Source organism: Aotus nancymaae, unplaced genomic scaffold (genome assembly GCF_030222135.1).
Source record: "Aotus nancymaae isolate 86718 unplaced genomic scaffold, 86718_ANA_hifiasm-v0.15.2.pri h1tg000036l, whole genome shotgun sequence".
Classification (NCBI taxonomy): Eukaryota; Metazoa; Chordata; class Mammalia; order Primates; family Aotidae; genus Aotus; species Aotus nancymaae.
Genome location: NW_026988450.1, coordinates 57,711,970 through 57,824,623, shown reverse-complemented (window position 1 = coordinate 57,824,623; position 112,654 = coordinate 57,711,970). Strand labels below are relative to the sequence as shown.

Below are 112,654 nucleotides of genomic sequence, written 5' to 3'. Positions count from 1 at the left end.
TGCCTTGGCTCGTTTCCATACATTAAATTGCCTTGCATTCTCATATAAACTTCAAAATTCGATTGTCAGTTTTATCAAAAGAAAAAACCTGTGGGGATTTTGGCTAAAAAAAAAAAAAAAAAATAGAATCTGTAGATCAATTTGAGAAAAATTGACATCTTTATCTCATTTAATTTTTACTAAAATTATCTGAATTATAAATTTGTTATCTACAGTTTATTGCTGAGATAACTGAAGAAAAGAACAGTAAAGGAACATATCTTATATCATCTCAATAATTGGTTCTCACTTCTGGATCCTTATCCAGAATATACAGGGCAGAATGCAGCTAAAGTACAATTGACAGTGTTTTGCTTTCATAGTTAATATTATGATTACTTCTATTTATAGCCTATTTGTTCCAAATATATAGTTATGGTAACTTTATATTTGAAATTAAAAATGAGACTATCTAATGAACGTTGTAACAAATATTTTAGATGCTAGGCAGATTGTAGAAATAGTGTTATGAAGGGTTGACTGTGTTTGAGGAAACTCTAACCAATTAAAAGCACATGCTTGGTAATCACTAAATTAATATTAATCTTGTTTGGAACAATAACTAGTTAAAAGTGTCTAGTTCATGTTATTGACATTGATACGGCAGTTTCCTTGATTTTACTCCTCCTAACTGGATGACTTGTAACTTTAAAACCTATATTCCAAAATATGTGAGAAATAAAAAGTGAAACTAGGACACAGCTCCTTTCCAAACTGTTTAGAATTGATACGACATCAATCAAAAACCTATTTTCTATTACTCTCACTCTGGTAATAATACTAACTTTTGAAAAGCAAGAATAACCTGGGATCCACAATAAAATTATTTTGCCTGGGAATGAGACATTTAGTTACAAGGGAACTGAGCATATAATCCTAAAGTTTTCTCCAAGGCATAAAATTCTATTATTCTGTGAAATAGAAAGAGCTATAAAAGGTTATTGAACACTGCGGGGGAAAAAAAAAACCAAAAACCAGTTATCCTATACTGGTTAATGGGCAGGAATGAAACAGAGGTCATTCCATGGTAGCTGTGAGTTTCACATGAATAGTCTACAAATAGCTACTGAGCTGCTTGGTATTGTATAGATACCATTGAGCCAAACACACACAGCTTCTGTCTATACAAGCTTCCAGTCTAAGGAACTAGTCTCCATGGAATATTACAATGAGAAGCAAGTCCTAAAATAAGCTAAAACACTTAGAAATTGATTTAACCCTTTCATGCCTCTTGTTCTAGTTTTTAAAAATGGGCAACATATAAAATTATTTTTTCCCCAGAATCAAACATAGCTTGTATTGAAACTTGGTATAAAATTTTACAGATTATTAGGTTTATAATTAGATTATACAAAAAAGTTTCTTTTTCTTTTCTTTTTTTTTTTTTTTTGAAGATAGAGGAGAGTTCAGACCTGTATGGATAGAACTATGCTCAATGTATTAAGACATATAGTAAGACTCTGCGTGTACAATTATGGATAAATTGCAAAGTACTCCTAATGCAGTAACTGTACTAGTGGATCTTTTAAACTTGTATGTTACTGGTATTATCTTGGAAAATAAATATAGTTACTTGATGCCTAATATATGCAATGTTATTTATAAAATAAAGAAGAAATTGGGATAAATGTCCTGTGTGGTCATCAAAAGAGATCTGTGCTTTTACAATTTTTTTTTTCACAGAAGTCATACATAAGTAATAATTTTATATTGCCTAATCTTAATTTTATATTGATCTTTATATCAGAGCGAAAGTTTCCTTTGGTTTCTAATAAAGTCATTTATTAAAAAATAATATATTGATTCTAATTTTATCTGAAATTGTTTCTTATGTCTAGTTTCAAAATTTTACTTCTGTTTTATTTTCTTTCTGGTATTTATTTGAGCCTTTTGTTGTCTACCTATTGTGCTATTCTGTTGTTGTATATATTGATATGTATTTAAAGAGGAAAAAGCTCTCTTTAAAGAGTTCCCAGCAGAGTGTTAGGCATGTTTTTTAACTTCCTGAGGGAACTCAAACAATTGTAAAGAGCCTTATTTTACTTTCACTCTTCCAGTTATGTGAATTATCAGATCAGGTAAAATATTGAAGTCAGAGTAAATTTAAGGTAGAAATGATGACTCTTACCTGAATCCAAAATATCTTCTTTAAGAAAGGAAAAAAGAAGTGTTGACAATTAAATAATCAAGTGTACTTCTCCCTTAATGCGAAATGTAAGTAAAACTTCCCCCTGGGCTTTACCAGAAGCCTAGTTAGCACTTGAAGATTATAATTATACATAAGTGGAACCAAGAAGTTCCAAGAATTTATTAATGTAGTTATAGTACTTCTATTACACTAACCAGTAGGAGGCAATTCTTCCAAATGAGATTTTCAATGTAAAAATCCTTTTCAGAATCACTGCCAGTTCTATCATATTGATCTCCTAATACCATGATGTCAACTAAGACTATGTTTGGTTCAGAAAATCTGTGCACATATTAGCATCAAGGCTTGTATGTATTAACATATCCCAGGCCAGCCTTGTCAGAAAGCTTGCTATCAAGGTGGAACACATTTTTGTTATAAGAATTAACTACTTCAAAAGGTGATACTTAGAAGCTTTCAATACAAATGCCCCAAAATGATACAGACAATCTTGTCTCTATCCAAATTACTTTGTAGGAAGGCGGATTAAGAAAAGCAGCTAAAATCTTATTTCTAAAAGTTAGGTCTTTTGTATTCATAAGAGGTAATTGAGCACCAAGGAACTAGTCAGAAAGAAAAAAAAATCAACAGGAAAAAAGGAATGTTCAACTACTCACGTCATTTTTTTTTTTTGTCTTGTTTATGCTTCAATGCCCAGAAGAAAGGGGCTCAGATCACAAAAAGCTGGACGCCATGCTGGTGGAAAGAGAACTGAATCTCAAGATAAGTGAGCTGCTTAGAAAAGCATATAATCTTGAAATGTTTGTCTCCTGACATAGTCAAATTATAACCCAGGTTACCAAGAAACACTACATCGTTTATACTCTGTTAGTTTTTTAATAACACCAAGTAATGAATGTGAAATCAGAAGACTGGAGGTAAAGTTAATATTCCTGATTTTCTTTTAAGAAAAAATATATGGGAACCAAGTGTAGGTTTTATATGTCAGATTCCAGAAAAGAAATGGGCTACACATTGTTAGATTAGCAAATCATGATTGTCTTCTTTATTTAGACTTCCATAACAAAAATACCATACATTAGGTAGCTTATAAGCAACCACAATTTATTTCTCAGTTCTGGAAGCTGAGAAGTCCAAGAAGAAGGCACCAACAGATTCCTTGGCTGGTAAGGGTCACTTCTTTGTTCACAGAAGGCAATGTCAAGGGAGCCCTCTGAGAATCTCTTTTGCAAATGCAGTGATCCCATTCATGAAGGCAGAGCCCTGATGACTAATCAACTCCTAAAGGCTCCACTTCCAAATGCCCTAACATTAGGGATTAGGTTTCAACATATGAATTTTGGGAAGACACAAACATTCAGTCTCTAGCCACGATCCTAAAAGCAAACATAGTCATTTTTCTTTTACATTTGTTAACTAATCTAGCAGAATAAGAAAATACTGTGATACTCTTCGTCTTATTTTCAATATAGCTATTTATTTCTTATCCAGGCAGAAATAAATTATTCCACTCTTCAACCCATAGCAATATAGTTGTATAGTAGATTCTATAGAGGTTATATGTTATTTAACAAATCTAAATTTAACATATAGTTCTATAACTTGCTCTTAATATAATCAAATAATATTTCAGAACAATATTTTTACTTTGGTTTTCAGAGTAAGATATGTATGAAAAATCAAATTACTTAATTCTCAGTTGGTATTTTTCTTAGCATTTTCTCTAAATAATTTTGTTGATGTTCCCTCTGGAACATATGAGGGTTTTATTGGCCAGATTTCGCAGGTAAGGCATTCTTAGTATCTCTCTGTTTCTAACTCTATAGGATTGGGAAAGTATCTCAGTTTGCCCTAAAATTAAACTCCTCAACAATCACAGCTTGAGCTTTTCATTTAGCTAATTAGTACTTATTCTTCAATTGCATTGTCACCCATATGGGAAAAGGACAGCAGATTGCCTGTCTCCTGTCTCTTCCTTTTGATTTTCCCATTAAACAATTGATAAAAGAAAAAACTTTAGTTGTATTAAATTTAAAGGAATTTCACTGAGCAATGAACAGTTCATGCATTGGGCAGCCCCCAGAATCACAGCAGATTCACAGAGACTCCAGGGGTTCCTCATGGTCAGAAGAAATTTATAGACAGAAAAAGGTAAAGTGACATAGGAATCAGAAGTGAAATACAGAAACAATAAGATTGGTTACAACTTGGCATTTGCCTTATTTGAAGGCAGTTTGAACATTCAGCAGTCTGAGTGGCTGAAGTATGGCCGCTGGGATTGGCCAACACTCAGCTGTTGTTACAGGTGCATACCACTAGGTTAGGTTTTCAGTTTTGCTATTAAGCTAGGTTACAGTTCATCCACAAAGACTCAACTATAGAAGTAGGGAGTCCTTCTCAGACCATATTTAGTTTTCTTTAACACTGTAAAACATAATGGGTGTATTTTTTCTGGTTTCTTGTCACTATTCTGTATAACCAAGAGAAATCGTGAGGCAAGAAGGAGGAGTAAAGCAATTTCTTATGGAAAAAGCCTCAGTGTTCCTTCCCAGATATGTCTGGGCATGTGGGGCTCACATACACAAAACAACATGCAAGTTTAAAAAATCTCAAGGCAATAAAAGCTAGCAAGCAGATCCACTGCCTGAGTCACCGATGATCAATGCCCTATCTACGCATCCCTAGAAATGTGTATATAAATATGAATTAGAACAATAGTTAAGTATTTTCACCTCAAGATTCTCAGTAGTAAAAGTATCTCTTTTGAAATATTAAAACTGTTTTAGGTAGTTTTTAATTGTTATTTTTGTTACATTGTTAACAAATTCTTAGCTCTACAGGTGGGGTTATTTGACTACATAGCTACATGTATCTATCAGTTGATGTCCTGGCAGGAGAAAGAAGGCTCAAAACGATAGGATTTTGAAGAGAATGTAATAAAGAACTCTCTACAAAGGAGTTGGGAGAAGTAAGGAAACCAGCGAAGGCTGTAGAGAGGCACTCATGGACTACCAACAGGGGAAAGGGATGACCACCTCTAAGCCTAAAGGAGCAAGGAGAGAAAGTGCACCTGAGCTAGGTGAGTGTAAGAAGGGGCATGAACATCTTTCATGTAGGATGGGAACAGAAATACCCTGGCCTCTCTTCCTGCCCTCCAATTTCCTACCATCACCTGGGACAGAGAAAAGCAGAGGTTGAATGGGGCTGGAAGGTGGGGTTGGAGCACAAAACAAGAAGAAATGAACTTGCTAAATTACAAAAAAAATCACAAATGGACTATTATTCCACACTATAAAATTCCATTTTATTTCATTAGGCTTTTTTTTTTCAGTCCAATTCTAAGACCCAATGTTGGAGATTAAAATTATGTAAATTGTAAGCACTTAGAAGAAAGCACTAAATAAATGTCTGTTGAATGAATACATGAACTAGTGAATGAGAAATTTGGTTGAATTATCTCTATGGAATATCTTAAGCTCAGATTAATAAATGTCTTAGTTTTATTTTTATGATATAATAATTTTTATATTTCCAAAGTTATTCTTCAAACATTCGCTTTTTATTCCACTGACCCATTCTAATCCTAAAGCTAATCAATCTATTTTTCAAAATTCACTGAGATACATAAGCCTCATATTTTCTGCTCTCAAACCACTCTAAAATTTACATCAGCCAGGTGTGCCTTAGGAGAGGCTAAAGGAATCCAGTCCCCAGTCCTTGAACCCCAAAATAAGAGGATAAAATGGTATTAATGGTTCTGCCTAATTCCTAAATCAGTCATTATATATTATGTCTTCTCTATTTTTACTCCAACAAGGGACCAAATACTTTAAGTTAGAAAACAACCTTATGTCAAGGTGAAGACAGTATTTTCTTTGCTTGAAATATAGTTAAATATAAGGGTGAGAGAGAATTTTAATGCCGTGAGGATGAAAGTGGCCCTATTGAATAGATTCTAAGCTTCTTCTTAGGCTGTTCTGCAAAGAGAACATGATCATGCTAATAGTAATGCCCATTTAGTGAGTGCTCACTATGTCCCAGGGGACCTGAAGTGCTTTGAGTAAGTTCTTTCTGCCCTACTGTTTGAACCTTGCAGTTATTGACCATTTTAATGATAACAATATCAATAAAAATAATAGCCACCATTTATTAGGTATCTATTATACACAATCCTCATTTGTATTCACCAACTCAATTCTGCAAACAATTTTACAAAGTTGAAATGAGCTGATCAGATAACCTTGCTCAAAGCCTCACAGAGAGGGCAGTGGACACATCATGAGTAAGTGGCAGATGTAGCTGGAGCCCAGTTTTTCTGAGCAAAACCTTTGCTTTTAACTAATACAGTGACAACCCTCTTTTGACTCCCATTTGAATTAATATATTTTTGCCTGACATTGGAAAAACCCATGTCTCCTACTTGGATCTGCAGGGTGCTATTAAACTGCCTCTGAGAATAGAAAGCCGGAAATTTTATTTCTACCATGTGAGGTATAGGGGAGGAAAGTTTAGGTGACTTTATTAAGAGTGACTATGATGAGAAAAGAAAGATCAAAAACAAGTAGTGAAAAGAGTGAGCTTTTGAAGGAAAAATGGTGACAGTTGACTAAAGGAGAGTGCGTTGTCAGTCTAATCCATGTTCTCTTTCCACTCATACGTATTTTCCAAATGGAGCCAGAGACATTCAACTTGATCTATGGCTGCTCTTTGAATAGGCAGCTCTCCAAAACGACTCTCAGTGGTAGCCTTCACCAGAAAGCAGAGGCAGCAGCACTAACTCGTCCCGCTAATTCCTCCTAACCTTGGCTGCCACTTCCTGCTAACCACCATGACACTGGACCCTCACTTTCCGTATTAGTTTCTGATCTCCAGTCTGGTGGTCTACTAGGCTTTCCTTCTCTGCCTTAGTAGAGTGAGCCTCCCTCTTAATCTTTGGCTCCTGGCTCATCTTCAAATGCCATCATTGGCCACACCTTTGAGGGCAGAGACTCTCTTGATCAAGTCTTGATCCATTTCCAACCCACCCCCCAGTATACCTGCTAAGAGAAGAAGAGTTGAGCCTAAATTTTTTAAAAGGAAAGAATAATCTTTATAGAATTAGACAATTAAGTATGGTAATTTCCACCTACTCTTATCAAGTAGTTTAATATTTATTTTGTACATTTAGTACTATAATAAGTACTTCATTCCCTAAATTTCTATCTAGGGTTCCATCTTACATATATAAGGCAGAAAGACATTTATAGAGGACTCTGTGCTAAAAAAGCTTTTTTGAAATCAATTTCAATGCTGCATAATAATTGTTTTTTAATGTTTTTAATATAAGCAAAGTGAAGTGGGTCTTGAAACAAAATCTAATCTGTATACTCATTATTCAGAAAATAAAAAAAAGATGTAGGACTTGCAATACAGACGGGATAGTACAATGGTTAAAACATACAGGCTCTACAGTCAAATCTCTTAGGCTCTAATCTCAATTAATACCTATTAGCAGTACAAACATAGACAAATTTCTTAACCTTTCTCTGCCTCAGTTTTCTTAACTGTAAAATTGGAATTATTATGATAGCAACTGATACATAGGATGTTATGAGAAGTGAATGATAAAGTAGTAAAGCATGAGAAGTACTTAGAATAGGGCCTGGCATAGAAAGTGCTTGGCGACTATTACTATAGCTAGCAACAGCTCCATGATCAATTTTATCAGCAACTCACTATCTTCCTCCCTAAACAGCCTTGGCCTGGGATGTAGAAGTTCCTTCTGTCTCTGACAATATATTCTCTCACTAGAAATAAACTTCCTTGACCAAATGGCAATCAGTTAAATTCTGACTGTTGGCATCTCACACATATTAATATTTCTAAGCTCTAGTATAAATCCCCTCCCACACAACTCCCCCACCTCCTGCACAATATGTCACACAAAAGAAGGGGACAGTAAGAACAGAAATCTCATCACTGTTATTATTCCCCATGCGTGATTTAAAATGTACTACCATTTGTCTCGTATCTGCAATAACTCCCAAGAAACCTCATTCTGTCACCAGAGTTACAGCCTTCGAGGATTTGCCTGTGCCATTTGTCAAGCTTTGCAACCTTCACTTTATTCTTTTAGTGTTATAAAGAAAGGTCATCCCAAAGACTATACTGGTAACTTCTTTTCCCCTCTTCTGCACTCTTCTTTATGGTTCTCTTTCTGTTTAGGATAAGAGGCAAGAATCAGAGACAGGATTCATTCAAAACTCATTTCATGCCCCTCTCCGCCATTCAGTATCAGGAGAATTTAATATTTGAGTTTGCCTTTGGGGACAGACTCAATATCCTGACTCCATCACTCATTAGTTGGGTGCAAGGCAAATTCTTGGTATCTCTGATATCATGTAAATAAGTATTATTGTGAGATTAGATTAAATGACATGATGCATTTAATTTCATATAGTAACCTTTCAATAGTGGTATCGATTATTACTGTATTTCCCCAACTCTAATATCTGATATATTTTTCCATGTTTCCTCTCTGAAACCATATCAAGATCTTGATGCTTTATAATCAGTCTATCCCCCTTTCTCCTCCCTACCAAAAAAACATATTATTTTAATTATCTACTCTGAATCTTTATTTGCCACCTGATCAAAACACTTCTTGTTCAGTGATCTTCCGTTTTCCTTTCAAAACATTTACTTTCATTCCTCTGTTTAATTATCTGCAGCATCCCACAATACAAGCAATTACTATTCCACTTTTTCTAATGTATGAGGGTAAAGCTTAGATAATTCCTCTCACTTTCTATAAAGGCCATTTTTCTGAAACCCTAGAGCACTCTGGAGGTGAGTGCCTAGGGTCACTGGTGATACTGATATTGGGACCTATTGGAAACTGGCTGTGGTTACCTCAATGATGCACCTAGCACAGCTGCTGTCTCCTCAGTCACTGCAAGCCTGAGGGTTCAGAAGCTGAAAGGAATTACTGGTACCAGTGCAGAGGGGTAGAATCTAGACTCATCCTCTGGATTAGATGGCAAACACAGAATAGAATAATGCTCAAAGGTAAGGACTTTAGAATTAAGCCAAATATAAGGTCGGGTTCCAGTAACACTACTTTTTACCCTTGTGACCATGAACAAGTTATTTTAACTTTTCTGACTTTTGTTTTACAGATTTAAAAACATAAGAGTAAATAAAGTTGTATCTGCCATATATATGTGTGTATGCATATAAAATATTCATTCATCTCCTTCTTTACTGCCATGAGGCTTCCTCAAGCTGCTGTTATAACCTCCCTGGAATAATAAAATGCTTTTAACTGGTCATCCTGTTCTGCTTTGCATCTCCCTACTCCATCATCCACAAAGCTGTCAAAGTGTTCTTTAAATCATATAGATTCAATTCTGTCACTCCTGTATTCAAAACAACGTTTCATAGCTTTTAGGAAAAGAATTCCAACTTTTAACAAGTAGTTAGATCAGGCCCCTGTCTACTTCTCTCTCTTCATATCACATCACTCTTCTCCATTATGCATTTCAGCCACACTAGTCTTCTGGCAGTGCCTCAAGTACACATGCTTCTTCCCTACTCAAGGGCTTTTGCACATGCAAAGCCTGGAGGGATTCTCATCTGTTTATTTGCCTATTATCTCATTCTATTTCTTTAGGTCTCAGCAGTAGATCCTCAGAGAGACCATTCTGCACATTTCAGCTAAATTTCATTTCCCTTTTATATTCTCCCATAGCACTGTGAATTTTCCATTAGAGAGCTTATCCCTATTTGCATTTCTATATTTATGTTTATGATCTCAATGTAATATTCACCTTATAACTACTCCTTAAGCACAATTAACACAAGGAGGCAGGCCTGTTTTGTTTATTCCTTTACACCAGATGCCTAACTCTGTGTTGGACACGTGGTAGACACTTCATGAATATTGGTGGAATCATTGTTGAGAGGATATGACAAATATAGGAAGGAGGCTCTTTCTACTCTTGCCTTAGCATACTTTGCACCATCAGCAGCATCAGCAAGAATCTTCACAATAGCAGTAGTTATGGTTTATCAAATGGGCTGCTGTGTGTTGGGTCCTGGGCTAAACTTTTTCTCTTCTCGTCTCATTTAATTCTATCGTGATAACATACTTAGCAGATAAGGGAAAAAGAAGCATACCGAAGGTCATGCAGCTGTGGTTGAGCTCAAAATTTAATCCAGATCTATCTGATTTAAAAATCTATGACCATGACTTGGAACAGTGGCTCATGCCTATGATCCCAGCACTTTGGGAAAGCAAGGCGGGGGGATTGGCTGAGCCCAGGAGTTCGAGACCAGCTGAGGCAACATGGCAAAACCCCATCTCTACAAAAGTACAAAATTAGCCAGGTGTGGTGGTGCATGCCTGTAGTCCTAGTTACTCAGGAGGCTGAGCTGGGAGGACCACTTGAGCCCAGTAGATCAAGGCTGCAGTGAGCTGTGATTGTGCCACTCCACTTCATCCAGCCCGTGCAACAGAACAAGACCCTGTCAAAGAAAAAACCCTATGACCTTGCCTTATGAAGAGAGAATTGAGAAGATTGCAATTTATTAAGAGGAATGGATTGGTGCTTTTCTTAAAAAGAAAAAAAAAAACCTAAAAATTAATTTTCAAAATCTCCTTCAAAAGGTACATTCCAGTGCTTAAACTTTTCAAGTGACCAGGAAATCAGGCTTGAATGTAAACTGCCTTCTCCCAGTGTTAACTGGAAATGAATAATACATTGTCTGTGTCACAATAGAAGCATGTCTCTCTTCTTAAGTCTGTTTCAAAGATAAGAGGTAGAGAACTAGAAAGTAACATTCCTTAGATATCTGTGAACTTCTACAATGATTCTGGAAAAGTCATTTTCCCTGTCACTCCAAGTGGCTACCTCATCATCAAGTACCCTTTAAAACTAGTAAATAAAGACAATGAGTCTATCTTAGTTTATATATAAAAAAGAAGCACTGAAATATAATAGGATTTTGTGTATGACTTCCCACAGTAGAAGTATTATATCACCTTAAATGATCATAGGTAATATTTAACCTTCCTAGAATTGAATTAGAGACCACTGATTTCAATAGACTTGTTTAAAACAACTACAACACCAAAAAAAAGATGTTGACAAAACTTGTCATGCATGAATGTCATCACAGGGAGATATGGATTCTTAAAAATAATTCCAGGAGTTTGTATGGGTAATATATCTAGATCACATAAAATAAAATCTACCTTTTTCTGGCCTTTTATGTGTCATCTTAGTTACCCCAGGGTAATAAATAGCCAACTGTATCAGTATTACACTGACTTTGAATAACAAGGTTCTTGGTATCTAGAAATTTTCTTTACAACTCTTATTTGGCTTCCATGTGATTGTCTGCAAACACTATGAATAAATTTCTACTTTTATGCTTATGATATTGTATATCTCTGCTTCTATTCAATCCTATACCTATACCTCTAACAAGAAAGAATTCATTATTCTGATGTGACTATTACAACCTATTTCCCTAGCTTGGAGTACAGATATGGTCACTATATTAGTCTGCTTAAGCTGCCATAACAAAATATCATAGACTGGGTGGCTTAAATAGCATAAATGTATTTGTTCACAATTCTCCAAGCTAGAAGTCCAACATCAAGGTTCTGGCCAATTCAGTTTCTGGTAAGGAACCTTTTTCTGGCTTGCAGATGGCTACTTTTTTGTTGTATCCTCACTTGGTAGAGAAAGGGAGAGAGATATTAAGAAAAAGAGAGAGAGAGAAAAGAGAAGACTCTGGTGTCTAGTCTCTTCTTTAAAGGGCACTAATCCTATCAGATCAGGGTCCTACCCTTATGATCTCATTTAACCTTAATTACTTCCTTCGAGTGCCCATCTTTAAATACAGTGACACAGGAGGTTAAGGCTTCAACCCATGAAGTTGGGGGAGATACAAACTTTCATTCCATAACAGCTACATGTATTTTATTTTTAAATTAATTAATCCAGTATTCCTATAATCAGATAGGGCTTGTTGCAAAAAGGTCAGTTTTGCTTTCCAACACTAGGCGTAGAAAAATGAAAAATCATATGGTTTGTTAGTAGAGCCCAGCTTTCTGCCTATCTTGCTTCCATTTCTACCACAATGATGGAGTTGAAAACTGATTCTGCAGAGTCCTGTGCTTCAGTGACTATCTAAGTGGTCTCAGTTCTGAACAGATAGCAGTGACCTCTATGTTCTGGATCACAAGATGACAGTTCAACCAGTGGAACACTGAACTGAAAGCAGCTCTTGCCATCAACACTTGAGTCCAGGGATTGAGCCTAGGTTACTAGCTTAAATTTTCCACTCTTGAGTGTTGACTTTCCTTTCAGGACCTTGATTTCCTTTCCTGCTATTAAGGTAAGTGAGATCATCTCCATTTATCAGAGCAGTGCTTAAACTTTGAAGGAAAAGAGTCCTTGGCCCTTATGCACATTTGTTTATTTCTGTCCTAGCAATCAGAGCCACATCTCTAGAGTTATTATTCTCAAGCACATACTTTCCCAAGCCCATAATGTCCTGTAATACCATTTCCATGGGACAATAGGTGCCTAATACCTTTACACTTGCAAAACTGGAAAGGGTCATTAGAATAATTCTTCTGAGGAAGGAATTAGACAGACAAAGAAGTCCAGAAAATGCACCTTCAATCTTTACTCACCATCTTTATTTACATTTTCATCTATCAATCCTCAGAACAACCAAAAGAATCTTACTTAGAACCCAAAAAACTGAGTTAGGGATTTAGGAATTATAAATATTCATAATTTATTTTCTTCAGCCAATTAATGTTTCCTCTAATTTGTAAAGAAATGGAAATCATAGGAGAATGTAGGCAATGACACATTAATAAGTGTGGCAAATAGACGCAATAGACAGATTTAGTATAACCTACTTGGACAAGAGGATGAGGACATCAGGATAATGCCCCCTAGAAATGTCCTCAGATGACTGTGACACAGAAGGACTTGTGTGCATAGTCAGACTCCCTAGGAGCACAGGCAAATATGCTACACATAAACTATTATGCATGGCTGTGTATATTCAGGAATATGGATGAGTTGAAGGTGCTCTGAATAGCCAGCATATCAAGAAGGAATTTGCCAAGGGTAGGAACATGGGCCTTTTATTTTGAATACACTAAAATTAGAATTACACTTATCTCCTGGCTCCCAAAGAGGAAGCTCTGGTTTTCAGAGCAGGAAGTAGTTTCTAACTAGTAGTATTATAAGTATATTTACAAAATTGAGATTAAGATCCTGTCTTATATTTTCTACAATAATCAAAGACCTTAGAGATACTCTGTGATGGGCCTCAGTAGTATTACTTTGTATTAACACAATGGTCTTGTTTTAAATTTGCACCCAAGCACTCTTGTCCATGTTTCTTTAGCTAAGGAGACTGGTTAGATAAAATATTATGAAGAAACTAGCCTCATGTGGTTAGTAATAAGAATGCAGTTAAGCCCTCCAGATTCCCACTTTGTATTAGTCCATTCTTGTACAACTATAAAAAAAAAAACAACAACCAACCAACAACCTGAGACTAGGTAATTTATAAAGAAAAGAGGTCTAATTGGCTCACAGTGCCACAGGCTGTGCAGAAAGAATGGGAGCATTTCTTTGGTTTCTAAGGAAACCTTAGGAAACTTACAATTATGGTGAAAGGCAAAAGGAGATCTGACACTTCACATGGCCAAAAGCAGGAAGAAAAGAGAGAGGAGAGGTGCTACACACCTGAAAAAACAAACAAACAAACCAAAAAAAAATGATCTCATGAGAACTCACTGTTACCATAACAGCACCAAAGAGGATGGTGTTAAACCATGAGAAACCACCCCCATGATCCAATCACCTTCCACCAGGTTCCACCTACAGCATTGGAGATTACATTTCAACATGAGATTTGGGTCAAGACACAGATCCAAACCATATCATTCTGCACCTAGCCCCTCCCAAATCACATGTCCTTCTTACATTTCAAAATACAATCATGCCTTTCCAAAAATCTCCCAAATACTTAACTCGTTCCAGCATTAAAAGTCCACAGTCCAAAGTCTCATCTGAGACAAAGCAAGTCTGTTCCACCTATGAACCTATAAATTCAAAAACAGTTACTCCCAAAATGCAATGGGGGTACAGGCATTGAGTAAATATTCTCATTCCAAAGGGGAGAAATCAGCCAAACTAAAGGGGCTATAGGCACCATACAAGTCTGAAACCCAGTAAGGCAGTCATTAAACCTTAAAGCTCCAAATTAATCTCTGTTGACACTATGTCCCACATCTATGGCATGCTGGTACAAGGGGTGGGTTCTCAAAGCTTGGGCAGCTCTGCCCCTGTGACTTTGCAGGGTTCAGCCTCCGCAACTGCTCTCATGGGCTGGTGTTGAGAGCCTAAAGCTCTTCTAGGTTCAGGGTGCAAGCTGCCAGTGGATCTACTATTCTGGGGTCTGGAGGATGGTGACCCACTTCTCTCAGCTCCACTAGGCAATGTCCCTGTGGGGACTTCATATAGTGGCTTCAACCCCACATTTTCCCTCACTGCCCTAGTAGAGGTCTCCATGAGGGCTCCAACCCTGCAGCAGACTTCTGCCTGGACATCCAGGCATTTCCATACATCCTCTGAAATCTAGGCAGAGGCTTCCAAGCCTCAACTCTTGCCCTTAACACTATGTGGAAGCCACCAAGACTTACGGCTTGCACCCTGTGAAGAAGTGCCCTGAGCTGTACATGGGTCTGTTTGAGCTACAGCTGGAGCTGGAGCAGCTGGGATGCAGGGAGCAGTGTCCCAAAACTGTGTGGGTCAGTAGGGCCCTGGGCCTGGCCCACAAAACTATTCTTCTTTCCAAGGCCTCTGGGCCTGTGATGGGAGGGGCTGCCACAAAGATCTTTGAAATACTTTGGAGGCCTTTTCCCCATTGTCTTGGCTATCAGCATTTGCCCTACTTTTAGTTGCATGGATTTTTGCAGCTGGTTAGAAGTTCTCCCCTGAAAATGGGGCTTTCGTTTCTACCACGTGGCCAGGCTGCAAATCTTCCAAACTTTTACACTCTGCTTTCCTTTTAAATATAAGTTCCAGGTTTAGGTCATTTATTTGCTCATGCATATGAGTATAGATTGCTAGAAGCAGGCAGGCTGCATCTTGGACACTTTGTCACTTAGAAATGTCTTCTGCCAGATACCCTAAATCACCACCCTCAAGTTCAGAGATCCACAGATCCCTAGAACAGGGCACAACATAGCCATTCTCTTTGCTTTTGCATAACAAAAGTGACCTTTGCTCCAGTTCCCAGTAAGTTCTTCATCTCTGAGACCTCCTCATCCTGGACTTCATTGTCCTTATGACTATCAACATTTTTGTCACAACCATTTAACAAGTCTCTAGGACGTTCCAAAGTTTCCCTCATCTTCCTGTCTTCTTCTGAGCCCTCCATACTCTTCTAACCTCTGCCTGTTGCCCAGTTTCAAAGTTGCTTCCATGTTTTCAGCTATCGTTATAGCAATGCCCCACTCCTCAGTACCAATTTTCTAAATTATTTCATTCTCGCAGTATTATAAAGAAATACCTGGAGGAAGATCCAAGATGGCTGGTTAGAAGCAGCTCAGGATTGCAGCTCCCAGTGAAAGCACAGAGGGTGAGTGGACGCTGCATTTCCAGATGGATTTTTATTGCCCACAGACCAGGAGATTCCCAGGAGGAGCAGCCCCATGTGTCACCAGCGCAGCTGTTTTGGCTGGAGGGACTGTTTTGCCAGTGCCCTGGTGCAGCGGTTCCCAAAGCAGAGTAAACGGGACTGGGTCCCCTTCTAGCCAGCGAGGGTAAATCCAGGAAGGCAGAGTCACCCATTCATCTGATTAAAAAAAAGCGGACTGAAACAGCTAGCCAGGACAGGAGATTCCCGGGCAAAAAACCGCCACGAATCTCAGCACCACTGTCTCAGCCGGCGCAGTGGGTCGCCGCATGGGAAATTGCACAGATCCTGGCGCCTTTTCAATAGGCAATGGGAACACCTGGGAGAGAGTCTACCATTCAAGTGAAAAAAAAAAGGCTCTGAGGCAGGGAGCCAGGTGATCAGGCTCAGCTGGTCCCACCACCCCCCCAAAAAAAAACCAGCAATTGGAAACGCTCTGGGTTGAGAGTTACACAGCAAGCACAGCTGAACCCGGGACAGTCCAGCTCTGTGGAGGAGGGGTGTCCACCATTACTGAGGCACTCCACCACTACGGAGGTAGTCCGTCATTGCTGAGGCAGCCTGCCATTGCCGAGGCAACCCGCCATTACAGAGAGAGTCCACCATTACAGAGATGGGCCACCATTGCCGAGGCAGTTCTAACTACACCCATATAAACAGGACTGCAGGGAAGTTCACATGGCAGCTGGGCAGAGTCCACAGCAGCTCAGCAAAGCCTCTGCAGGCAGACAGTGACTAGGCTGCCTCCTTGCTGGGCAGGGCAGCCCTGAAAAACAAAAGGCAGCAGCACAATGGAAACTCATAAATAAAGACCTAACTCCCCGGGACAGAACATCTGGGGAAAAAAAGGGGGGGATTATGAGTTCTGCTGCAGCAGACTTAAACGTATCTGCCCAGCAGCTCTGAATGAACAACAGAGCTCACAGCTCAGCACTTGAGCTCCTATAAAGGACAGACTGTCTCCTCAAGCAGCTCCCTGACCCCCAAATATCCAAAGAGTCACCTCATAAAGGAGAGCTCAGACTGACATTTGGCGGATATCCTTCTGGGACAAAGCAGCAGAAGAAACTGGTAGGAACCCTTACTGTTCTGCAGTGGTTGCAGGTGATCCCCAGGCAAGCAGGGCCTGGTGGACGTCAGCAGTCCTACAGCAGAGGGGCCAAACTGTTAGAAGGAAAACTAAGAAACAGAAATAACTTCAACATCAACAAGCAGGATGTCCACTCAGAGACCCAATCAGAAAGTCAACAACTACAAAGATGACAGGTGGATAAATCCACAAAGATGGGAAGAAACCAGCACAAAAAGGATAAAAACACCTGAAACCAGAACACCTCTCCTCCTACAAGGGATCACAACTCCTCACCAGCAAGGGAACAAGGCTGGATGGAGAATGAGTGTGATGAAATGACAGAATCAGGCTTCAGAAGGTGGGTAATAAGAAACTTCCGTGAGCTAAAAGAACGTGTTCTAACCCAATGCAAAGAAACTAAGAACCTTGAAAAAAGATTTGATGAAATGCTAACAAGAATGGACAACTTAGAGAAGAATATAAGTGAATCGAAAAACACAACACGAGAACTTCGCAAAGCATGCACAAGTTTCAACAGCCGAATTGACCAAGCAGAAGAAAGGATATCAGAGGTCGAAGATCAACTCAATGAAATAAAACGAGAAGGCAAGATTAGAGAAAACAGGGTAAAAAGGAATGAACAAAGTCAACAAGAAATATGGGACTATGTGAAAAGACCTAATCTACGTTTGATTGGTGTACCTGAATGTGATGAAGAGAACGAATCCAGGCTGGAAAATACTCTTCAGGATATTATCCAGGAAAATTTCCCCAACCTATCAAGGCAGGCCAATATTCAAGTCCAGGAAATACAGAGAACACCACAAAGATATTCCTCAAGAAGAGCAACCCCAAGGCACATAATCATCAGATTCACCAGGGTTGAAATGAAGGAGAAAATGCTAAGGGCAGCCAGAGAGAAAGGCCGGGTTACCCACAAAGGGAAGTCCATCAGACTCACAGCAGATCTCTCAGCAGAAACCCTACAAGCCAGAAGAGAGTGGGGGCCAATATTCAACATCCTTAAAGAAAAGAACTTTCAACCCAGAATTTCATATCCAGCCAAACTAAGCTTCATAAGTGAAGGAAAAATAAAATCCTTTAAGAACAAGCAAGTACTCAGAGATTTCATCCCCACCAGGCCTGCTTTACAAGAGCTCCTGAAAGAGGCACTACACATAGAAAGGAATAAACAGTACCAGCCACTCCAAAAACATACCAAATGGTAAAGAGCATCAACACAATGAAGAATCTGCATCAATCAATGGGCAAAACAGCCAGCTAGCATCAAAATGGCAGTATCAAATTCACACATAACAATATTAACCCTAAATGTAAATGGACTAAATGCACCAATCAAAAGACACAGACTGGCAAATTGGATAAAAAGCCAAAAGCCATTGGTGTGCTATATCCAGAAACCCATCTCACATGCAAGGATACACAAAGGCTTAAAATAAAGGGATGGAGGAAGATTTACCAAGCAAATAGAGAGCAAAGAAAAAAAAAAAAAAGCAGCAGTTGCAATTCTCATCTCTGATAAAATAGACTTTAAAGCAACAAAGATCAAAAGAGACAAAGAAGGACATTACATAATGGTAAAAGGATCAATGCAACAAGAAGAGCTAATGATCCTAAATATGTACGCACCCAATACAGGAGCACCCAAATACATAAGGCAAGTTCTTAATGACTTATAAAAGACTTAGACTCCCACACAATAATAGTGGGAGACTTTAACACCCCATTGTCAAAATTAGACAGATCAACCAGACAGAAAATTAACAAGGATATCCAGGACTTGAACTCAGACCCGGATCAAGCAAACCTAATAGACATTTACAGAACTCTTCACCCCAAATAACAGAATATACGTTATTCTCAGCACCACATCACACCTACTCTAAAATTGGCCACATAATTGGAAGTAAATCACTCCTCAGTAAAAAGAATGGAAATCATAACAAACAGTCTCTCAGACCACAGTGCAATCAAGTTAGAACTCAGAATTCAGAAACTAACTCAGAACCGCACAGCTTCATGGAAACTGAACAACTGCCTCTTGAATGTTGACTAGATAAACAATGAAATGAAGGCAAAAATAAAGATGTTTTTGAAACCAACGAGAATGAAGACACAACATACCAGACTCTCTGGGACACATTTAAAGCAGTCTCTAGAGAAAAATATATAGCAATAAGTGCCCACATGAGAAGAAAGGAGAGATCTAAAATTGACACCCTATCATCAAAATTGAAAGAGCTAGAGGAGCAAGATCAAAAAAACTCAAAACCTAGCAGAAGACAAGAAATAACTAAGACCAGAGCAGAACTGAAGGAGATAGAGACACAAAAAACTCTTCAAAAAATCAAAAAATCCAGGAGCTGGTTTTTCAAAAAGATCAACAAAATAGACCACTAGCCAGATTAATAAAAAAGAAAAGAGAGAATAACGAAATAGATGCAATAAAAAACAATAAAGGGGATATCACCACAGATTCCACAGAAATACAAACCATCATCAGAGATTATTACAAACAACTCTATGCACATAAACTAGGAAACCTGGAAGAAATGGATAAATTCCTGGACACTTGCCTCCTCCCAAGCCTAAACCAGGAAGAAGTCAAAACCCTGAATAGACCAATAACAAGATCTGAAGTTGAGGCAGCAATTAAGAGCCTACCACCCCAAAAAAGCCCAGGTCCAGATGGGTTCACAGCCGAATTCTACCAGACATACAAAGAGGAATTGGTACCATTCCTTCTGAAACTATTCCAAATAATCCAAAGAGAGAGAATCCTTCCCAACTCATTTTATGAGACCAACATCATCCAGATACTAAAACCCGTCAGAGAATGAACAAGAAAAGAAAACTCAGGCCAACGTCCTTGATGAACATAGATGCAAAAATCTTCAATAAAATACTGGCAAGCTGATTGCAACAGCACATCAAAAAGCTTATCCACCATGATCAAGTAGGATTCATCCCAGGGATGCAAGGCTGGTTCAACATACGCAAGTCTATAAACGTAATTCACAACATAAACAGAACCAAAGACAAAAACCACATGATTATCTCAACTGATGCAGAGAAGGCCTTTGACAAAATTCAACAGCTCTTTATGCTAAAAATCCTCAATAAACTAGGTATTGACGGAACGTATCTCAAAATAATAAAAGCTATTTACGACAAACCAACAGCCAATATCATACTGAATGGGCAAAAACTGGAAGCATTCCCTTTGAAATCTGGCACTAGACAAGGATGCCCTCTCTCACCACTTCTATTCAATATACTACTGGAAGTTCTAGCCAGAGCAATCAGGCAAGAAAAAGAAATAAAGGGTATTCAAAGAGGAAAGGAGGAAGTCAAATTGTCTCTATTTGCAGATGACATGATTGTATATCTAGAGGACCCCATTGTCTCAGCACAAAATCTCCTGAAACAAACAACTTCAGCAAAGTCTCAGGTTACAAAATCAATGTGCAAAAATAACATGCATTCCTATACACCAATAAAGTGTATAGGAGACTTAAAGAGAGCCAAATCAAGAACGAACTGCCATTCACAATTGCTACAAAGAGAATAAAATACCTAGGAATACAACTAACAAGGAACATAAAGGACCTCTTCAAGGAGAACTACAAACCACTGCTCAACAAAATAAGAGAGGACACAAACAGATGGAGAAACATTCTATGTTCATGGTTAGGAAGAATCAATATCGTGAAAATGGTCATACTGCCCAAAGTAATTTACAGATTCAATGCTATCCCCATCAAGCTACCAATGATCTTCTTCACAGAATTGCAAAAAAACACCTTAAACTTCATATGGAACCAAAAGAGAGCTCGCATAGCCAAGTCAATTCTAAGCAAAAGGAACAAAGCGGGAGGCATCACACTACCGGACTTCATACTGCAAGGCTACGGTAATCAAAACAGCATGGGACTGGTACCAAAACAGAGATATAGACCAATGGAACAGAACAGAGGCCTCGGAGGCAACACAACACATCTACAACCATCCGATCTTTGACAGAAACAAGCAATGGGGAAATGATTCCCTGTTTAATAAATGGTGTTGGGAAAACTGGCTAGCCATGTGCAGAAAGCAGAAACTGGACCCCTTCCTGACACCTTACACTAAAACAGATGCTGGAGAGGATGTGGAGAAACAGGAACACTTTTACACTGTTGGTGGGAGTGTAAATTAGTTCAACCATTGTGGAAGACAGTGTGGCGATTCCTCAAGGACCTAGACATAGAAATTCCATTTGACCCAGCAATCCCATTACTGGGTATATATCCAAAGGATTATAAATTGTTCTACTATAAGGACACATGCACACGAATGTTCATTGCAGCACAGTTTACAATAGCAAAGACCTGGAACCAACCCAAATGCCCATCGATGATAGACTGGACAGGGAAAATGTGGCATATATACACCATGGAATATTATGTAGCCATCAAAAACGATGAGTTTGCGTCCTTTGTAGGGACATGGATGAACCTGGAAACCATCATTCTCAGCAAACTGACACAAGAACACAAAATCAAACACCACATGTTCTCACTCATAGGCGGGTGTTGAACAAGGAGAACACATGGACAGAGGGAGGGGAGCACTACACACTGGGGTCTGTTGGAGGGAAATAGGGGAGGGACAGCGGGGGGTGGGGAGTTGGGAAGAGATAGCATGGGGAGAAATGCCAGATGTAGGTGAAGGGGAGGAAGGTGGCAAATCACACTGCCACATGTGTACCTATGCAACAATCTTGCATGTTCTTCACATATACCCCAAAACCTAAAATGCAATTTAAAAAAACAAAAAAGAAATACCTGAGCTGGGTAATTTATTTAGAAAAGAAATTTAACTTGCTCACAGTTCTGCAGGCTGTTCAGAGCATGGCAGTATCTCCTTGGCTTCAGGGGAGGCCTTGGGAAATGTAAAATCATTGCAGAAGTGCAAAAGTGTTGCTGGAACGTCACATGGCCAAGAGCAGGAGGTAGAGAGAGAGGGGGAGGTGCTACACACTTTTAAAAAACCAGATCTTGTGAGAACTTACTGTTGCCATGACAGCACCAAGGGGGATGGTGCTAAGCCATGAGAAACTGCTCCCATGATCCAGTCGGTTCCCACCAATCCTCACTAACATTGAGGATGACATTTCAGCATGAGATCTGGATGGGATTTGGACACAGATCCAAAATATATCATCCTTCATTTTGGCTGGCCTTTATAAAGGGCTGTCAAAGACTACTGTCAGCCTTTTCTGGGATTGCCTTAGCTGAAAAGAATTGCTTCACCCAAGATGATATGTTTCCTAAAAGGATCCACACTTAATGATTGATAGACACAGGAATATAAAGGCCCATCTACTTAGGCCCCAAATGGAACATCCCTGATGAGCTATTTTAGCTCCAATCTTCCCATGGAACTGGTTTAGGCTGTCATCCAGCCTATATCACAGTGTGACCTCTCCCTTTGCCCATTCTTGATACCTCCCTATTTCTCCCAATGAAGCTGATTATGGCAGATGTGGTAGCTGACTCTCAATATCCATTATATGCATTGTACTTAGTAATATAATTTCTAATTTATTTGGGAATATTTCAGTTCAGTTAAAGTAACTTATTTATCAAACTTCCTCATAAGTTGATACAGCCAAGGAAATATTTTGGTTAAAGAAATGTAAGAAAATTGTTTTTAAAAGATGAGATTTACCTTTTTTCACCCTTTCTTCTCAATATTGTTAGGAATTAAGACATGAAGGATGGAGATTAAGCAACTCTCTTGGTCCATGAAGCAACATGATAGGTATGACAGAGAAGCAAAATAAGAGCCTAGGAGCCTGATACTTGTGAAACCACAGTACTAGCCCAACCTGTCTACCTTTTATATGATTATTTTTATATATATAGAAGTAAACGTTCATTATGTAGTGTCTTTTGGGGGAGTTTTGTTTTTATTTATAGTTAAATTGTAATTAAAATAATATGCAAGAGATTCCGAGAAAAATAATCAACAAAGGATACAAATAAAGACAATTCTCAAAATAAAACTAAACAATAATTCCCAGAATAAACAAAACCTGTTTATCTGACATAGAGAGCAACCTGTTCAGATCAGAGTATGAAAGCTGTTTCCAGGGAAAACACTTCGAATTAATAACTCATCTGTTATGTTTGACTGTCAAGAAAATTATACTGAGAGGCATTCAAAGAACTATTAGAAAACATAAAAAGTACTTAGATTTTCAAAGAAAACTAAATGAATAGCAAACAAACAACATGAGGGCTTCTGTAAGTACAGAGGAAATAAACAACAATTTTTTAAAATCATAGTGTTTTTCCTGGTTCAGTATGAATAATATTTATGTAGTCAAAACAGTGAAAATACTGAGTAATCTTTTAACTAAAATTATATACTGAGAGGATGTGAGGGATCAGAAAGGAGAAGAGGAATTGTGAGTTAAATCCTTACATGCCATGTGAAAAGAAAAAATAGTTGACAAATTAAATTTGGCTGACTTTATTTGAGTCAAGAACAATTCATAGATTCATCAGCACTCAAGGACCAGAAGAGGTTCAGAGAGCACTACTTAGCAGCATGAGCAGGAAAACATGAAACAAAGTAGAGGGATCACTTGATTGGCTACAGCTAGGTGTCTGCATGTATTTGGGCATGCTGTGGTGAGGCATTTGTCTTACATAGTACGGTCTGATGGGAGGTTCCTAGTTGTAAAACCAGTTGACCTATTGTATGTGATTGGCTGAATCTCGTGGTTTTTTTTTTTTTTTTTGAGACAGAGTTTTGCTCTTATTGCCCAGGTTGGAGTGCAATGGTGTGATCTCAGCTCACTGCAACCTCTGCCTCCCAGGTTCAAGTGATTCTCCTGCCTCAGCCTCCTGAGTAGCTGGGAATACAGGCATGCACTACCACTCCTGGCTAATTTTGTATTTTTAGTAGAGATGAGATTTCTCCATGTTGGTCAGGCTGGTCTCGAACTCCCAACCTCAGGTGATCTGCCCAGATTGGCCTCCCAAAGTTCTGGGATTAGAGGCGTGAGTCACTGTGCAAGGTCGTTGTTTTATTTTTTTAAGTCAGTTACAAGAAATATTTCCAAGTTAATTTCTGGTGTGCTTACATACAAATTCTGGGTACAGAAACTCCAGGTTAATGGCCACCGCCACCTGCTTATTTTGCCTTGACAACCATAATAGAAAATATTTATTAATGAGGAAAGAAAATACAGTATATGCACACTGTTTAAAATCATGGAGAAAAATACCTAGAAAACAAGCTGAATGGGTTAAAAACACTTGTCTCTAAGGATCAGGACAAAAGGATCAAGTAAATATAATTTTTATGCAATTTTAATACTATTTACATTTAATTTCTTTCAAGTTTTTTTGTTTGTAATACTTTTGAATAAAAAAAATTTTATTAAAAAATCAGGGAACAAAATTGAAAAGGCTTCATAGAGAAGGCCCAAGGAAATGTAAAAAATGGATAGCAAAAAAAAAAAAAAAAAAACTGAAGCAAAAGCCTGAACAACTAAGAGTACTTTAAATATTTTTGCAATGTCATTGCTTATAACATGATATGTATAAAATCTTAGCTATGACAATTATAATTATTGCCCATATTCTAAAATTTCCCCAGAGAACATGAGTTTTCTGCCAATTCACATAAGCTGAATATCCTAAACTTTCATTTTCAGAATTAATATTCTTCCCAGAAGGAAAGATCTGTGCAACATTCATCCCTAGACTTTGCCATATTGTGAGCTGCTTGAAACTTAGAAAGACATTTAAAATCCAGATTGCCAAGGAAAGGATTTTTCATTGTCTGTTGATTACCACAAACTTCATATTAAGCTGCTATACCATAAAAAAAAAAAGCTTCAGCCATTTTTAAGACAACTTAAAAGACTTTGTAGGGCTTAAAAATATTCCATTAGAATACTTTTTATAATTTTTTTCTCTTTCTTTCTGACCATATGTGACCTATGTTAAAATATCTATTTCCAAATTATACCTTATTAATTATCTTGAGGAGTCCTTGTATGATGCTTATGTAATCGCTGCTTGACGGATAAGCTAACATTTTTACTAATTTTTGTCTAACATGTTACCTGCTTTATTATGTAAGATTTTTTCTATTTTTTTCTCTTGTTTATCCATCACACATAGCTCAACCATAACTGATATTACCAGCCATGCAAAGGTTTAAAGGTAAGATGTGGATGTTAGTTGATTATTCAGTAACCAAACATTATTCAAATTTGTTTTCTAAATCAAGAACTTCTGTGCCAAAAACTATTTTAAATATTTTAAATGATGTAGTTATGACCACTATTCTCTTTGTGATCACTATTCTCTTTTATATAGCTATTCTTTCTCACTAGTTAAAAAAAATGGATTCATTGTTTTAAAAAAAAGGATGGAGAGAGCTAATGTGCAGCTTCCACTTGGACAGACATAACAGTATGTAGAGATACACACTGTAAACTTTTGCTCCAGGAACCACTTCAGGAACATATGAGGAAAATGGAAAGAAATCACAGATCCTTTGAAAGAAGTGGCAGTCCACTGCAAATTCCACAAGATTGGTGAAAAACTCTGATGCTCTCTCAAAAGTGCCATCTCTTGGCTGTAGGCCTATCAACTAGGAAATTACAGCAACTCATGACAGAACAACCAGGCTCTAAGGAAGGAGAAAACAAGAGTTAATTCCATTGCCTGCAACATCCTGACTAACCAGTGGCCCTGAGTCTGTCCATGTGACAGCTTTACTGCTACCATAACCATCATTCAAGAAAGCCAGCATCCTAAACATATCTACAACCAATGACTCTCACTGAGTCTACTTCACTCTCTTGAAATCTCCCCTGGAGCAGATGCTGGTATGCATGGCTGGGAGAGCTGAAGAAGGATCACATCCAGGACTATTTGCAGACATTCCCCAGCACCATCCCAGAGCCTGGGAGCCCCTGTGGGTGGCAAGACCCAGAACAGTAACAAACACTGCAGTCTAGCTTCCAGGGAGCCTCATTCCTAGGGAAAGGGGGTGTGCATCATATCAAAGGATCACCCCATAGGACAAAAGAATAAACAGCAGCCCTTGAGATTCAGATTTTTTTTCACTGAAATACCCTATCAAAATGAGAAAGAATCAGAAAATTAATTCTGGTAATATGAAAAAAAACAAGGTTCTATAACATCTCCAGAGGACCACACTAGCTCCACAGCAATTGATCTAAACCAAAAAGAAATTTCTGAATTGCCAGATAAAGAATTTAGAAGGTTGATTATTAAGTTACTCAACGAGATACCAGAGAAAGGTGAGAACCAATTTAAAGAAATAAAAAACAAAACAATACAGGTTATAGATGAAAAATGCTACAGAGAAAGAGATATCATAAAGAAAAATCAATCACAAATTCTGGAAATGAAAGACAGTCTTAGAGAAATACAAAATGTGTTGGAATGTTTCAAGAATAGACTTGAATAAGTAGAAGAAAGAACTTCAGAGTTTGAAAATAAGCCTTTTGAATTAACTCAAAGACAAAGAAAAAGTATCAGAAAAAATGAACAAAGCCTCCAAGAAATCTGGGATTATGTTAAATGGCCAAACCTAAGAATAACTAGTGTTCCTGAGGAAGAAGAGAAACCTAAAGTTAGGAATACATATCTGAGGGAACAATCAAGGAAAACTTCCCTGGCCTCACTAGAGATCTAGATATCTAAATACAAGAAGCTCAAAGAACACCTAGGAAATTCATCACAAAAAGATCATTACCCAGGAACATAGTCATCAGGTTATCTAAAGTCAAGACAAAGGAAAGAATCTTAACAGCTGTGAGGCAAAAGCATCAGTTAACCTATAAAGGAAAATCTATCAGATTAACAGCAGATTTCTCAGCAGAAATCCTACAAGTCAGAAGGGACTGGTGTCCAGTCTTTAGCCTCCTAAAAATAATTGCCAGTCAAGAATTTCGTATCCAGAAAAACTAAGCTTCAAAAATGAAGGAGTGATAAAGTTTTGTTCAGATAAATACTGAGAGAATTCACCACTACCAATCCAGCACTACAAGAAATGCTAAAAAGAGTTCTAAATCTTGAGGAAAAAACAAAACTCTTGAAATATATAAAAATAGAACCTCCTTAAAGTACACATCTCATAGGGAGTATAAAATGATAACACAGGGCCTGGCGCGGTGGCTCACGCCTGTAATCCCAGCACTTTGGGATGCTGAGGCGGGTGGATCACAAGGTCAAGAGATCGAGACCATCCTGGTCAACACAGTGAAACCCCGTCTCTACTAAAAATACAAAAAATTAGCTGGTCATAGTGGCGCGTGCCTGTAATCCCAGCTACTCAGGAGGCTGAGGCAGAAGAATTGCCTGAACCCAGGAGGCGGAGGTTGCGGTGAGCCGAAATCGCGCCATTGCACTCCAGCCTGGGTAACAAGAGCGAAACTCCGTCTCAAAAAAAAAAAAAAAAAAAAAAATGATAACACAATGAATAAAACCAATGTATTTAAGCAATGACTAGCATGATGAATAAAACAGTACCTCACATGTCAATACTAATGCTGAATGTAAATGGCCTAAATCCTCCACTTAAATTAAATAGAATGGTAGAATGGATAAAAATCCACCAACCAAGTATCTGCTGTCTTCAAGAAACTCACCTAATGCACAACAACGCACATAAACTTATGGTGAAGGGGTGGAAAAAGATACTCCATGCAAATAGAAACCAAAAGAAAGCAGGAATAGCTATTATTATATCAGACAAAACAGATTTTAAAGCAGTAACAGTTTAAAAAAGACAAAGAGGGACATTGTATATGCATTGTACATGGGAGCTTCAAATTTTATAAAATAATTATTACCAGACCTAAGAAATGAGATAGATGGCAATACAATAATAGTGGGAGACTTCAATACTACACTGACAACACTAGACAGGTCATGAAGACAGAAAGTCAAAAAAGAAGAGATAAACAACTATACTCTAGAATAAACTGACTTAAAAGATGTTTACAGAACATTCTACCCGAAAACTGCAGAATATACATTCTTTTCATTAGCCTATGGAACATTCTCCAAGACAGACCATTTGATAGGCCTCCAAGACAGACCATTTGATATTGAGACAAATCAAGTCTCAATAAATTTAAGAAAATCAAAATTTTATCAAGTACCCTTTCAGACCATAGTGGAATAAAATTGGAAATTAATTGCAAAAGGAACCCTGAAAATTATGGAAATTAAATAATCAGCTCCTGAATGATCACTGGGTTGACAATGAAATCAAGATAGAAATTTAAAAATGTTTTGAACTGAATGATAATAGTGACACAGCTTATCAAAACCTCTGGGATACAGCAGAAGCAGTGTTAAGAGGAAAGTTCATACCATTAAATGCCTATATCCAAAAGTCAGAAAGGGTACAAATAGACAATCTAAGGAACTGTAGAAACAAGAACAAACCAAACCCAAACCAAGCAAAAGAAATGAAATAAAAAATATTGAAGCAGAACTAAATGAAATTAAAAAACACAAATGATAAATGTGTTCTTTGAAAAGAAAAACAAAATTGTTAGACCATTAGTGAGATTAAGCAAGAAAAGAAGACAGAAGATTCAAATAAGCTCAGTTAGAAAAAAAATGGGAGATATTATAACCGATACCACCAAATATAAAAGATCATTCACGGCTATTATGAATACCTTTATTCACACAAGCTGAAAAACCTAGAGGATTTGGATAAATGCCTGGAAATATACAAGCCTCCTAGATTAAATCAGGAAGAAGTAGAAACTCTGAACAGACTAATAAAAAGTAAGGTTGAAACAGTAACTAAAAATAAAGTCAACAACAAAAAAGTCCGGGACCAGATAGATTCACAACTGAAAGCTCTGAGGCATCCAAAGAAGAAATGGCACCAATAGTATCTATTCCAAAAGATAGAGAGAGGGAATCCTCCTTAAATCATTCTGTGAAGCCAGTATCATCCTAATCTTTTTTAAGATTTCAACTTCTTCGAGAAGATTTTTGAAAATATAAAAAGTTCACTTATAAATATTCCCTTTACATACACCAAATTTTCTCATTCTTAACAAGTATGCTTGAATTGCTCATTAAACAAAGCTAGCCACTGAAGGAGTTCAGGAAATGATACCCCAAATATGTCACTTTGGTATATTGATTACTTTGAGCTGAAGGTACTCAAAAAACAGCTAAATGAAAGGGGAGGCTTTCTGTGAATCCCCTTAATCTGCCTGAAGACAGATCCTCCAATAGGAACTTGATTGTCATCAATCCTCTCCCTGGGGAGTTTCATCAGCCAGGGAAGATGAACGCTTATCACAGGAGAGGTCAGACACCACACCCAGACAAACTGTCAAAAACCATCACCTATTCTTCTAAAGACTCATTCATCTTTCTCCAGAATCATTAACAGTAAGACTCTCTTTTTATCCCCTGATAATTTACCCATTTCAGCAGAGGGGCTGAATCATGGAACACTTGCTCTTTTCTTGATTGACCTGCCTGATTATTGCCTTAAGTGATTGCTAGTTGGGTTGCTAATTGTAATCTTTGCCTTCCTTTTTAGATGTTTAGATTTCTCTGAGCTGGGATAAATACAGTGGACTGGTTTAGGCCCCTGTAATATTGAAGGACCAGTTAGTGTTCTTATGGCCAATTAACCTTTGATGAATTAAGCTTTTGTGTCAACCTCATCACTGTCAATTTTATTTATCCCATTTTTAATAACCATCCAAAAATTTTGGACCCTAAATTTGCATTTCCAAAAAGATGGCTCTTAGGTGAAACAAGATAGAAAATTGACATCTCAAAGTTGCAGAACTTAGATTTGAGACCTAAATATGATTATTTGCCAAAACCAAGAAGGGTATAAGTACAAAGTCCAGTGAAAACAAAGATGATAAAAGGTAAAGTTTGTTTAGACCAATGCTTTCTCCCATTATGAGCATTTCTTAAAAAAATTTGTACATGTACACTTTTTACAAGAGTTTCAAAATAACCAGCTAAATTCCAGAAAGGTGGCTTTTCAACTTAGTTTATGTTTCTTAACTAGATTATTAAGTACAGGGCAGAGCCCACTAGTGAAGAGAGCAAACAAAGCATTTCCTATGCCTGGACTCAGAATGGATAGCTCTGAGAAAGAAGCAAACTGCTTAACCTGAAGTCCTTTATTAACACTTTTTTTGCCTTCGAGGTGAGATAGTAAATAAGTGAAAAGGTTGTCAGATTTAATGTTCATTAGCCATTAGTTGCTTAAGCTTTTTATTTGCTTTCCATAAGGAGTTTTTTAAAGAAAAAAAAAATTTAACATACTTTTAGAAATTTCTGCACATCAATCAGCATCCATGGGTGGATCTAATTTGGGAGCCCTCTTTTTTTTTCTGTTTGAGATGGAGTCTCGCTCTGTTGCCCAGGCTGCAGTGCAGTAGCACGATCTCGACTCATGGCAAATTCTGCCTCCTGGGTTCAAGTGATTCTTCTGCCTTAGCCTCCTGAGTAGCTGAAATTACAGTCACCTGCCACCACACCCAGCTAATTTTTGTATTTTTAGTAGAGACAGGGTTTCACTATGTTGGCCAGGCTGGTCTCAAACTACCAATCTCAAGTGATCCTCCCATCTTGGCCTCCCAAAGTGCTGGGATTATAGGCATGAGCCACTGCACCCAGCCAGAAGCACTCATTTTAAAGCATGCTTCTCAAGTACACTTGAGAAGATGGTACAAGACTGTTCATCTGGAACGTTCCAAATAAGACCATCATAATTTTAAATAATCTTCAGTATGTCATTGTTGTAAGTATTTGTATCTTCCAGGGCCTAATATACATGTAAAGGCAGGTACAGACACAAGTTGGAGTACTTGGTGTTTTAGAAATTAAGACTCCCTATATGATGAAATACTATGCAGCCATGAAAAGGAATGAATTTGCAGTGACCTGGATGAGATTGAAGACTATTATTCTAAATGAAGTAACTCAGGAATGGAAAACCAAGTATCATATGTTCTCACTGATATGTGGGATCTATAAGCTATGAGGATGCAAAGGCTTAAGAATGATACAATGGAATTTGAGGACTTGGAAGGAAGAGTGTGTGTGTGGGAGGCAAGGGATAAAAGACTACAAATATGGTGCAGTGTATACTGCTTGGGTGATGGGTGCACCAAAATTTCACAAATCACCACTAAAGAACTTACTCATGTAAACAAAATACCACCTGTACCCCAATAACTTATGAAAAAATTGTTTTAGACTGGAAAATAAATAAATTTATAATTTAAGAAGGAAAAAAATCCCATTTTTACATTGATTTTGAGTCTCTCAGAGTCAAGATAAAAGCTTGAGGAGGAAAACATCATTTGTGGACATCCCAGATGATCTCCCAGCAAACACCTTTGATTCAGACTCTGTCTCAAAAAAAAAAAAAAAAGAATCTCTCATAAAGTTTATCCTGGCTGATATGGTTTGGCTGTGTCTCCACCCAAATCTTACCTTGAATTATAATAATCCCCACATATCAAGGGCAGAGCCAGGTGGAGATAATTGAATCATGGAGGCGATATCCCCCATACTGTTCTCATGGTTGTGAATAAGTCTCATGAGATCTGATGGGAGTTCCCCTGCACAAGCTATCTTGTCTACCACCATGTAAGACATGCCTTTGCTTCTCCTTTGCCTTCCACCATGAGCATGAGGCCTCCTCAGACATGTAGAACTATGAGTCCATTAAACCTGTTTCCTTTTTAAATTACCCAGTCTCGGGTATGTCTTTATTAGCAGTGTGAGAACAGACTAATATATTGGTCAACTGCATAACTGGGGCTAACCTTATATAAAGGATCCATGGAATGAAAGTCCCAGATGGGTCACTCCCACAGCAAGCAGTTGATGGAGGGTGTTTGCTGGGAGATCATCTGGGATTTCCAGTGGGCATCATCACATACCCATTCCAGTATATTGCCTTCAGAGTAGTCAGACTCACATGTAGGCTCAGGGCCCAAGATATTCCAGAAACAAGATGGCAGCTGCATTGCCATTTTTGAAATAGCCTTGGAAGTCACTCAGTCTCACTTCTGCTGCATTCTCTTGGTTATTAATGAGAAACAGCCCCACTATAATTCAAGGAAAATAAGACACATATCCAACCTCTTGGTTAAGTTAAAAAAAAAACATAACTATTTTTTAAAATTATTTATCAAACAGGTATTTATTTTTCACTGCCATGTGCCAGGCACTGCACTAGGAACTGAGCATTCATGTATGGACAAAATATTCAAACAAAACAGAAGAATGTAGAGCAAAAATGAAAGTTCTCTTTGAACTAATCTCTCTCTCAAGTCTCCCCCAAAGGAAACTCCTTTTTCTTACTTTTTTAAAAAATTTGGTTTTGATAAGAACACCTAATATGAGATTTACCTTCTTAACACATTCTTAAATATACAATACAGTATTGTTAACTATAGAGACACTGTTGTGCAGCCAATCTCTTGAACTTATTTATTTTACATAAGTGAGATTATGCCCCTTAAGTAGCAGTTCTCCCATTTTCTCCTCCCTCCAGGCCCTGTCAACCACCATTCTGCTCCCTGCTTCTGCAAGTCTATTTTAGATACCTCTTATTAATGAAATAACGAAGTATCTGTCTTTCTGTGACTGGCTTATTTCACCCAGCAGAATGTCCAGATTCTTTCATGATGTCTCATATTACAGTATTTCTTCTTTTGTTAAGGCTGATTAATAGTCCATTGTAGGGTGTGGTGGCACACACTTACAGTCCCAGCTACTCAGGAGGCTGAAGTGGGAGGGATTGCTTGAGCCCAGGAGTTCAAGGCTGCCATGAGCCATGATCATGCCACTGCACTCCAACCTGGGCAACTGTGTTAGTCCATTTTTACAGTGCTATAAAGAACAACCTGAGACTGCACCATTTATAAAAAAGAGATTGACTCACAGTTCTGCATGGCTGGGGAGGCCTCAGGAAACTTACAATCATGGTGGAAGGCAAAGGGGAAGCAAGGCATGTTTTTTATTTTATTTATTTATTTATTTATTTATTTATTTATTTATTTATTTATTTATTTTGAGACAGAGTTTCACTCTTGTTACCCAGGCTGGAGTGCAATGGCATGATCTCGGCTCACCGCAACCTCTGCCTCCTGGGTTCAGGCAATTCTCCTGCCTCAGCCTTCTGAGTAGCTGGGATTATAGGCACACACCACCATGCCCAGCCAATTTTTTGTATTTTTAGTAAAGACGAGGTTTCACCATGTTGACCAGGATGGTCTCGATCTCTTGACCTCGTGATCCACCTGTCTCGGCCTCCCAAAGTGCTGGGATTACAGATGTGAGCCACAGTGCCCGGTGCAAGGCATGTTTTAACACGGTGGCAGAAGAGAGAGCACGAAGAGGGAAGTACCAAACTTTAAAACCATCAGATCTCATGAGAACTAACTCACTGTCATGAAAACATGAGGAACCACCCCTGTGATCCAATTGTCTCCCACCAAATCCCTCCCTCATTGTGTGGGGATTACAATTTGAGATGGGGTTCAGGTGGGAACACAGAGGCAAACCATATCAGTGACAGAGCAAGACCCTGTCTCAAAAAAGACAAAAATAGTCCATTGTATGTATAGACCAAATTTTCATCATCCATTCATCCATTGATGAACATTTAGGATGTTTCCAAATTTTGGCTATTTTGAATAGTGCTACAATGAACATTGGTAATAACATTGCTAATATCTCTTTGAGATCTTGATTCCAATTTTTTAGATAATTACCCAGAAGTGGAATTGCTGGATCATATGTGTGATTATTAGTTTTAGACAGCCATAGAAAGTATAAATTGTGACATCAAGTTGTTATAACCTAAGATCATATTGTTATTTGTGCAGTATTTTTGAGGCTCAAGTTAGCATTTTTGAGCTCCTGTGTTTTTAAACGTTTACTAAAGTTAGCCCCACTCAAAGTATTATGTTTGAAGTTATCTTCTATTCCTGAATGTTTTCTCCTCTTTGACAAATATATTAATCTTTTAACAATCATATTGATTTTTCCAAGTAGATTTCACAATAGAGAGTTTCTAATCATCTCCTGCCACATTTATTAAAATAGTATTCCACATGTAGTTGTTATATTCCTTCATCTTTCCTTCCTTCCATTTCCACCACCACTCTTTCTTCCTTTCTTATCCAATATGCTTTGGCTTTTTGGTTCCACACTCTCCTAGGTACTGACAGCATTGAGATGAATAACCCATATTCCTTGCTCTACAGTAGCTCACATTTTGATGATGGAAATGAAAACTAAAAATGACAAATAGTGTGGTAAATGTTATTGCATAGATATGTGCAGAGGATATGGGAGTGCTGAAGCAAGACTAAGGCTCCTCAACATCTGAGTTATTCAAGAGAGAGCAGTAAAGTTTCATATTCAATTTATTTTTAAGAGTGGGAGAGAAGAAATTCAAGATCTGAGATACATAAATGTAATACTCAAACATATCTGGATCATATATTTCCAAATAAAAATGATTTTATAAATGACATGTCTTGAAAATAGGATTCTTTTAAAAATAATATCACCCACCACATTCATACAAACATCTGAAAATAGGCATTTATTTGAAATCAACATATATGTCATATCATCAAGCCACTGGAAGTCAGCTTCTTTGGGGTAGCTAATAGCAGAAAAACCCCTTGAGATAATCAGAAGTGCTAATCTACTCCAGTAATTGGATTCTCACAGCTCAATTAAAAAAATAGCAAGTATATCTGATCATGATATTTAAAGTATTTATGAGGATAAAAGGCCTATATAGTGTCTTTCACTATTAATTTATAGCTAGATGGAAGGAGAATTAATTTGGACTCTCTTACTTTCATTATAATTTCTATGACAAAATGTGCCAACTGTTTCCCTTTTAGTTTAGCTTGAGAATCAAACCAATGCTTGCATCTCTGATTATTTTAAGGTAGTTTCTTCTAATCTTGCCCCAAGAGAACTTGGCTGCTCACTGCTGTTGAGAGAAGACAGAGGAAATAGAACTGTTTAGTTTATTGAAGACATCAGCACATTCTACTCAGGAGAATGCCAAGTATTTAAACTGGTTCAGGCAAACCACTGGGCTAAGTTTGGGAGATATTTAAGGTAACTTTTAGGTGGGTAAATGGGCTGGAAGACATTTAATACATAGAAACAACTGCTTGTAGAAAATAACACTGAGAATTCTGTGGTACTTTTTGGAAAACAGAAAAGGTAAGAGAAACATTCCTTCTACAAGCTAGCCTATATCACATTGGGAGAAAACTTGAAAGTGGATACACGTTAGTCATATATTCCTCTGTCTTTGAATTCCCAGCATCTAGCATAGTGCCTAACCAGAGTGTGTACCAAATAAAATTTACTAAATGTGTGGAGCAACAAATGTGCAGACGACAACATCATTAAAAAAAATCCCCAACTATAACTAGGCAAAGGGTGGACAAATCAAGTTGCCTTGCACTTGAACTTTGTAATTTCAGTTTTCTTGGTATTGCTCAGTTTCTGAACATGATTATCATCCTAATCATAAATCTTGAAGAAATGCAAACAATGTTCTCATGTGTTATGACTATGAGGAATACGTAAGATTTTAATAGATGCATAAAAATAGAAGTGAGGACTATGTTGGGTTAAGAAAATTTGGTAATGAGTTACACAGTCTGCCCCCTCAGTGAAGGACAGATAGAGCAATACTTTAATGATCCACTTAATTATTTCTAAATTACTTTTGATAGGTGGATATCATAGTTTAGCATATATGACATTGACATTATTGTGCACAGTGACAGACTCTTCTATTACATATTTTTTAGTTCATTATACTGTTTTTTCTTAATATTTAGCCTTCATTTCTATTGCTGCTTAAAGTTACTTTGTCTTGACTTTTTAAAGGAAGGGCTGTTTTTTTCTTCTTGCAGTTTAAGACATACATTATTGCATTCGACTTCTCAGAAGACCAAAGAAAGAAAGAATTCATACCATATAAAAGAGTTCTGGCTCTGGCTCTGGCTCTCAGAACTAAACACTTCACATTGCTATTTGATTCTCCTTTTAGCAAAGCATCCGTTCTAGTTAATTTTTGCAACAGCCATTACCAGATAACCAAATTCCCTTTTCCTAGGAACACTGAAATCAAAACATTAATAAGGACTTACGAGAATTAGTCTTAGCTTGCTTGTACATTTTATAAAATGAGAATGCTGTTTGTGGAACTGCCATATTCATGATATTTGTCATGAACTTGTTCTTCCATTTTCCTGCAATGTGTTTTCCTTTTCTCATTCTCTTATTCTAAAACTCACTATCCATTTAAAAATGATGGGATTGTCATTCTAGAACATTTTCTTCCTTTTGGTTAGAGGCTGTTCTTGGTGTTTGATGTGTTTTTTTCTTTTTGTTTTTGTTTTAAACCAAAGGCATTTATTTGTAGCTTTTGTTTTAGCTATGATGATAGCAAAATGGGAGAACTACATGGATTGAACAACTTTAGGTTTCAGTTCTTCGTTTATCAATTGATTTATGTATACCTTCATTCTGTGAATATCACCTGAGTCCTGTGAATTGGGATCTGCTTACTGCCTTTTGTTTTTTAATTTATGAATATTGCTTCTGCTTCATTTATACAGGAGAACTATGTTACAGTAGGTTTCAGATTATATAGAGAGTCCTTAAACACTTATAATGAGAAAAGCACTATACTGAAACTGGTAAGTAATATAAATTAAATCTAGTACTACCTCAAAGAATTAGTGAGAAAAAATGAAAGTACATCACACTTGGATGCTTTCATAGTTATCAGAAAACCCAACCCAAGCTGATGATTGTAGACTCAAGTTACCAAGAAGCTCAAAGTTTAGAAGAACTTCTTCTAAACTTAACTTTGACTATCACTGTTGCTTTGTGATGCTTTAGACTCTTCTGAGTGTCAACTTTGTTCTTAAGCTAACTTACTTTGTGGTTACAAGCAGAAGCAGGGACTACGTACTTCCTCCACCCTCAACCAGTGTTCAACATTTTGAACTTTATTTTGATTGGACTATTTCTGAGCCAATTGTGGCTAAGAAAGTCCCACATTTGATTTGGTTTAGGACTTTTTCCTTCCTTTGTGGCGTGGGGAAAATGATTAGACTTATTGATTTGTGCCTTTGAGCAGAGGATAGAGTCAATCTCCTCCAAACCGCAAAGTTGCTAAATAAAAGAGGAAGACAGTTACCTCAAGGGAAATCCATGTGCTGCTAAAAAAGAGAATGAAGGGAAATTGATTCTGGTAAAGCAACCAATGACTATGTGACTGAGTCTCCGTAGATAGTGTTGGTTCTCCACTCGTTCCCACTTAATGTTCAAACTCAGCACTTTAATAGTGCAGTAGACCAATTGAAAAAAAAGTTCTAATTGTTTCACATTCCTGGCAGTATGATTCTGTAGGTCATCGCATCAAAAAGTAGAGGTTATTCCCCCATCCTTGGAATCTGAGCTAGGATAGCAATTTAACATAATAAAAATGTGTTGAAAATGACTATGTGCCAGTTTTAAGCCTATCCCCCGAGAAGCTTTGTGTCCCCTACTCACTCTCTTGGACTCCTGCTGCATCCTAGCCTAATAGTTAGCTGGAGGATAGGAGGCCACAGAAAAGAAAATACAAGTTTTCTCAACTCAGATCATTCTAGACCACTCAATGACCCAGCATTTGACCACAGACAAACAGATGAGCCCAGTCAAGACCAGGAGTATCTGGCAGGAAGGTGAAAGGAAGGGTTACACATAACCCTGTAGGGCCACTGCTTAGTCATCATTCTGAAATCAAACAAACTCTTAAAAGCAAAAGGATTTCTATTAATTTATAGGAAACTCATTTGACAGCAAAACCAAATCTGAACTTACATAAGGACATAAGGCTATTTGCACTCTTCATTTATCCTGACTTTTGTGTGACTACACATATGTGTTGCTGAAAAAGATATTGATGTGTTTGACCATAGGGTTCTGCCCCAGATTCCACTGAAGATTTTACAAAATTCACTGTATATGCAAAGTGTTAGCTTTCTAAATTACACACACACACACACACACACACACACACACACACACACACACAAACACACAACTAAGCCAAAGCAAAAACAACCAAACAAAAAACAACCTACCCAAATCTTTAAATATATCTGACTCAAAAATTTGGAAACCTAAAAGTCCATTTTGTACGGAAAAATTTTTAACCATTTTTTTTTCTTTTTTCCTTTGTCCATCCTACTCACAAAACAGCTTCCCTAATCTCCTTTCACAATGTTTTTTTTATCTCCCTCCTCCTCCAAAGTCCCTCTCTTCTAGCCTGTCAGTGTCTAGTTTCGGCCTCCTTCCCACTCTGGGATTTGCCTTCCCCCACCTCTTTCCTTGTATAGTACTACTTAAACTTTTTTCAGCTCCATAATTTGCACATTTAAATATCACCAGGTTCAGTAAATTGAAAGACATTCCTCTACATTTGCCTCTTTAGAAGGGAAGTGAAGGTTAGAAATCAAGGATTAAATTATGACTAAAGTTCTACATTTTTACATAGACAAATAAAGAAATATATTGCTGGTTCTTTGATAAGTGTGTAATAATTAGATGAGGCCAATATACAAAGAAAATAGTGGGGAAGGGTGGGGAGGGACTGTCAAGGAAGAGGCTTATAGAGAAAACCATCACCTAGCAGAGTAGACTCTATGTAGGTGCTACCTGGACTTACAAGTAACTGGGGGTGTAAAATTCAGAACCAGCTAGTCTAAGTAGAGGAGGAAACTTGAGAAAAGGGATATTTGGATACAGCTGGAAAAACTGTTTCAATTTCTTGTAGTTTATGAGAATGGAGCCTATGTTAGGAAATAAGGAAGAACTAGGCATAGGCCAGTCATAAACTTTCTCTGAAAGAACAAGGTACTCTCAAAGTTGCAGAAGACAGCTAATGGGGAAGAAATCAGGAGGAATTTCTAAAACATGAAAAGCAGATGAGATGTGACTGAAGAAATATGAAGTCACTATAAGGAAGCTACCAACACAGGCAGAAGGGCAAATCCAACAGGAAACCTTTGCTGTGAAAATGAGCATGATTTGGCAAAAGCCAACTGACTGTGAAAAAACATCTCTTGAAAGAGAGATTAAATGGAGACCTTATGCCCAATAAATAGTTAACAGAGTAATCAAAATGGATCCTGGTTTTACACTTGAAGATATGTAAAATTAATTTCCATGGAGAGTTAAGAGAGGATATCACATTTATAAAATATGAAATAGAACAGATGGTATTGAAAATGAAAAAAATTAAATAGTGAGGAAGTTAAAAACAACATAATGGAAAGAGCTGAAAAGCAAAAACTAAAAAATAATAATAAAACACATTTATTATATGTCAGATACTGTTCAAAGTGCTTTGCATATTTTATTTAATTCTTTTTCATACTAGTCAAATAAACAGTAATATTGTCACCCTATTTTACGGATGAGGAAATTGAACTACAACTTCTTCATAAAAATTACTCAGAGCCACCTGGCTAGTAAGTGGCAGACACTGGACTTGGCCCAAGACGATGGACTGCAAGAACACTTAACTAAACCACTATTCTACAAACAGAAGATTGAACCTAGAAACCTCTTTTAAATGCAATGTAAGTAGGTTAAAAAAGAAGTATGGAAGGAGGGATCCAAGATGGCCGATTAGGAGCAGCTCAGGATTGCAGCTCCCAGCGAAAGCGCAGAGAGTGAGTGGATGCTGCATTTCCAGATGGATTTTTATTGCCCACAGACCAGGAGATTCCCAGGTGGAGGAGCCCCATGGGTCGCCAGCATGGCTGGTTTGCCCAACATGGCTGTTTTGGCCAGCATGGCTGTTTTCACCAGCGCCCCAGCGCAGTGGTTCTCCATACAAAATACATGGGTTAGGGCGCCGTTTTAGCTAGCGATTAGAGCTCTAGGAAGGCAGAGTCACCCATTTATCTGATTAAAAAGGGGACTGAAACAGGGAGCCAGGCCAGGAGATTCCCGGGCAAAAAAGTGCCATGAATCTCAGTGTGGCTGTTTCAGCTGGCACAGTGGGTCGCTGCACAGGAAATCACACAGATCCCGGCACCTTTTCAACAGGCAACTGGAACACCTAGGAGACAGTCGACCGTTCAACAACAACAACAAAAAAGGCTCTGAGGCAGAGAGCCAGGTGATCAGGCAGGGAATTTCACATGGCAGCTGGGCAGAGCCCACAGCAGCTCAGCAAAGCCTCTGCAGGCAGGTGGTTTCAGCTAAAGTGCCTCATTTTGGAGTTAGATTTAGGCTGCCTCCTAGCTCGTCAGGGCAGCCCTGATAAAAGGCAGCAGCACAACAGAAACTCATAAAGCCCTAACTCCCCGGATCAGAACACCTGGGAAAAAAAGGGGGGGCATTTATAAGTTCCACTGCAGCAGACATAAACGTACCTGCCCAGCAGCTCAGAATGAACAACGGAGCTCACAGCTCAGCACTTGAGCTCCTATAAAGGACAGACTATCTCCTCAAGCAGCTCCCTGACCCCCATATATCCAAAGAGTCACATCATAAAGGAAAGCTCAGACTGACATCTGGAGGGTATCTTTCTGGGACAAAGATAGCAGAAGAAGAAACTGGTAGCAGCCCTTACTGTTCTGCAGCTGCTGCAGGTGATCCCCAGGCAAGCGGGGCCTGGAGTGGACCTCAGAGTCCTACAGCAGAGGGGCCAGACTGTTAGAAGGAAAACTAAGAAACAGAAAGAAATAACTTCATCATCAACAAACTGGACATCCACTCAGAGACCCAATGTGAAAGTCAACAACTACAAAGATGACAGGTGGATAAATCCACAAAGATGGGAAGAAACCAGTGCAAAAAGGATGAAAACACCCGAAACCAGAACACCTCTCCTCTACAAGGGATCACAACTCCTGGCCAGCAGGGAACAAGGCTGGATGGAGAATGAGTGTGATGAATTGACAGAATCAGGCTTCAGAAGGTGGGTAATAAGAAACTTCTGTGAGCTAAAAGAACATGTTCTAACCCAATGCAAAGAAACTAAGAACCTTGGAAAAAGATTTGACGAATTGCTAACAAGAATAAACAACTTAGAGAGGAATATAAGTGAATTGGTAGAGCTGAAAAACACAAAATGAGAACTTCATGAAGCATACACAAGTTTCAACAGCCGAATTGACCAAGCAGAAGAAAGGATATCACAGATCGAAGGTCAACTCAATGAAATAAAATGAGAAGGCAAGATTAGAGAAAAAAAGCACAAAAAGGAATGAACAAAGTCTCCAAGAAATATGGGACTATGTGAAAAGACCTAATCTACATTTGATCGGTGTACCTGAATGTGATGGAGAGAATAAATCCAAGCTGGAAAAGTTATGGATATTATCCAGAAAACTTCCCCAACCTAGCAAGGCAGGCCAATATTCAAGTCCAGGAAATACAGAGAACACCACAAAGATATCCTCAAGAAGAGCAACCCCAAGGCACATAATCGTCAGATTCACCAGGGTTGAAATGAAGGAGAAAATGCTAAGGGCAGCCAGAGAGAAAGGTTGGGTTACCCACAAAGGGAAGCCCATCAGACTCACAATGGATCTCTCAGCAGAAACCCTACAAGCCAGAAGAGAGTGGGGGCCAATATTCAACATCCTTAAAGAAAAGAACTTTCAACCCAGAATTTCATATCCAGCCAAACTAAGCTTCATAAGTGAAGGAAAAATAAAATCCTTTAAGAACAAGCAAGTACTCAGAGATTTCATCCCCACCAGGCCTGCTTTACAAGAGCTCCTGAAAGAGGCACTACACATAGAAAGGAACAATCAGTACCAGCCACTCCAAAAACATACCAAATGGTAAAGAGCATCAACACAATGAAGAATCTGCATCAACTAACAGGCAAAACAACCAGTTAGCATCAAAATGGCAGGATCAAATTCACACATAACAATATTAACCCTAAATGTAAATGGGCTAAATGCCCCAATCAAAAGACACAGACTGGCAAATTGGATAAAAAGCCAAAACCCATCGGTGTGCTGTATCCAGGAAACCCATCTCACATGCAAGGATATACAAAGGCTCAAAATAAAGGGATGGAGGAAGATTTACCAAGCAAACGGAGAGCAAAAAAAAGCAGGAGTTGCAATTCTCGTCTCTGATAAAATAGATTTTAAAGCAACAAAGATCAAAAGAAACAAAGAAGGACATTACATAATGGTAAAAGGATCAATGCAACAAGAAGAGCTAATGATCCTAAATATATATGCACCCAATACAGGAGCACCCAGATACATAAAGCAAGTTCTTAATGTCTTACAAAGAGACTTAGACTCCCACACAATAATAGTGGGAGACTTTAACACCCCATTGTCAATATTAGACAGATCAACGAGACAGAAAAAGAACAAGGATATCCAGGACTTGAACTCAGACCTGGACCAAGCAAACCTAATAGACATTTACAGAACTCTCCACCCCAAATCCACAGAATATACATTCTTCTCAGAACGACATCGCACCTACTCTAAAATTGACCACATAATTGGAAGTAAATCACTCCTCAGCAAATGCAAAAGAATGGAAATCATAACAGTCTCTCAGACCACAGTGCAATCAACTTAAAACTCAGAATTCAGAAACTAACACAGAACCACACAGCCTCATGGAAACTGAACAATTGGCTCTTGAATGTTGACTGGATAAACAATGAAATGAAGGGAGAAATAAATATGTTCTTCGAAACCAATGAGAATGAAGACACAACATACCAGAATCTCTGGGACACATTTAAAGCAGTCTCTAGAGGAAAATATATAGCAATAAGTGCCCACATGAGAAGCAAGGAGAGATCTAAAATCGACACCCTATCATCAAAACTGAAAGAGCTGAGGAGCAAGATCAAAAAAACTCAAAACCTAGCAGAAGACAAGAAATAACTAAGATCAGAGCAGAACTGAAGGAGACAGAGACACAAAAAACCCTTTAAAAAAAATCAATAAATCCAGGAGCTGATTTTTCGAAAAGATCAACAAAATAGGCAGACCACTAGCCAGATTAATAAAAAAGAAAACAGAGAATAATCAAATAGATGCAATAAAAAACGATAAAGGGGATATCACCACAGATTCCACAGAAATACAAACCATCATCAGAGATTATTACAAACAACTCTATGCACATAAACTAGTAAACCTGGAAGAAATGGAAAAATTCCTGGACACTTGCATCCTCCCAGACCTAAACCAGGAAGAAGTTGAAACCCTGAATAGACCAATAACAAGGGCTGAAGTTGAGGCAGCAATTAAGAGCCTATCACCCAAAAAAAGCCCAGGTCCAGATGGGTTCACAGCCAAATTCTACCAGATAAACAAAGAGGAGCTGGTACCATTCCTCCTGAAACTATTCCAAACAATCCAAAAAGAGGGAATCCTTCCCAAATCATTTTATGAGGCCAACATAATCCTGATACCAAAACCTGGCAGAGACTCAGCAAGAAAATAAAACTTCAAGCCAATATCCATGATGAACATAGATGCAAAAATCTTCAATAAAATACTGGCAAACCGATTGCAACAGCACATCAAAAAGCTTATCCACCATGATCAAGTAGGATTCATCCCAGGGATGCAAGGCTGGTTCAACATATGCAAGTCTATAAACGTAATTCACCACATAAACAGAACCAAAGACAAAAACCACATGATTATCTCAATTGATGCAGAGAAGGCCTTTGACAAAATTCAGCAGCGCTTTATGCTAAAAATCCTCAATAAACTAGGTATTGATAGAACGTATCTCAAAATAATAAAAGCTACTTTCGACAAACCAACAGCCAATATCATACTGAATGGGCAAAAACTGGAAGCATTCCCTTTGAAATCTGGCACTAGATAAGGAAGCCCTCTCTCACCACTTCTATTCAATATAGTATTGGAAGTTCTAGCCAGAGCAATCAGGCAAGAAAAAGAAATAAAGAGTATTCAAAGAGGAAAGGAGGAAGTCAAATTGTCTCTATTTGCAGATGACATGATTGTATATCTAGAAGAGCTTATCATCTCAGCCCAAAATAAACAACTTCAGCAATGTCTAGGGATACAAAATCAATGTGCAAAAATCACGTGTTCCTATACACCAATAACAGACTTAAAGAGAGCCAAATCAAGAACGAACTGCCATTCACAATTGCTACAAAGAGAATAAAATACCTAGGAATACAACTAACAAGGAACATAAAGGACCTCTTCAAGGAGAACTACAAACCACTGCTCAACAAAATAAGAGAGGACACAAACAGATGGAAAAACATTCCATGTTCATGGTTAGGAAGAATCAATATCGTGAAAATGGTCATACTGCCCAAAGTAATTTACAGATTCAATGCTATCCCCATCAAGCTACCAATGACCTTCTTCACAGAACTGGAAAAAACCACCTTAAACTTCATATGGAACCAAAAGAGAGCCCGCATAGCCAAGTCAATTTTAAGCAAAAAGAACAAAGTGGCAGGCATCACACTACCGGACTTCAAACTATACTACAAGGCTACAGTAATCAAAACAGCATGGTACTGGTACCAAAACAGAGATATAGACCAATGGAACAGAACAGAGGCCTCGGAGGCAACACAACACATCTACAACCATCCGATCTTTGACAAACCTGACAAAAACAAGCAATGGGGAAAGGAGTCCCTGTTTAATAAATGGTGTTGGGAAAACTGGCTAGCCATGTGCAGAAAGCAGAAACTGGACCCCTTCCTGACACCTTACACTAAAATTGACTCCAGATGGATTAAAGACTTAAACATAAGACCTAACACCATAAAAACCCTAGAAGAACATCTAGGCAAAACCATTCAGGACATAGGCGTAGGCAAGGACTTCATGATCAAATCACCAAAAGCATTGGCAACAAAAGCCAAAATAGATAAATGGGACCTAATCAAACTCCACAGCTTCTGCAGAGCAAAAGAAACAGTCATTAGAGTGAATCAGCAACCAACAGAATGGGAATAAATTTTTGCAGTCTACTCATCTGACAAAAGGGCTAATATCCAGAATCTACAAAGAACTAAAACAGATTTACAAGAAAAAAACAAACAAGCCCATTCAAAAGTGGGTGAAGGATATGAACAGACACTTTACAAAAGAAGACATACATGAGGCCAACAAACATATGAAAAAATGCTCAACATCACTGGTCATGGGAGAAATGCAAATCAAAACTACATTGAGATAACATCTCACACCAGTTAGAATGGCGATCATTAAAAAATCTGGAGACAACAGATGCTGGAGAGGATGTGGAGAAACAGGAACATTTTTACACTGTTGGTGGGAGTGTAAATTAGTTCAACCATTGTGGAAGACACTGTGGCGATTCCTCAAGGACCTAGAAATAGAAATTCCGTTTGACCCAGCAATCCCATTACTGGGTATATATCCAAAGGATTATAAATCATTCTACTATAAGGACACATGCACACGAATGTTCATTGCAGCACAGTTTACAATAGCTAAGACCTGGAAACAACCCAAATGCCCAACGATGATAGACTGGACAGGGAAAATGTGGCACATATACACTATGGACTATTATGTAGTCATCGAAAACGATGAGTTCGTGTCCTTTGTAGGGACATGCATGAACCTGGAAACCATCATTCTCAGCAAACTGACACAAGAACAAAAAATCAAACATGCATGTTCTTACTCACAGGTGGGTGTTGAACAATGAGAACACATGGACATAGTGAGGGGAGCATCACACACTGGGTGCTGTCGAGGGAAATAGGGGAGGGACAGTGGGAGGTGGGGAGTTGGGGAGAGATAGCATGGGGGGAAATGCCAGATATAGGTGATGAGGAGGAAGGCAGCAAATCACACTGCCATGTATGTACCTATGCAACAATCTTGCATGTTCTTCACATGTACCCCAAAACCTAAAATGCAATAAAAAAAAGAAGTATGAAGAAACAAAGAGGAATAGACATAGAAGTTCTAGCATCTAAGAGAAATTCTATCTGGAAAGTTTAACAATAACCAAAGGAGACAATATTTAAATGCATAATTGAGCCAGGCATGGTGGTTCACACCTGTAATCCCAGCACTTTGGGAGGCTGAGGTGGGAGGGTTGCTTGAGATCTAGAGTTAGAGACCAGTCTGGAACATAGTGAGACCCTGTCTTTGCAAAAATAAATAAATAAATGATAATTGAGAGTTTCTTAGAATGGAAGAAAGATACGTCTTCTTTAAAAGGGCCACTAAGTGCTAAACAAGACAAATTTAAGCAATGGAAATTAGCTATAGGATTTTAAAGGGGATTGCCATGATCATGTGCTTTATTAAGATCAATCTATTGGTAATGTTATGTGTGAATTAGCAGTTTAAGATTTCAGGCAAGGCACTAACTAGCAATAACTGCAATAGTCCAGACAAGAGATGATGAGAACCTACACTAAGGAAGCAGAAAGAAGGGAGAAGTAGCAAGCAGAGTCAGAAAACTGACGCTGAGACTAATAAAAATGGTGAAATACTAAAGTCAAATCACACTATAAAGTCTAACAACATTTAAAAAAGAAACCCTAATGAAGCGTAATCACTACCGATGACACTTGTTAATGTCAGGCCTTCAAAAGCGTAGCGTGTAACACAACAACGGATAACATAATAGCATGGCAGAGTTGAACTATAAAGGTCCCTGAAAAATATGAATCAAAATATGAAATATTCTTACCTGACATGACTATGAAAAATTATAGCAGTATATCTCAGAGTTTATTTTAAACAATACCAGTTCTACAAGATGCTTAATGAAAACTAAAAGATTCATAACATTGTAAGTTTGGGAAAACCTTAAAAACCATCTCTTGCCCTTGGAGTTTCAAATCATATATTAGCATCAAAGGGTCTCAGAACACCTACAGTAATGAAGCCTGCTGAAGTTTTAAGGTGCAGGATCCTTTCCTCCAGAATTATTTAGTTGTCTATCTCATGAAACAAATATATAGATTACATATTTGGGGACATACTGCTCTTGAGACATGTTTATGCATATATAGGAATCTGACTTTATTCCTCTGATGTACATTTGAAAGAATAAAATATAGACATAAGGTATTATGCTTTTCTAACATGTCTGTTTTATAGAAAATGGAAAGGTACAGATAGGAGTGAAAAATTCAAGTAAAAAGAGTACTTAGTTTAAGCACTGAATATTACTCAAAAAATTAGTAATAATAATTACACAGAAAATCTAAACTAAAATGTTTATCCCTTTTAATATTAAAGAAAGCAAAATACAGTAATGGCTTAAACCACTATCTATATAGGTAGATGAACAGATCACTTATTTCCACTTTCTGAGCTCCTTTTTGACCAACTGCAAATTAAGGAGAAAAGGCTCTCCTCTATATTGTGGCTCTTCTCTATATTGTGATTCAGTGATTCTGGCTACTTCCATATTGTGGCTTCAAGGTCATTTTAGCATCATATAGAGATAGAAGATGGTATGAAGAGTACAAGGGCAGAAACATCAGACATATAACTACCTGAGCCTGGTAGTTAACATGCATCATTTCCATACATATTGTGTTGGCCAGAACTGGAAAGGTGGTCGAAAAGAGATTCAAGGAGTGTAGCCATAGTTAAGATTGTTGTGCCTTCTTGATATACTGACCCTTTTAGGCTTATTGTTTCATTCTATCCCTGGTAATATTCTTTGTCCTGAATCTCACTTTAATACAACCATTTCAGCTTCCTTCTGATTAATATTTGCAAGATACATCTTTTCCTCATAACTTACCTGTGTCTTTACATTTAAATATCACTGATATTGACTCTTGCTGGGATGATTACTATTAGCTATTGATGACACCAGACTAGCTCATCTTCAATCAATTCCACAGATTAGATTGCACAACTTTTCAAAATTTGAATATGATACTATTCTCTTGCTTAAAAACCATCCTTGGGACTTTGCTATTTTCAGCCACCAGGTCCATATAAGAGATTGATGTGAGCATCAAACTAACTTCTATTGTAGCAGTGAGGTTTTGGGCTTATTTGGTATAACAGCCTTTTCTCCTTAATTTGCAGCAGGTCAAAAAGGAGCTCAGAAAGTGGAAATACATGATCCGTTCATCTACCTATATAGATAGTGGTTTAAGCCATTATCATATTTTGCTTTCTTAATATTAAAAGGGATAAATATTTTAGGTTATCCATATCCTTACTTAGAAGAGCAAGAACGATCTGTCCTCTACTGACATTTCCCCTATTGTCATTGATATTCCTCCCCTCACACTTCATACTGCAGACATACTAAACATTTTTTTTTTTTTTTTTTTTTTTTTGAGACGGAGTTTCGCTCTTGTTACCCAGGCTGGAGTGCAATGGCGCGATCTCGGCTCACCGCAACCTCCGCCTCCTGGGTTCAGGCAATTCTTCTGCCTCAGCCTCCCGAGTAGCTGGGATTACAGGCACGTGCCACCATGCCCAGCTAATTTTTGTATTTTTTAGTAGAGACAGGGTTTCATCTTGTTGACCAGGATGGTCTCGATCTCTTGACCTCGTGATCCACCCGCCTCGGCCTCCCAAAGTGCTGGGATTACAGGCTTGAGCCACCGCGCCCGGCCCATACTAAACATTTTTAAGTTCCAATAATTCACTTCTGAATTATCACTCACTGTTCATCTTCATCTTGCCTTATTCTTCTAACGGCCAGTTTCTTTCTATATTTGTATCACTTGGATATTACATCATGTAGGAGTCTACTTTGACCCTTCCAATTCTGATTTCAGTTCTCTTTCTGTAGGTTCGCATTGTATTATCTCTTTCCCTTGTCACATTTATGAAATGGTGTGACACTACCTGTTAAATTGACATGTCCCTCGCCAGACTGTAAGCTCCCTAAAAGTTAGGATATGTCCATTCATTTCACTGTTGCACTTCCAGCACCCAGCATAGAACTTGTTGACAATTAATGGCTATTCAGTGAATGGCTGAATTACTTAAAGTCATTAATGACCTTAACACAGCATTCAGTGCAGTGATGATCTCATAAACTGGGTTTTGTCTCTAGAAATGGATGTAATAAAAAGACAGGAAAAGAGTTTAAGACATTGAAATATTTCTTGAGATCATGGTAGAATGGTACCAGGAATGGTTCTCTTCCCCAAAAGGCCATGTCAAGAGGTGAGCAGCAAGCAGTCATTTAAATGAGAAAATAGAAGAGTACCCAGGAAATACAGAACAGATATCAAAAATCCCAAGCCAAAAAGGGCTGAACTTAATAAAAACACATCAGTCAAGAGTGAAGGTGGAAGAAAAGCATTGGTCAAGAGTTGGGAAATGAGATAGCAGGAGAGTGCACAGAAGGCTGCCTATTACTGATTTTGCCTCATTTGAGATACCTCTCTCTGGAGATTTACTGTTAAGGTACTGGTAGCAAACCCACATATCTACAACAGCTAAGTAGTAGAAGAACTTTGTCAGATGCAAGTTGAGGATGAGAACTACGAAAATCTAGATAGTGTATGTCCCATATGCAGAGTGCAAAACCTACTAAGCTCTAGTTAATTATTAACATACAAAAGTGAGGTCCACTGTTTCAAAATTTTTCATATAATTCAAGAGAAAGCAGAAATCCAAATAGCTTTCTCAAATCTTCCAAATTTCCAAATTTGAAAAATACCTAAGTATACTTTAACAGCTCAGTGCACCAATAAAACCATGTATTTAGATCAGATTCAATCCATAAGCCAATTTGTGTTTTCTTCTTAATGAAATTAACATGGACCCTAACAGCAATAGTAGATTAAAAAGAAAAAGAAGGTACCAGATTAGGGCCAGTGAATGCAGCCTTGTTTGTAGTAAGTTTAATTACAAAGAAAATCTGTGGCCTGAAGACAACAGGGACTTTATGCAACCAACAGACCCAAATCCTTCCACCAATATCCAATATTCTCTCCATATTGTTCTTTCTAAAGGTGTCATAAAGTTTATATGCAAAATATTAGACATGAAATATTTCCATATTCTTATTTTTAAGATATCAGTGCTCAGATTATTTTAAAGCCTACTGTTGTAAGGATTTTGGAAGAATCTGAATAGCATACTTTTGTACACTCCCCACTATGCTATGCCATGCATAGCAAGATGTCAGGTGAAGATAAGATAGAGAAAACTATCTTCAGGTTCTTCTTAAGGTAAAACAGAACCCTTTGATTTTGATATAAACCCTTAAGGCAGAGATTGCAAATCAGGCGCTTGCAACCTGAATCCACTCCAACAGCTGAATCCACTCCAACAGCTTTTAATCATGAACAACTACATATAGAAAAGTATGTGAAATAAAGAGGGTCACCTCCAGTAATTTAGCTCAGAGAACACCCTTGTAAACACATGCAGGTCAAGAAATAGAACAGTGCCACAGTCTCAGAAGCCTCCCCTTTAGTCTTCTCAGAATCACTATGCTTTTTTTTCCCTTACAAAGGCAACCTACATCTCGACATTTATGGTAACTGCATTCTTGCTTTTCTTTACTGTTTGACTAACATTCCCAAATACTTTGGTACAGTTTGCCTCTTAACTAACTAAATTCAATGAAATTATGCGACAGAATTGCATAGTGTGTAGTTTTTAGTGGCTAGCTTCTTTTCTTCAGATTTACTGTATATTTTTAATATTCATATTTATTAATTGTATCATGAATGTACACATGGTGTTGGATCAGAAACAGATTATTTACTTAAAAGCAAATAATGACCATGCAGTCCTCTGGATCCCAATTCTTACCCTTGGCACAACACAGTAAAAGCCAGGTCAGCCGTCCTAGGAATACAAACTTTGAAGTTTGTATCACAGATGAGAAACAAGTGAAAAATTAATTTAGTCTGTTTACATATAGAAGCAAGAGAAAACTATCTTTTCCACCTCTCCCCAAAGATAGAAAAAAAAAATCTTTGCTCCTTGGATGCAATAATTTTGGGTTCTCTAAATGTTTCAAATATAAATACATCTCTTCAAAGCCAAATGCACCCAAGTGTCTCCAGTGGTTTTGACCTAGAAATGTCTCTAAGATCCTGGGCCTCATTCCCCCTTTAATACCTACCTCTACAGTGAGACAAATCCCTTTCCAGTTCCCTAATTAATTTTGTGGATGTTAACTCACTTTCAATGCTTGCTCTTAGCCTAGGTTTCAAGATCCCAAGTTTCAGCCAAATTTGCGGAGAAAGCCCCATAAACACAAAAATATTTTGTCCATACCTTACATTTGTGAAACCCATCCATTTTGTTGCATGCAACTGTAGTTCCTTCATTATATATTATGCCAATGTATAAGTATTCTACAATTTATTTCTCTATGCTGTTGTTGGTGGACATTTTCTTGCACGTCTTGGTACCCATGTGTGCATTTTTGTCAAGTGTACATCTAGGAGTAGAATTGCTGCATGATAGTTAACTTTTGTGGTTAATGCAAAAAAAGTTCCAAAGTGATTATACCAATTTACATTCCCACCACCAGTATATAAGATTCTAGTAACTCTATGCCTTAACAAAACTTGACATCGCCAATTATTTTGCCACTTCATCCATTCTAGTGCAATGTGATGTGCTATTTTACTGTGGTTTTAAATTACATTTCTCCTACAACTGATTATTATGTGTCTCTTTCTATATACCTATTGGCCTTCTAGATACCCCTTGTGCATTTTTCATTCAAGATACAGAACTTTCCCATCACTACAAAAATCTCCCTCATGGTATCCCTTTATAGCCATGCCCACCCTCTTACCTCCTACCATCTCTAACCCCTGGCAACCACTAATCTGTTCTCCATCTCTATAATTTTGTAATTTTGAAAATGTTATATTTACAGGGAATCAAAATACAATATGTGACATTTATAAATTGGCTTTTTTCATGGTTTTTATTATATCAGTGTATTTGCAAAATTATTGGTAAAATTGGTTTGAGATGATGCTGTATGTTTTCGGAGACTGAGTCTACTTTCTTCATCCAGATATCTGGTATCTCAGCATTCTGAAGTCACACTGGTTAAATATTAGAAATTGAGATATTCATAAACTGAGATGCATGCCCTGTGAGGCCTGCTTCACACTGTTGAGATGCAGCCTTTCAGGATTACAACCCAAGGTTTAGGGAATGGAGCAGATTCACTATGGCTACTTTCCTTGGTGGGTTCAGGACCCTAATGCCCACTCTTTTTAGCCTCTTTGCCTCTAAACTGCCCTCTCTGGATCATGTAACAAACATCCCCAACTAAAAAGAAGTTCCAAGCTCCTGACTTGCCTTTCTGAGATTCTCTCCTTCTCTGTATCCTAATCCAGTAATTTTTTTCTATCTTGTTAACTTTTTATGCCTTCAATCAAGTGACCTTTATATATTTTGTCAAGATTTTCTACTTATCCTCAGCAGCAGATAGGTCTAAATTACCTAGTCTCTTACTACTGGAAACAAATCTTTCCAATAAACTTGTTTTCTCTGACCCATTAAGGGTTTAAAATATATTGAATTTTGAATAAAAAATTCTGATATCTGACTTCTATTAATGTCTAAATTCACTTAAGACAAAACTCAGGTAGAACAATTAGGGGATACTGCCCTTTTGGGAAAAGAACTTGCTCTTAACTTGGGTGATCTTCCCCCATCCCTATGGTCTATATTCAGCCACTTTATTTAAGTAACATGCCTGCTTGGCCACTGTAAGCATTCTTATTAAATGGAAACCTTTCAAGTTTAATACGATACTTTTTTGTTCCTAGAATCTTGTTCATTAACAAGATCTTCATTCACTAAATTGCGCTCACATTCATTCTTTTCTTAGCACCAGCATGGGGTACAGGGCCATATTCCTTATGCTATTCCTATTCAGTGACTGATCTTCCCTCCAACCTATTCCAAAAATGTTTTTCTTACCTCTCTAGGACACAGCCTTTCCTGATAATAACTCTAAGTCCACTAATCAGCCCTTATTATTATTGAAGAAAAAGAAACTGGAAAGCATCCTCAGTAATTATTATAAGAGGCTGGTTGTTAAAATTCTCAGCAGTACCCTTGATTTACACGGTAAATTTACTTCCCAGAATTTTTCTTATTTTTCTACTGGTTAACAGTATAATAACGATAGCTCCTCCCACATGAAACAGAGTATAAGTAAATAGAAAAATGTGAGACATTAAAATTAGCCTAAGACCAAAACCATTATGTAGATTTCTAAGAAGTATTTTATCAGCATATATTAAGGAACTACTGTCGCCTATGTGTTGCACTATTTCATACCAACATATAGATTTGAGGTGATAGTATATCTTGGTTCTCAAGGAGCTTAAATTTTATCTGGAAAGAGAGATCACATTGAAAGCAGTATAAAATATACGTGAAATACTTTTCTATATCTAAAATGACAGCATAAAAGAAAGTGTATTATGCTACTAGAAAGCCAATTAGAGAGGTAACAATAAGTTGAGGATGTTGAACAAGAAAGGCTTTTGAAGAACATTCTTGGGTCAATTTTCAGGAGAGTTTTAGACACAAATTTACAAGAGAGAGGGGGAAAGTATTCCAGCAAGTGGCAATTCTTGCAGAACTTGTCTTTCCAAGCACTCAATTGATTCATCTCTATTTTTTTGTCAGTAGACTTTTAAAGGTGATTTTGTAGTATTGGTATGGAATTGATACATTTTTAATGCTCAAGAATATGTAGACAATCAAGTATTATTATATTTAGAAATAGGAAATGAGAGAGAATAACAGATAGGTAATCATCTCGAGTCTCAGTTCAGTCTTGTCGTCTTCCCTCTCAGCAGAAAAATTGCAGGAGGTAAGGTGTTGAGTATGTAGATGCTGACCTTAAGGAGTTTACAGCTGATTACCATTAAGATTTAGGCACCTAAGCTAGAAGTTAAACCACATGCAGTGGATACCTAGCCACTCAAGAAATGTTGCAAAACGGTGGATGATAAATATCAAAAACATCAGTGCTGACAAGTCCCAGCAAATTTCACAGGAGGTGGAATCCTTGAAAGAAAAAGGCTTCACGAAAGAGATGTAACTTAGAATCACTTCAGCATGGAAACCACAGAGGTCCTCTAATCCAACTAGATAAATTCCTTCTATGACATCACTAATAAACGGCTCTTTCTCTCTTTTTTTAATCCTGACCAGTAACAGAGAATTTGCTTTCATAAGACATCAATTTTAGAAGTTTTAGAAATAATGTCCTTCCTTATACTAAGCCTCAAATCAGCCTCCTTCTTAAATTTAATAGTGCTATCCAGAGCTTCTCAGATTGGTGCCTTGGCACCAGGTGTGTTGACTTACTTATTTCCTTGGCCCTCCAAGATGTCCTGCAGAGACTGAATTACCCACAGCCCCAGAACCATGACCAGGAGAAACCTCTTGTGTTTATCACAGTGCCATAAATAGTATCACCTGTTATGTGTAATCCACTTTAAAGAAGATTGTGAAGCATTGCTCAGTATAGTGTGTTGGTGAAGAGATCAAGTTTCTGGAATCACACAGACCCAAGTTAGAACCTTGGCTCTGCCAGATATTGGTTTTCAGACCTTGGGAAAGAAATGCATCTTTTCAAACCTCAATTTCTACACTGCAAAGTGGGTGCAATATTACTGCCTCCCTTGTGAAGTTGGTGTAAGAATTAAAGATAACATAATAGCACTAAAAAATAGTAATATTGTCATTAGTTTTGCTTTTACCTTCTTAAAAATGGTATAGAATCCCTCTTCCACTTTTATAAACTTTAGAATATTTAAAGTTTAAATATTTATTGCTTCCTCTAAGTATTCCCCCACAGCTAAATAGCCTAAGTTCCTTCAGCATCTCCTCATCAACATAAATTCAAGTTCCTTCATCATCTTAGTAGCTCTCTTTATTTCTTTTTGAATATATAGTACTAAGAACTGGATGCATCCCTGTAGATTTGGCTTGATAAACTAGTCCTCAAAGAGTGGATGGAATAGGGCAATGGAAGAAAGACATTCATGCTGGAGAACCGTGTAGTAAGCAAAGAAAAAGAAGTGATAATACATCTATCATGTTTATCAACAAATGGGCCTCACTGGCTAAAACATAATCATATGGGGGGAAAAGGATTTTAAAGGGGCAGGATTATGAACTCCTGTATTCATGAGACTATAGATTCTATCCAATGTAAAGAAATACCAACATAAATAGATCTCACTACAGGAGATCGATATATCTTTTAAAAGCAAGCAACCACAGTATTTCTGTGAGCTACAAGCAAAATGTCATACATAATATAATCCTTTTTTACTCCCCTAGAATTGTCCCCACGGGATGCTGGAAAACTGGAGATTATCTACAAGCTACACATACCCTGGGCTTTCAGTGGCTGTTGGCTGTTGCATTCCACTCTGGTTGAAAGAGGCTGGTAACAAGATTACCTTGTTCTATCCTGAGAGTCACAACTCAGGAGTTTCAACCTTCAGATTTCCTTTATTCCTGACCCTTTTTGTTCTAGTCTTCTGGTGTTTCTTCCATTCATTCCACATAATATAATGCTTAGAATCTGTTGGTGTTCATGCCCCCACCTCGGCTAAGTATTAGTTGTGTGACATTGGGCAAATTATTCTACTCCTTTGTAACTCAGTTTCCTCTTCTGTTAAAATGAGGATTTTTTGTTATTTTATAGCACTTTAACAATAAATTGTGACCATTAAATGAGATAATGTATTTACAGTACTTAGAAGAGAGCCTGGCAATAATAAGCGCTATTTATGTTAATTGTTACTTTGAGTATTACTCATGCATTCAACGAATACCACTATGCTAAGTTCAAGGGATATGGTGGCACACGGGACAAACTCTTACGCTCAATGATCACATTTCTCTTACCCTCAATGCTCACATTTCTTCTAATTTTGTGAGAAATGCAATGACTTTAGAATCTGACTCCTGGATACAATTTCAGAAGCTGCTGTTTATCTTGGTAACTGTGGATAAGGCATTTAACCTCTCTGAGCCTGTTTCCACATCCGTAAAATGAAGATTAATAAAACTTATTGGAAGATTTGTTTTGACTATTAAATAAGACAAAATATGCAAATTACCTGGCACATTTGGAGCCAAATATGCTTTCCTTTTCACAGTCTTGTGGCCACACCTGAGGCTAGGGAACTCCACTCTGAGCTTGGAAACCAGTGCTGTCTTCTCAAGCGCCAGGGAGGAGTAAGGGCGGGAACTCATCTGCAGGAAGGGTAAAACCCAGAAGGTGTGGGAGGAGACAGAGACAGGAGGGCTACAGGGACCGCCCCTGGCCTACAACTCCCAGGATGCTCCGGGAGCGCCCCGCCCCGCCCCACCCCGCCCGCCAAGGCGGGCGATGCCCACCCCGCGGAGCCGAGCGGCGTGCGGCGGCTACAAGTGCGGCGGCTGGTGATTGGGGGACTTTCTCTGGGAGCCTTGCGGGGAGAGCGCGCGGTGCTCGAGCCGCACCGGGTGGCCGAAGTAGAAGGTGAGCGGCGGGGAATGGACTGGGTGGAGGCTTTTGGGTGCGAGAGTGAGAGCCCTGGAGCCTAGCGGAGCTGGAGCGCACATCCCCGCTCCCTGCCCAAGGTGTCCTGCTTCGCGGACACATCCCTATGTCGAGTGCCTCGGTTGGGCGCACAGTTCACCAGGAATGATCTCCCGATCCCTCGGCGCCTGTGGGGGTCACCGCTGCCCGGTGCTTACCGCTCGCTGTCCTGGCTCAGCGCGCGCGGGGCGCATCCAGAGGTCGCCTCCCCGAGACCAGCCTTGCCTGTGTCAGTTTAAAGCAAATATTACTGCTGTTAATTGATGACAGATGGACGAGGGAAAGTGCTTGTCCCCTCGCTTTAAGGTGCTATGTCGTTAACTGGGCTTTTAAGCAGATCAGAGGAAAAAGAGGGAGAGGACGGAAGAAAAGAGCCTTTAGCTGGTCCCCTGGGATTTTATCCATTCTCCACTGAGAATGGAAGCCCCGGATTAGGGAGCTGCAAAGGACTGTGCTGCTAGCGTACCTCCGATACAACAAGCGAACAAGCGGGAGTAGCTTTTCTTTTAAAGAGAGGTAGAGGCGGCTGTAGGGAATTAAGTGGGGATTGCTGTCCTGTTTTGTTATAAATTGAAAGTCTCAAAGAACCCTGCTGATTTTATCCAAAGTAGGCTAGTGTGATGAGTGTAATTGTGCCAAAGGTTAATCAGAGCCCCTGATGCCTGAGAAAACTGGGAGAAGAGTTCTCGGTAATTGATGAAGCCTGTTACCATCACTTCATTCATTGAGGGATCCTGCAGTGGGGGGTTTGTTCTAGTTTACTAGTGATTCTTTTGCCGTTGGTGTTTTTTGCAGTCTTCACTGTAGAGAAACTCCGATAATAGGAGAAAAGCGTGTTTTGTTTTGTTTTTTGTTTTAAATAAACTCTCATGTAGAGCAGAAAACATGTCGATTCCCTCTCCCATATTTTGAGTTGCCAGGTTGACCTTAGGTGACCCTTGCCTGTGCTTCTGTTACCAGCTTTGGAGCTGTGGATTTTGAATCATAAGAAGCCTCAAGCCATTGGGTTAAATCAATTATCACCCTGGATTTGGAAGTAAAATAAAAGCCTTTGGTTAAAATCTCTATTTAGTGATAGTGGAAAGTGAATTTTTATTCCTTGGAAAGATGGCAGAGGCAGAGAAAGATAGGCAGATGGTTTTCTGCTCAAACCAAAGTTCTCTTCCAGGAATGCCCCTTGCTGCAATGAGGGATGAAGAGTGACATGTTTATAAAATTCCAGAGGTAACCTTGGAAATTGCTTCTCACCTATTTGCCTCCACAGAACTCTTACTCTGTGGGTTTATAGTTTGTCTTTTATTTTCAGTTTACTTCTAGATTGGGTTTGTAAAACTATCCGGATGGTCAATTTCTTGTGCATATATGTTAGCAAAGCATGCAGAGAGGGAGGAACACAGACCCGCACGGACCCAGGGAATGGGAGTAACAGATCCTACAGCTGGAACAGGCAGATGTGTGTGTGGAACAGTGAGTTGGCCCATTGTATTTTGCAGGGATTGCAGTAAGGTCTGTTGCCTATATGCTTTGGGGTTCCGAACATGCTCTACCGAACTGCTCTTCCGAGCAGTGCTCCATGGGGGAAGGAGGGAATAGGGCTGAGTAGAAGCACAGCGAATAAGCAGCATATGGACTTGTAAATAAAGGGCTGTGTGACTAGGGTCATTGAATGTATGACATGTAAGGTTAGCAGAGGTGGCTGATTAAGCTGGCCTTTTTTATCTACTTCAGATCTGCAGAATCAAAATGCTGAGTTCCTGACCAGCTGATAGGGGTGTATAGTCATTCACTCATGGTGATGCTCTAAAGCTAATCTGTATTAGAATCTGTTCTGAACTAAGAAGAGTGTAAACACTTACAGTCTAATTGAATTAAGAAGTCTGTGCTTCCCCAAGTCCTCCAGAAAATTGGCAGCTCTACTAAAAAGGGCTCTTGCCTTTCTCATTTGTCTTTTTACAGGAAACCTGCCTTGTCGTTTGAGGGATCCTCTTGCAGGAATGTGTGAGTCCTTGGATAAATTTGGCTTGGTGATGGCAGTATCCTTTCTCAGTAGACACCGCCATTTCCTCCATGCGCCTTTTCTACCCTGACCTAAGTTTTTCAGTGTTGATCACTATGACAAGTGAGAGCATTTGCCCTTTCCACACTTTCCTGCCACTAGGTATTCCCTCCCTTCTTTTTCCTGTTTGAGGTGGAAAAGGGGCTAAACAGGTGCAGCTGTGAAGAAAATGGCATTCTCAGGTGCAATACTCCTGGAAGTACAGCCTTAGCTTCTGTTAGGTTCTTATCTAACTCTGTTGTTATTGGTAGACTTTCTGGAAGCTGCTGGGGGATGTCTGACTAGCTTTCATGGAGCTCTACTCCCTTTCTAAGAAGAGCAACCAGGCAGACCTCTGTGATGCCAGGGACTGGAGTTCAAGAGGGCTTCCTGGTGACCAGGCAGACACAGCAGCCACAAGAGCTGCTCTCTGCTGTCAGAGACAGTGTGAGTCCACCCCAAGAGCAACTGAGATGGAAGGGTCTAAACTTAGTCCTTCTCCAGCATCCCCTTCCTCCTCTCTGCAAAATAGTGCCCTTCCAGACGCCTTTCCACCAGGACCTCTCCACTCAGGGAACAACCAAATAACAGCAGAACAGAAAGTCTGTAACTGCTGCAGCCAGGAATTAGAAACTTCTTTTACCTTTGTGGACAAAAACATCAACTTGGAGCCGCGGAACCGGAGCTCGCCATCAGTAAAAGGGCATGATCACCCTGGGGAGCTTGGCTGGGAAAATCCAAACGAGTGGTCCCAAGAGGCTGCCATATCTTTGATATCTGAAGAGGAGGACGATACAAGTTCCGAAGCCACATCTTCAGGGAAGTCAATAGACTATGGTTTCATCAGTGCCATCTTGTTCTTGGTCACTGGCATCCTGCTGGTGATCATCTCTTACATCGTCCCCCGGGAAGTGACTGTGGACCCCAACACTGTGGCAGCCCGGGAGATGGAGCGCCTGGAGAAGGAGAGTGCGAGGCTGGGGGCTCACCTGGACCGCTGTGTGATTGCGGGGCTCTGCCTCCTCACACTGGGGGGCGTCGTACTGTCCTGCTTGCTAATGATGTCCATGTGGAAGGGGGAGCTCTATCGTCGAAACAGATTTGCCTCTTCCAAAGAGTCTGCAAAACTCTATGGTTCTTTCAACTTCAGGATGAAGACCAGCACGAATGAAAACACTCTGGAACTGTCCTTGGTAGAGGAAGATGTGCTCGCCGTACAGAGTTAATTCTGGTTGTGAACATCTTGAGAGTCTGCCTTGGCATTTTATAGTATGAAAAAAGAAGTTAATTTGTAAAAAAAAAAAAAAAAAAAAAAAATTGCAGTGCAATTTCTTTGCCTGGCAAGAAAAGTTTATTTCACAAACCAACAGCCAATGAGTGATTTTGTTCTCCATGTGTCTTCTATTTAGAAGAAAAGCCATGTAAGATGTATAAGAAACCACAACCAGCCACACCTATCCTTCTGAAGAGCTGAAGGCTAATTGATCTGTAATGGCCAAGAACTTCTACTTCAATAGAAAAATATTTCTAATGATCCAGTACACAAATATGTGATATTACTCTTTGGACACTAGGTGGTCCTACGCATAGTAGGATCAATTGCTAATCTACTTTGTGAAAAAGAACTAAGCACTAATCAATAATAAGTCTTACATTTAATTCTCAACGGTGCTTATCCATTTTCTTGCTAAATTATCCTTATTGTTATTTGGCTAAACACTAAAATATGGAGTTTTGAGTTTGAATATTTTGAAGTTTGAGGATGTTGGGCTTTTTTTAATTGTAAAAAATACTGTGTTTGAAATTATTCCTGTATTCAAAAATGGCAATTAAGTCATTAGGATAAACTTTCTAATAAAAGAAAATTAGGTAAATCATTGTAAGACCAATGTGAATTTAAACCACAGTGTTAGTGCCAGATATCAGCCAGGGTCACTGCTCTTTTTTAAAATGAAGTCAAATTAGTTACTGATATAAATTTTATTTTTTGTGATTTTGCCATCATACCAGTTATTTGTGCTCTTGAAGTCCACTATTTCTCACACCAAAGAGGCAAGCCATGAGACATTTTAAATATATTTCCAGACATCTAAACATCTGGGCAGGCCTGAATCATGACTGGCTCTGGTGTGCTCCCAGGTGACATCTTGTTATTGCTGTTTGAGGAAAACCACCAGTAAAATTGCAGCTAGACTTTTGGGGACTGTGCCTAGCAGGCTGTATGACTTCCTCTAGGCCAAGCAACAACTGCATTCCTCATGACAGCAGCAGTCCTTAAGCCCAAAGCCAAAAAAATTAAAATGGAGAGAGAGAGAAATTAAAAACGCCAATTCAATGGGCACTGTAGTCATCATCAGAACTCACCTCCCACTCAGAGTGGTCTAGGTGTCATTCAGTAACTGTGAGCTCTTGACTCATAAAGCACAAACTCTTGCTCTAAGAGCAGCATGATGAGCAAGGTACTCACTTTGCAAGACACACACCGGGTGTCCACAGTGACACAGTGCCTCATTAAGGTGACAGTTCAGAAAGGGGATGGGAAATGCAGCCTCAGAAATACCTTACATCTTGCAACTCTACCTGGAGGTTTTTCCAGCCTCTGCTGTAGGAGTTGTAACTCCCATGATTGTGTTACCAGGATGAGGGTGTCATTCTTAAAGAAGATAGGAGCTGGGAATTGGTATGAGATAGCAGGGATGAGGAAGTAAGAAAGTGATTTCTTTGTAGATTTTTAAAGGCTATTTCAAATGTCTGAAATTTGTGTTGTTGTGGATGACTGTGGAATACATGGGTGACTTTGGCTAGCAAAATGTGTTAATCAAGATATTTATGTGGATGAGCTCTCATGGGTGCCAGAGATTGATTTGATGAGTGACGTATACTGCATATAACTAAGAGTCGAGGTGAAATACAAAAAAGGGAGCCTCAGAAGACAATAAAAAAGAGAGGAGGGGCATATGAAAGAATTATTAGGTAAAAATGAGAAATTATATGGGCATCAGAGGAAGCTAGAGGTAGTTAATTGCCTTATGCTATAGAGCAGTGCTGATGGCCAAAAAGAATTAACATAAATATGACTTTTCTTTTCCATTGCTGTTTCTTTGTGCTTTTTGAACAAACTTTTACTGTGACTCTCATTTCATTATTTTTGTTGAGACTGCCTTACCCGTGGCATAAGTTTTATGTTCTGAAGGTTTCTAAGTCCAGCTCCAGCCTGCTTAAGGATCCACTTTGGATGATGTGGAGACAAGAAGGAAACAACCTACTGCTCTGCTGAGTGAGTAGGTCTAAGCTGTATGTTAAAAAAAGAACGCATTAAAAAAACTACATGTTTATTCATAGAAGCTAAGTGAGATCAACTGAGTTTTGTTTTTATTTATTGGTGAAACAGGATTCATTAGCCAAATAGCAGACTAAATTGAATTAATGTGGAGCTGATTTTCAGTTTATGAAGGAAGAGGAGTTTGGGAATCAAGTGTTAGGAAGTCTTTTCAACTGATGATAAAGCTTTTCATGCAGAAGCATTTAATGAATCTTGCAGAGCTACCAAATAACGTAGATGTGATCTAGAGGCAACATTTCAAAAAATGCCATTTTGGAAAAAAAAATATTCAAGGGGGAAGAAAAAGACCTAACAAGTCAAAATATATTTCCTTTTTTTCTAGAACTCTGTAATTTTCTTTAAAATTTAAAATTGAAATGTAAGTAAATGCATATTTCAACATTATTTAAATCTGCTTACATATAGAGCACATATCTTTTAAGATTCTACTTATCTGAGGGCAAACCACTACACATTATATGATTTAGAAAATCATCTGGATGACTCCTTTTGGGCTATTGTGACACTATTCAGATGCTTGCCTTAATCGACTTTTCCCTGGGTATTTGGTTTATGTACCCCTTATCCATCCTGGCAGTGCCTGAATTCAAGATGAAGATTACTTGAATTTAAAATGATGGTAACACAGGCAAAGAAAAGCTATGTGTTTTATTTACTGTTGTTTCCAATCTGATGAGGAGTGTTTTTGGCTCTAGAGGTACTTTGGCAAGACCAGGTGATACATTCTATAGACATTGGCCATACAATAGCTATGGTGTTGGTCTTGCATCCTTTATGGGGTTTTATGACCTTACATTTGTCTCTTCAACTTGGTGCTGGTTGTTATCTATGAAAGTTTTTATTGCTAGGCTTAGAGAAGAAAAACATTTTCAGTGGTCCTAGGTCTTTAGCTTATTTACATGGTTTTAGAAATCTAAACTCAGAGTCATCTTCCTAATTTCAATGAGGAGACAGCTCATCTTTCAGCAGTGTGGTCCAATGGGGTGAGTTACAGAAAGCAAGCTGCCTTTCCTCTTTGTTACTTGGATCTACACACTGCTGATGGGTGATTTAAGGCTCCTAATATCTCTGATAAGCCAATCCTTTTAAGGGCAACTTAAACTGTTAGAGTTTGCAAAGAGTTTTCTTTTCAGTGCTGTGTGTCCTTTCCACCCACTGGGAGCTATTAAAGTAGATCACGTAATATGATGTACTGGCCCCTCATATAAAGAACAGTTTTTCTTCATGCTCTCCACTGCTTAGTTGATTTATAGTTTAGAGGAAGACAAGACTGCTTGGAATCATCAAGTTCTTGGAGGCCATGGGTGCTTTTACACACATGACTGCTATAACCCTTGATTCTGTACTATCAAGATACTTGCCTTGATAACACATGCTTTGCTGTCTGCTTAAAATACAAGTCCGTCTCCCTCATCTTATTTGTTATAGAGGCCCAAGTGGACCAGTGCTGGCACAGGCCCTTTAAGGTACAGCTTCTGAAAAGAGACTGCACTACCAAACTTATGTATGCCTCTACCTCAGTCCCCCAGGATAAGGTTAAATGAGTGACTGAGCACGATGCTAGTTAAATATCAAGAATTAAAGGTCTGAACCCAGATGGCTCTACCTTTTTTTTTTTTTAACATCTTTCCGACAAGCAAAACTTCTAGGCAGAAGCATGTGAACATTTTGGTCTTCATCTTTCTCATGTGCAAAAAATTGTCTAAATTTTTTTAAAAGTGCTCTACGTATATATCTCTTAGAAGAATGATTTTCAACCTGAGGGTCAGATTTCATTGCAGCAATTAATGTCACCACAAAAATGTGGTCTGACAAGAAAGATTCACAACCTTTACCAATAGTTCACCTATTACAGCAAGATGTAATACTACCAGTACTTACTGTTCTCTGTAATGGGTTTAACTTTTCCCAGAATAGGACATAAAGAATGACTATGATGAGAAGATTATAATGAAGTATCACTGGCTTTTCTAGTGTAAAAAGAGTTCCCAGTAAAGAGAATTAACATATCATTGTCTTTCGGCTGATTTTCAGCTATATCATTTTATGATTCATAATATTCTATAATATCTCCTTCCAACTTTTATAAGTCTTGAGAAATAAGTTGCCTACTGAATTGACACTGTAAAAAGCAAGATGTTATTTTAAACACTTACTTCAAAAATCTGTGGCTTACACTTAAGAGTGTATTTGTGGTTTATGTTTGTGTGAAGATTTATGTGCACTCAAGTCTGTGCATTCAGACTATATTTTATAGTTATACAGCTTTAATATCCAAAGCTATTGTTAGAATAGTTTTATTATAGGAATTTGGCATGCCTTACTGTTGACATTAAGAAGAAAAGTCTTTCACAGGTCATGAATGAAGAATTTGGAATCAGCCTCAGAATGAGATGCCATAATTATTATAAACCTGTTTTGGTCGTTCAGCCTCCCACAAATGTTTATTGGTTTATTTTTTAACTTCTCTTTCAGACTCATAAGAGTGTGGCATATTTAGACATTATTTTACCATGATTTTCTATTTCATTTCAGGGAACTATAGGAAGCATGTTTCTTTGTTTCAAGTTTGGATAACTCTCCTGTGTTTCAGGAACAGCTCTTCCTATTTTTCTACTGCCATCTTCAGGCTTCCTAGCCAGGCTCTAAACAAATGTCATGTAAGAAAGATGAATTATTTTATATTGTGTATTTAGAGTTTGTGCCCTGTGATTCTCATTGTGCTTTTAATTTTATTTTTCTTGCCAAAAAAAAAATAATTTGACATTGATGTGCTTTTTGATATTTTCAAGGGCAGTTATTAAGGTTACGAGCTCTTTGTTAGGGCATTTGATGCCTTATATGTTAATAGCAAGTGTGTCATACCATTTTAAAATAAAACTACTAAAATGCTTTATTGCATTGAACTTTTATTTAAATTGGAATCTGTAATGCCGGTTTGGTCTTTTAAAATTGTATTTGAAATTAATTGTCCAAAAAAATTAAAATGAATATTTACCCCTAATTCAGGTTTGTCATTCTTCTTGCTACCGTATCACTATATAATGTAGACTGTGCCTTATTTTTTGTTGTTTTATAGGAAGTAGTCCAAGTTATTTGGGTTTCTCTAAATCACTCAGCATTGAACTTAGAGTATATGTTTTATGATATGGAAAAAATACACGAATGGATATTTTTTTAAAACACTTATCTGAGTGTCTAGAAAGCTTTTAGGTGAGAAAGAAATATCAAATTAACTTATGCCCCTACTCTTAATCTTCTAGTAATCTAATTTTGATCTCCATTTTCATTTGCAGAATGTATCACAATTTATATTATTAACTGGAATTTTATCCTTATATATAAGTGTGTCAAGGTCAAAAACTCTGAAGAGACAACTGAAAGTGAGGCTTATCTACATCCTTTATAGGAAGAAAGTCTACTTCTTTAGATATCTATTTTTTGCTAGAAGTTATTTTGGGTTTTGTTAACCACCTCTGATCATTCAGAATGAGCTAAGTGATGCTGTTATGACAATTCCACAGCCTCTCACTATATGACCCTTGCAGGCCAGCAAGCAAAGGACTCAGTCTGATGCCACCACCTTTTTACATGTCCCTGATTGCCAAGCTAGAGGGGAAAAGAGTCTGAAAGGTCTCAGACTCTGCACCCGGTCAACACGAATTTAGTCAGGACTAGTCATATAGTCCTACTCAGGCCAGGAAATGAAGTTCCATCATGAGCCCTGAAATAAGGAGAACTGAGACTGTTTGGCAAATGACACTGATGACTATCATAATTTCTAAGGTCTTTGTTTTGTTCAAGCAGAGTATGTATCGATGAACATAAATATCCTTGTTTTCTCTAATGATCACTTGACCAATTTAATATTAATATATTTATAATGGGGGAAGAAAAAATGCTAATGATCTCCAGAGAAGGCACAATTTAGTAGATCTTTATTAAAAATGCTTAATAAGAAATTACCACAGTTGTATCTTAATATTACCTATATGATTTTATTATTTAATCATAAAAAGGATATTAAGTCAACATTTGTGCTTTCAACCGTGGGCAGGAGGAAGTGCTTATGTTCCTGGGTCCTTACTATGTATTTACTTCATACCTCACCTCATTTAATTCTCACAGCATCGCTGCAAGCAAATATTATCTGCATTTTACAAACGAAAAACTGAAGCTGGAGAATGTCAAATAACTGGCCAAAGTTATATAACTAATAAGCAGTAGGGAAAGAATTAAAACCTGGGACTCCTTCACTAAAATTCCATATTTACTTAAGCTTAGAAGGAATATGACCCTTCTTGTTAAAAAATCAATTTATACTAGCTATTTTATTTTGTGTTTATCATTTTATAAACTAAAGAAAATAACAGACATATGATCTGAGAAATAAGAAACCCTTCTTATAAAGAAATCATATCACTATTTTGCTTTTAGATATATAGTGATTTATCAAAATATATGTCAAATTAAAACTATCAGAATTCACAGTCATCCTACTCCTTGCCCCCACCGAGGTTCAAATAAGCTTATGCTGACACTTTTCCTTGGGATTGAAAAGAAAATGTAGTTACTCTATGTGCACAGCAGTGAACGTAGAGTTTATATAGTCTCAGTAAGGGATCCAGGGATGGAGAGAAAGCCACATTTGAGTGCTTACTATGTGCCAGGCGTTCTGCGTTCTTGTGCAGTGTCTTGCATAAGCTCCACAATACATCATATAATAAAGGCTTCAGAAACATGGAGACAGATGACCTAAAGTTTGAATGCCTGCTCCTCTACTCTTGTAGACTCTGATGAAACTTAAATAAGAAAAATTAGAGAAAAGTGAAAAAAAAATCCTTTTCTGGTATCCCATCATAACAGCTACCATTATCTTAAGTGAGATTCTTTGTAACTGCAGAATCTGAGGTTTTATAGGTACTTGGATTCCTATATGTTCATGTGGATTATTGGCTGATGAAAAACTAAATTGGACCAATTGGCAAATGATTACCGATCATCATGATAAGACATTATCTTCTTTTCCTTATGTTCCTTTCTCCTCATCCTCCTTTTCATTCTTTTCTTCCTTTTTCCCACTTCCTCTTTCTTTCCTTTCTTCATCATCATTATCATGTGGAAGCTGCTCATTTGGATTTCTCTTACTTCCAGCATTGTAAACACATCCCTCCAAAAAGAAATTTACATCTCCCTTCATGAAGGGAAAAACAATTTGGAAAACTGCCTTTTGTTTAATTGTGGAGTATGGTATGTAAATATCTATAATCCTCTAGACCTTGAATAGTTATAACTCCAATCATCAGCATATGTGGCAAAATATTAATATTTAAATATCTTTTGTTTAAGACGGAGTCTCTGTTAGCTGGGCTGGAGTGCACTGGCATGATCTTGACTCACTGCAACTTCTGCCTCTTGGGTTCAAACAGTTTTCCTACCTCAGCCTTTCCAGCAGCTGGAATTACAAGCACCTGCCATAGCACCTGGATAATTTTTGTATTTTTAGTAGAGATGGGGTTTCACCAGCTTAGCAAGGCTGGTCTGGAGCTCCTTCCAAGTAGCTGGGATTATAGGCACCCGCCACCACTCCTGGCTAATTTTTGTAATTTTAATAGAGATGAGGTTTCACCATGTTGGCCAGGCTGGTCTCATCCTTACATCAAGTGACCCGCCCACCTTGGCCGCCCAAAGTGCTGGGATTACAGAGGTAAGCCACTGCGCCCAGCCTAATTATCTTTTAAACAAAATGGCTTTTACCATAGCAAAATCCAACAAAATCCTGTCATTTGGTTGAGTTGTTTTTAACATTCATAGTGTTAAAAGATATTATTCAATGAGCACTCTGGCAAAAAAAAAACTGTTCTTCATTGCCATTTATCCAGACCACAGAGTTCATGTGTTTATATTTATCTTTGGATCTTATTGAACCTTGTCCACATTCTGCCAAATTAGCAAAACTAACTGTTCTGGAATACAAATGGCATTAAGAACAGTTGCTAAAAACTGAACTCATTTTCTCCTGATACTGAAATGGCATAATCAGTGATGCCCCCTGCTGCTGAGTAGATCTGTAGCAGGGAAACCAGCATACCAGAGCAGGAAAAGGGTAAAACCTCCAGCCTTCAGTCATACGCTATACAAATGGTGAGCTCAGGAAAGAATTTCCTGGTTGCAAATAGAATATAAGGGGACTAGGAGAGACAGAGGCAAGACCCTAAACAGTAAAATATGAAGCTGAAAGAGACTTGGAGCAATAAAAGGTCAGTGATGATGCTGTCTTATGTCAAAGAGCATTTAAGGTCAAAGCTGCTTTTTATAGTCTCAAAAGAGCATCAGTTAAGCTGAAAAAGAGAAGCCATGGGTCAGGAAACTAAGAAACAACTCAGGCTGGAGGCAGGAAACTTTTAATATGGTTATTGGCACACAGAACTGATGGGAAGCAGGTAATGCAAAAGCCTGTTTCTAAGGGAATTACATTCCCAAAGAACCCATGAGCCTTAGACTCTTTGAGCCTTAATAAAAACACTTGAGTCCCTAAACTTGTACCAGTTGGAAACAGGCTAAAAAATGTGTGTAGCCCCTAAAGCAGGCATATTCCTAAATATTTATTTTGGATGTGGCCACAGATAAAAGGAAGAAACTACTAGGGCCTTGAATGAGGGGCCTGGGAAACAGTGAACAAGTGATTCCTTCCAGAAAGAACAGGGCATGTCCAAGGAATTGACCCCCTACCCACCATAGGGCAGAAGAACAGCACAATGCCTGACTGACAAAGTTTCAGCATTCTTACTAACCAACTATTATGTCAGATTGTTTCTTATGGTTATCATGTTCCTGTTCCATTATTGTATGTTTTTTATGAGGTGTAACATATCTTCAGTTTATAGTTTGCCATATCACAAGATCTGGCAACTTTATGAGAAGACTATGTATATTTTGGAGGTCTTGGATTTGGAGCTGGAGATATAATCTGGATGGGTCTTTTAGTTTTCCTCCTTGGGAGTTGAGTCTTTGTGTGTAAGAAACAATAGATTAGCCAGGTATAGTGGCTCACACCTGTAATCACAACACTTTGGGATGCTGAGGCAGGAGGATTAAGGCCAGGAGTTTGAGACCTGCCTGGGCAACATAGTAAGACCCAGTCTCCAAAGAAAAAAAATTTAAAGGAAGGGTGAGATTATGGCAGATCTGCCAAAGATCCATGCCCATTTCCTTTGTGTAGAGTTTTTGCTAGAGAGCAGCAGCCTAAACAAGGGTTGCATTTCCCAGTTCTTCCACTTGGGTAGGTTCAAATGGCTAATTTGCACCAAAGGAATGTGAGCAAAGTGACGTGTGTCACTCTTACTCTAGAGGTTAAGAAACCAGCATGACTTTTTGCACATCCCTTCTCAATCTGGTGGCTGGATGATGCTGCCTGAGAATTCACAGAAGCCACATTGAAGAGATAAATCTTCTAGCAGCCTGGTTTGGGGGGCTGTCTGCTTCACTGTTATTGAGAACCTTAGGCTGATAGAGGCTCTGTCATTTTTCAAAATCAGTCTGGTTGTTAATATCTAGCTGGTAGACAGAAAAAGAGATAGCATTGGAGATTTAATGGGAGGGTTTCAGTCCACTTGGTTAGTATTCGGTATTATTGCCACATCCAGCTGCAAGGGAGGCTGGGAAATGTAGTCCAGCAGTATATCTGGGAGAAAAAAGAAATGGGTTTGAATAGCTAGGCAGTCTGTTCCACAAGGTATGACCTGCTTATAGTTAATTTCCTATTTAATGTTTGCTTTTCTACTTATTCATTTCTACATATCAAAATCTCCCTCTAGTTCACTATGAGTTTTGGCTTCTTTTCTCCTGAAGTGAATTAGGTTAAGTATCTCACGGTGAAATCTCAGTTTAGATCACATTTGTTGTATAAGTCATATATGGCTGCATAATACATTACCCTAAAACGTAGTGGCTTAAAAAATTAAACTTTTATTATTACACAGTTTTCTGTTGGTCAGGAATTTGGGACCAGCTTAGCTGTGTGGTTTTGGCTCAGGGTTCTCTCATAAGGTTTCAGTCACGCTGTTGGCTAGGGTTATGGGCATTTTAAGGCTTGCCTACGACTGGAGGATTCTATTCCAAAATGACTCACTCACATGGCTGACAAGTTTGTGCTGGCTGTTGGCAAGAGGTCTTGATTTGATTCCTTACTACTTGGACCTCTCCACAGGGCTTCTTGAATTTCCTCCAAACAAGGCTGCTGCGTCCCTTATGGAGAGAGACCCAAGGCAAAAAGGAGGAAGCTGCAAAGGATTTTATGGCCCAGTTTTGTAAGTCAAATGCTGTCACTTCCACCTCATCCTCTACATTACAATGATCACTAACTCCAGCCCCCATAGTCCAAGATAGTGTAAATAGGCTCCACCTTTTGAGGGGAGGTGTCAAGAAGGAATGCATACACATTTTAATTTTTCTAAATCCTTCTATTTTTTTTTAGTGTTGTTAATATGGTACCTCTTTACTTAATTAGTATTTTAATTATATGCCTATTTTAATTCCTATTTTAGAAATGTTAGCTGAATCTTTTTTTAGGATATATTAATTAGAGTGTTGAATTTGATCTTTAAAAAATCAGAGCTGACTTTGAGCCTTGCAGAGAAAAATCAGGCTCTCAAGCTAAATGGAAGGAAACAGGTCTGTGGGTGTGTGCTCCAATGAATAATTGACCTGAGTGCAGAGCTGAGCACTGCACTTCCAAATTTAATATGTGTATCATGATTTGGAGGAAAACTTCCAGTTCCAGTCTCTTCCTCTTCCTGTCAGGGCCAAATTTGCCTAATTCTCAATCAAAATACCCATCTTTATCTAATGTAATGGAGAATCATTACTATATCATATTAGTAAGTAACTTACTAAATTGATGCTTACATAGGTTAATAATAAAAGCTGACACTATTGAGTGCTTATAATGTGCCAGGCCCCCATTCTCACATTTACTCACTGAATCCCCATGACAATCCTGTGAGGTAGGTCCTTTTATTATTCTTATGTTATGCATGAGCAAAGTTAGACTTATCACAGAAATTATTAGCTTGCCCAAGTTCATGAGTGGCAGAATTGGGATTCAAACCCACTTAATACACTTGGCTTGAGGTTAAAGTTACAAAATGGTGTAGCTGAGCCTTCCTCCCCAGATCTGACACAAAAACACATGCTCTTTTCATCTATAATAGGCTGCCATTTACTTCTGTATTTCTTTTCACTCAAACTACTTGCCCTTCCGTCTGCCAAAGCCAACCTCATGGATGATTAGTCACATCATCATTGATCGCTCCCTTCTTTAAATGGGTGTAGCACTTTGTATGTATTCCACAATTCACTTGGCGTAGGCTGCCTTAATTGATCACTAATTGTTTCAAGCATTGGTCATTTCTTTCCAACTAGACTTTAAAACTCTGGGAGAGTAAGGACCCTCTCTTATCTCCACAGAACCCAGATCAATGCTAACTCATACTAGTCACTTGATGGTTGTTCCTAACTTGCATAGATAGGAACATCTCATTATGCCAAATACAAGTCAGTTAGGCCCCAGTGCCAACACCGCCTCTTACCCTGGTTTCCAGTATAGGAAAGTAACCCAAGGAAGAAAAGACTCTCTAAAGGAAAATTACAAGTCGATTAAAGTTAGAAAACATGACTCAAAGGAAAACATAAAAGAACAATGAATTCCACTTGGAGAGACAAATGTTAAGGCATGACTTAATAAAAATGTACTATAATAGCTACTATACACTCAGTATATAATAGTTCATAGAAACATTCACTTTAACCATGAATCAAAAATTCAAATTAAAATATTAAACTATGAGCCGGGCGCGGTGGCTCACATCTGTAATCCCAGCTACTTGGGAGGCTGAGGCAGGAGAATTGCTTGAACCTGGGAGGCAGAGGTTGCAGTGAGCCAAGACCGTTCCATTGCACTCCAGCCTGTGCAAAAGACCGAGACTCTGTCTCAAAAAAAAAAAAAAATCTATCTTATCTCTCTCTCTCTCTCTCTCTCTCTCTATATATATATATATGTATATATATAACTATGGTAAAATATGGTAGTTCTTACTATAAAATTGGAAATTATGTTTCTTTTTTTAAGCAATATTTAATGTTGCTATGAAAGATAATATCTCATACTACTTTTAGGAGCATCAATTAATACATTTCCTACTGGAATATAATTTAACAGTATGTATCCAGAGTCTTCAAGGTATCCTTTCTCTCAGCATCCTACTTCAAGGACATTTGGAATAGAAACATTCAAAAAGATGGATAAAAGTTTATTTATAAAGACAGTTATTACTGAATTGGCTTAAAAAAGGAAATATCAAAAACAACCTCATATCTCAACAACAGGGAGATTGCTGATGGTATAGGCTCATACGCTGGATTGCTATACAACCACTAAACATAATTTGCAAAAATTTTTAGGAATATGGAGAAATGTTTATAAAATAACATTAAGTGAAGTAGTTGATGATGCAGAGCTTTTTCTCAAATATAGAATCATTCCAATTATGTGCTATATATGCAATTTATATATACATAAGACCAGACAGAAATATATTGAAATATAAACAGTGTTATCTCTACAGTAAAATTATTGATAGTTTTTTTTGTATTTTGTTATATGTTCTAAATTTGTCTTTCCTTTTTTCTAAATATGCTTTAAATTTTTTATCAAGCATTTATGTAACACTACATGTCAACACTGAATCAAGGAATTTACATGTATAAACTCATTTAATCCTTCTAAGAACTCTATAAGGTAGGTACTTTTGTTACCTCAATTTTATTAATGATGACATTGAAGTGTAGAGAGGTTAAAACATTTCCCCAAGGTCACACGGCTAGTAAATGTTAAGTTCATATGCTTAACTATGCTATGACAGTGAAAAACCTTGAAATGAGGAAACAAAACAAAATAATGACTAAATAGAGAAAATAGTAAAGCATGAATTAATTATCTTGATCTCTCTGGGTTAATATAAGAGGATAAGAAAGCAATCTGAAGAACTCAGTTACCTATCAGGAAGACTGTTCAGATGTCAGGATTGTTACACTGGAGTGAGTGACAAGGGAAGATGTAGGACCTTCTCAGTGAGACCAGAAAAAATGGGATTAGTTCTCCTCTATACAGCTCATGTCTTCATGCTGAGGGTAGGGTAGGAAGGAGGCTCTCAACGTCCCTTCCAGGCCTAGGATTCAGTGATTCATGAAATCGTGAAGTAAGGTGGGAGGACCCAGTTTGTCCTTTACTTACATTTATGCTCTCATCCTTTAAAGAAGCCACAAAATGAGACTGTGCTTCCTATAAATATAGTATCTTAATTTTTTTTCTACAACTGAGATCATCTAAGTACTTTCTAAGAAGAGAAGAGAGTGTCCGCTGTTCTCTTACCTTTCTTCTCAGACTTGAATAAGCCGACTGAGGAAAATAGAGTAGAAAGAAGAACCTGTCAGCATGTTGTCAGGTAAGGATAAGAATTACACCATATAAATAGCTACCATGAATAATTTATTTGGAAGCCAAATAGCATTATTTGTGCTGAACTGTACTTCATTTTCCTTCCTTCTTTTTTGGGGTTTTTATGAGTTTAAGTTTTGTGTCATGATATACATCAGAGGAAAAATAAGTATCTGTTTAACAATAATAATACTCTAATTTGTTAAAAGGCCTATAAGTATTCTGAGAAGCTTTTTGTTGTTGTTTTTGTTGACCTCTATTCAGTTGCAGTAGAAAAACAATTTAGTATAATAATCGCTATTTTTTCTCACTATACTAAACCATACCAGTTTTTAAAAAGAAATCATTTTATTTTATGACAGTGGACTTACTCTGTAGCTTTGTTCTCACAAATTGAACTTTCTCTTTCTCCTCCTCCCTGTATTTGGTCATATTCACAAAGTCTGTCCATGAGCCGCTTAGTAGGTAGAAATGTTTCTGACAAGATTTATTGATCTATGGAGAAAGTCCAATGAAACAATGACTAAGTAAGTAATGAAAAATTTTACCTAGGAAACAGCAATAAAAAACTAAGATATGATGTGATAAAGCTCCATAAAAGGTATTTGTAGGGCACTATAATACAGGTTTAAAAAAGATGCTAGAAGGGAAATTGGAAACTGGCCCCAAGAAGTGTTAATAGATAATAAATAAGCACTTCTTCTTGTGAAAATGTTGAAGGGAAAACTCATAAAACTTAGAAAGGAATTCACACATATCTTAAGATTGAATCTCTATGGGGACAAAATGATCATTGTGTACTTGTTTTAGAAAGGTGGTGAATTAAAAAAAAAAAATTGCTTCTCTTTGGATTACAGAAAGTAGTAGAGAGAGAAGCCCAGGCTAGGAATATCATTTGTGAATGGTAAAGGGAAAAGGTGGAATGGCAAATGTCTCTGCCAAAGTACATGGTCCTTTTACTTAGTAAAAATAATAAAAAGAGAAAGCTGTGATCTAGTTTGGGGTTAGAGAGAGAATTGAAAGTACAACCTACTACTTTGTGTAATAAATAATGAAGAATTTGAGGGTTGGGCACAGGCAGCTAGGGAAGAAAGAGGACGGGGAGAAAGGAACAGAGGCAGAGGGCTCAAGAAGGTGGGTGGAGGCTTAAGAAGGAAAAGTGTGCTTGCTGAGAAATTCCCAGTTGCAAAGATGGTTGAAGAATTTTGAAGATTTGTAATGTGACTGTTTTTTTTTTTTTTTTTAGACAGAGTCTTGTTCTGTGGGCCATGCTGAAGTATGGTGGTGCAATCTCGGCTCACTGCAACCTCCACTTCCTGGGTTCAAGCAATTCTCGTGCCTCAGCCTCCTAAGAAACTGGGACTACAGGCACACAACACACCACACCCAGATTTTTTTTTAGTAGTAGTAGTAGTAATAGTAGAGAAAGTGTTTCACCATATTGGCCAGGCTGGTCTTGAACACCTGACCTCAAGTGATCCACTGCATCAGCCTCCCAAAGTGCTAGGATTATAGGTGTGATGCAACATATTCAATATTAAGCTGTCCCTATTCCAAATAGTTCTCTATATTGTCTCTCAATATCTTCAAACCTTGTACACAAGTCACTCATATGTAACAGCCTCATGTCAAAGGGTCCATGGGGAATTTAAGAATAAGACACGGAAGGGCAGGCCCCTTGGAATTACCCTTCTACTGAGGTCTACTTGGCAGAGGTGACAGCAGTTGAGGGAGATGGTTGCTCAAGAATTCCATGATCCTTAGGCAAACAGGTGAAGGTTTGAGCCAGACCACAGAGCAGCAGGTAGGAGCTGGTGGTAGCAGAAAAGCAGACCCTAATATGCACTGGCTCACCTTCAGTTTTTCCCAGACCTACCATAGGAAGGTGGGCCTTGAAGAGAGTTGTGAGAAGGCAGGGAGGGAAGCGGGGGTGTGAAAGGCTACAACACTTGGGTTACAGGAGAAGCTGGTGGTATTGGGGTCAGAGACAACATCTATGTATGTCAGGATTATATAAATTGAACTTTTTTTCTATAGATAACTCAAGAGCTACTCATTTTGTTTAAATGAAAGTGACATAATCAGATTTTAATTTTAGAAAGAGAACTCAGATGATAGGATCTAGATGAGACTGCAAAAGTAGGTAAGGATAGTTGGGAAGATTAGGAAGGGTCCAGGGATAAATAATAAACTAGGATAGTGAAGAGAGAAACTAAGAGTAGGCAATAAATTAGTCATTTCAAAGATCAAACAAATAAAGCTGATGGTTAATTTGAATGGGGTGGGGTAGTGGGGGAAATTGCTTGGATTATTAGTCACTAGCCAAGGTAGGAAAGCTTAGGAAAAACACCAGGTTTAATGGGAAAGATATGTTGACTTTGAGGTCTGTGGGGAACACCTAAGTGAAGATGGCTAATGGCAGTGGAAGTATGGGTCTGGAGTGCTGAGTAAGGCTGGGCTTATTTATGATATAAATAATGATATAATATGATATTTATGACAGTATTCTCTCAGCCCAAAAATTGGGATCCAGAGTTTTTCCAATTTCCAATGGCCAATGAATTTATTTTTATGAAAGTTTTACAAAGCTATCTGAAAATATATCATTAGATTTCAACTAATCATCTTTAACAAAAAGAATAAAGTCACCTGAAATCAAAATGTCCCTGAAAAAAACAGCGTATATGGTCATTATACTTATACCTCACCTATTTCAAAAAGATGTAATTTAGATGTTAGACTAAAGCTTAACAATAAAAAAAGATTAATTAGAAATCAATAAGAAAGAGAAGAAAATATAAGTAACTAGGCCCCTGAAGTTAGTCAATAACCTCAATAAAAGTTTAAGTTAACTTGAGATTTCTGTTCAAATTAAGAAGGGGTAAAGAATATTGGATCAAAGTTGCAAAGTATTTGATGAAAAAGAAGGCCAGTATTAATTTAAGGAGAGAAACATTTCTTGACACAAATTCTTTGGGGATTTATCACACAGGTCTTTATATAAAGGACTCTGAGTAACAGTGAAAAATGGTTTTACCAAAGCTACAGAAATGTTCCCCAAATGGATCCTTCCTATATTGACATTATTTAAAAGCTAAGGACCTAAGATTGAGTCCAAAGGGATGATAGTTTTTTCAGAAAACTGAAAATCCATGGCTCAAGTAGGTTGCCTTTTGATGATAATAAAAGGAATAGAGCCAGCAATCTCTTGAGGATTGGGTAGTAAACATGTTTTACTAATGCTCAAATGTTAGATATATTCAAACAAGCTTCTGACAAGATTGCTGAATCTCTACTCTTTTGTTGTTGAATTCTCTGATGAATGTTTAGGTTTTTGACATTCTGTGTAGAGGTGAAAGTAAATTTCAAATTCTTCAGGTTTCAGACTCTGATGGTTAATATTGAGGGTCAACTTGACTGGATAGAAGGATGCAAAGTATTGTTCCTGGGTGTGTCTTTAAGGGTGTTGCCAAAGGAGATTAACATTTAAGTCAGTGGCCTGGGATAGGCAGACCCACTCTCAGTCTGGGTGGGCATCATCTAATCAGCTGCCAATGCAGCTATAATAAAGCAGGCAGGAGAAGAGGGAAGATCAGACTTGCTGAGTCTTCTGGTCTTCATCTCTCCTTGCTAGATGTTTCCTGTCCACAAACATCACACTCCAAGTTCTTCAGCTTTTGGACTCTTGGACTTACACCAGTGGTTTGCCAGGGGCTTTTGGGCCTTTGGCCACAGACTGAAAGCTGCACTGTCGGCTTCCCTACTTTTGAGGTTTTGGGACCCTGACTGATCTGTTACTGGCTTTCTTGCTCCTCAACTTGCAGATGGCCTATGGTGGGACTTTACCTTGTGATTGTATGAGTCAATTCTCCTTAATAAACTCCCTTTCATATATACATATATCCCTCTGGAGAACCCTGACTAATACAAAGACCTATAAGAAAAGAGTTGAGACTCTATTGTGACAGTTTGGAGGCACCTTTTATGGTGGCCCACATGGAAGATCTTGCCATGTTTCCATGAATGAGGGCCTCTACAAATTTTGTAAAAGTCCTTCTAACTTGGAAAATTACTTTGAATCTATTTAATCCCTTATAGAATTTTACCACTGAAGGTTAGAGAATATAATTTTGGCTTGAAAACTTCAATAATTTGTCATTCCAGCCAAAAAAGCAAACTCTTCATTTCTTCTATAAAGAGCATTCCTATGAACCCACAAGATCCAAATGAAATAGCCCAATTCTGCAGCTCTCTTTCGATTAGTTAAAAAAAAGAACCCCCAAATTAATAATATAATAAAAAAATTATCCTTCGTTGCTGCTTTCACTGGACACCTTCAAATATGATCTCTTTTAAAATCCTGCTGGATGAGGTCATTTAACCATACCTATTTAAATTTTAGGGAATACCAGTAAATGCAAGTGTTTTCAGTGTTAGATTATGCTAATGCTACTGAAAATAATGTGCCAATATACTTGCTGCTTTTTCCAAAGCTCTGATATGAACCAAACAGGCTGATTTTTACACATTTTTTCATATTTAGAGAGAAAGTCTCCCCCAATAAGAAAAATTTGTCAGAATGTTTATGAGCACTTCAGATTTTAGGTAAGAATAGTCCATTCCATTTATTGTATGTCAAGTATAAGAATTTAGGACAATATGTATAGTCAATCTGTTTAAAAAATCTGTCTTTATAGATTGGTTAAGTATGTGATAAATCTTGAACTGTTATTAACATTAAAAATAACTAAACATGACTGGGTATGGTGGCTCATGCCTATAATCCCAGCACTTTGGGAGGCTGAGGCGGGTGGATCACTTAAGGTCAGGAGTTTGAGACCAGCCTGGCTATCATGGTAAAACCCCATCTCTACTAAAAATAGAAAAAATTAGCCAGGCGTGGTGGCACATGCCTGTAATCCCAGCTACTTAGGAGGCTGAAGCAGGAGAATTGCTTGAACCTAAGAGGTGGAGGTTGCAGTGAGCTGAAATCACATCACTGCACTCCAGCCTGGGTGACAGAGTGAGACTCTATCTGAAAAAAAAGTATCTAAAGACTATCATTTACCATAGCAAATGAGTTTGATAAGCTATTTTCTGTTTTGATGCAAGAGGCTCTCTATGAAGAAATGGCTTTCAAGGAAGCAATATATTTCAATTCAGGTTTCCTATGAATAATGTTTTGTAATAGAATCACTGCCAATCATGGTATTAAAATTCCATTGAGACAGGATGTAAGTGGATCCTAGTGATGCTCAGGTTGTCAAATTGACACACAGCCTGTTGCAGGCATTCTCGATCTTTATTAACAGGATACTTCCAGGTGGGTCTTAACCCAAAACTGAATCAGAATTTTAAGAAAGGTGTTTTTATATGTATCCTATCAGGTTAAAAGCTGAACCTCAAGGTGAAATGAAATCATTCTGGCTGTCCTGCTTATATATTTATCACACTTTTTCACTAGATAACTAGCTAAGAAAGAGTCCTATAACTTTAGATATGGAACAATTGGCTTTCTAAAAGAAGATTCTGTTTTTCCCTTTTACCATCTCTGTTTTGTCTACTGGGTTTTTCTATTTTGTGCTCTAGTATTCTAAAAAAAAACAGTAGTTCCAAACTGCTAAGACCTTAGCTAGGTTGTGTTGCCTGTGGGGTCCCCAGGCTCATCGCCATCCCCTAAGGCCCAGGATGATGGAAGCCTCTGAGAATCTTGACTAACAATTTCAGGATCACTGACAGTGAGAGCAGAGAGTACTCTAAGTAAGGCAGATTTGTCAGACCTGAACCTCTTTTCTCAGGATTGGCTAAATTCTGTTCACCAGTTCAAACCTGGAAATCAGTGCCATGGTCTTTAGTGTAGGAACTGCAAATATGCACTTATTCAATCTTCAACTCTTACACCTATTTCCAACCACAAGTTAAGCACAAAGAATGTGTTGAAGTTGTGTGCCTGAAAATAACCACAATGACTTGATAGGCTGAAAACAGAAGGGGAAGAGGCTAGAAGGCCAATCACATCAGAGCCCTAAAAATATAATATAGCAGGTGGATGAAGACTGATAAACTAAGCTTCATCGAGTTCTTATGGATTTTCTGCAGCTGGAGAACATGAGGCAGTGAGTTCATCTCTGGCGAAATTGGGACTAATCTTATTCCTTAAGATGCCTACGAGAGTAAAAGAATGTTTTAAAAGACAAGATACAAGCATTTTTAGCAGCCAGCAAATGGGAAGCAGAGATAAAGCAGAGTCAGATGAGCTGGAAGAAGAGCTATCCTTCCTTGAATAGCAGTTCGAGCTCATATTCCCTCTGTCACCATTCAGACATGACCCCCACCAGCTGAGCCTAGTGCAAAAGCACAGCATAAAGAAATAGTGTCTCTTTGAATGGCATCCAGCAGGAGGAGGCAGGGCCTTTTGTCTTAAATCAACCTGTGCATACAGAGGGATAAGCAATTTTCCTCATCTTAGGCTCAAAGCGATCTCTATTTTAGAATAAGAAAAAATATATACATGGCATCCAGAAATTCACATTTTTATTTAACCTCATTCTTCTGCTTATCGGTTAATACCAGAACTTTATTCTCAACTTTTTAACACTTATGTTCCCTTTATCCCTCTAGGAAAGACACGTTTTTAATAGTTGGCAAATGTTTGAGGTTTTAGTTTTAGTGTTTGTTGTTTGTTTAGTCTTGACTATAGAACATGTCAAGCCTATTGAAATCTATCAAAGCTCTAAAGCTTACAGATGCTACCTGCAATGCTAATTTAGTCCTTCTTTTCCCATTGCTTGTAGTTGGTAGTTGGTATGCCATTGTTGTCAATTAGACTGAACCTGCCATTGAAACATCTCCTTTATCTTGGTTGTGTTGTGGAGATAAGAGATAAATCAAATGCCCCAACTGAAATGCTATCAAGTTTTCCCTCTATGTGTAGAAATGGCGGTTTCTTCTTCTAATAAGAAGGCTTACTTATTCTCAGAACTTCCACCCTCTAGAGATGATACAAAAGAAAAAATGTAGGTAAAAATCCATGTTTGCTAGTTGTTTTCCCTCTGGGAGCATTTTCACTAACTCTTTTATTTTCTTTTCCTAAATACTGTTATGTCAAGCTGTGTGCATGAAACAATGATTAAATAATCAGAAACCTGTAATGTTAATAGTTGGAAGAATTATTGTTTAATTCTGAGACTATGCAAATAATCAGTAAATCTATACTAGCCTGAGGAATAACTCTGGAGATTGTTATAATTTCTCAAATCAAGAATGCTTTTAATTCAGATACAGAATTTCATTAATAACATTCTAATACTATGCAAACTATTTCATGCCTAGATTTGTGTTTATATGGCTAAATCTCAGGAAAAGATTTTTAGTGCTTTAGAGGCACAGTTAACATTTTTCAGAATGACTTAAAGTTCATCTATTTGCCTTTACCTGCTTGAGGTCTGTTTTCCATTGTGTCTGACTCACAGTATCTACTTTATGTGGGATGGTCTGAGGCATAATAGATAGGAATGTTACAATGGAGAGAAGGGTTGGTTTCCTAGACTTATCAATAGGAAGAGAGGAAGGGTTTAATTGGGAGTCAGCTAGGAATGTTACAATGGAGAGAAGGGTTGGTTTCCTAGACTTATCAATAGGAAGAGAGGAAGGGTTTAATTGGGAGTCAGCCACATGCATGGGACAGTTCTTTCCATGAAACATGGATTAGATGAACATGAAGAAATATGGGAATGACTGTGGAAAGGTAAAATAAAACAATTCAGAAAAAAATTATTTTTATGTGTACTTTCATTTATTTAATAAATTTTATAGATTGCTGTATTCTAGAGATTTTGGTAAGCAGTGGAATATAAAGGTAAACAAAGCAAAACTAGAAGCTACCTGTCCTCAGGGAGTTTTGTTTTTGTTGTTTTTAAATATGAGGTCTCACTACACTGCCCAGGCTGGCCTCAAACTTCTGGGCTCCAGCAATTCTCCCACTTCTCCCACCTCAGCCTCCTGAGTAGCTGAGATTATAAGTGCATACCACTATGCCTTCCACTGGATTTTAATCTAGTAGAGGAGACAGATATTAATCAAATAATTATGTAAGAGTGCCATGTGAATTAATGGCAAGTACAAGAGAGGAAAAAGATGGGAAGATATGATAAAGTATAATGAGGAAAAAGTATATATAAGGAAATGAGACCTGAAGCTTGACTGGTGGGAAGATAAATGCTGTTGGTCATTGAATTTTGACACATTCAAGGTAGGCTCTACCCATGGGGCTGAGTTCAAAATCTCTGAACACTTACACCAGATGAACAGAGGAACCAAAAACAGGAACACATTAAGAAATCACACAAAATGAGGAGCTGACATTAAGTCCTGAGCCTGCATATTACTAAATGTGCTTTGAAGGATTTTCAACTTATTCATGAGAATCAGCTATTTGTCTTTAAGATAATGCATGAAATAATTCAGAATGTTTTCTTTATGTCACAGGAAACCCAGCATGTTGGAAGCTGGAATCCATCAGATCAAAGTATGTTATATACTTTTATTCTTTGAATCTCTGAAATTTAGTTAGGTACAATTGGAGAGATGATGGAGATGATAGTCTATGCCAAGTTTATTTGTATGCAAAGAGGCTTTCATTCATGAAGCACAGTAGTTTCTGCCACAAAATCTTACTGAAGATGATGTCTATTTTGTCAACTTTGGCCTCTGGTGTTAATAGCAGGAAGAATGAAACACTAGTGAATTATTTCTAAACTTTGCTGGATTGAATTCTGATGAGCTGAGTAGTGTAAGAGGGATTTCATTGGGTGAGAAAGAGCCTTTAAGGGCCTTTCTTCCAAAACCTTACAAGAGGGCTTCAAGCCCTGTGGCAGGTCTGTTTTGTGTTGTGACTTGATAGCAAATCATAGTGGCTGAGAAATTTTTTGGAAGAAAGAGTTGTTTATATATTTTTTGTAACAAACCTTTGAAATATATGTCATAAAAGACTTGCCTAGCTTTTTGAAAGATCAGTTGATGTTATAAATGTCCTCATGTAAGGACTAACTAGAGAAGAAAAAACTCAGTTATACCACCCAGAAGAGTATTAAAGCTGCATTTTATTTGGATAGATAGGAAAATAGGAAGAGGGTAACATATTTTTGCCTGTGACTTCCATGAACAAAGACCTTGGATATGAAACTATCTATCTCCAGATCCAGATGATTTTCCTGGACAAGAATAAGATTAGAGGCTATTAAAATATCCTCTCTAATAAGATGGAAATGGTATCTTTGTTTCAGACATGTACAAAACTGTACCTATGGCTCTCATTTATAAGGATAAACAATTTTCATAGATCATTAATAAAATTTTACATGTATTGTAGACTTACTGTATTCCATCTGTGCAGATTTCTTTATACTGATTATCTTATTTAATTTTCATAACAACACTAGGTTCTATTTATATGTTGGGGAAACTGAGGTGTAAAGAGATTAGAAAACCTAATATAGGATCAAGTAAGTGGATAATCCTGGACTAGAGCCCAGGTTTCTGACTCTTAAAACCATGCTACTCTGCTATAGCATACTGCTTTTCATGCTCAGAGTCTAATATTTAGTTTTAGTTATACTGGTGATGTTTAGTGGATTGATGAAGAAATGAATTGATGAATGAATAGAAACCAAAATAAGGTAAATGAATTCAATTAGTTAATAAATTATCTTGCAAGGGAAAAAAATAGAGAGAAATTTAGTAAAAGTAATAAAACTTAACACACACAAACACAAAGAGAGAGAGAGAGAGAGAGAGACACTAAAACCACTTACAAAGAACCCCATATAAGAGGAGAACACTGCAATTAGAGAAAGCCCTTTAACTGACAGAGTCAGCTAGCAATGACCCAATCTCAGAGCAAACAAATCATCTCCTTTCCCTTCTGCTTGGCAGATTGGATTGAGTGTTGAAACAGTAAAAGCTTGGGGTTGTAGCACTCACAGGTTCACTATAGATCATGGTGTAGGGTTACATCACTGTACCCTCTCCAGGTAATGACACCCTTGGCTGAGGCTCACATCAGCTATCAGGCATGACATTGCTACAGCCAGACTACAAAGTGACATGAGAGAATTTTTAAAAAGGGCAAGGGGATAATTGCATCTCTTCTAAGGAATGCTTCAGGCACTTAGCCAAGTAAAGGCTAAGTTAATGTTGCAGTTAGAGCAAGAACAAGCCACAAGCATTTGCTGCCTCTCACATTCCTGCCAATGTGAGAATGTTGCCTGAGTGCATTCTGTCGAAATTGCACTCAGAATGGGCTTGCTAATAGTCATCAAGCTCTGCTACTGGCAACTCATCTCCTCAGGTAGTATCTGTGCCCAGCACAGCCTTTGTGATCCCATATTACTACCTTGGTGCACTTGGCTTTTCAATCCTGATCGCCAGTCCCAAGAGACTGGCTGACCCTTGTTCTGTTTCACTCTAAGCTGCTTGGAAGTTCCACTTGCAGTCAAGCAAAGGGCCATCAGGTCTATTATAGGGTCTGTTTGTCAAAGTGCTCTGAATGTTATAGTGGAAGCCTTTTCTTTTTATTATTATTATTTTTAAATTTTATTTTATTATTATTATTTTTTGTGACGATGTCTTGCTCTATTGCCCAGGCTGGAGTGCAGTGGCACAATTCCGGCTCACTGCAACCTCCACCTCCTGGATTCAAGCGATTCTCTTGCCTCAGCCTCCCAAGTAGCTAGGACAACAGATGTGTGCCACCATACCCGGCTAATTTTTTGTATTTTTAATAGAGACGGGGTTTCACCATGTTGGCCAGGCTGGTCTTGAACTCCTGACCTCGTAGTGGAAGCCTTCTAAGCTGTGCTTTGCATCATGCATATTACGTGATTAAGCTGTGTGAAATTGTTCCTATTACAGGCCAAAACATATAATGGTTCAACCCATCACATTTATCTTACCCATTTTTGTACAAAGTACATACCATGAAAAGTAAACCTTATTTCACCTCATTCTCTCAGGTCTCCTCCATAGAAGCATCTGTCTTTAACAATTTATGTAAACTTCCAAATGTTTTCATACATATGCTTACAAAGGTTTATTTCTCAGTGTATATATTCCTTATACCAATGAGACCACCTCTGTGTACATATAGTGCCTGTACACATAGTGCCATTCTTCCTTGCCTTGCTTGTTTTTACTTAGGTTATATTAGGGATCTTTTCTTCTCAGCCTTTAGAGAGCTACCCCATTCATGTTGCATTTTCACTTTATGGACATAGCATTATTTAATCAGTCCCCTTTAAGTTGTTTCGAAAGTTTTGCTATTACAAACATTGCTACAATAAATATCTTTCTATATTTACCTTTTTATTACATTAACTATATCCATAGAATAAATTACTAGAAATATAATTGATGAATAATAGGTATATACATTTTACATTTTGATAGATACTGTCAAATTGCCTTCTAAAGACATTGCAATTTACTCTTCCACCAATAGCAGATGAAATAGTTCACTTTTCGTAATACTTCATCCACCCCTACAACTGTTATAGGAAATCGGGGATTTTTTTTCTTTTAAATAAACAAGGCTGTACAGATTAGAATAGTAGATTACTTTACCCCTCTTCGATCTAATACCTCTTTTTACTTCCTTTGAGATTACAGCCATATTCAATTTGTTTGTTACTCCCATAATTTTTAATACTGTTACTTCTAATACATGGATTTTATGGATACATTTTAAATATGTTATGAATACTTTATACGTTTACTTTAAATAAATACCATATAGTTTGGACACATTTCTTTAAGCATTACATAAATTGTGTAGTATGGTATCATCATTTGGCAGCTGGATTTTTTAAAATCACATTTTATTCCTGGAATTTACTTGTTTACATAGCTTTGATTTAGTTTATATTTTTCACTGATACATAGTACCTAGTACCCATTGTAAGTGGTGGAATATGCTACCGCTTATTTTTCTAACATCTTATTGATGGGAATTTATATTGTTTTATATGTTTTTTTAGATTTTTTACTGTTGCAAACAATACGATAATGAACATTTTGTTATTCTTTGGTCTGAGAATTCTACGATGGGTTTGAGGGTGTGAGCATCTTCAAGTTTGCTAAATGATACCACTCTGAGCTCATTTATTCTTCCATTGGCCATGCATTAGCACTATCATTACTCAGCATCCTCCACAGCCCTTAATGTTGTCCAACAAAAAGGTTTGCTAATCTGACAGGGGCAAAATTATATTTTTTATTGTCTCAATTTGCTTTTCCTCCATTACTGGGGTGATTGCACATCTTTTTATACATTTCTTGGACATTTGTACTTCCTGTTTTGTGAACTGGCTTTACATGTATCTGTCCTTCACCCCACTGAGGTCAAGAGAGTTAAGCCCCCTGGTTGTCTCTGTACTGGGTGGGTTTTTTCTAATGCGTTCCTTCACAGAGGATATAAACCTTAGGGATCCTTGGCATATGCAGGAGTTTCAGTTCATACACTTACTAGTTTTCAGCATTCCCTTTGTTTCTGCTTTGTATCTTAAAATATATTTGTTCTGTTTTGTTTTATTTTGTGGTTTTATTTACTTATTTATTTATTTTTATGAAGGGATTTTTTAGGGTAATTTCTCCCAGCTATTTCTGGAACTGGAAGTCTGTTAAATATACTTGTAGGTTATTATAAAATTCTTATAGAATTCATTAAATGATAGAGCCTAGTTACTGATATCTCTAAGAAAGCAGCTGCACAACTGTCTGAAAGGTGTTCTGCTTTTAAAATTCCATGTTTAAATTCTCAGAGAGACAAAAGAATTTCACTCTTCTCTTGATAGCACAGGAGAAAGAGCACACAATCCAACTGAAAAGTGAAAGATGCAGACTTCAGTATACCAATGCTTCAGTGATAAACATAATAGTATAGATTTGAGAGTAAGCTACAACATGTTTGCTAAAGGGAAATTTCTCCTAATTTGATTTGAGATGGCAAGCAGGGAGGCAAAGAAGACTTGACCAAGGAAGTCATAGGGAAATTTAGCACTTAAATGCATTATTAATTATGGTGTCATTAAGCTCATTTTCTCTAAAGCAACTATATACATTTTAAAAGTACATATATGGTACTTCTTGGAGGCATTAAAAGCAATGTATTGGTTTTATAAAAAACACAGAAGAGAGGCAATTTATATCAGCAAGAATGTAAACTGACTTTGTTAAGGTACTTTTTAAGATAAAAGTGACTAACTTACTCCATATGTGAGCATGTGAATATCTCTAAAGAACAGCAAATAATAAATATTCACAATAGTATAATATTTAAAAATCAAGCATTATTTAATTTCTTATTAATAACAGTCCATATGGAGATAAATATTGATTTATACAATCTGATGGAATATAAGAATACAAAGAGAGTGTTACTTCTTTTAAGAAGATTTTACTAAACTAGGGTTTCATATGTGTTGTCATTAAATTATCCACATTGAAGATGATCCTAATCATTTAGCCTGCATCTACTGTCTACTAGAGAAGATAGTCCTAATCAAGCATTACTGTTCTTAATGTAAACAGTAAGAAACATCTGGATGAGGGGTTTTAGACCCCAAATTGGGGGTTAAAGGCTTAGCTTGTAGACTTCAAATTAGGAACTGAAAGAACAGGATATATTCTAATCCTTTTCTATTAATAGTATCGTATTGCTCCTTTGGGTATTGTCCTCTAGCTCCTGAGGAAGCAAAAATGATTAATGGAATTACTGAGGTCTGTGGTCAGAGCAGATGTCTGTTGGGAATAATAATCAGAGTTGGCACCACAGCATCAGAATTTATGCTATTACCAGGTAAGTAAACCCTTTCCCTGGTTCAACTTCATTCTTGCAGTTCCTGTAACGTGTATGGACTCAGTCATTGTGAATACACCAAGAAAATGGCAGATCTACCCTCATGAGGATAAATTTTCTTTTTCTTTCTTTCCTTCCTTCTTTCTTTCTTTTTCTTTCTTTCTTTCTTCCTTCCTCCTTTCTTTTTTTTAACAGTGCTTCACTCTGTTCCTCTAAATTTGCAGATATGTATCTTAGGTTATAAAGGAATGAACAGGCTGATTTGACCTAAGATGAGCTAAAATTCAGGAGCATAACAGACAGTGGTGTTAACTATATCAAGAATATACTTACTGGAACAGATTTAGAATTTTAGTACCTTCCATCTGTTTTTAAGTTAGAAAGGGAAACGTAATTTCCCATGTGCTGTTTACTGAAGCAGACATGTTGGTGTCCAAAAATTCTGTAGAATCAAATACTTTGTACCACATATTAAAAGAGTTCTCTACACACATAGTAAATCATAATTTCTGTTTCATCAAATGGATTTGTACTATTTCTGGAATGCTGCCTTCCATTTACTTGGAGGTGAATAAAATCTAATAGTTTGAAGATTTAATAATAGAATTAATCAACTATGAAAGTTCAGAAACAAATTCATTCCAAATAAACTCTCTCATTTTCGATTGTGCTTTGTTTTCTCATTATCCAGTATTTTGTTGATGATGCTTGTATGTGATTAAAATACAATTCCTTGATTCCAGGAATGGCAAACATAAAATAAGAGAAGTACTCCTCAGTCCCTGTATTCTTAATTTCTGATAATATACTTTTTCTTCCCTATTTTCTCTTTTTATTTGCCTATACTGTCTCATTTAAACCTTAAGCTAATTTTAATTTGGCAATAAATTTACATTGTTATTAATATGCAATGTTTACTCTGAACTTTGTTCTACTCTGACTTTTAACATAGTACTTTTTTTGCATGAATCTCCTATTTTAAAGAGATGTATTTGACATTTAGTTGCTAATTAAGCCAGTCATTATCAGAATTCACAATCATTTCTTAAACTTCTATAAAAAAGCAATCTGTGAGGTGTAAAATGTAAAGGTGAGATTAATTTGGATTAGTTATTTTAATACAAAAATCTTAGTTAGACTTAGGTCCTTGAGAAATAAAAATCAATGATGCCAAATAAGCATTTTCTTACAGTGTAAAATGTCCTCCTTAAGCTTAAATTTTGAAAGACACTACATAGTTTTAAGTGGGACTTCTAGACCTATTTTCACATGCATGTGTGTAGTTATATTAGTTTTCTATGCTGTATGACAAATTATCACAAACTTCGCAGCTAGAAGCGATATACGTTTATTATCTCAGTTTCTGTGGGCCAGGCATCCAGGCATAGTTTAACTGTGTCCTCAAATCGAGGTCTGAGAGGCTGCAATCAAGAGGTATCAGCCAGGCTGCTTTCTCATTTAGATTACTGACTGGAGGAATCTGCTTCAAGCCTCACTCAGGTAGTTAGAATTCATTTCCTTGGGATTTTAGGACTGAAGGAGGGCCCTTCACTACAGTCTTCCTGCAGACAGCCTGCAGTTTCTTGCTATGTAATTGTCACTGTGATGGTAAATTTCATGTGTCAACTTAACTGGATCACAGGGTGCCCAGATATTTTGGCTAAACATTATTTTTGGGTGTGTCCATGAGGTTGTTTCTGTATGAGATTAGCATTTGAATCAATGGACTGAGAAGGCAGATGACCATCCCAAATAGGAGGGGGCATCATCCAATCCATTGCAGGCCTGAATGGAACAAAAAGGCAGAGGAAAGAAGAGATTGCCCCCTCTGCCTGACTCCAAAGCTGGGACATCCATCTTTTTCTGCCCTCAAACTGAGGCTTACACTGTCAGCTCCCTGGTTTCAGCCCTCAGACTTGGACTGAAGTGTATCATGTACTTTCCTGGGTCTTCAGTTTGCAGATGGTGGATGTGGAACTTAGCCTCCATAACACATGAGCCAATTTCTCATAATAAAACTCTGCCTACCTCTCTACCTACCTACCTACCTACCTACCCACCCATCCATCCTATTGACACTGTTTCTCTGGAGAACCCTGAATAACCCTGAAGTTAGAGCCACTAACTTCATAAAGTTGGCAAGAAGAGTCTCTAGAATAGTCTGCTAGCAAGGCAGAATCTTACATAATGTAACATAATCACTACAGTGACATCCTATTGTGTTTGCCATATTCTGCTAACTAGAAGCAAGTCATAGCTTCTTCCCACTCTCAAGTGAAAGGGATCACACAAGAACACGAAGACCAGGAGTCAGGATCATGGTAAGGAGCACCCTAGGGCCTGTCTACCATATAGGTAAATATAAAATATGTTTATTATTTTTATCTTGAATATATTTTATTTAAAAATCGATTAACATTTTAAAATGAAAAAAATAACTACATATGAAATTTTAGCATTTGTTAAAATACATGTCAACGAAAACACTAAGTAGAGTAGAAGATAAAATTAATTTTGTCTTTGGTTTCTTAACATTGTTTACATGGTAGAATAAGACTGCCTGACAGTAGACTGTAATAATTTTGAGATGCATATCATATTCTATAGAGAAGTGGTTCTCAATGTATGAGCTTCAGAACATGTTAGATAAACAAATTCTCAGCTCCTACCTCCTGCTTTTGGAATCAGAAACTCTAAGGTTGGGCCTAGCAATATGTGGTTTAACAAACACTCCAGGTAATTTTTATGCATTCTGAATAAATCTACTATAAAATAATATAGTGAGATCCACTATAAAGTAATATAGTGAGGTACCACTAAAAACATCAGTAGAAGAGGTAAAGTAGATACAAAATGCACTGGATTCACACAAATAAATGCAATAAAAGAGGAGTAGAGGAACAAAGGGCAGATGAAACACATAAAAAATTTCAAGATGATAAACTCACACGTCAATTTAAAGCAGTACAAAACAGAATAGACATGTCTGAATATTGAAGTGCTGTTATAGATAAAAACTTGGAATCAACTCATAAATGGAGATGAAAAGGACAAACAATGAAACAGTTGGAGTAAATCTGATAGCTGGAATAGGCAAACTGGATCTTCAGTAAGTATAATTGGTGTCCCAGAAGTATGAAACTCAACAAATGAAACAGAAAATATTGAAAGATAAAATAAGCAAATTATTTCAAATAAGAAAACACCTAAAGTTGCCATCCAAAGGGCACATAGGTTCCTTTTCTTGCTTTTAAAGAAAATTTTATTCCAAACATTCGACACAGCATAGCAGGATATTTTGATGGCAAATGCTCAACACCAAGACATATCATAAGGCTATTTATTTTTAGACATCCAGGCGTAATAAGAAAAATACCTACTGGGGGAAATAATAGTCTAGCATCATATTCAGTATGCAAACATTCAATGCCAAAAGATAATGAATCTATGTTCACTAAATTCTGAATATGAGAACTCATAATCTAAGAATATTATATCCAGCCAAGATATTCTTCCCATGGCATTCTTAAACCTGAAAGAATTCAAGAAATAAAATGCCTGTAAGTCATTCTTGAAAGACTATTTGATCAAAAACTCCAGAAAATTAAGAGATGAATCAAAATGTTCAAAAGATTGTCTCAGAAATGAAGAAGCTTAGAAAAATGAACACAAACTGAAATATATGAGGAATTGAAGAGAGAAGGATGTGGCAAAAGTACAGCTATGTGTTACCAAAAGACAAACTGAGGTTGGAAAGTAGCAAATTGTTAGTGACACTAATATCTCCTCCTTTTAGCTGCTCACTTATAAGATTTTCATTATAAGTGCAAGAGAAATAAAGACATTGTTTCTAAGACAGATAAGGAATGAAGCAAATTTCTAAGGAAGAGATGTATTTGGAAAAAGGAAGAGATGTAGATAGTTAGAAAAGTATAAACAGTTCAAGTGGGAATAAAGAGTAATCAAGGTGATGAATATAAGGTTTTTGGCAGAGACTCATGTATTTGAAATGACAGAAATTGTTATATAAGATTTCAGAGAAAAATCAGTTTGAAGTTACAATAAGGTTTGGTTGCAACGAGGTTGGTAGTTTACAGGTACATAGTTGGGGTGAAAGGTGGTATCACAGGTTGAGAATGACTTGTTAGATCATACATGTGGACAATGAGGCATATGTGCTGCAGTGACAGCAAGTTTTTGAATGTGAGATGCCACATCATTGACCTTTGACCAAGGGCTACATTTATAATTTCTATCCTTTTCTTTTTCATTCAATAAATATTTCCTGAGAGCTTATTCTGTGCTAGACATTCATCACAGGCTTTAGGTGGATAATGCATTCACTCTGAACAGCCATATGAAGTAAGAACTATTGTCATTCCTTGTAAAGAACTGTTGTTATTTTAGAAATGAGGAAAGAAAGGCGCTGAGAGGTTAAGAAATTTAATCAAGGCCACTGAGCTGGCAAGTAGTGGAACCAAGATTCAAACCCAGAGAGTTCAGTTTCAGATCCAGTGCTCTTTACCACTGCATCCTTAATATTGTCTCATCCCTTTTATCATTCAGAAGCAAGGGGCTAGCTATGTTTTTGTATAAGGTAAGGATTATCATTCATTCATTCATCCATCAATGTTAATTGATTGCCGAGGCACTATAGTCATGGTCACGACTATAGTCCCCAGCATCCATGCTTTAATAATAATATAATAATAATAATAATAATCTTTCTCTTTAATAAAGTTTCCTAATGGCATGTGGTAAGGCAAGTTCCCTGCATTCCTATTCCTTTTCAACATTGTCCTAGCTGTTTTCACACATTAGAATAACTTTGTATGTTCTCCAAAATCCTCTTGTAATTCTGATTGGCAATATATCATCTATAGAGATGAGTTTAGGGAAAATTTCTAGTTCTTGTTTCCGAAGATCAAGGTATTTTATTCCATTTAGTTTAGGTAGGTTTGTTTGGATTTTTGTTTTTGTTGTTTTAATGTTCCTTAACAGAAAATGTTGGGTTTTTTGTTTCTTTATTTCGATTTTGAACATTTCTTGTTATATTTAGCCCTCATTTATGGTTTTTTGTTGCTGTTATAAAGGAGAGCTTTTCTCCCATTAAATTTTCTAACCAGTTACTGTCTGTATAAAATAGAGCTATTGATTTTTGTATCTATATTTGTAACCAATGACCATCCTGGGTTTATTTATAGTATCTAGCAGTTTGAGGAATATTCTCTTGTGTTTTCTAAGTATATAATCATGACATTATTTGGATCCAAGGCAAAAAAGAATGTGCAACAGAGCCAGGATTCAAATTCCATCTCCTGATCCAAGTTCAATGGCATTTCTACTGTGCCACAAAGTGTATTTAGAGCTATGTGGAAGGAGATGCACCATGTATAATATGGTCTAAGAAATACTGGACCTTGGCCCCTCCCTAAAAATATCTTCTCTTCCTTTCAGCTTATGGAGTCTAAAATATTTTAACCCTAAAGAATCCTTTTTGTGGGGGAGGTTGTGCAAACAGCTTAATTGTTAAAAGCCATTCTGTTAGAGTTCACATACTATAAGGATTAATATTGTAGGGCATCTCTCCCTAAAGTGGATTATTTTTTGCTAGACTCTAAAGCCCATGAAGGCATTGCCAGGGGAAGGTATCCAGGTCACTGGTGGTAAATCCATATGGGTCAGTAGCAATCTCAATTCTTGCCTCCTCAGGAGAAAGAATTTGACTAAGGGGCATAGGGCAGAAAAGGAGACCAAGGCAAGTTTCAGAGAAGGAGTGGAAATTTATTTAAAAGGCTTTAGAACAGGAAACAGAGGAAAGGAAAGTATGCTTGGAAAAGACCCAAGCAGGCATGAAGGTCAAGTGCAGTGTTTAACTTTGATCCAAGGACTTCATAGGCAGCTTTCTTCCCAAGATTCTTCCCTTAGGGTGGGCTGCTCACATGCACAGTGAACTCCTTACCCTTGGGAGGTGGGCGTGTGCAGTGTGTTTAGGAAGTTGTGCACACACTTATCTGAGGTTTTCCTCCGTTTTCAGGTGATATGCCCCCAGAACATCACATTCTGCCATTTTGTCTCTTAATGTGTATGTCCAGGAAGTTTCTACTCCCTGGTATCTGTGTTCAATTACCACTTTAGTACAACAGCTGTGGACTATCAGGAAATGGCCTCTCCCTGGTGCCCAGTCCCAGTTTATCACTTTTATAGAGGCAAAATTATAATTGCCAAACCATCTCCCAACTTTCCTAGTGGGTAGGGGAGAGCCCTCTCCTGCCCCGATCATGCCTAATTACCTGTAACAAAGGGAAGAATCACTACTTTCACTTATGAATTTCCTGATGCAGCAGGTAGTTTCTGTAAATGTGTTTGCTCAATTGAGGTGAGTTAGAATATGGAGAAAACTAATCCATAAGATGTTAATAGGTGTTATATAAAAATAATTTCCATAATTAAATACATTTGAGCAATGTTGGGTGAAATAGGGTTTACACAGTCACTTTACTGTGGAATTTTCAGAGGTTTTATACACTTGTGTAGGTGCCTATTGTGATTCTCAGAGCAGGACCTGGATTTTCAAAGTTTTCAAACTTGTTCTGCCTTAAAGCCTCAGAGCAGTTTAGGATTCTGAAAATGCTGCTGAAAAGGATCATGAGTTAACAGATATCAGTAGTAATTAGCTAACAAAGAGCTAAGATCAGAGGCCTGTGAGATGTGGCACAGGCTGGAAACCTGAGCAGAGGAGAGGTCAGGATAGGACAAGCAGGAGGACTTTGAGGACAGACTACTTACTTTTCAGCTCTAGACCCAAGACACCATCTTGCAAGGCCAGAGAATATAGGTATATGTGGTTACTAATCTGACATAATCTCCCAAATGCTTTAACCATCTTTCCTAATAATGTCTGGAGATCAGTGAAGGTACTCCAAGTGTGTCTTCAGATCATGGGCACATGTGATACAGCCTCACATTGAGAAATGTGCATCTCATTCCTCTTGAAAACCAGCACAAGACAAGGTTGCTCTCTCTCACCACTCCTATTCAACATAGTTTTGGAAGTTCTGGCCAGGGCAATCAGGCAAGAGAAAGAAATAAAGGGCATCTAAACAGGAAGAGAGAAAGTGAAAATATATTTGTTTGCAGATGACATAATCCTATATCTAGAAAACCCCATCATCTCAGCCCAAAAGCTTCTTAAGCTGATAAGCAACTTCAGCAAAGTCTCAGGATATAAAATCAATGTACACAAATTGCCAGCATCCCTATACACCAACAACAGTCAAGCCAAAGGCCAAATCAGGAATGAACTCCCATTCACCATTTCCACAAAAAGAATAAATAAAATACCTAGGAATAGATAATAAGAGAAGTGTGACCTCTTCAAGGAGAACTACAAACCACTACTCAAGGAAATCAGAGGTGACACAAACAAATGAAAAAATATTCCAGGCTCATGGATAGGAAAAATCAATATCTTGAAAGTGGCCATACTGCCCAAAACAATTTAGAGATTCAGTGCTATTCCCAATAAAATACCATTGGCATTCTTCACAGAATTAGAGAAAAAACATTTTAAAATTCATATATAGCCAAGGCAATTCTAAGAAAAAAGAACAAAACTGGAGGTGTCACTCTACCTGCCTTCAAATGATACTAGAGGGTTACAGTAACCAAAACAGCAAATTCTCTGTATTTTCACTATATTCTCACACAAAATCCATCTCGCACCACGTGTATAGTACAAGAACAGACACACAGTGCAATGGAACAGAATAGAGAACCCAAAAACAAGACCACAAACTTCCTACCATCTGATCTTCAACAAACTTGATAAAAATAAGCAATGGGGAAATGATTTCCTATTTAATAAGTGGTGCTGGGAGAACTAGCTAGCCATATGAAGAAAACTGAAACTGGACCCCTTTGTTGCACCCTATACAAAACTCAACTCAAGATGTATTAAAGACTTAAAAGTAAAACACAAAACTATATATATATATAAAGAAATCCTCGAAAAAAACCTATGGCAGTACCATACCACATAGGCATGGGCAAAGATTTTATGATGAAGATGCCAAAAACAATTGCAACAAAATCAAAAATGGACAAATGGGATCTAATTAAACTAAAGAGCTTCTGCATAGCAAAAGAAACTATCAACAGAGTAAACAGACAACCTACACAATGAGATACAATTTTTACAATCTATCCATCTGACAAAGGTCTGATATCTGGCAACTACTAGGAACTTAAACAAATTTACAAGAAAAAAACAACTCCATTTAAAAGTGCGCAAAGGACATAAATAGACACTTCTACAAAGAAGACAAATATGTGGCCCGCAAGCATATGAAAAAAAAGCTCAACATCTCTATCATTAAAGAAATGCAAATCAAAACCACAATGAGATGTCGTCTCACGCCAGTCAGAATGGCTATTACTAAAAAAGTCAAAAAACAACAGGTGCTTGGTGAGGTAATGAAGAAAAAGCAACACTTTCACACTGTTGGTAGGAGTGTAAATTAGTTCAACCATTGTGGAAGACAGTGTGGCAATTCCTCAAAGATCTACAGGCAGAAATACCATTCAACTCAGCAATCCCATTACTGGTTATATACCCAAAGGAATATAAATCCTTCTACTATAAGGACAGATGCAAGCATATGTTTATTGCAGCACTATTCACAATAACAAAGACATGGAATCAACCTAAATACCCATCAATGATAAACTAGATAAAGAAAATATGGTACATCTACATCATTGAATACTACGCAGCCATAAAAAGGAACAAAATCATGTCCTTTGCAGGGAGTGGAGGCCATTATCCTTTTCAAACTAACGCAGGAATATAAACCAAATTCTGCAAGTTCTCACTTATAAATGGGAGCTAAATAATGAGGACACATGAACACATCAGGGGAACAACAGACACTGGGGCCTGTCAGAGGGCAGGGGGTAGAAGGAAGGAGAGGATCAGGAAGAATAGCTAATGGATGCTGTACTTGATACCTGGGTGATGGGATGATCTGTGCAGCAAACCACCATGGCACACGTTTATCTATGTAATAAACCTGCACATCCTGCACATGTACTCCTGAACTTAAAAAATTTTTTAATAAAAGAGAGAGAGAGAGAGGGAGAAGTGTGCTTCTGCTGCTGGAAATCATAGGGCAAGTGGGCTGGCCACATGCAGGATCAAGTGGAGCATATTTCTCTGTGATACTCTTACCCCTAGCTTTATCATTTTAACTCCCACATTTCTCTTTTACCCTGATTCCTCCATCTAGTTTGTTTATCTGCTTTTTTTCTGTATTCTTGCCAGCTCTGTAAATTCTTTGTTAGCTAGAAAGGAACATTGTATAGAAAACTCCTATTTGTTTCATTATATTCTCATACAAAACACATCTGGCACCAGATGTGTGGGTTTTCCCCTAACACAGACCAATTCCCTGACATCAGCTGGATGTCCCAAAATTTGGCTTGATTTGGACACTATCTACCTAAAGATAGCATCAGATCCCAACAGGTTGATGGCTCAGTCCCACAAGATTACGTCCACTTCAGGCACCAATCACAAGTCCAGGTTGTGCCTTGTGCTCCTGATGGTGTGGCTGTCAATTCAGGATTCCCCTAACCTCGTATTGAGACTCAATAATTTGGCAGAACAGCTCATAGAACTCAGGACAACAATTTACTTACTAGATTAGCAGTTGATTATAGAAAGATATAAATCATGGACAACCAGATAGAAGAGATATATAGGGCAAGACAGGAGGAAAGGGGCATGGGGCTTCTATGCCCTCTCCAGACTCTCCACCCTCCCATCACCTCCATGTGCTCAACAGCCTAGAAGCCCTGTCCTTTTGAGTTTTTATTGAGATTTCATCATAAAGGTATAATTGATTAAATTATTGACCATTAGTAAAGGTCTCAACCTCCAGACCCTCTTCCCTCCCCAATGGTGAAAGTTCCAACCCTCTAATCACATGGTTTGTTCCCCTGGCAACCAGCCCCCATTCTGAGGCTGTTTAGGAGCCCCTAGCCACCAGTCATCTTATAAGCACATAAAAGACACCACTTCGGAAATTCCAAGGGTTTTAGGAGGTCTGTGCCAGTAACTAGATGAAGACCAAATATATATTTTTATTTAAAATTACAATATCACAGGCATAAATAAACAAATACTATTGCCAGGAGGTACTAGTGCTTAATCTCTACCATTGTGAAGCTCGTGATTTACTGGGACACCAAAACCTAAGCAAATCATCACAGCTCAGTGTGAGAGGTTCTGTGACGGTGCACATACAAGATATAAAAGGGGTGTCTGCATTGTCTAGGGAAAACCAGGATGCTTCATGCTTTTGAGACAAGTCAGTAGTTCATGTAATTTCAATTGCTGAGTGACTCTGCAGCCATTTATTTCACTGGATGGGAAATGCAACTGGAACTCTTTCAGTCAAGAGTCCCGTCTTAAATGATTTTCCTTGGGACAACATTGAAATGTTGCAGACATGGCAAGCAGGAATCTCATCAAGTTTGGCGTGACAAAGGAAGTCAATATGGAATTAAAATGGACCTTACATATTCCATCACGATTTTACACAACTTAGTAACTACTTACATATGTGTACATTTATTAAGTGCTTTAATATACACCAGGGTCAGCAAATTACAACCCGTGGAACAAATCCAGCCCAGCACCTGTTGCTATATGGCCAGGAGCTAAGAATGGTTTTTACATATGTAAATGCTTAGAGGAAAAATCAAAAGAAAAACCACTTTTTTTGAAATATAAAATATATATAAAATTCAAATTTTAGTGTTCATAATAAAGTTTTATTGGAACACTGACACATTTGTTCATGTATTGTCTATGGCTGCTTTTGCCCATTGACAACAGAGTTGAGTAGTTACAACAGAGACCATAATTACCAGCAAGGCCTGCATATTTACTCTGGCCTTTCATAAAAAAGTTTGCTAACCACTGAGAATTACCACTGTTTCACCTGCACAGGAATCTATGGAGAAATTGGGGGAGTAGTCCCTCCAACTGAACAGATGAAGAAGGAGGCTGAAGAGTTTCAGGTTACCTTGCTTGTGAGTGCTTATCCTAGAAAACTAAGTGCAGATCTCATGACCTCAAATGGAATTTCTTTCCATTATAGTAAACATACAGTTAGACCATTTTGCTGTAAATGTTGTTACTATCATAAAGGAAAATAAATAATCTCAGGTCCCCCAAACTTCTTATGCAAAAGGAAAGATTAAGCTGGGAGGCTGAGTCATATGCCCTTTTTCAAATGAATAGCTGTTACCAACATTATCCGTCAGCCACATTCCCAGGGAAAGGTAGAAGGCCCCAGACGTCTACAGAGGTTGCCTCCACAGATCACTCATAAGTAAATTCTTTGCTGTACTCCCATAAACAAGGACATGCCAATTGTAACTTTAGGTCTACAATCTAAGTCTAGCTCAGAAAACTAAAGCCTCCTCATTTCCACTCTGATAATGTCAATTACAAGCTTATCTTCCCAGGTGTAAAACAAAGACAAGGCTCATTTCTCCATCTGCCCAGAGACATCTGCATAATTGGCTCTTCCTTTCACTCCCCTTTTCTCTTCAAATATTCACCTTGTGTTATGTAAAATGTAGATTTACTAGGCACTAATATGTCTCACAGGAATGTAACTGTTCACTTTATCACCCTACCTGCCCTTCATGCCTGCCTTCTCCCTTTAAGGAAATGTATAAATACTAAACCTCCTAAAAATCTCTTAGTGAAAACAGCCACAGATGCGTCTGTGTCTTCCGCTTCTCCCGGAGGCACCCGAAAGCTAGCTTAATAAACCTTGATGATTGAGACTTTTTTCTCAGTCATTCATTTTGGTTGTCACTATTATTATTTGAAAATTTGTCTGGTTTTGTTTTGGTTATTTTGAGTAGGGAAAATTCTGGTCATTTGTGCTGAGGCAACCAAATTATCTGGCCTAAAAATACTCAATCTGAATCTGAAGCGAGGTCAGGTGGACACCAAAACCCACACTCAGAATTTGCCACCCGGCAAGCTCTTGCAGTTGATGCTGTGAGCCCTGAATAGAGGATAAGAGTAAAATCATAAAGTGTGAAATAAGAGGAAATGTTGCACACCTCCCAGGGTGCAGGGACACTAAACATTGCCCACCTCCTTTTATTCTCTTGCTTGTGCTAAGAAAATAGGATTGAGTACCTTGGTTGGCATTTTTTGAATCCCTAGTTAAAAACTATCTAAATAAAGATTTTTATGTGGGCTGCAGTTCACATCTTCCCCCACATTTTCAAACATTCTTTCTCCCCTTGGAAAGCTACTCAGCAGAGTGCCCCTGGAGGGAGGTGAGAGGCTGTGGAGGAGAGGGGAAGGATGAGACACTATCGAGAGAAAAATAAAACTCTGTGCAAAAATAAACTGAACTGTCTGAGCCTATTGATATTATGAATTGATTTTTTAAAATCACCAATTAGACAAAGCTCTCTAGAAGATTTTCTCAGGTTTCCGCTATCATAAGAGCCAAAAAAAACTAAAATAAATCAAACCATAGGCAAGTCTGCCAGGTAACTTTACAATGCTATAAAAACAAGAAAGCTATACATTTTGCCTCTACCCTCATCTAAAGTGTTCCATCATTATAGATATAGAATTGAAAGATTTTTAGTTTTAGAACACTTTGCATGTATTTGTCAATAATGCTATTTTTTTCTAATCAATAAAATCAAATTCTTCCACTTTTTTCCTGTTAAATGTCTGGTAAGGCCTTTTTCTGTTGTCGTAATGCAATATTTCACCTAGTTGTTTTGCTGCAAGAAGAAGGAGAAGAAGCAGCTTTCAAATTATACAAAAGAAGAGAGTTAAGTTAAGCAAATTCTGTGGCAATATTGCCAGTATACTTTCCTAAGAGAAAAGGCCACAAATTCAACTTATATTACCACTTTATCACCAAATTTTGAATTTATTCATGTACAGTAAACAACATAAGGATTTTTGCTTTTGTTTCAACTGTGAAAAACCACCTCCTGAATTAATTGAAGCTTAGCCTGTAACAAGAGACATAGATCATTTAACATTTTCTGCTTAAAATACGTTCATTATGTTCTTGCTGATCCGTTTCAAGGCTGTTGCTATGTATAAAACTATCTACTATATAAAGCAACAAGCAAGGAGGAAATGCCACTTGTGCTGAACACAAAAAAAAATGGTCTTCAAGTTGTTTTCAGTTACAACATCTCTATTGATTTACAGCTTTCCTGACTGAAATGTTACACTTGGTCATTAATAATAATAACTCATATTTGCATGATGCATTCTGGTTTCTAACCTACTTCCACTTTATGCCTTCATTTGATTCACACAGAAGCCTGTAAAATCCGAAGGCATGTTGTTTCTATTTTATAGTGAAAAATCCAGGCTTTCTCAGCGAGCCAAAACAGCTTGCTCAGGTGTATATAGATGGTGAGTATCTGAGCAAGAGAGCTCAGGACTTTGAATCCAGAACACTTTCTACTATAGCTACTGCCTTAGCAAATGCTTCACAGTTAACATATGTGACATCACAGAATGGGCAGGAAAAAGAATAGTATAAATAGGATAGAACAAGAATAGTTTCACAGAAGAAATAAAGCAACTTTTCAGAGTCACGCAGCTAGTAGTAGTGCTACTTATGTCTTAGATTTGCTGTCAGAATCTAATGTAGACACACTGAGAACTGCTTCATTCAAAATAAGAATCTAATACATGAAAGCTAGTGTGGTAATAGCTATCGTGGCATGGATCACATTGCATTAAAAATGAATTTTGTTGTTTTAAATTGCTTTTCCAAATAGGTAATATATGCATAAGGCACAAAATTATTTTTTATGTGCTGTGAAATATTTTTTAACTTTTAATCTAGTTTTGAGGGTACATGTGAAGATTTATTATATTGGTAAACTCATGTCACAGGGGTTCTTTGTACAGATTATTTCATTACCCAGCTACTAAGCCTAGTATCCAACGATTATTTTTTGTCTGCTCCTCTGCCTCTTCCCACCCTGAACCCTCAAGTAGACCCTGAACCCTCAAGTGTCTGTTGCTCCCTTCTTTGTGTTCACGAGTTCTCATTATTCTGGTCCCACTTATAAGTAAAAACATGAAATATTTAGTTTACTGTTTCTGCGTTAGTTTGTTAAGGATAACAGCCTCTAACTCCATCCATGTTCCCACAAAAGACGTGATCTCATTCTTTTTTTTTCATGGCTGCATAGTATTTCATAGTATATATGTACCACATTTTCTTTATCCGGTTTGTCAATGATGGGCATTTAGGTTGATTCCATGTGTTTGCTATTGTGAATAAGAGCACAAGATTCTAATAGGCCAAAGGGGTTTACAGAGAAAAGTGAGTCTCCCACTCTTGTCTTCCAACCTCCCAATTCCTGCTCCACAGACATTAACTGTTATCCATTAGTAACTGTTATTCTTGTTTCCCAAGTACTTAGTTTCCACATGTCCTCTTTTCAAAATGTTAGCTATAACTAATGTTTATATTGTTTTTATTTGTTTTATAAAAACATTATAATGTTTTTATTTGTTCCCTAAAGTTAAATTTATGTATTTTTGAATAGGTCATATTACATGAGCTGAAGCATAATCTAAACATCATTCTGCATCTCATATTTTTTTTTTTACTTAAAAATGGGGGAAACATATAATTACATTTCAATTGGGCTTATTTGAGGGAGAAAAATGCTGCAATTAGCAATTATGCTAGGTGTAAACCATGGCTGTTCCAAACAAACCCCTATAGCTATCTTGATGATCTAAAACAGCATTTCATATCAGTACATAAAGTATATTAGTTTCAAAATGTTTTATTATGTAATGCTTTATACATCCAAAAGAATTGTGACATACGTGTGAGTTTGAAGCATAAACCTAAACTACTCAACCTAAGAATTTGAATCTTATTTTTATATTAAAATCATCTTTGTGTTCCTGCCCATTCCCATCTGTTTTCTCTCCTCTGCAAAGATTAGCAGCCACCTGAATTTCATGTTAATAATATCACTGCTTTTTTAAGTAGTTTTCTCACCTAGGTAGGTATACCTAAATGATACATTATATAATTTTGCTTTTTTGTGTTATAAAAATATCAGATATTTTGAGATCTTCAGCAATGTGCTTTAAAAAAACATTCAATTTCATAAGATATTATCTGTATTGTTTCACATAGCTGTAATGCACTGACTTACACTGATGGGCAATTTTTGACTAAGTATTTAGGAATTTGTTTATTCATTCTTCTTTTGATGATATTTGGGTCATTTCCAGTTTTTTTTTTTCCAATACAAACAATGATGCTGTGAACTATCTTGCACATAATTTTAGGTACACATGTGCAAGTTTCTTCAAATAACAGACATGAACTTATTGGTTTTTAGGGAACGTACATGTCCAGCTTTATAAAACAGTGCCAAATTAGTTACCAGAGATTTTAACAACATTTTACACCATTCCTCACAGTGAGAGCCTTCTGATCTGTACAGCGAGATCACTGATCACTATAGCAGGCATAATAATAATGGAAAAGTTTGAAATATTGTGAAAATTGCAAAAATGCAACACAGAAACGTGAAGTGAGCACATGCTGTTGAAAAAATGGCACCAATAGACTTGCTTGACACAAGGATTACCACAAACCTTCCATTTGTGAAAAATGTATCTGCGAAGCACAATAAAGCGAAGCACAATGAAATGAGGTATGCCTGCAGATCATGCTTTCTGGTATTCACAAACGTGTACAGCTCCTGTTCTTTGAATCTAGGTTAACCCAGTTAACTCACTTTTGACCATAGAATGGGACAGAAGTGATGCTGCATGTCTTTGAAGGCTAGGTCATTAGAAGCCTAGTAGCTTCCAGCTGGGTCTACTTTATTTGTGGGTCAACAATTATAGAAGAAGCATGACTACCCTGAGATGATCATGCTGTGAGGAACCCCAACCTCCAACTTTAGCCATAAGGAGAAGCTACATGAGGAGAGAGACTCCTGGCCTCCAAGCTGGCCAAGTCACCTTAGCTAAAGCACCAGATATGGAAGAGAAAAAGCCCTCCTGGACTTCCAGACCAGTCAAAATTTTGGTCTTATTTATCTTCTGACATAAAATCAGATGAGCAATCCTATGAGAAAATCACTCAGCCAAGCCCAGTCAACCCACAAGAACTATGAGAGATGGCAATTGCTGTTTTGAACTACTTAGTTTTAAAGTGGTTTATTACACAGCAATAAATAATTAAAATAACTCTTCCCTCTTTGCTTATAAAATGGCCTGAGGAGAGTGACAGTAAACTAACCCATACACCCCAAAAGTCTGAACTGTCCTACCATTTTTTCCTAACAGTAAAGCCCAGGGAGGCATATAGTCTGCCTCCTAAAATACAGCACACAACAGTTTTACCTAATTCTACAGAAGCATCATCACAAATTTTCCAGAATGCATCATGAGACCGTATTGTCCAGTGCCCCCACTTTCTTCCTTCAGTCAATTCCACATTTTATCTTGTGTTACTTTCAGTACCTATTCTAGGATTCAAATTCCGAATTAATTAAGGATTGCATTTGGCTGCATGTAATGGAATCGTAATTTAAAAGGTTTAGTCAAATGAGGATTTTTTTTTTAATTTATCAAAAAGTCAAAGATAGGCAGGTGGGGACAGAGATAACTAATCATGGCCCCCAATTTTCCTGCCTTCTTTCTTTGCAATAACATTCATTATTTTTAGCTGAACACATGGCTACCTTACAGTTAAGTATGACTGTATGACTAATTTCTGGCTGAAAGATGTAAATAGAAATGTCCTATGTGACTTCAGAAAGTATTTTTAAAGGAAAAAATTATGTCCTTCTTTTGTCCTTTCTTGGCCATGAATTAAATTGTGGATATATATGGCTAGATTATGTGACTACACAACAAAATTCAAGGAGTCTGAGTACCTACTGACAGGAGTTGCCATACCAGTCCCGGACTGTTCATTCTTAGATTTCATTAACATAAAAGAAAAATTCACTTTTATTTTGTTATGCCACTATTATTTTGATTTTTTTTTCCCAAAGCTGAAATTAACTCTATCTAATACAGGAGTGCAGGGTGGATGCAGAAACGCCATCAATGGGCCAGGCTGCTTCTGTCTCTCCATGCCTGGCTCGCATCCTTATAGTCACTTCATTGTATCACCATGACCGTTGCTCCCCCAGCTTTCATTCCAGGAAGAAAGAACAGAAACAGTTGTAATGCCTACATCAAAAAGGTAAAGCTTTCTAGAATCCGAGGGAGACTTCACTTATGTCATGTTGGCTGCGTCTTGATATTTTGACACCCCGAATGAAAGGAACTTTCTGAAGTAAGATACGTGAAGGAATAGAGACTAAGGAGACCAATAGCAGGGTCTGCCACAACAGTGTGCCAGGAATGGGGCTCTGAATGTTCTGAACTGTGCACAAACATAGTTTCTGCACTAAATGGTGTCTAATACAGGCCCCAATCATACATCCTAGGTGGCGATATACAATTAAGATCCATTCACAAACATTTATTAAGCATTTATTAGTAGACAGGTGGGACAAGATACATCAATAAGGTAGTCCCGTAGACCATGGTTGAAACTGGGGCCATCTCAAGAGAAAGCACACATATTTAAAAGAATGGTGGGCTGAAAATGAAACCTGGTGGAAAGGTAATGAAAAGAAGATAAGCCTAGGAAGAAAGACTCCTAAACATAGCAACAGAGATCAGTTAAAGAGATAGTAAAAACTGGAGTAGTTAATGAAGATCATGATGGAAAAATCCAGGTATTACATGTAGCATGAAATTCAGCAGGTGAGCACAGGACTGAAAGATGCTTCTAATATTTACCAGTTTGAAGATTATGTGCTACTTTTCAAAATGGTCTCAATAAAGTGGAGAGTACCAAAGTCAGTTTACAGGGAATTGAGAACTGAAGGGAAAATAAGAAAGTAGATGTGAATGGTAGACTCACATGTATTGCTTTGAGTAAATACTATTCCAAACATTCCTCCTCTACTGAATTTTTATTGTGTCATGTCTCATTGTATTGTATTATACTGTACTGTATTGAAGTTGTATTGACCTGCAGCTGCAGAGATCTAAGGACACCCTTACCCCAGACTGGTGACACCCTGTTCCTACTGGTCTCAAAGAGGTGAGTAGGACTTAGTGTCTTTCTCTCAATAATAAGAAACTATTTTGGAGTCAGACTACCTTTAATAGAAAATGAATTTTAATATTTTAATATTTAGAGTCTACACATTTAATCTTATCAACAAATTATGCTTGCTTTTTAAATGATGCATGAACCAGATCCAAAGGACAAATGTTCTAAGTGATATTCTATCTGGAGCACATGAAAGTGTTGCCAAATTGATTTGATATGCAAGTCATTGGGAAATCATGTTAATTCAATCAAGAAGAAATCAGGCTAGACCCAAAGGAAATAAAGGAAGAAGAAGAAACTACATCCCATGCACTTTATATATATTAGCTCCTCTTCAGTACCCTAAGAAGTATTTATTTTGAGATTGAGAAAAAACTAAGAATTAGGATGATCAGTAGTTCACTCAGGAGTTCATACGTAATAAGTAGCAGGGCCAGGATATGAACCCACAATTTTATGACATTCAGGTCAGTATATTTTCACCTACATGACCTTGCCTTCTAAAGTGAAGACTTCAAAGAAAATAAGCAGAAGGCCAAAGGGGCTCTTAATAAATTGCTAGTGTTGCTTTTCTACTTTATAAAGTTAAATGTTTGTCTTTTGAGTAATGGTTTAAAATGATCAGACCAAAAGCATCTATAGTTAAATGTTAACTATATGTTAAATTTATGGAGCAAAATGTTAAATTTATGGAAAGAAGTTGGCCTAAGCTGCAATGAGGCCATCTACAAATTTATATCCTTGTTTGTAATGAATGCAACATCAAGGTAGATTTATCATTTTTTCTAGAAAAGTAACCCAAGATTCTACTCACACAGCCCACTAGTGTGATGTACCTGCACAACAATCTGTGTATATGGTAAACAGAGGTCTGGTGAAAATTTTGCAAAGCTTACAATTACAAGACTATTTAATTGTCAAATATTTAAAATAATGAAAACATTTATCCAGCATGTAGATCTCTTTTAAGAGCTACTCAGATTATTCTGCTCATCAACTTGCTATTATTTTCAGTTCAAAGGTTTCACATGTGTATGTGTACATGCTGTACATTTTCCCGGAATTTATAACTGTAGCTTCTATGATACTAATAGGAAAGAAGAAATACTGTTCTAAGAGTGGCATGTAGACTAATAACATCTAATTATCACTAGGGTTGTCATATCTACTAATTTATATAGGACCATCAGAGAAAAAGCTATGACATTAATTCTAAGAATCATGCAATTTATTATTTTAAAAATAACTTAAAAATCACACTTCAAGTAAAAAGAAAAAAAAAAAACTTTTAACAAAAGCCCTGTGTAATTTAAGGTTAGAAAATTTCTATAACAGGTAGACCTCAAATATAAAATGGGTGAAATACAACAGAAATTACTTAAGTTAGCAGTCAATGGTGATGCTAGGTTGGTGGTGAAGATTAGCGTGAGCTAGGGATCTTTTCATGCAGTTTTTTAGAGACAAACAGCACCAAAAGTTCAGCTGAGGTTAGAAACTAGGGATTTTCAATGATGCAAAACAGAAAGTTGTTTAAAAGCAGAAAATGCTTGGATTAATCCAAAGCTAGGACTTCATATTTTGCAATAACAGAAAAAAAGAAGGCGAGTGATTTGACAGTTGTCAAGTGAATGATTCAAGTAATAGGCCATGGGGTATGTAGGCAAGAAAATAAAGTTAGAAGATATTATATAATTTGGAAGAAAATGAAATTGAATCTTTATATGTTTGAAGAGTAGGTGTACAGGGAGGAGGAAAATGAGTAAGCTTGAAGAGAGTGAAATATTGCATATTAGGATGTGGGCAATATATAAAGATAAAGATGCCATATGACTCAGCAATTCCACTTCTATCTCTAAGAGAAATAAAAGTGTATGTCCACGTAGACACTTGTACAGAAATGTTTATCAAAGGATTATTCATAACATTTAAAACAGCCTATATGTCCATCTATGGACAAGAGGATGAACAAAATGTAGTATGTCTGTACAATGGAATACGATTTAGCCGTAAAGAGGAATGAAGGACTAATACATTCTACAACATGCATAAACCTTGAAAACATTATGCTAAGTGAAAGAAGCAAGTCACAAAAGACTACATACGACATGATTCTTTTCACATAAAAGTCCAGAATAGAGAAATCTATAGATACAGAAAGTAGATTAGTAGTTACTCAGGGCTGAGGAGTGGGGAAATGGGGGAATAGAAGGATGAGAGCTAAAGGATATGGCCTGCTTCTTAAAGTGATGAAAATTCTTCAAAATGATTGTGATGGTTTCACATATCTGAGAATATATTAAAATCCACTGAATCGTACAATTAAGTAGGTGAATTTTATGGTAAGTGTATTGTTTCTCCATAAATCTGCTAATAAATTAGGCAATGGCTGGGTTCATCACAAGACACAGAAGTGGGCTGCTAAAACAGAATGGAAATGAAAGTCAGAACTTGAAAATAGGATATAGAATGAGACATCTACATGGACATTGACATAGAATGACAATGGGATTAGAGATAGACTTACAAGTCAGATATCAGGGACCTTAGTGAATGCAGAAGAGTCATTAGGATCAACAGACAACAGTAATAAGCAGACAGTGGTGGTTAACTATGCATTTGGACTAAAAGTATTGATGTTTGTTGCATCTTTGTTAAAATTTTAAAATATATACATTTCAGATAGGTTAATCAGAAATAATAAGAATGGCTAGTGCCATACCCAGGCCTGAAAGTGTGATAATAAGCAGTTTCCACTTAAGAAGGCTGCAAAATCTCAAGTGCCTCCAGTTGAATTGATGCAAGGATGAACCTAAGGCATTTTGCGAATAATTTAGCCTCCTTAAAGAGGTTCATATTCATTTTTTTTCTTTTCTTCTTTCATTTGAACAACAAGAAAAAGTTCCAAAGGATATATAAAAACTTAGCAAAACGGAAAACAATGCAAATATGAGTTGAAGTAGTGGGGAGGAGGAGAAGAGCACTGAACATAATAGAGATGATGATTTAGTGAAGAAAAATAATTGAAGTAACTTGTATTTTGAACAGTGTAAAAGAACGACATGAATGAGAGGTATATTAGGATTCTTCACAGAGACAGAACCAATATGATAAACAGGTAAATAAGTAGACAGATGGATGAGAAGGGGGTTTATTAGGTCAATTGGCTCACTTGATTATGGATGCTTAGAAGTTGCATGATAAGCTCTGTAAGCTGAAAAAACAGGGAAGCCAGTAGAGGGACTCTCACTCCAGGGATGAAGGCCTGAGAACCCACTGGCACCACTGGAGTCCAAAAGGTGGTGAACCTGGAGTTCTGATGTCTAAAGGCAGGAGAAAGGTGTCCCAGCTCCAGGAGAGAGTGTGAATTCATCTTTCCTCTGCCTTTTTATCTTTTCAGGCCTCCTGCTAACTGGATAGTGTTCCCCTACATTGCAGGCCGATCTTCCTCACTCAGGCTTCTGATTCACATGCCAATCTCCTCCAGAAACACTCTCACAGACACACCCAGAAATAATGTTTCACCAGCTTTCTCGATATCCCTTAATCCAGGCAGGTTGACACCTAAAATTAATCATCAAAAGACAAATGAAGGGATTCACTGGTTTGTAAACAGCTTGAAATTCTGAATGAACAAATGAGATAATGCTTGATGTTGTGGAATAGCTAAGCCAGAGCCACATTTCAGCAACTGGTTTATACCTGTAAGGACCTGCAATGAGAACACAAAATGTGCCACACACTGGGCCATTCACTGTGCTATGAACAATCCTTTTCTAGGATAACAGTTCTTTATTCAACAAACTCCCTTGTTTTTACAACAAAATAAATGCAGAATATTCATAGCCTGAAATAAGGTAATAAGTGGTAATGGACAAATCTGGAAGATATTTTCAAAATTTTACACTCCCACCAACTATATGTGGTAGTTCCAGATGCTCCACATTCTCTAAAATGCTTGGTATTATCAATCTTTTTTCAATGTGTGTTTTAATTTTCATTTTCTTGAGGATTGATGACGTTGGTTGTTTTTTAATGTGCTTATTAGCCATTCATATATCATATTTTGTGAAGTATCTGCATAAATCTTTTGTCTGCTTTTTTAGACAATTAAATGCCTTATTGTTGAGTTGTAGGAATTCCTTATGTATTCTAGGTGTAAGCCTTTTGTCAGGTATATTTATTTAAATATGTTATGAATATTTTCTCTCACCCTGTTGCTTATCTATTAAGTATCTTTTGACAAGACATTTGTCATTTTGATGGAGCCCAATTTGTGGTTTCATCACCCTAAGAAATCCAGCCTACAATAAGTTCATGAAAATATTTGTCTATGTTTATTTTAGAAGCTTTATAATTTTAGCTTGCCTTTATGGGTCCATGATCAATTTTAAATTAATTTTTGAGTATGGCGTAATGCAGAAGCTGAAGTGCCCTTTTTGTTTTGGATATCAAGTTTCTCTGGCACCATTTGTGAAAAGATATTCATCTTCTCATTGAATTGCTTTGACTTTGTTGAAAATTATTTGATCTCATGTATGTGAGTATTCCTAGATTCTACATTTTAATCTGTATTTATTATTTTACCAATACCATACTGTCCCACTGTCTTGAGTACTGTAGCTTTGTAACATATCTTGAAATCAAACGTTTCTTTGTTAAACAATTTTTTGTCTGTTCTAGGTCCTTTGCATGTCCAAATACATTTTAGAAACAGCTTTTTTATAGTCTTAAAAAGTTCACATGGGATGAAGAGAATCTGATTATACTGAACACACACACACACACACACACACACACGTATATAAATGGGGAGAGAATAAACAGCTAAACAACATTGAGTCTTTCAATTAATAAATATGCTGCTTCTATTTACTTCAGTCTTTTAAAATTTCACTCAGCATTGTTTTGTAGTTTTCAGTGAAGCAATATTTGGTATCTTTTGTTAAATTAACTCTTAAGTATTTTATGGTTCCAAAACTATTGTAAATGGTATTTCTAAACTTTTAATTTCCAACTGTTCACTGTCCAAGACATTTTAAAGGAAGTAATGGTGGGGCTTAGAACTGCATGTACAGGAGTTGGGAATGGGAGGGTAGTGGAGTCAACTGAAAGAAAAGGATGAAGCAGTAAGTCTAAGGCTGTATGTCTAGGGATCAGAAAACTCTTCTGAAACAAAGAAGTTGGCTTAGGAGAAAAAAATGGTGGGCTGTTATTTTTCATGCTTCCTTTCCTCTGTTTTTATCTGATGTAGATTCTCAGGAATAGTTATAGATCCTTTTGTGAAAATTGAGAACAATTTCTCTTGTGGGAAATAATGATTAAACTTAAATTCTTCTGCAGAACAATAATCAAACATTGAGAAACTAAGACATGGTATGGCTAAGAACAGTTTTTTTAAATGTCAGACAAAACTGACCTGGTTGTTTCATTCATCCAGAACACAAGACTAGCTACCTCTGTTAAGAATATTGGCAATGCTGACAGGCTTAGCATAAGGACAGAAAATTATTAGCAGAGTCTGACAGATGCCATGTCCTATTTTGAGTGTCTATTTGTGCCATCACCTAATTCTCCCAGTAATTTAGTGTGTCCTACAGAAGAAATTTTTATTTGAAAACTCTGTGCCATCCTTATCCTAAATAACTAGAGCTGCATTAAATGCTTTGGCAGGCAGAAATGAGTATAGAGGTTTTATCCTCCTGAGTGTGATGAGTAATTTTTGCTAAATATAGATCACTATGTTAAATTGATATGCTGAGTTTCCAAGTATTGAGAACACATATTCTATTGATTATAAGATTGTACATTTTCCCAGAAATTTCTAATCATCTTTTTTGATAACTCTGCTTTCTACAATCTTAATGGCCCTTCACTGTGCCCATTTTTTTTTTTTTTTTTTTTTTTTTTTTTTTTTTTTAATAACGACATGAAACAGCAATTTACTCAACTTCCTAAATCTGGGTAGAAAAGCAGAAAATATAGAGTTAACGTATGAACTTTAAGACACAAAAAAAGGTTCACAATAAGGAAAATTTAGGAGAGAAATAAAAAAGATACAAAAATAGGAAATAATAAAGAAAGCAGAGTAAGATGTTTTCAGAGTGAGGAGAAATCTGTATGTTTTAAAATCCCACCATTAATTAAGTAAAAACACCACATCAGAACTTTAGATTTCCAAGCCCAAAATAAATGTACTGAATCAGATTCTAGCAAGAAAGGATCCTGTAATCTGTATATTTTTTAAAAGTTTTCTTCAGTTAAATGAATGCCATTTAAAGTTGGTCAGAATTATAGATATACAACTACTGTGTTTAGTTGTGGTGGCAACCATGGAAAGAAATACTGAAACAGTCTAAGGGAAATTGTTCTCGAGTGTCATTCTATGGGTAGAAGCAGTATAGAACAAAAGATTTAACTTTTCATTTTCCAGCTCTCTAAAGAGTTTGCTTGTTAAAACCATGTGCACATGTTATATTTTAAATTGTTTTTTAAAAACCAGTAAAATTTAAAATGAAGCTCACCAGGTAACTCTGAAAAAGAGGGAGATTTGGGAAACCCTACTCTAGGATGCAGTTTTAAAGGTATAAAGTTTACCTTTGTGTTATTATTTTGATCCATTTATACCTTTAAAATAATAACCCATGGTAAACTTAACTCTAAATTCATAAAAATACTATTTCTCAGGATTGATATTTAACTGTTATGACCAGAATAGCCATATCAAATATTTAAATATTTAGATGTATTTATATTAGTTGGTAATATATCATCACTCCTGATGCTTAGGACCTCCTGAACCTACTTGCTTTTCCAAAACTAAAGAGTTAATGCCCTATCTGCTATGGCAACGTGTCTGCAATACTCTACCCAAAGCCTCTGGCTGATCAGTCTGTTTAGATGCTCAAAAATGTGAATAATATCCCTGCTTCCCTCCCCACAGACTTCTGGTTAACTTAACTATACATGCCTAGCCAAACTAACTTTTTCTTTCCTTTAAAAAAC

The 112,654-nt window shown here is 37.4% G+C and overlaps 1 protein-coding gene and 1 long non-coding RNA gene across 5 annotated transcripts; both read left to right on the top strand.

Moving 5' to 3' along the window:
- Positions 1-2,809: 2,809 nt before the first annotated feature.
- On the top strand, positions 2,810-70,420 carry TMEM74 (transmembrane protein 74). 4 transcript variants are annotated; one of them, XM_012443319.3, is made up of 3 exons: positions 2,810-2,954; positions 5,021-5,267; positions 58,994-65,062. In XM_012443319.3, exon 3 carries the CDS (start codon positions 59,033-59,035, stop codon positions 59,945-59,947), a length of 915 nt encoding a protein of 304 aa, XP_012298742.2. In that variant the 5' UTR covers positions 2,810-2,954; positions 5,021-5,267; positions 58,994-59,032; the 3' UTR covers positions 59,948-65,062. The 4 variants fall into 4 exon arrangements, 2 of the variants coding, with proteins under 2 accessions (XP_012298742.2, XP_012298740.2); XM_012443317.2 differs by lacking the exons at positions 2,810-2,954; positions 5,021-5,267 and adding an exon at positions 56,508-56,626 and having other exon boundaries at positions 58,994-65,068; XR_010345609.1 differs by lacking the exons at positions 2,810-2,954; positions 5,021-5,267; positions 58,994-65,062 and adding exons at positions 56,546-56,626; positions 58,643-58,979.
- Positions 70,421-73,473: 3,053 nt separating this feature from the next.
- On the top strand, positions 73,474-105,641 carry LOC135278051 (uncharacterized). The gene is made up of 4 exons (XR_010345608.1): positions 73,474-73,568; positions 82,049-82,088; positions 87,297-87,413; positions 105,575-105,641. It is a non-coding gene; the product is annotated as an uncharacterized LOC135278051 (long non-coding RNA).
- Positions 105,642-112,654: the final 7,013 nt, after the last annotated feature.

What these genes read in the sequence shown, in the direction of transcription:
- TMEM74 (XM_012443317.2), top strand. Translation starts at nt 59,033, where the DNA reads ATGGAGCTCTACTCCCTTTCTAAGAAGAGCAACCAGGCAGACCTCTGT.